Source organism: Phalacrocorax carbo, chromosome 5 (assembly GCF_963921805.1).
Source record: "Phalacrocorax carbo chromosome 5, bPhaCar2.1, whole genome shotgun sequence".
Taxonomy (NCBI): Eukaryota; Metazoa; Chordata; class Aves; order Suliformes; family Phalacrocoracidae; genus Phalacrocorax; species Phalacrocorax carbo.
In genome coordinates this window covers 50,439,783-50,561,959 of record NC_087517.1, presented here as the reverse complement: position 1 = coordinate 50,561,959, position 122,177 = coordinate 50,439,783, and the positions used below count along the sequence as shown (strand labels likewise).

General features: G+C 39.3%; 2 protein-coding genes and 1 non-coding gene across 11 annotated transcripts in view; 2 read left to right on the top strand and 1 right to left on the bottom strand.

Annotated features, from left to right (window-relative positions):
- Positions 1–10,891: 10,891 nt before the first annotated feature.
- TRNAA-AGC (transfer RNA alanine (anticodon AGC)) lies at positions 10,892–10,964 on the bottom strand. The gene has a single exon. It is a non-coding gene; the product is annotated as a tRNA-Ala (tRNA).
- Positions 10,965–11,467: 503 nt separating this feature from the next.
- PPP6R3 (protein phosphatase 6 regulatory subunit 3) lies at positions 11,468–78,534 on the top strand. 8 transcript variants are annotated; one of them, XM_064452366.1, is made up of 25 exons: positions 27,937–28,077; positions 35,313–35,440; positions 37,350–37,426; positions 37,648–37,880; positions 39,350–39,536; positions 40,437–40,574; positions 41,069–41,134; positions 41,408–41,520; positions 42,194–42,307; positions 42,977–43,106; positions 44,910–45,062; positions 47,031–47,180; positions 47,659–47,723; positions 50,301–50,416; positions 50,802–50,887; positions 55,459–55,545; positions 59,170–59,267; positions 61,361–61,415; positions 64,421–64,551; positions 65,739–65,857; positions 67,287–67,437; positions 68,800–68,906; positions 69,860–70,010; positions 73,461–73,583; positions 77,066–78,534. In XM_064452366.1, the coding sequence occupies exons 3-25, from the start codon at positions 37,400–37,402 to the stop codon at positions 77,115–77,117; spliced, it is 2,652 nt and encodes an 883-aa protein (XP_064308436.1). In that variant the 5' UTR covers positions 27,937–28,077; positions 35,313–35,440; positions 37,350–37,399; the 3' UTR covers positions 77,118–78,534. The 8 variants fall into 8 exon arrangements, with proteins under 8 accessions (XP_064308444.1, XP_064308438.1, XP_064308439.1 ...); XM_064452368.1 differs by lacking the exons at positions 27,937–28,077; positions 35,313–35,440 and adding an exon at positions 11,474–11,610; XM_064452369.1 differs by lacking the exons at positions 27,937–28,077; positions 37,350–37,426 and adding an exon at positions 11,477–11,610.
- Positions 78,535–115,816: 37,282 nt separating this feature from the next.
- GAL (galanin and GMAP prepropeptide) overlaps positions 115,817–122,177 on the top strand; it is an 8,790-nt gene continuing 2,429 nt past the window's right edge. Inside the window, exons 1-6 of one of the 2 annotated variants that reach the window (XM_064452364.1) lie at positions 115,817–116,043; positions 116,233–116,313; positions 117,011–117,065; positions 118,023–118,094; positions 118,486–118,572; positions 121,824–121,901. In XM_064452364.1, the coding sequence (XP_064308434.1) occupies positions 116,233–116,313; positions 117,011–117,065; positions 118,023–118,094; positions 118,486–118,572; positions 121,824–121,901 (373 nt within the window). In that variant the 5' untranslated portion in view covers positions 115,817–116,043. The remainder of the gene's footprint in view (positions 116,044–116,232; positions 116,314–117,010; positions 117,066–118,022; positions 118,095–118,485; positions 118,573–121,823; positions 121,902–122,177) is intronic. The other variant, XM_064452365.1, reaches the window with a different exon arrangement.

Genomic DNA, 122,177 nt, shown 5'->3' with positions numbered 1-122,177 from the left:
GGGAAGTGAAAGTCTCTGTCAAACCTGGGCCCAGGAACCCCTGCTCAGGCAGAAACTGCCTCAGGGTCTGGGGGCTTAACTGAACTAGGCAAGGAGAGCCCTTCCCTCATTCCCAGGCTGCAGCCAACCCTGTGGGCCTGTTCCCCCACCACCTCTCCTAATGGGCAGCAGACTTGGTGCAGGGGAGCCCAGGTGGTGAGGGAGGGAGGCAGTAGCGAGAAGCTCCCTGTCACTGTGGAGGGTTCCCCCCCAGTCCTAAAGCAGTCTGCAGGTCAGCCATAGCTCCCTGGAAGGGCTGGGTAACAGCAGATGTTCTGCAGAGAGGGATGGGGGAAAGAAGGGGTTAAAGGACAGAGGAAGGCTACAGTTAGCAGATGTCCGAGGCTGAAAAGTAGGTCACCTATTTCTGCCTGGGGTGGGGGGATTTGAAAATCAACAGTACATCAATGCACAAACAAAGCCAACTAATACAGCAAGGAATAAAACTGAGCCTTGGAAGCTTGACAAATCCTCCAAGTACGCACAGCTCCTCCAATATACCATACACAGCTATTAATTAAGATTGTCTTATTTTAAAAAATGTATTTTTACCTGCATATGCATATATACAGTCACATAAGAGGAGAGGCTAATGAAAACATAGTGAAATTTTAAAAACCTTCAAAACGTACAAACCCAAGAAAAGCAGAAATTCTCTTATTACCCGTGTACAAGGCTTGGACAGATATGAACTTAATTGCACTTTTTCTCAGCAGGCTTAGGCACATTATTTAGTCCTAGATTCTCAAGGCTAAGTGCTAATTCCTGTTGATGGCTTTGTGAGTCCTTGGAAGACAGACACTTGCAAATACTTCTGAGGCTGTGATCCTTGGTGTGCCTGTGTCTCTTTCCTAACTTGAAAAGGGTTAAATAGCATCACCCAAGCAGGTCATGAAGTCTCTGCAAGGCATTCCCTATCTCAGATGTTGGAACTACATGAACAGTTAACAGCAATCACATACACTTTTTAGGAACCTAATCTCTTTGACTGGCCCTCCTTGTGTTTGCATACATGTACCATGCTATGGGGGCAGTAGGTCAGGAAAGACGGGAAAAGAGGGAGATGAGATACAGAAAGTTAGGTGGGTTTCTCTGGACAGGTCAGGGTAGAGCCATTCAGTAAGTATTTAGTCTCTAATTTATTCAGAAAAAACAAATTTGAGGACAAATTTTGATTGACATATAAGGAGCCTCCAGCATATACTAATCACTCCTGACACCATATTATCACCAAAGGATGAGTCGTATTTGATTCACCACACCACAAAAGATATTTCAGGTTAAAAAAAAAAAGGCTCTCATTACTTTTTACAATTTTTTCAGAAAACAAAATATTTCTTAACTTCCACAGATTTTTAAAAGTAATCTAGGCATTTATGAGAAACTTCTGAAATATCTTAAATGCCGCAGAAGACATGGGTGGGTTTTGTTTGGGGGTATCACAGAACAGTTATCAGGCACTCTTTAGAGCAGGATGTTCCAAGCCCAATTTCAAAACTGTTACCCATTGATGTCCTCCTATTTCTTTCACACTAACAGCTAAATTACTCTCACAAAAGAAGCTGTCAGATTAAATCCTGAAGCACAAGGGGATTTAATCAGCTACCTAAAGCCCAGACTGGGGGGGGTAGGGGGAGTGTTTCACATTTGCTACAAGTCACATCCTTAGTGAGATCAATTGAGTTTGGAGATATGTGCTCAGGAAAATCTCAAGCAGGGGCTGGAAAACTACCCGTCACGTTCTGGTACCTGTCTTAATCCATCCCAAGGTTAGATCAAGCCCTGTTCAGCCTAGATGTATCATCCTTTGTGTGCCTGTGCCTCTTTCCTAACTTAAAAAGGGTTAAGAAGCATTGCCCAAGTGGGTCAGGAGGCCTTTGCAAGGCGTTTCCTGTCTCCGAGGCAGGAACTACCTGTATAGTTAATTGCAATCTCTTTCTTACACTTTTTAGGAGCCTAATCCCTTTGACTGGTGCTTCTTGTCTTTGCATACATGTCCCTATGAAGGGATCAGGTAAGGAGATAGAGGAAGAGGGGGCTGAGATAACGAAAGCATCTTCATTTCCCTAGAAGTACCGTGAAGGTAATTTCTGCACCTTGGTTTTCCTCTCCTCATTTAATCATCTTAGCTACCAAAAGATAGCTGATCATAGCCGTCCTTTCTGGCCTTCAAACAGGGAAACATCTTGTCTTTCCTCTGTACCTTCCTACCCAGAGGAACAAGGGGGTAAAAACAGAGTTCGGCTCTGCATGTCAAGGTTGCAGTACTTAAACTCTGCACAAGTTTCCGTCTTAACCAATTTGGGGGATGAAACACCTTTTTCTGTGGTGGAATTGAAGGGGAAGAAAGAGAAGGGAGAGGAAGGCTTAAAGCAAAAAGCCACTGCTGCTTATGACATGCATGTGATTAGACGACAATTCCCTGCATTCACAAGTTTGCCTGGGTGATCCAGCCTGTTTCTATCATCTCTTTCAGTCCTGTGCTACAGTTTCACAGAAATGCAAACTCGGTAGTTACTATGCAGCTGTATCTTGGTTGGTTGGGAAATGACACACGATATATGCACTTTGCAGGCTCGGAAAGTGCCTTAATTTCCTAAGAGAAGTACCATGAAGGTAATTTCTCTAACTTGTTTTTCCTCTGTGCTAGTTTAATCAGCTTAGCTATTAAAAGATAACATGGGTTTAGGACTATCATTAGCCCAGAATGGTCATGTGGTTATGCTGGTAATTAGCACTGCTGCTGAACTCAGTGTTACATTTTTTTTAATAGGTAACTGCATAACAAAAACAGTACCACTGCACACCTAAAGAAGCAAAAGAAAAATGAACACCCTTTCTCCCTGAATCTGTATTCAATTATTTGTTTTGCAGCTTTCTTCCCCTTTTTTATCCTCTGTGATAGTAGTATCTATATCCAAGCATTTAATTGTTTGAAACAGGATTAAGACACTCGTCTAAAATTGCAATCCTACAATCCTCCTGCTCTGTAAGCTTTAAGGTATCAAAAATCCCTGGGAGGGCTCTGAGAGGGCCAAACAGCTCACATCCAAATCACAATGCAGAAACACTGTATTGCTTGGCCTGGGTCCCCAGGAGTTCAGTTTGGTCAGCATCCCAAGTCCTAGGCATGCTTCCAGGATACTGGACTCTTCACAACTCAGAGTCCTTGGCTATGTTTTCTTTTGAAGCACAGCCAGAGGGAAAAGAAATGGAGATGGGTGCTCCTTATATACTACAGTCAAGTGGGGTTAGCCCACTTAATGAGGCCACGGAATCTCAAGCTCCCATTCCCTTTGTTGCCGATGGGAATTTCAACCTGCACCCCTCAAGTGTGTCTATAACCACCAGGTTACAAGCTCTCCTGGGGTGGGAAGGTGCTGACAACCTCCTGCGAGGCCAGTAGGACTAGAGAAAAATGAACGCTGCTGTAGTTCAGTCATTGAAGGCAACTTCTCTGTGTCTGCTCTGTGTGTTGCCAAGGGCATTTTGTCTGATGAGTGTTTAATGGGTATTTAATTAAATTCTGCTCACCTTTATCCCTAGACTTGGGTTTTAGCCTCAATGTTTATTGGAAACTATACTTCATTATTTCTTCTGCTTATGGTACAACCTGTTTTACTATTAGAGAATAATTTAGTTCTCATGTTAATAATTGATGCAACCAGGTGTTCCCTGATCCCCATGATTTCTAATCAATAATGTTATGTTTGGATGGGAGATAAACTGTAAACATCCAACCCTTTTACATGGACAAAAAAACCCGCAAGTCATTTCTCAAGGGACACCACCCTGACATATACGTGGGGTGAGTGGTAGCACCAGGGAACAACGTTCAGGATCATCAGGCTTCCATTTCTGCATCCGTTTTACTACATAATAAGGTACAAGGAGTCTCCAACAAACTATGTCAAGTTGCCTTGTGGTGCACAAAACAGCTTTTGACCATGCTCTGCCCAATACATCACTGTTTCCTCTGCTCTTTTACAAAATGGATAGGAAGAAATCATAAGAGGTACTCAGCTAAATAGACTGTTTTCTAGTTGTCCAATACACGCAAGAAAGACCACACATATATATACACAAGTGCACATAAAAAAAGCATGGAAACGCAAAGATACCTCAGAGAGCTCATGCTATTTAAAAGGACTGTATACTACACATCACAATAACACAGTCAAACTTGACAGAAGATTCCTCACAGCTCCTTACTACAAATTCACTCTTCCTAACACATCGTATAGTCCTTAAACTTGCCAGATAAATTACATCATAGTCTCCACTCCTCTGAGGATTTTCTGCAGGTGGATAAGACATACTGATGCTTGTAGGCCTCTATCAATGGCAATGCAATTGCTGTCCATCTAAGTGCAGTTGGAGAAGTGGGGGAAACACAAGTTTGAGCAGCCTTTTAGCTCCTGGATCAGGGGTTTCTTGCCTCTGTGGAGACAACAGTCCTGTTATACAGCTCAGTAGTTCTTCCTGTACTCCCCAGAGTTAACAAACTTTTTACTTGCTTCCTCTCAAGGCAGACTTTCCTCTCCTACACAGCTAACTGGAAGACTTTGACACTAAAACAAGGATATGCTTCTCCTGATACACTTGTGACTCTCTTTACTCTTTCCTGCCAAAGCAACCACCTTAATCACTACAATGCTTTTTGGGGAAAGAAGTCCAGCACCTTATAGTTCCCCCTGTGCTGCTCATCTATGAGAAATTTCAATTTCCCCCTCCCCCATGTGCAATAAATTCCTCTTGATAACTTCACAGCACTTGGAGCCTTAACCAGAGTCTGCCTCAAACTCATTTATCCTCTCAATAAATCTCAGCTGCTAGCTTTACCAGTCTTTCAGCAATTTCCAACTTTTCCATTTACAAAACATCCCACAGAGAGGGCATACATACCTACTAACCTCATATAAGCAACAACCCTGTCCAGTCACATCCCAGACCCAAGAAAGCTATAATTCCTGTTGGTTACTTCCTTTTTAGCTTCCTTCCACATGCTTTACCAATCTCTTTATAATTAGGCCTCACTGCCTCAGGGATCTCCTCACTCCTGCTCCCTTACTTGCTCTCCAAAACTACCCTTTCCTACCCTCAGACCAACACCTCCTCCAGCAGAAGCAGCACAGAGCTCATGCTAATGAGCCCAGCTGAGCTTATGAGGGATTTGCTCAGTGCTTTGCCCATACCACTGGCACACCTTGCCAGCCTCCAACATCCTCTGAGAAAATGCGAGAGCCATCCTGCCAAAAGGGACAGGGTTGGCCACCTGCCGCCTCTGGCCACCCAGCAGGCTCACACAGCCCATCAGTCCGCATGCTACACCCATATTGTGCGCCTCGCTGGCAGATCATCAAAGCTAACAAGTTCTGTTTGCATTTTGCTCCGAGGTGACATGCCATGATTGCTAGTGCTGGGCAGGTGGGAGAAAATATGTGAGGAGAGAGGAGGATGACCAGTAGTGATAAAAGCCCTCCCATGGTGATGGAAGGGGGGTGGCTAAAGCACTCAAGGCTCAGGTGAAAAACTGAATGGGTTGGTGCCAAAACTTCCCTCCATGACTATGCTCTTTCCAGTAGGGCCACAGGGATAGTATGGAAGGCCCATCCTACTCCCAAGCAGCTTTGCCTAAGAAATGCTAATAGGATCAGTGTTGGGAATGAGATTAGAAAACTGAATTTGAACATTTTGTTTCAACTAAATAGATTAACTTGTGGGTTTGGTACAGCCAAACATCCATGTTCACCCTCAGGAGCATAACCATGAAGTCATTGTTCAGAAATGCTCCTTCCCTCTTAAAGCTACTTAGTTTTCACAATTTTAATAAGGTGTTGGGCTAAACATAAAGTCATTAAAATTCCTTAAACTGCTTTAGTCTCTCCTGTACTATGAGGAGGATAAAGGATTTTGTAAGGGTTATGGCTAAATCAGAGGTGTTTGTGTCTTGGCTGATCTTACTCTGCAAATATTCGTTTAGCGTAAACACAGCTGGGGACTTTTTGGTGCAAGGCACCCAATTGTCCCACTCTTTCTAGGTCTGTTTCCTAAGTGTAACTTGTCAGTGCAGATGAGTTAACTACAATCAGATTGAAACCAGTTTAAACTATGGCTTCAATTTATGCCTGAGGTTATCAAATAGCCAGATGTAACCAGTGGGGAGGTTCAGCACCAGACTGTGTACTGTACACAGATGCTCTCACTGCCTTGCAGGCACTGGTGCGTCCCTGCTCTTGTGGGGAAACCCAAGTCTGCAAAACTGGGCAAACTGGAAACAAGTAATTCTTCACCGGGTCACTCAGCTAGGTTCCCTCCTGCCCTGAAGGGGCAAAGGGAAGACAATGCATTGATAGGGACAGCCATGGTCGTCCTGGCAAAGCTGAAGCAGAAGCACAACCCACTTGCTCATGGTCTCATGTTATGGCTATGCAGCAGCAGCTAGTGGTGAAAGGCTGCTGAAGCCTGAAAAAGGTACAGTCCTGACTGCCCTCCTCTGATGTCACACCTAGCAATTTCAGAGCCACGGTATGAGCTGGCTTGGCAGGCTATGCCACTGCTTGGGAAGACAAGCTTGTTCTCCAAGGTGTGGCAGAGCTCCTGAGTCACAGCAGCCCTAGCAAATGTTCCCCCTGGCACCTGTGCAGTGGGGCTCACCAGCTTCAGGAGGTGGTAGCAGCTATGGCTGAGGGGTTAATGGTGCACAGTGAGGAAACATGCTCAGCATTGGTTGATGGGGTGATGGTGACTGAGCAGGCTGATTTTTTTTTTTTAATTTGCATACCACTTTATGTTGAGGAAGTGCCTGACTCAAATGATTAGAGGAATCCATCAGAAGTGGCTGCCTCTGGTAGTGCCCCAGGTAGCAGCCATCGCAAAGTTAAGATGCTGACATTTGTAATACTAGCAACAACCCATTTAGCAAAACACTATCAAGCTTCAAATTGTAGAGCATGCCTATATGTTCTCGGAGTTTCCCTGCCAGCAGTTAAATACTACAGCCACCCAAAGCAGGCTAGGTTTTGTGTTTGGGTTTCCCCCCTCCCCCCCCTCGATTTGCCTGTAATCATAGATATAGGAATGGTGTGGAGGTCTTCAGATTTGCACACAAGTCCCATGGATAAAGGACCGGGATTTCAGTATTTTGCCTCTGGTTCAGCTTACAGTATGACATTGGGCAAGCCACATAACCTCCTCATTTCCCCAAACTGTTCAGTAGTGCTTTGAGATCCTCCTTGTAGACATGAAGTGTTTTTACCTTGAGGTAGTAGCACCCTAGCATTACCAACTTATATGTTAATGGTAGTATCACCTGGACAGTTGTAGTTTTAAAAAATAATCACATAAAATCAAGATTTAGAAATATATTCATGGGAGCTCTATAAGACAAAAGCAGTGCCTGAGATGTCCCAAACCTTTCCAGAATTGAGATGGTGGTGATAAAGCCCTTGAAGATGAGACGTGTGCCAGTGCAAACATCATCCTGCCCCTTCTGACTTGAGATCCATCCCTTACACCAGGGCACATTTGCTCAGGATATAGGATATGTCAACAGCAGCACAGTTTAGCACTACTTCATTGTGAAGACAAGCTTTATGCTTGTGGAAACTATACTAGGTAGTTAACTATTTTACTGTAGTAGCTGTTCTGTACTCAAACTATTAATCACCTCTCCAGATACTGCCTCTGGTGCTTGCTAAAGGTTATAATTCCATCATACTTTTAACAACCTAGTTGCTTGTCCTGAGAATGCCATTTAACATGATACTCTCATTTATCCATTATTTAAACCCATAGACCATTCTTTGCTATTATGTCCCTGCTCACAGTTTCCAGTGCAATGTCTTTCCTACAGACTGTCATTGACAACTGACAACACAACCAGAACTGCCTCTATACGATTTATATTGTGAAATCTCCATTTGCTGTAGGCAGTGCAAGTACTAACTGCTAGAACGAGCAAGTGGCATGACATAAACAAACGAAACCAAAACAACAGACACAGTGAAAGAAAAGAAAAAGGAGACAGCGAAAATAAATGTGGAACAAATATAGTCTAGAGAGCTTTCTGGACCTAGCACCGGCTGAAATAATGGAAAAAAGAAACAATGGCCCATTTCATGTTGATTGTTTTGAGGATAAACACTTTTTTTGTAAATTTTACTAAATAAATCTGCTTGCATGAAAATGAAAAAAACAGGCTCTACACTCGGAGACCTAACTGTGCAACTCTGTGAATCAGCAAATACATTTCATGCTGCTGCATTTTTACCCTGTGTTTGCAACACATTAAGATCACATGCACCCATAATTGCTGCAGCTCTACTAACTTATTCAAGCAGAATAAGAAGATCATGATCTGAGCTGGCAGCCAACAATCTTCTAATGGAAGCAACCCACTGGGCCCACAGCTTGGGGAGGGCTTCTGTTCACAGAGGTTTTGTGAAATAAGGATGTGCTGTCGTATGCTGAAGGGTAACATGAGCAAGGATTGCTCTTAGTAGGGTAAAGCATTCTGTGACTCAATCTTTGGGAGAACCAGTAATGCCTACAGAAAGCACAGGAGCCAAAGCTTAGTCAACTGGAAGGAAAGACGTAGGAACAAAAAGAAAGCTGATGCCATGTCCAGCCTTTTATGCAATAGGCATTATGAAACCAAGCACCTGAGCAGCTGGCAAGAGTTTCTGCTGTGTGAGTGCCTGGACAAAGCACAAAGGCCAGGACATGTTAGCCTGTTTGCAGCTATTACAAATCTGATCGCTACCTTTTCTTCAGAAGCAATCATCTTAACCTGCCTTTCTGGATTTAAAGCAATAAAAACCAGAGGAACCCCAAGTAGTCTACATCCTACTTTAAAGTTCCTGAACACAACGCCTGTGTGAAGTGGAAGATGTGGATTCCCTCTGATCTGCAGGCAAAATTCAGTCCTTACTCTGAAAAGGAGGGTACACACAGAAAGATAAGCACACAACTTTACCTATTACGTCTTCCCTTTTCCCACAAAACAACTTGAAGATGTTTTATGCAGAGAAAGGCTCCCATTAAGAACCTACTCTTGCAGCCCAAGATTTGAGCCTGTGTCTTGCTTTACTCACTGTTTTTCCCTCCTGAAAGAGATGCTGCTCTCTGCAGCAGCACCTCAATATTTATGTCTCTTTGTAATACCAATAATTTTGTTTTAATGGGAGCAGATTTGATGACTTGCTCACTGATTTGCAGTAAAATGTAAGTACATCTGTACTGAGCTTAAATTTGTATGTCAGATGAGCAGGTGAAAGATGTGAAGGTACATTATTCAAAGTGGAGTTGCTTTATCCTAGATTGCTGATCCACAATGAAGTAAAGGAAATGTATTACTTTCCCCTTCCTTTAGTAAATGAAATAAACACAGCGATCTGTGCTACTCTGCAGTTTTAATGTGCTCACGTGAGGTGCCTGAAAGAACTACCCTATCACTAAACTATCCTTTCAGCTCTGTTGTTTCTTCCCCCATTGTAAATAAATACTTGCCTTCACTATGACATACCTATTTCTCTTCTTAAGCATATTATGACCAGTAACTGTCAGAACAAGTATATGTAAATACCAAAAAAAAAAAAAAAATCACCTCTTGCATGATTCACACTTAGAATCATAGAATCATTAAGGTTGGAAAAGACCTCTAGGATCATCAAGTCCAACCATCAACCCAACACTTACCCATTACAAAACAGAGCTCTCTGCCACCGTTCACAGAAAGTACATGCTACCCTCATAATGAGCAAGGCAAATGCTAGCATGATGGAAAATTAGCTTTGGTGAGCCTGGACTGCACCATACACCCTTCAGCTACTTGCTTGCACACATTGATGAAAAGCTGCTAATGCTACGCTGTCATGGTGCCTCAGTGCCCTGATGGAGCAAGCCTCCGAGAAAGGGTGTTTTACAGGTCCATGATGTCAACTGATAAGGAAAACAACAGGCTTTCCTGGCTCTGTTACTATATTGGGAAGAGATATGGAGAAGACAGGAGGTGTGGGAGCTGGGACTTGCAGACAGGCTGTCTCCCTTTGCTCTAGGAGGTGACTCCCCTCTCTGCATGGTGGCCCCTCCACACACCTTAAATCACAAATAGGCAGACATTTTATATACATAACCATCATCGACAACCCTAAACTTTAACACAAACAAGCACACAAAATGTGAAGGGCAGAACTGCCATGCTGGGTCAGGAGGCATGGTGGCTCAGGCTCAACAGAGCTGCCTTCGGCTGCACAATCCCTCCCCCTGGGAGGGGGACCCAAAACCAAGGTGGGTCTGGGGAGGGGGACCAAAAATAGTTGCAGGTGGCGACCAGGCCAGTATTGCTGCCCCAGGGTGCAACCAGACATTTTTGGCACCCCCCACTTTGCTGGTGGTGCTGCCTTTAACCAGCAGTCCACCCCAGCTCTTCAAGAGCCACACAGAGTGAAAACTAGTCAAAACCACCTTGAAAACAGGCAAAAGCCCACCAAAACCAGCTTTGCTGTCTACAGGTGAAGGGCTATTGACCACAGCTGGGTGGTGTCCTCCAGGGATGGGGATGTCATCCTGCCAGCGATATTTTGAAACTTGGATGGCTGCTCTGAGGGTTAGGGGCCAGCAGCAAGAGGGGTCACCACCATTTTGGGCAGAGGTAATATATGAGGCTTCATAAGGGAAGGCAGCAGGTACCCTGACTGGCTGGAATATGTTCATGCCTCCATAACAAAGAAAGACTGCATCGTGGGTGGTTTTTTTTGCCAGTTGTGAGGCACGCGAAGCCACCTGTTAAACTGTTTATCACGCGAGTTTTCAATCGGAGGAGGCTTAGAAAAGAAAAAAGTCCTGCTTGTGGAGAATGCGGGCATCGATCCCGCTACCTCTCGCATGCTAAGCGAGCGCTCTACCATTTGAGCTAATTCCCCTCCTCACTAGCACATTCCCTCCCCCTCCCCGCGCGCCGCCGGCTTGTTGTCAGGCAGTTTGGCGCCCGCACTGCCCCCCGAGGGGCGTGGCTCCACGGGCTAGCCAATGGCGAGGCACAGGGGTAAGGCTACGAGGAGATTGACACCACAAGCTCCCATCCCCTCCTGCCGCGGCCTCCTGCCGGCTCCGAGCGCCTCAGCTCTGGATTGGGTGCAAAGGGTTTATTTTTAAAAGGAACCTGCTCCTTCTATTGGGCGAGGGAAATGTCTGTCAGGGTGACGTTACCTTGTTGCTAAGTTGGGAAGCGAGATGCACCCGCCCCTTGCGTTGACTGGCCAGCAGGAAGCCGAGAGCCCGTCCCCATCCCCTTTCAACCCTGTTGCAGTCGCGCAGCTGAGTGACTGACACCCGCCGGACTGCCAGTGAGAGGCCGGGTTCCGCACATCGCCCAATAGAAAGGGGCGAGCCGAGGAGGAGGGTGGTGTCGGGGCCATATGATTGGCAAGTGGGGCGGAGCGAGAGGAGGGCTCGCAGGAGCTGATATGTCCGCCATCTTGGAGCGTCGGTGATGGTGGCGAGCGGTGGCTTTCCCGCCTGAGTGGAGGCAGCCGGGGGCCTGTGGCGGGGGAGGACGCGCTTGCCGAGGTACGGGCCACGATAGCGGCGAGCTCTCCCCGCCACCGCTTCGGGAGTGGGCCGGCGCTCCACTGGCGGCTGGGGCCTGGCTCACCTCCGCGCGGGGGGCTCCGGACACTCCTCATGCAGGGCCTGGCGTGGTCAGGCCGGGGGCTGCTGTGCGCGGAGTCCCCCTCTCACACGCCCCCTCTGAGCCCGCGGTCCCCCGGCCAGGCGCGGTGTCCCGCGGGGTGCCGCGGGCCTGGGCGCGGCGGGGAAGGCCCGCGCCACTCCGGAGGCAGCTCTGCCCGTCCGCCGCCTCTTTCTTCCCGCGGTCGTGACGCTCGGTTCTCTGGCAGCTGCTCCGGAGCCGCCTCCTGGCGTCTGTGTCGCTTCGCCCCGGGTGGGGAGCCGGCCGGGGGGGGGTAGGGAGGCCGCTGCCCTTCCACCGCAGCTTTCGGGCGCGGGGTGCTGGCGGCCGGGCGCGGCGCGGGGCGGAGCGGCGGGGGGTGGCGGGCGGCGCGTCGTTCCCCGGTGGACCGGAGGGGCTCTGAACTGGGTGTTTTGTCGAGATAGGGGAAGCGGCCTGCGCTGCTCCGTCTCCCGGCAGGCACTTGTGCTGCTGCTGTAACTTACAGAACTTTATTCTGGTCACTGCTATTTTTCGGCTAATAAAACAGATAAGCTTCGCTGATAGCTAATTTTGCATTCACTTTTCTTCTTTAAAATTAGTGTCTCAGTATTTCTGTGAGGGCACTGCCCTTTTTAAAATCTTTTTGTTTGTTTGTTTCTTTTTGGGGGGGGGGTAGGTTGTGTGTGTTTTGTTTGTATTTTTTAACAAAGCAGCTTCTTTCAATTAGAATATTTTTAAGAGCATAGCAGTGTTTGGGTAAGCTTTAACTGCTGTTAAATACATTTGGCAAAATCTGACTTTGAATCTGCCAGTTCTATTGGTTTTGTTTTGCTTTAGTTGCCAAGAACTTCTTGAAGTGTAAGAAGGAATTAGTGTTGTAGTTTTGTGTCTTGTATGACAAATACAACTGGGGCTAAAGATCATCTTTGTCAGGATAAACGTTATTTAAGTTGGAACAGCAGGATACTTTGAATAGGTGTGTTGCTATTTTAAAAAGTGCTCTGAGTGGAAGAATACAGAAAACTTAGAAGTGGGTGGATAGCTCTAGGAACTGTTCCTTGTGAGGTGTTGACAACTTAAAAATGAAAGGTTGTATTACTGCTAGTGATATTACTTAAGTTTAAAATCTCCTTCAGTGGAAGGAGTCTAAATGTACTCCAACAGTGTACACTGATGAATATTAAGCTGGTTTAAAATTTCCAGGTGGCATATAAAGTACCTTGTGAACTGCATAAATACATGTGTGCTGCTTTATATTTTTTCTGAAATGCTGAAAGATGGGAATTCTCCCTGTTTCAGTTTTCCAAATAGATTACTGCAGTTATTTGAACGGCAGTGTGTATTTTTGGTACAACATACATTCTAGTAAGAGTGTGTAGTTACTTAGCTCTGTGTTATTTATGTTTTCAGTAGTGAGGCATGGGCTAATTGTAACTTGCAAGAGTCTTTATTATACAAATATAAAAGAACACTACAGGCTTATCTTTCAATATATAACTTATTAATGAGACTTAATGCAAATTTGATATCCAGTCCGCATTTATTTCTTGACAGTTTGTAGTTCTAAGTACTTGTTCACCTAAGTAATTTGTTTCCTCCATCTATGATATTGCTTGAACGTAGGTGATGCTTCTCATTTGCTTTCTGTGTGAAAAGCAGAATGCCTATGCAGTATTGAGTCCTGCACTTCCTGAGTTACTAAAGTAATTTATCTTCTAATACTACTAGAAGACTTTATTTTGGCCAGAAGAATTGCTGAAGAGGCCTGTTTACAATGAACTTAAGGGAAACACTGAATGAAAGTGGAAGTTGTAGTTTAGAAACTTGGGAAAAGCAGCCTGTTTAACGGGAATGTCTTTAAGGCAGTGCATTATAGCTTCCTTGCAAGCAAGTTAGATTTATATGTAAAATGCTGTGACTGCCATATCTTTGGATTCTTTTAAGTATAAATCAACTAGCCATTATTATTCCCTTATGGAATTAAAGATATTAAATAGTTTGTATCTCTCTTTGCAATACTGCTTGGAAACTGTTTGCTCTACTTCTGTTGACTAGCTAAAGTGAGAAAATGTGACTGTTTCCTTCAGAACCCTTCTCTGGCGCTTAACAGAGGTGATGCTATGGCCCATATACCAATAAGATGATTTTCTAAGTGTGAAATTAAAGTGAATTAATAGAACGGAATCCGAATTTAGCAGTATTAAAGCAGAAAATTATGTATGTAGTTGGTATTAACAGATGGTTATAGAGGGGACTGTCTTGTTATGTCTCAACAGCTTTGCTTCTCTACTCAGCTTAAGCTTGAAATACATGTACTATGAAATGCAGAAGAGCTGACTGAAAAACAACCAGTATGGGATTGAAACAGTCAGAAGGGAGAAACCCTTTGAAGAAGTGTCTTGTCCAATTTCCTTTCTCTCCATTGATGTCCCCTTTTGACAAAGAGCTTAAAAAGCCTTGAAATATTAAAACTGCAGTTAAGATCACTCTGTATCAGTATATTGAAATAAGACACTTTGAGTCTTCACTTTCAGTGTTCCAGCATACTACACAATATATTCATTAGTAGGAAGCTTGCATATTCACTTCTCACACCTAACTGTGTTAATTTACGGCCTTTGGAAGTTATGATGGAAACAGCTTTTCTGCTTGGACAGAAGAGGCACTAGTATGAGCTTAGCGATCTGTTTCTGTAGTAAGGTAGGATGTCTTAAACATATTGTCTACCATCTAGATTCGGCTCTCATAGTAGCACCTTCATCTCTGACCCTAAAGATTGCTGTGTACTCTGTTGTTTCAGTGCCAGATTTAGGAGTAATGTATTACCTCAAAGTAGACACCACATCCAAATTCTAGAAGACCAGATGTCTGATTGGGTTGTCCTAAGAGCAAGATATGGAGCCATTAGTTTTGGCAAAACTTTCCACAATAATAAAACAAGTAGGGATAAATGAGAAATAATGTCTTGTTTGTCTCATCTTATTTTGTCAAGTTGGAGGAAGAGAGCAAAGAACTCTGTAAACTATTTGGTGATCACATTTGATCCTGGTATATTTTTTTGGGTGGGAGGCAAGCCTGAAAGATCAATCAGAAAATATGTAGAGAATGTGAACATAGTGTTGAAAGCTTTGTCTAGCATGTTTAATTGTGTTTTTGTGGTGTGTCAGGGTGCCAGCATCTGTTTTAGAAACCATATGCTACTAAGCAACTAAAGTAAAATGTTTTTCTACTCTTGGATATTATATGCAGCTCTATAGCTAGCTTGGGACACTTCTCAGGAAACGGGATAGACTGAATTGCTAGGATCAGGAAGACATTTGGTATAAGCTGTTAACAGCTTGCTTGTTTGTGGAATAGTTCTTCACACAATATTGGGAAAAAATCTGTTACTGTAAAATAGAAGACTCTTTATGATCTTTGTTTATTTAATGAAGTGCCAAGAAGCGTGTTTGAGGTGGTATATGTGATTTGGAATGGGTGAAAAAGTTCCCAATGACCCACCCCTCTGACTATTCTTTCTTCTTGCAGTTACTCTGTATACTCATCCCCCTAATCCTGTTAAATGAATGTATCTTTTCCTCTTCCATGAGGCTTAAAATGGGATGCTTAGTGCCAGAATCTATGCAATATGTCACATGCCCGCAGTGGAAAAGAATACCAAAAGGACCTCAACGTACAGCTGTACGGAACTATGAAGCTGTAATACACTCTGCTGGAGTGGTGGTATATAGAATCGGTAAGGTTGGAAAAGATCCTTAAGATTGAGTCCAAACATAAACCTAACACTGCTAAATCTACCACTACACCATGTCCCTAAGTGCCACACCTACATGTCTTTGAAATACCTCCAGGGATGGTGACTTAACCACTTCCCTGGGCAGCCTGTTCCAATGCTTGACAGCCCTTTTGGTGAAGAGATTTTTCCTAATATCCAATCTAAACCTCTCCTGATGGCACTTGAAGCCATTTCTTCTCGTTCTATCGCTAGTAACTTGGGAGAAGAGACCAACACCCACCTTGCTACAACCTCCTTTAAGCTGTAAAGAGTGATAAGGCCTCGCCTCAGCCTCCTCATCTCCAGACCAAATATCCCCAGTTCCTTCAACCTCTCCTCATAAGACTTCTTCTCCAGACCCTTCATCAGCTTCCTTGAGCTGCTGGAGTGTGTCCAGAGAAGGGCAATGTGTTTCTTGTAGTGAGGGGCCCAAAACTGAACACAGTATGTGAGATGTGGCCTCACCAGTGCCAAGTACAGGGGCACAATCACTTCCCTACCCCTGTTGGCCGCCTTGGCCACACTGCTGGCTCATGTTCAGCAACATATTGAATATGTTGTTAGGCATCTTGGCAAAACAGCTAAGATCATCTATGAAATTGGTAGTGAGGATTTGGTTAAAGATATGAAGGGAGGTGGAAATGAGTAAAAAACATGTATGTATGCACAAGCATAACCCACCCCATAGTGAGATTTGAGGGTTAGTTTCCTTGGCGGAATTTTTGAGAGCATTCCCATTTCATTTTTAATGAGATGATAAGTGTTTATATACAGTCTAAGTTGTGCATCTGCAAGGAACATGAAGTATATAGTCTCCATCCTGTGTCCACTGGCTCTTCTGGAAAATAAGCAGTCAAAGACTGTAGGCCAACTCTTGTCAGTTGTGCCAAAAGATAATGTTAAACATAAGCCTTTTTATGATGACCAAGCAGGTCCTGGGTGAGGATTCTGAAAAGGCCATGTGATTTCTAGTTTGGTAACAAAACATGGTTGGGATTGAGGATGGAAAATTCAATTTTTTTTTAAAGTGAAAACTAGTGTATTTTTCCCTCGGTTTATTAAATATGTTCTAGAATATAGCAATTCCAGGACTAAAAGCGTTCTCATTGTTATTATATTTCAAGAGTATCCTAGGCTTCTTGTACCCCTGCTATGCAGTGGCACAGTCCCTTCCTTCAGTGACCATAGGCAGAACTTCTAACTGGATCCAAGTATATAAAGTAAGATTCTATTGTGCAGGTTTAACTTATAGAGGTTTTAGGAATGAATCTCATTATTTCCCAAACTAATAGTAGAGAGGAAGACACTTTCTGTAAATCTATGCATAAGACCCTAGTCCCTGGTTAGGTGATGCATACTTCTCACTCGTAGTAGTGCCCTAACTGATAAATTAATCAAAAACAAGTTAATACAATTCCAAGTAGTACTTTATATGGTGGCTTGTAGGCAATGCTAGTACAGATGTGACTACATCTTTTCTTTATTGTACTGTAACTGGTTTGAGTGGTTGAAATTGAGCAGAAAACAAGAGAGTAATAGATGTTTCTAAAGGCTTGGTTTGCTACAAATTGATATTACTTCAATGCCACTTGCATTGTGAAAGGAGTATCAGCCACTGCTACCACAGGGTGGAATTTTGTGTCTTTGTACCGGAGTGGTTATACAGTTAGTGTTTCTCATATAGAAACTGCAAAAATACAATGCGATTTGCTTTTGTGTAAGTATAGTGGAAATCAAGCCTTGTGGAGCTTTTTTCTTTGAGGGTTTTTTTTCCTGAGAGTTACACTAGGGCAAAAATCATAGGCAAGGTCTTGGTGGAAAACTCTTCTTTTTTTGAAATGCACAGTAACCTTACCTTTAAAGCAGATGTAGGTCTCACTTCATATTTGGTTCGTTCTTACCATGTACTACTTTGACCAGCCTCCAGTCTAAAGAGCTCAGCTGGAAGCTTTAGGACTGGTTTGAACTACAATAATTCACATTACTACTTCTGTTACTGCCTTGACAGACTTGCTAGATATCCAAGTGTCTTTGGAGGCTAACTCTTCTAGAAAATACTAAGTAATGAATTACATTTGTTTGAGAAGTTTAGCTGCTGTCACCAAACATCTTGAAAAAAAGGTGGAAAGTTTAGAGACTGCTAAAACAAAGCTGTAGTGGTGGCAGGAGCAGACCCACTTCTGGGTAGGTGGGTTTCCTGCTGATGTTGTAAGTGGCTTGTATCTACAGGAAACTAACTTCCATTTTGTGTTGATATTGTTCAGCATGCATTCCAGATAGAAGTCCATTTGAAAATTGTGACAGTGTAGGGGTTGTATTCCCATCTTCTGTGTTTACCCTCCTGTGTTCTTTCTGGAGGTTATGAAGGAGGAATTTGTTACTGCTCATGGCAATTCTGAGGGCTAATTTTGTTAAGTGTTGTTTTTTTCCCTGCCTGAGAGTGACACCTCTAGAAATTAGACTGAACTGGCTGTGAAGTAGTCAGCTCTTCCTTTTGACTGTGACAAGCAAGCGTTCATCAAAGGATCCTTCTATGTGTGTACTTGATGCTGATGATGGGCTCTTTGTTATAGCTTCAAGCCACATTAATGGCAAAAAAATATTGTATGCTGAACATTGTATTTAGATGAAATTTGTCGTCTGAAGGAGGTGATAAAGATAACATTAGTGAGTGGTCTGCAGTTCTTAATGGTCAACATAAAAATGTAAATGTGTATTTTCATGGTACTTGCCTTTACTGTAATGATTAGTGTGCTGTCTTCTTAACAAGTTGTGCTTCAAAGAAGGGAAGTGGAGGAAAGTTTAAAGGCAGTGCAGCTAGAAATCCAGTAGTTGGTGAAAGATGGTATAAGACCACTGCACAACTTGTTGACCTCTGCAGGTTGTAAGAAAAGATAATTGTCATGGCTGTGAGTCAGTAGCATTCAGTGCTTAATTTTAATTAACTGTTAGATGCTCGCAAAACTTTAGAATTCCTTTTGACATACTGAGTCCTTCTTGTTGCTTTACTAGTGATGTTATGGGATGTATGTCCCCATTTAAAAGGGATCTGTTCTGCCATCAGATTTTGAAAGCTGTGTCTGTAATTCTGTAGCTTTGTTTTCTGGGCTAAGGTTCTCTTCTAATGTCACTTATAATCCAACAGTTTATAAATTTCACTGTGAGACCAGTAATGTGTGATTGGGGTTGGAACTTACAACTTTACTCTTTCTCAACCCATTAGAGATGTTTACCTGTTTTTATTTCTCAGTAGTTGTGCCAGGTGCAGTTGTCTATTAAAATGATTTCAGTCATAGATGGGCATATAGGTTTTTCTCCTGTGGGTGTCTGGTCCAGTATGCTCTCCTGCTGTATTTAAGTATTATTTATTTTTAAAGAAGCAGCCACACCTAGCTTGGATGCTGTGCTTCAAAAATGCACTTTATAAATAAAAATTAATCACTAACTCTGCAGATACTGAATAGGGAACTTAGTTTCCCGAATTGGAATTGTAGAGATGAGACATTGAAGGCAGGCAAAAAAAAAATTTCTGAACCAAGATGATCAAAGGAGTGGGAAGCCTGATATACAAGGATAGGCTGGGAGAACTGGGCTTGTTCAGCCTGCAGAAAAGGAGGCTTAGAAAGGAATCTCATCACCATGTGCCAGTACTTACGGGGCAGCTACAAAGAAGTTGGAGACTCCCTTTTTACACGGAGTCACATGGAGAGGACAAGGGGGAATGGACACAAGTTGCTCTTGGGGAGATTCCGATTGGGCACCAGAGTGAAATTTGTCACAGTGAGGACAGTCAACTATTGGAATAATCTCCCCAGGGAGGTGGTTGGATACCTTCAAGAGTCATCTGGACAGGGTGCTGGGCCATCTTGTCTATACTGTGCTCTTCTGAGAAAGGTTGGACTAGATGATCCCTGAGGTCCCTTCCAACCTGTGATTCTGTGAATCTCTTCTGTATGTGGGTGTCTAAAAAAAAAAAGATTCAAAGCCTGAAAAGCATATAGGTTGTTTGATATCTTTTTCTAGTATAGGAAACACCTGTGGGTGTCTATCTTTTTCATTATAGGAAACTGGCTTCCTTTTAGGGCATAACAGAAAGCAATGATGTTAATGCTAGTACGATAGCTTTTTCTTTGAAATACACTGGTCTAATCCTCCCCTTCTTTGAACTTGGAAATTCTGAAGTTTAACTCTCACTCCTCAGAAAAATATGCTAGCTGTAAGGCTGGAGACTAGAATGCAGTGGTGTTGTGTTTTTCCCCTCCCACGTTGAAGTTGTAGCCCCATGCAGCCAAGAATGAAATTATTGATAGAGTTACAAATTTTCTATTGTATCTGGTACTGATCTTGTCTTCATGAGAGGGAGGGATTACAGGTTATCTCAAGGTCTATAATTTCTTTAATTTATTGGAGATTGTGAAGATTAAGGTCTTCCCTGGATATGTGAATTGGTAACTATGATGTTATATAGTGGAACTACTAAGCAGCAGAATGCAAGTAAAAATGGTAAATGTGTTTTACTGTTAAGTGGGTTTTTGTAGAGAGAAGTGATCTCAATTTTTTCTTTAATTATAGGAAAAACTGCAAACAACAGCCAGTGAATTCATCCACCCAAAACGAAAAGCAAACTGGCAGTTGAAAATAAAGTTGGAGAGGCAAAGAGATGAAGTTGTCTCTTTATTTTTTAATTGCCGATAAACCACCTGTAAACTTTTGTTTCTAGACTTTCAAGCATTTTAAACTAAGTTAATTTCTGTGCCACTTGCCACACTAGTGACATGACTTTATGGAATGGAGATAAGGCTTATTTGACAAAATCTGTGTGGAACCTAAGACGTTACTTAAAAGGACAGAAGGCTGCTATGGTTTAACCCCAGCTGGCAATTAAGTACCACCTAGCCACTTGCACACTATCCCCTGGTGGGATGGGGGAGAGAATTGGAAGGGTAAAAGTGAGAAAACTTTTGGTTGAGATAAAGACAGTTTAATAGGTAAAGTAAAAGCTGTGCATGCAAGCAAAGCAAGGAATTCTTTCACTGCTTCCCATGGGCAGGCAGGTGCTCAGCCGCCTCCAGGAAAGCAGGGCTCCATCATGCGTAACGGTTACTTGGGAAGACAAACACCATCACTCCAAACATCTCCCCCTTCCCCCTCCTTCCCCCTCCTTCCCCCAGCTCTATATGCTAAGCATGATGTCATATGGTATGGAACATCCCTTTGGCCAGTTGGGGTTAGCTGTCCTGGCTGTGTCCCCTCTAAGCATCTTGTGTAACCCCGAGAGCACTTGCTGGTGGAGTGAGAGGCAGAAGAGGCCTTGACTCTGTGTAAACCCTGCTCAGCAGTAATGAAAACATCCCTGTATTATCAACAGTGTTTCTAGCACAAATCCAAAACGTTGCCCCATATTAGCTACTGTGAAGAAAACTTTATCCCAGGCAAAACCAGTGTAAGACTTAAGTTCAGGTCTTAAGTAATTTGACTTAAGTTTCTGCTCAGCAAGGTATTGCTTTTTAGGGCTAAATCATGTAATGCTGTTATAAATTATATATAAATAAAATTTACCATTTTAATTAAAGTTCTGAGCTAGCATTTAAAATTGCTTGCTTTCTTTGAAATTTTGTTCCTCAAATCCCTTGAGTAGGCATAGGGCACAGAAGTATCAATGTAGTTTTCAGTTACTATAAAGTATCGGTGTGGTTTTTGGCAACTATTTGTCTTGCACTTGAACTAATTATAACATTGTTATTTCAGTAAATCCTAGTTAAAGTAACACTTCTTGGTGAAAGTTGAGATCTCTTCCTGTAGTGGGAGAAAGCTGTTCACAGATATATTGGTAGGTAGAGAAGGGATTTATGGGAATGAATGGATGCTAGAAGTATTTTGGTGAATTACTATGTAGCCCTGTCTTGAAATGGCATGAAGAAAATGAGAGCGGAAACATAGCCAATTGAAATAAGGGTCATTCTGAAACAATGTTGTATCCCTAAACTGTGGTGTGTTGCTTGAATGGCTTTTTTAAACTCTGTTTGCATGCATATATTAGTGCGCTTACAGTATTGCACAGGTGATGACCACTGAAGTGTAAAGACTTGGAATATGAAAGTAATCTCCCTTTGAAAGCAATTTTCTTAAGAAATGCTACTAAATCATTGAGGTAGACTTGCTCTGTAGTTTGCCACTTACAACTACAGTAGAGTTTTGAAAGGCACTGTGTAACAAATGTCCTTTTCTGATGTTCCAGAGAGAAGCACTGAAGTAGAGCTTTAAAAAGATAATTTTGAAGATTACGGAGAAAACAGAGTAGGTTGGTCATTTCTGTATAAAGCTGTGGCTTTCTCTTCGTAAGTAGGGTGCGTCTTGCAGTTGGAAGAAAGTGGCTTATTCTGTTAGGCAATCTTGATTTTTCTAGTGTTGTCCACCAAAATAGGAGAGTTCCATTGGGAAAACGTAATCTGTTCAGCGGAGGCACTAGAGGCATCTGCGCCTGAAAAATATGATGTAATTGCAATGTGCATAGTTTGTAAAATGCAGCACAGCAAAACTCAGGTTACCGAAGTAGTTTGCTCCAAAATATAAATTATCTGGGGGTTGGGGAAGGGGGAAGAAAGATTAATATTAACTTAATAGCCACTTCACTCTTTTATGTGCAAAATGCTTTGCTAGTGATCTTTCGTTATTTTGATGGGTTTCTAATTTCTAGAACTTATTTTTGCATATACCCAAATAAAAATTGTAGTAATTAAATCTAGGTGATATTTGGTGTATTCTTATAATTCAAAGCAGTTTTTCCTTAGTTTTGTATGCTGAGTATTTCGGAAAAGTAAAGCTAGCCATGCTTCAAAACTTTGGCAGGCTCCCAGAGGCTGCTGACTTCCATTTCTGAACTGCAAATGATCTTAAGTACCTTTTTTAACAAGACTAAGATTTTTGCATAAAAAAGAAAGCTCTTAATAGACTTGAATGCACTGTCCATACAGAAAGAACACTCTGGTGTTCTGATTAGATGTTGCTGAAGTAAGCAGCTTTTTTCTACCTCCATAGATGCACCTTGAAATTTGGTATGCATCCAACTTTCAATGTCTCATCAATGTGGCGAGGAGGAGGATGAACTTGTTTATCTGAGCAGTTAAAAGTTGTTTAGAGAAAATAGGTATGTTTGCATGGTACACTACAGTGCCTTGCTAGAAATGTCCAAGTCAGTTATGCATATGCTTTTGTTCAGTGTGCCATGCCAAGTAGTGATTTGGGTTCAGAAGCTGGGTGGCCGGTTAGCATGCTGTTGTACTTGGGTTAATTAAGGGAAGTGAGAGACTGGACTGAGTAGCTTTGGTCCCACAGTGTCTGATGCAGCTGTATTACCTTCTAATAGCACTGCTTTTGGTACTACCTTAGGGAACTCTTAATCATACTATTGCCAAGTGTTGGTAAGCATGTTAAAGCAGTAGTCCTCTCATCTCCAGCCTGCTTTTTTTCAGCAATGTTCCATCTGTTTGGGGCAGAGTGGGTGAAATGCTGAAAGTTAAAGCTGTGGCTCAAGTCATGCACAGCACCAGTGCAGCCATGGTAACTGTATCCCTGTGATCTAATGGTAGTGTCTCAGACTTGTAAAAAAAAAAATATTCAAACCCACACACTTTGAGAGTCCTAACTGGGACAGAATAGAATAAATGCTTAAGAAACCTCTGCTAAAATTCTTATATTTAACCTTAAGGTTGTCTCCTTAAGTTACAATAGCTTTTCCTTAAATGTTCAAACAAAAAAGTGTTCTGCTGACTCAGTTGGTCAGCATTACTGATTTTTTTTACATTTCCACAGCTGTAGTGTGAGTCCTGAATTCCTATACTTGCAGATTATCAGGTGGTTGAGAACAGTAGAACTGATGTTGAATTGTCCAAATTCAGCCTTACATGTCTTGTTCTTATTTATCATCAAATTCATGAGAACTTTTCCTCTGCAACCATGCAGCAGGCCTAAGGTGATAGAATTTGGGGCAAAGATGGAAGAGACAAATCCTGGTTGCCCTGACCCTAATGGTGGTGTTCCCTCTTCCTTGGCCATGCTGGCCCTGGTGATAGCACTTTTGAGCTGTTTCAGCATGTGGACTTGGCAGAAAAACTCCTTCCCTTCTTCCACCAACTGCATTTGTCATTTCATAAAGTACATTTTTCACTTGGAAATGTCTTGGCAGAAGTTTGACTAGTGTTGGGGAGCCGACAGGGAGACTGCACAGCAAGGGCTAGTGCAGGGCTTCTTTGCGTAGCCAGCTTAGACTCTTATAGTGCTCCTGTCAGAGCTTGGGTGGAATTTCAATCCTGGTCCTCATTCTGAGTGTGGATGGTGACATTTCAGCATACAAATGTGCCCTCTAAGCATACTAAGTTCAAAGGGTTGTTTAAATAGAAGTTTTTGGGAAAAGATGTTCTTGTTTAACTTCTGTAGTAAGCCCTAAGGTACGAGTGTTCTAAGGAGGACAGGGTATTATTTTTCCCACCAGACATTTGGAGAGGTGGGGTAAGGAACAATGATGAGTCTTAAATGATGATTTCACAGCACTCTGCCTTGAGCGTTAACATTAAACAGTTTTGTGTTCTGAGATTGTAACTTCACTGGGGAATCTTTCTGGGCCAATAAGCCAGTGGAAAAGGGGGGAAAAAAATGCTATTTTTTTAACTTAAGCCCAGTGTTAATAAAAGCACTTGTACTTGTTATGGGTACAGTATGGCCCAAAAAGGGAATAGAACTAAACCATGCAGTGGCCTGTGCTTCCCACTTTTAATTGTGGTCCAGGCACCTTTATTGTTCCTGAAGAAATCCTGGTGTTCTGCTAGTGATTATGTCAAACTGTCCCCATGATGGGGTTGTGGGGCCTACATAATGAAGCTGGAATTTTTTTACTGTGTTTTTCTACATCGCAAAAACCTAGTCTTATGTGGCAACTTTATTTCAGATATAGTAGGTTGTATAAGTTACTGTTTTGAATGCATGGAACGAGTTAATGTAAGAGCAGCATGATTCAGTAGCTTGCAGTTCTTGCACTTTTTTACCAGGATGCACAAATGTTGTATTGGTTTCTGTAAGCAGAGACACCTGCTTAGTTTCAGTGTTTGCCCAAGAGATGCATGGGAATGGTTTTAGAAGTAGACATGTTCCAGTCCATACAGAATTAATAAAACTTTTTTAGCCCTGTTTATGACAGCTGGTCACATAGCGGGTAAATTCTCTATCTAAAAAGTGTAAATTCGTCAGGTAAGACTGTAGAACCAGCTCTACCATGCTGTTGCACTTCACGTGAAGATGGATGCTACCTTGGATAGTTGTGCCTTGCTTTGTTTTTCAGGTACATCAGATTAACATGAGCATGGGTATGTTCTATTAGTCGTGATGAGTTGTCATAGTTTTATGTTTGAGTATAATATGTATACATTGCAATGCTTCCATCCTGCCTTTGCATCTTATCTTTAGGTTTAAATTTTTGATATTTTTTATCATGGCCCCACTTCTCTCTGACAGAAGTACCATGTTAGTGTGGATGAAATATTGCTGGACTTGAACTTCATCCAGTCAGTTGATTCTTTTCTTATTATTTTAGGGAAAGAACTCTTGTGGTTTTTCTTCTCTTTGTTCTCCTCCACAGCATAGATTAGGCACTGAAAGGGACTGCAGTATGGATAAAGGAAAAAAAAAAATCTGAGCTGATAAACCATCTCTACTACTGAGTGGAAGTCATGTAAACCAAACACTCTGCTCTTGTAAATTCTGAGGTAGGCTGAAAAAGTCTGGTTTGACCAGAGCAGGCTTCTGGTGGAACACTGTTCCCAGGGTATGCTATAATACTTGCACTGCTAGTATCTTGTTAATTTTGATTACACTAGTGTTTTTATTTTCCTATGTAATCCTACTCTATTGAATTGAGAAGCTGACTGTTCTGGTGCTAAACAATGGTATTCAGACACTGAAGTTCTCTTTTCAAACAGAGAAATATCAGACATCCTTGTAAGGGGAGTAATAATAGTGTTTTTTGCTTGGATAGTTTTACTGGCAATTGAAATCTCTGTGGATAATATCTTAACAATTTGTAAACTCTTCTGAAAGTGCATTAAACTAAGTGGACTTCATAGTTTGCTCCCACATGACATAATTGAGGAAGTGACGTTCTTTCCCTGCTTGGAACTCTACTTCTGAACATAGGTGTGTATTTGAAATGCAGAAATGATAACCAAGGAAACTCTAGTAAAGCAAAGTAAGCCCACTGAACTGGTTTACCTTTTCTGCTGTAGTTAGTCACTTGACTCAGAAGGGATTGGCAGATCCGCTTGACATGTAGAGCGCAAGGTCTAAGGATGAAAAAGGCATGTGACCTTTGAAAGTATTATGGTCAATGTATTACACTGACCTTCAGTTAATATGTATATTTGTTACTAAAATAGCCTTAGAGGAAGCTGTTTAGTCTTTGTGTTCAGTAAGGCTTGGAGTCTGTGCCATTGTGAATAAAATGTAAATGTGATGGCTTCTGGTTCCAGAACTGTTGGAGATAATCATCATCATAGTATTTCAAGCCACAAAACTTACTAGCCCTAACAAAGCTAAGAAAAAAAACCCCTTTTATTGGGTGATTTTTAAAACTAGTATGCAAGAGTTCCTTTTAGTTCAAGAGGAATTTATTTGTAGTATATGCCTTTCTGTTGACAGAGATGCTCTATTAAATAATCTGCAAAGGTCAAGAAAGAGCTTTGAAGACACAGCTTCTTATCTTTAACATGGAAAGTGTAAAGTTAAGTCATTCTTGTCTTTGGCAGAATACTTGAAATGCTTTTGAGGTGCATGGTTTGGGCTTTTTTTAAAGCTGAAGATATATTTGTGACAAGCTCTGATAGCAGAGCTTTTCAGCCAAATACTAGATTGTGACTAACATGAAATAATGAAGTACTTCAGCCAAATATTTGCTACCCTTCTTAGTTGGTAGTACTACTACTTTTTTTTCCCCCATTGACAATATTACCCATATTCCCAAAAGAAACAGAAGTCTTGTCTTGCTTGAAACCTGTGCTAAAAAGCAAAATCAAAAAGCCCTCAGTAACTGGTGGAAAGGGAAGGTAAATTTTTATATTAGAAACTCAATCTTACAACTGCAAGAAACAGCTACATCAGAAAGAAGCATCAATTGATAGGATGTTTTCTTGCCTATTTGGTATTGACTAAAGCACAGATAGGTAAGTGTTACTTGGAAGCCAGTTATGGATATCTAATTAAGCTCTTTAATGTTACTTTGCTTAACATTGAAAGAATTAACCTATCAAAAGCAGAGGTTGCCTCAAGGATGAATTTTAGGTGACAAGAGTGCTGTCTTAAAACAGTTGGTTACTTTGTAAGTCTATGTGGACTGTGTTGTTTTTTTTGAAGTTAGACTGATTTCGAATTGAAGCTGGCTGAACTGTTTATACAGACATGCCAAAAATAACTGGCATCCTTAATGCTTGGATGTTTATTTCTGTGCAGGTTTATGGATAAATCAAATGTTAATATAACAAGAGAATAGTTACAATGACAGAAAAAACTCTGGTAATGGGTATTTCAGATCTTCTAGATGAAGATGTTACTGTATATGAAATTGGTAATAGTTTATTAAAAAAAGTCTGGATTCATGTTAGGTTCCACAGTCAAGTGCAGATTATAAAGGCATTTTTATTTTAACGAGGTAATGAAGTTTATCTCCCAGAAATAAAGGGGGATGTTTAATTAAAGTTGGTTTAAAAATAAGTCTTTTGGTGTGCTGCACTGAACTGACACTTTTTCCTAGAAAGTTGTTTCCTCCTTCAGTTCATGTCTTATTCCCTGCAAAGCAATGCTTAGTATTCATGCAGTTATTGAGCTATTAAATAGAACCTGTTAACAGTATTAAATTATAAAATGTTTTTTTTTTGTCGTTGTAGGAAGAAATCTGCTTCATCTAATTCAATCCTAATTCAGTCCTGCTAATCTGCTAATACTGTAGATTGAGATTTTTTGCTGTTGCCAGGATACCCTGTAATGGGCAAGGAGCCTGAGAGAATACAAATCATTCTGTTTTTTAACTTTTAAAAACTTTTTTGTGTTTTAACAGGTAAGAAACTATTAAACTTCACCTACAGCAGTAGATTTAGCTTCTGCATCTATAAAGCCTTATCTTAAAATTTAAGTGGTTCCTGAATGCTTTAACTTTTTCATGTCCCTGATGTCCACTAAAGGCATTTACCTGATTTCTGTAGGTTCACATTTACCACCTTCTAAGCTGCCCTTCCTTCTGCAGTTCAGACTTGGTGGCTATTCCTTCCCTTTCCTTGCAGCTTTTCTCTGACTACTTTCTAGCTGGCTGTTTCTAACTTTGTCTTTTAAATCACTCTGCTGCTGCACTGCTTCTTTCTTTGTCCTGCTTCAGTCTTACAATGAGAATCAGGGGTCACCTAGACACACTGTTGTGGTTATTCTATTTGTTTTACAGGGAACATGTTTTAAAGTGTTTTGGTTTTGTGCCAGGAGGTGTATCTGCTGCCCAGCCTCTCAATTCTTCGGAAGAGTTTCAAAGCAAATGTGTTCATGAACTGATGTATATTAGGTATGAATGATGTTTAGCACTACAGGTTATTATATTGAAGTGTGATAATACTGTCTTCTGCAATTGAATTTTTTGTACTAAACTGCATGTTTTAGTATAAAATTGTCTTCTGGGTAGCTATGTGTTGTTCAGCTTGCTTTTTATAATATTATGGAACCATCTGCTTTTCTCAGTACATAGCTATCTTCATTTCTGTTTTGAAGATAATTGGGAGAATTCAAAACGTGAAGGATCTAACTGAATTCTGTAACCCATGGATATTTTAAATTTGTAAGTGTTTGGCTGTTGAAGTGGAGTTACTAGAAAATGATTTATCTTTTGTACCTGGGCAGGGATGATCAGTGTCTAATTTGTAGTTATTGCAGGTAATTAAGATCTATATTTATTAACACTTATTAACCTGTGGTTTGAGATAGTGTAGGAATTGACAAGGATACACTTGTTGCTTGGTATAAAATTACTCTTGTAACTTCATTGCAAACTGTAGATGTCAGCTGATTTTTGTACTTTTGCTGGAAGGTTATGACATCTTCAATTTTGAGGGATTGGTGTCTTTGAGTAAACATTAACCAGTTTGGACTTATGTACTTCAGCATAAGTATGGGGTATTCAGTCATATGGGGTATTCAGTCATAATAAGGGTGTGTATATATGCAAGCTATAGATATATATTATGCATTATGTAAAAATACATATTTAAATCTGATCTAGATGGAAGTGCAGCTAGTGTACATAAATAAGGGAGGCTAATGTGGTAAGTAAGGGTGAAAGTGATCTCGCTTCTGTCTCAGTTCTTACCTGTTCTGCACCCAAGCAGGCTCCCTCTTCCCTTGTCTGATAGGGGAGTGAAAGTCGCTACTTATTAGATAATTTCCTTCTTTGTGAGGAGGAGGTGGCAGCTGTTAAAGAGGATGTTATGAAAATTACTGTCTTCATACAGTTTTCTGACATACTTCTCCCAATCAAGAAAGGACTACCAGATGGTGTTTTTGCTAGCATTTCACTTGAGTATGTAGTTACCTTCTGAAAGTATACTAGTGAGCTGAGGAGCATTTGTGCTGTAAATGAGTTTTAGGGGTGGAAGGAACTGTACATTAGTCAATGAAGACGCTGAAGTGTTTCTCTGGTATTTGGAAGAAGGTGTAGTGTTTTGTTTCATCTGCAAATAGTTTTTTTGGTATGTAAACAATTCAGTGTCCATAGCTGATGTACAAGGAATACACCCCCACAGTTCCTGAACCTTACAACTTAATGGTCTTGCTATGATGATTATAGAACCATAGAATGGTTTGGGTTGGAAGGGACCTTTAGAGGTCATCTAGTCCAACCCTCCTGCAGTGAGCAGGGACATCTTCAACTAGATCAGGTTGCTCAGAGCCCTGTCCAACCTGACCTTGAACACTTCGAGGGATGGGGCATCTACCACCTCTCTGGGCAACCCCTTCCTCTTCATAAAAAATCTCTTCCTTACATCTAGTCTGAATCTACCCTCAGTTAGTTTAAAACCATTACCCCATGTCTTATCACTACAGGCCCTACTAAAGTTTGTCCTCGTCTTTCTTATAAGCCCTGTTTAAGTACTGAAAGGCCACAGTAAGCTCTCCCTGCAGCCTTCTCTTCTCCAGGCTGAATAACCTCAACTCTCTCAGCCTTTCCTTGTAAGAGAGCTGTTCCAGCCCTCTGATTGTTTTTGTGGCCCTCCTCTGGACCAGCACCAACAGGTCCATGTCTGTCCTGTGCTGAAGGCCCCAGAGCTGGATGCAGCACTCCAGGTGGGATCTCACCAGAGCAGAATAGAGGGGCAGAATCACCTCCCTTAACCTGCGTTGGCGTTCTGGGTTGCAAGTGCACATTGCAGGCTCATGTCCATCTATTCATCCACCAGTACCCTGAAGCCCTCCTCAGGGCTGCTCTCAATCTCTTCATCTCCCAGCCTGTATTGATATTGGGGGTTGCCCCAACCCAGGTGCAGGACCTTCCACTTGGCCTTGTTGAACCTCATGAGATTCACATAGGACCACTTCTTGAGCTTGTCCAGGTCCCTCTGGGTGGCATCCTGTTCTTCTGGCGTGTCAACTGCACTGCTCAGCTTGGAGCCATTGCAAATTTGCTGAGGATGCACAAATTCCAACTGTCTGTCATTGATAAAAATATCAAACAGTACCAGTCCCAATACAGACCCCTGAGGGACACCACTTGTCACTGATCTCCATCCAGACATGGAACCATTGACCACTACTCTGGATGTGACCATCTAACCAATTCCTTATCTACTGAACAGTCCACCCATCAAATCCATATCCCTCCCAATTTAGAGAGAAGGATGCTGTAGGAGACAATGTCAAAGGCCTTAGAGAAGTCCAGACAGATGACATCAGTGGCTCTTCCCTTGTCCGCTGGTGTAGTCACCCCATCATAGAAGGCCACTAAGTTGGTCAGGCAGAACTTGTCCTTGGTGAAGGCATGCTGGCTGTCTTGAATCACCTCCCTGTGCTCCATGTGCCTTAATGCAGCTTCTTGGAGGATCTGTTCTATGATCTTCCTTGGCACAGAAGTGAGGCTGGCACGTAACACTTACTACATCGGGCTGCTCAAAGCCCCAGCCAACCTGACCTTGAACACTTCCAGGGATGGGGCATCCACAGCATCTCTGGGCAGCCTCCTCCAGTGTCTCACTGCTCTTATCCCTAGAGGCTGTTCCCTCAGCCTGCCCCTGTGTGCCACATGCCCTGGCCCCATACCATCTCAGGGGCCCTGGGCTGGGCCCACACCCCACATGTCAGTGTCTTTCCTGGACTAGGGAGACCAGGAAGGGACAGAGGAGTCCAGGTGCAGTTGCTAAAGTACCAAATAAGAGAAGAAGAAAGCATTTTTACCATTACTTTCTTGTTTTATTGTTTTGGGTTTTTAAAAACTGTTTACTGCCCATCCTTGAAAAGAACTAGCTAGAAGGGACCTTAATGCTGCAGGCCAGTACTTCTTCCTGGCAGAGCTGCAGTCTTCTGCTTCTCTAAAGGAACAACTGTCTCTAACTTCTTTGCTTGATCTGTTGCTATTGTTCATGTACCACTGCGGAGTGTCTGGCTTCATCTTCAACCACCCATCGGGCAGCATTCTTGTTCTCAGACTGATGAAACCCACCTCCAGGCTCCAGGGACCTCGGTTGCTCCCTGAGGTACTCCTTCTGTTGCCCAAGTGCAGTAGCCTGGTGGAAGCCAGGTTGTCTCATCCCCTTTTCTTGGGGCTCAGGGCAGAGGAGATGGCATACCTTCAGGAGGGGTGGGGGAAGGGGTAGGCAGATGGGAAAGAAGAGGTCTCACACACCACCCGTGGCAGTCAACAAAATATTTGTTAATGCTGGGAGATGGAACGTGTGAGACAGCCAGGCACGGAGGCTGGGCCTCCCAGCTAATGCCAGGTGTGGAGGCTGGGCTGATGGTAGGGTGCTGGCTGGGTGCTCCTGCAATGCTGTGTTGGTGGTGTCATGGAGGGGAGCCCTGGCATGCTGTAGTGGTGCCAGGAGACCCATCTGGAGGTGGATCATCCACTTCCGTCGGTTCTTCTTGATCTTTCGGTGGATCTACCTCCATGGGTGGCTATTGCTACCATATATCTGATGGTGTCCCCGCCTCTGATGCTGCTTCCTCTTTCTACATGTCTTCTGCAACCATCTATTTGCCTTCCCATGCAAAAGTGGGCAGCTACCCGCCTTGCTGCTGTGGGACCTCTTTGTTCCAATGATCCCTGGAATCCCAGGGCCTCAAAGCTCAGCAAATTGTGGGCCAGCTGCTGGGGTCCCTGTATAAGGCCCAGAAGAAAAGGCAGTGAGGTGGCTCATGATGTCAGGAGGCTGCTGTGATGGGGATGCATGTGGCCAAACATGGCTGTTCTAGGAGTTGGGAGGGCTGTGGCCTGAGAGATGGCCTCATGTGGGAGAGGGAGGAGGGTCGGGGGGGTCCGAGGGCCCCTTTCCTGGGGATTGCTCCCCAGTGCCCTTCTGTTGCCCCTTGGGCACAAGAACTGCCCTTCACCTCCTCTTGTGTGTCTGAGCTCCAGCCCTCTTTCCATCCTGTGCCTGGGCTGCCCTGGATGAGTTAATGGTAACCAGTATTGCAGGAGGGTCAGGGGTCCTCAGTGACACATATCCACCCCTCCAACTTGGCTCCCCACAGGTAGTACAGCCCTGTGCCTGACAGCAGCTGAGAGGGGGTAAAGCATCCAGACATCCCACAGGTGGAAAAGGGAGGTGCAGCTGGCCTGCGCAAAGTCTCCTGGCACTTCATGAAAGAATTATTGATGGGTTTACTTCCTTTTCAGTATCTTTTCTAGTTTGCTGTGCCATTTTGGGAATGGGAGGACAAGGCCTGTGCACAGTATTTGAAATATGGGTGCAGTATGTATTGAGTTGTTGAGGTAAAGGTGTTTGTATTTTGTGTTCTATTTCATTCCTTTTAATTTCAAACAGTCTACTGGCTCCCTCCTCTATAAAGTTTCTTTGAAAATTCTAGCTTATAATCATAGAAATCTAATTGTTAGTGTAAGTAATGAAGTATTTCTCAAATTAATTTCCCTTAGGGCTCACATTCTTGGACTGAACAGGCTGTTCTGACACTTAAGAGACTGCTGCATCTTACTTTACATTCCCGTGAGATTTTTATTCTATGTCAACTTGATCTTACATTTTGGTTTAGGAAATGTAGAAACTCTACCATGAAAACTCTCCTGTATTGCTGGATGTAATGTGAAGTAATGCAGTTAAATCTAGGGACTTGGAACGGTAACTTAACAACTCTCTAGCTAATAACACAATGAACTTCACTGCTTTAATTGAAACTAAATTTAATTTCAAATAGGCTATTGGGTAACTGTGGTCTCTATTGTATTATTTGAAGTATTTAAAAATAAAAGTAAGGAATAGTTAAGAGCAGAGTTTTTACACTACTTAAAAACCGTACTATTTTAATGGGAAAGAATAATCCTTATTTTTCCCCTGAACTTTCAGTGCAGAAGCAGCAATGTAAATGCATTGCTGTATATGAGAGATTTTCTTGCATTCATCAAGTGGAAAAAGTGGGGAATTTGGTTATGGCATAACCATGTCCTGCTGTCAATTACCATTAATTTATGGATAAGAATGGTTTTGGTCCAGATCTTCAAGCTAGAATGCAGGTGTCTTATTTTTCATATTTTGTTCAAATTGCTCTCGATTCTAGACTAAATCCATAAGTGCTTAATTTTCCCATTTAATAGGTCTTGGGATATTTTAACGCTTTGAGGAATTGTGCCCAGCCTGCAAAGGAGAGGCAGTTGTAGACAGCGGGTTTACAATGGGCAATGCTCTGGTTGAGTGAAATACTTTAAAAAGTAGCCACAGAGTGTCATATCTGTCAATTTGGGTGACTGGTAATTCTTTTTAGCTCTAAAATTTTTTCAGATATGCACTCATGCTTAGCTTTGTTTGAACAGATGGTCCATTTCCAGTGTCAAAACAAGCACTTTATAAATGCTAGTATGGTGTCTTATTACTGTCCATCATTTGGAGAAATGAAGGGGGTGGAATGACCAAAACAAAACAAAAACCAAACACAACCCACAAACAAAAAACCCCACCCCCAAACTAGAAACTAATTAAATATACCCAGGGACTAACTGGTTGACCTGGTTGAGGTCATGCGATGCTGTCAGAAGGTCATGCTTAGCATTTTAAAGAAATGTATTCAAAGGTCTTTAAAATGTTGGTAAATTATCTTCATCATTACTTTGTCCTTCCCTAAACATACCTACTATTATTTGCATGGGAAATGCTCTTTATCACTAAGAATTAAGACCTTCTTGAAAGCCTGTGGTGGTACCAAGAACTCCTTCAGTGGTTGCTCTCCTTGCATCCAACAACTAAGTTGTCTTTTGCTAGTTACTATGCAGGAGTTGTAAAAACCTGTAGCCTACTTCATCAAAACATATATTAGTATGTGTTTCAATCATGGAAAATTTTGTTGGTGCAAAAGTAACTTGATTTTTTTATCTGTGCGCTTGAACTCTGTAGTAAGAAAATATGATGGTACATAAAGAAAATTGACAGTGATGTTCTGAGTTCAGATTTTTATAATGCAACCCTTATAACTCTGTATGTAGCATTTCTCAGACTTTCATATATTACAGAATCTTCAGCTTGACACTGATAACTTCTTTTTGAAAAGAAAAAAATTTCTTCTGCTTGAAAAATGAAACTGGGTATTGCTGTAAAATCTGCGAGGCTCCTACCAGAAGCTCTGTGTATATATATGCTTTAAACATGCAGTTGTCAGGTAAAATAGCCTTCAGCTGGCTAGCTGAGGTCCTTTTTGGTTTTCCTTCTGCACTGGTCTAAATCCTTATGTCTGCTTGTACCTACCAATACTCAACTGTTAGGTGGAAGTATGAGGTACCAAGTTGGAAGTAACTCCTGGTACAGTGTTTCTCATGTTTGTTTTAACTAACTATGATCCTTAAAAGTGTAACTTGAATGAGCAGCTTACTTTAATAGTTTTCTTATTTACTGAAGGGACTTCTGGATGCTTTAAAGTACCAACTTTTTTTGATGGAGATGTCAGTTAAGGATTTGGCCTCTAGAAAGAACCACAGACTAGTTACTGTTAAACAAAATACCCACAGTGTGATTTTCTTAAGCTGTAGTGGGCAGAAGACTTCTCCCTCCCCACCCCACCCCGGGTCTGAAAGGATCATTTCTAAGCTTTATGTCTTCCCTTTAGCAAACAATTCAAGTGAGAATTTCAGTTACCTGTATCTCGGAGCAGTTGACAGGCCTTCCCTCATTTCGGATTTAAGTCAGGTGCTTACTACCTGGAAGGTTATTTCAGCATTCATTCAGAGAATAATCTCTTAACAATATTAACTAAGAAAACAAAGCAATATTTTTCTGAATGCAAGGTGTTCCTTAGGATCCTGATTTTCTAGACATAAGGCCTAATTCTGACTTTGTTAATGGGACTGAAATTTGAAAAAGCATGAAGATAAATAAAAATTTCAGGAATGGTAGGTTTTGGGAGGGATGGTAGAACAGTAGGCTGTGGGAAGACTAAAAATAACTTCTGTTTTTGAAAATTCCCTTCAGAACTATGGTAGGTTGATTCTAGATTATTGCCAGTGATAATGCCTAAGAAAATTCTCTTCTCTTCAGGGTTCCTGGACTTCCTCTTTGGCACATTTTATGTTGTTTATTTTTCCTTATTTCAAAGGACCTGGGCTCCTGTTGAAAAGTGATGGAATAATCTCTGGCCGGCACCTGACATGTTGAGGGAGCACCCCCTAAAAGAGATTGCCTGGGAGACAGTTTGTGAAATAACGCAGTAACATGTTTGCAGTAGTATGCTTCTTTTTTTTGTTGCTCTTTTCCATTGTTGAATTTCTCTTGAAATAACTTACTGAGAAATACACTGAAGCTTCTGAAATGAGCTTTAATAACTGCAGAGGGATTTACATCTGGAATTAGCATTGATAGTGTTTACTTGCAAAGATGCTAATTTCACTAATTGGGGCAAGGGGAGGGATTTGATACGCTTTCTAGAGGCTTAAAAAACCAAGCAAAAAATACCCTGTGACTTCAATAATGCACTAGTTTGACTTGCTTACAGTAAGTCTGTGTGTAGCCTGAATACCCACAAGCTAGTGTGTTTACTAACAACTTCGTATAATTTGATTTGATCAGGGGTTTTCAGCCCTGCTTGTAAGTTTACTAATACTTTTAGTAGAAAAGAATGTTTTTTTTGTTTTTTTTAGCCACTTAATACTTGCATGGGGTCTCAGATGATTATAAGTACTGATACTGCAATTGAAATTATCTGTACCTTTTCCTGATTGATTTTGTTGGACTCCTCTGTCTTTAAACGGAAAGCTATACAATCTAGGGGCAGTTATATAAGCTTGTAACTTCTGACAAAAGGCTAAGCAAAGTGAGGTGGTATTAAGTAATCAGTGTGTAATGGTTAAAGCAACAATGAAACACCTACAAGCAATTAAAACTTATCCATAGTGACAATACCAGGCTTTTCAATATTTAGGCCAAATACTGGAAGTCTTGCTGATGAAGAGAGTAATAAGTGTTTTGCTGGATCCTTGGACCTGTATCTGTTTTCTGACTGCTCAAGTATTAAATTTGACACTTCACTGTTCTAGTAGCCACAGTGTGCATGCTGAATCCATTTTAACTTGGAAATAAATGCTTAAAGCTGTCTACCTCTTAGTTTGTGTAAGACTTAGATATGGCTATTTTAGTTTTTGTAGGTTTTTATAAGAGTGTATCACAAAAGCATAGTTTGAGTATTGACTTTAAGCTTGCTCCTGCATACCACCTGCAGCTTACAGAAGGATTCCTGGTAGAATAGTACTATTCACTTACATTCTCTGTGATAACTACATGTCCTCACAGCTGATGGTGTTGCAAGTGCACAGCAATAATGAATGTATCGAATTAATCCTTCACACATAAAAGGCAGTTACTAAAGGAGCAAAAGTGTTTCTTTCCTTATGTAAATCAGTACTACTGCTCAAAACCATGCCACTTCCAATTATAAGGACAGAAAAGTTTCTCTTACTGTTCTCTAGTATCTGTAGTGTCCCTTTCAATGCACTTAAATTCTGCATTCATGTAAGACCAGTTGATACTGTGTGAGAGGTTAAATGTCGTGTAAAAGCCCTGCTTTGGAGAGGGGGAAATGGAGCAAACGCTTGAACTGAGCTTAATGAGAAGTGAAAGCAGTTTGGATCTATCAGATTGAAATATTATTTTCTTATAGCACAGTTGTCTCAGTAGCAACTGCTTGCAAGGTGTCTTAGAGCAACAGAATTAACATGGAGGTTCCAAAGCCTTTTATAAGGAAAGGTTAAGTTGCTCATCTTTATACATTTCTGTTATGGCCTCTTACAATGTTTTAGTGGTTGGTGTTACTGCCCTTTCACATGTTTGCATAAGATATATTTTATTGTCCCTTGTTCTTCCTCCCATATCAAGTTTGTGGAGGGAGGTACAGTGAGAGAGTAGGTCCTGTGTTGAACCCTTTGTGTGCTGTGTGCAATTTAAATCATAATTCCTCCACCTTTATAGGTGTTTTCTTCAACAGTAGAGGTGGTACTCTAGTGCACTTATGCAGTGCCCATTTTATGTTCTCCCAACTGCTGAGCAAGTTCTGACCTGGTGCATAGCTTAAAAACAAACGTTGGGAAGAACAAATTCAACATATTGAAATCGAAAGTTATGATTTTTTTCTTTAATGCAGATTAGCGTCTTCCTGTCGTGTTGCCTGGAGCTGCCTAACTTAGTCTTTGGATGTTAGAATATTGGCTATTGATAAAGGTATAAAAATTACTATGGAGTATTCAGTCCTCTTTAATCCAGCCTGATTCTGTAGCTTTTTGGTTGTCAGCATCTACTGTTGTCTCATATGAGTTCTAGAAAGTTTCTATGCATGCAGGCACCTTTAGGCTAGAAGCTATGAAATACCACTGTGAAGCGTTACTACAGATGCTGCTTAAATAGATTTGTAAACTTAATGCTTTGTGTGTATTCTTATACAGACCAGCATGTTTTGGAAATTTGATCTCCATTCGTCATCCCACATAGACACACTTCTAGAGAGAGAAGATGTAACACTGAAGGAATTGATGGATGAAGAGGATGTTCTGCAAGAGTGCAAGGCTCAGAATCGCAAACTTATAGAGTTTCTGCTGAAGTCAGAATGTTTGGAAGACTTAGTTTCATTTATTATCGAAGAGCCACCTCAAGATATGGATGAAAAGATTCGATATAAGTAGGAAAACTTTTGAGGGTGGGGGACACTTGGGAAGGTGGAAAGAGGGATATCTTACTCCAGTTAATTTGGTAGTGTGTTCTGAATCCCTGCATGCTGGTGTGTAGTACAATACTGGTATATTTAGGATAAGCTTGTTTTCAAGGGGCTTTGTAGAGCTTTTAAATAAATCATTCTAACATTTGCGTCTTTTTCAAATGGAAGTCTCTTATCCACAAATGCTTCCAAAACCAATTGCTGCCCAAAGGAGGCTTACAAAAAAAAAAATAATCAAAACTCACATGAAGAATCTTGTAGATACGCTTGTTAATAGTTGAATAAACAACCCTGTCTGGGTTGTATAGTTAACTGCTTAACTTTGTTTTATTGATGACTGATGAGATGTTTTGAAGATGCTTCTTAGAAGGTCTGTAGCACTCCTTAGAAGAATGTATTTAACATCTAATTGCTGGTGTTTTCCTTTGCAGAGCTAGAACTGTAAGAATTGGGTATGGCCATGACTTCAGTTAATTTGCTGAGAAGGTCCAAACTCAAAAGTCAACCTAACAATTTGTGTAAAAGCACTTCTACCCTTTTTGGCCCATTTTAGACTTCTCTATGTAGAAAGCGGCTTTTTTTCTTAAAACAGTATGTAAAAAAAAAAAAAAAGTAGTAGTTTAGCTTAGTTAACACTAGTTGCAGCACTTCACCATTTCTGGTAAACCAAGCCTCCTGGAAGTGTTTCTAGTAGAGTTTGAAATTGAATTATCTTTCACTTAGAAACCTTAAGCTGCTGATGCTGTCCAAAATTACCTTTAGTGTGAGTAGGTGATAGTAATGTCAAATGCGGGAAATTACTGGTCTTGATGGCCTCTTAGTTTAATTACTCGATGTTCTGAACTGTACTTCTGACTGTCACGAAGCAGTGCTAGCTAATTTTGTAGGCTTTAGCAGACTTTGACTAGTTTACTGAGTTTCTACATAATTTTAGATATATGTAAAAAAAATCCTGAAGCTATTCCTTTTGACCTTTTTAATATAATCCCTGTTAGAAAGAGGCAAACCCACTGCTCCCTCCCCAGTGTTGGTCCAGTACCATGTCTGCTTAACTTCTTGGTAACTTTTCCCTTCAAAAAAAGAAGTGGCCTCTGAAAAGAGAGTTCAGTACTTGAACAGATGGACTTAACAATAGAGCAGATGGATTTAACAATAGATCTTGAAATAAAAGCTTGCCCTTTCCTTACCCCTCTTCCCTAGTGTTGTGCTATTGCTATTGAAGAACAGAGTAGTCCATTTCTTAAACAAAAGAAAAGAGCTTGTAGGCTTGAATGTGCAGTTTGCTACCTTGCAGTCATCTGCTGCTTTAATTAGTGCAGGCCAACCCTGCTTGAAAACTTGGTCAGAAGCCTTACCAGGTTCTGAATTCAGGCCTGGAAGTACGACAACTTGGAAGTATGAGTTATGGATGATTTTTTTTGCCTTTTCCCCAGATATCCAAACATATCGTGTGAGCTGCTTACATCAGATGTATCACAGATCAATGACAGGCTGGGAGAAGAAGAATCCTTACTTATGAAACTGTACAGCTTCCTCTTAAATGAATCTCCTCTAAACCCTTTACTGGCCAGTTTCTTCAGCAAGGTGCTAAGTATTCTTATAAGCAGAAAACCAGAACAGGTGAATATTTTCAAGCTCTCCAATTTAATAAATGCTCTAATAAAGTTGTAGTACTCAGCAATGCTGCTTTAAGACTGCACATTTGAGGGATAGCAGTGGAGTGAAAAAAGTGTTCAACTTCCATATTAGCTGAAGACACTAACTTTTTAATGGTATGCACATGATTAAAAAATATATCTGGATGAGTAATATGTATTTGATTCTTTGATTCAGATTTGCCTGAGCTACTTGTGCAGTCAGTGTGTGAGTGCCTACCTTTTGGCCTAGCTTAGCTCAGTATTTTATATGGTGATATTTGAATTAATTCTTTTAGAGGTGGAGGTGAGTGAATTCAGTCAGCAGGAGTGGGTCTGATTTGGTGTGAATAATTGTTATACAACAAGGGGAGAGACATTTGGAATCCTTGTTCAGAAATGTTGTAGTACTCTGTGTGTCCCAATACTGCAAACAGCTGCAATGAACTGGCTCTCATACCTGAGCAAATGAAGGTAGCGACTCTGTTCTCTATCTTTAATTTAGCAAGCTGTGTATTTATTTGTTGTTACGTTATGGTTTTGCTCTGTTGAGCTTTGATCACTAAGCAGGGGTGAGAGTAATTCATACCAAAAAGGAAAGCTGACTGTGCATTGGATTATAAGTAGTTTATGGTCAGCAAGTTGGCCTTGAGAGGAGGACCAGGACACCGCACATAGTATGGATCTGTCCTGTGCCACTTCTGCTACTCTGTATGTGTGTATTATTTTATTATGCCCTGTACTACAAGCTTTAAGTGGTAAAAGTATTTAAGAAGTTCGAATTTATTTTCTCCATTTGGTAGGAGACAAACTAAAACTGCTTGCTGCAATTTACTATGTAAAATACAGATAAGCATATGTTAGCTTGCTTCTTTTTAATTTCTAGATTGTGGATTTTTTAAAGAGGAAACATGATTTTGTAGACCTCATTATTAAGCACATAGGGACCTCTGCTATCATGGACTTGTTGCTCAGGCTACTGACTTGCATAGAACCTCCACAGCCCCGGCAAGAAGTGTTAAATGTAAGTGAAATGTCTTGAAGGATTTTTGTCTGATGTCTGAGCTGTAAGATGGCTTATCTTCTGCTGGTTTTACTAAGTTTATTTCTTAAATGGGCTCAAAGTAGATCTGCGGGTTTTTTTTTCTTGGAGCTGCCAATACTTTTCTAGTGGAGTCACAGCTTTGGTGGGGACTACCCAGAACCTGAGTGGCTGGACTATTCCCCTGGTCTTTAATATCTAACTTAAAACTGCCAGATGCAGTTATGAACACTCTTTTTTGGCATCAGGAAGTTTATTTAAAAATTATACCTAGGGCTTTCTTTTCTTCACTTGCTCAGAAACACTGATTTTACTTTTGTCCTTTTTACTGAAGTCCTGTTAGTCCTTGTTTAGAAATATTGGCAGTATGACTCGTGGCAGTTGTTGAACAACTTGTTTTAATTTCATTAATTTTAATTCATTTTATTAACTCACTTGGATAATGTTCTTACTAACACCCACAAACACTTTTACAGTGGCTAAATGAGGAGAGAATTATCCAGCGGCTTGTGGAAATTGTACATCCATCTCAAGATGAAGATGTAAGTATTGGTCTGGCACTCTTCTGGGTCTGTCTGTTCAGCAAGTTGCTGTACGACATAGTGTTAGAACTTGTAATTTTACTGTTTTCTGCTTGCTTTTTTTTCAGTAAGCTGATAACAGTGTTTAAGCGTGGTCACTTTGAGAGAAGGCGTGTGGCTCTTCTCCCCACCCTGTTCTTTCCACTTCCTTTTCTCCCCTCCCCCTTTCACATTTTTTAAATTGAGTCTAGCATGTTACTACTTTTCCAGTGAAAAGCTGTTTTTCTGTTCCAGAGGCATTCAAACGCGTCACAGTCACTCTGTGAAATTATTCGTCTAAGCAGAGACCAGATGTTACAAGTACAGAACAGTTCAGAACCAGACCCACTGCTTGCAAGTCTAGAGAAGTAAGTTGGTTTGCTGAACTTCATAATTTTTTCTTCAGTTCATAAATAACATGATTTTTTATGTTTTGACCTTGAAATCCTTCAGAAATGGCAAGCTTTGCTTTTCAGGTGAATTTTCTTGCCTACCTGTTCTCTGTTTGTACGATTTTAAAAAACTCAACAAGTAAGCAGAGCCCACCTGGATGACTTCCATGGGGGGGGGTTGTCTCATTAAAATTCTGTATTGCTGAAGTTAGTGGGATCAGACATGTGGAGGTCAGCTTGATATTGTGCAGGGTACGCATGGGAGACTTTGGGTTTGATCTGTTATTTGTTTTAAGTTAATCTAAGTGTGTTTCTGGTAGAGGAGATTCTCCTGTATTCCCTTCTCCCCTTTGCTGCTTTTGGGTTTAGGCTTGTGTGGCTGTTATGGTAAGCTAAATCAGGTTTTTGGTCTGACTGAAAACTTCCTTTTTGTAGTGTTGGTGGTCAGATCAAAGAACTAGATCTAGGGATATATGGTTGGGGCAGAGAGGATGGGAGTGATTGTCCTAGTGGTACCTGCTAGCTTGAAATAGCTACTAGTTTTCTTTGTGTTATCCCATTATTTCACATGGGCAAATGGTAGCTACTTCTGTTTAACAGCTGTGTCCTGAAGTAGTGTTATATCTGATGCCAGTGCTTTTCTTTTCAGACAAGAAATCATAGAGCAGCTGCTGTCTAATATCTTTCATAAAGAAAAAAATGAATCTGCGATAGTCAGTGCAATCCAAATACTCTTGACCTTGCTTGAGACAAGACGACAGACGTAAGTGTTCTTATTTTGCTTAAATTATACTTGCATAATTTAACTAAACTACTGATCAGCAATAGCAAGTGTCTTCCATGTACTTACGACTGAACCATTTTTGTGGCCTGTTGTAGCTGAAGTAGAAGCAAACCAAGCAATTGTGATTGGCGTTACTACGCTTTCACCAAATGAGTGGCCTTTCTGCAGTTTTTTTCTAGAAGCTAGTTTGAGTCCCACTTGACAGATAAATTATACTTCATCCATTAGTTTCTGGATACAGCGAATAGATTAAATATGTACAGTGCAGTGGGTGGGTATTGACTTTAAAAAAGTTATTGCAACTTCACTTTGAGAAACTGCTGAACAGATCTGTGGTACATTCAACTTATATTGTTCAGGATAGATGAGTGAAGCTCTTTATCTGCCTCAAAAGAGGAAATAGAACAGCTGTAATATTTAATATCAAAACCATATTGGAGGCTTCAAGCACAATAAACCTAAAAATGGTAGGGTTAGTGTTTGGATCTTGTTGAACCATTACTTCACACTTCATTTATATTTGTAACCGTCTGTTACTTGCCTCCTGCTCTTTCACATACCTTGAGAACCGTGACACTCAAAATCATACCTTAAAGATGTTTTACAACTAGTTTTGATACTATCAGATTTTGCTTTTGTGTGTTTTAGATTTGAGGGCCATATAGAGATCTGTCCTCCAGGCATGAGCAATTCAACATATTCTGTCAACAAAAGTGTTTTAGAAGCCATAAAAGCACGCCTTTCATCCTTCCATGAACTCCTACTTGAGCCTCCAAAAGTAAGTGAGACCTCATCTTACCAAACTAATTGAAACAAGACTGTTACTGTGTGACTGTATCTTAGGCAGGTTATGATAACAAACAAAATCTGGTTCGACAACTTTCGGGCAAGTGCCCAGGCTCCTTCCCAGCCTGTTGTGAGCTTTGCTTTTCGTTGTTGTCCCTGAGCCATTATGTTATGCTAATTGATGTGCTTTTCCAGTGTGAGCTTTAATTGGCAGAATAGTCTTGACGCAATTACTTCTTCCTGAAAGCAGTAAAGTGGTTTGCTCTATATTCTCAAGGTGGGTCCTGTTTTCTGCTTGGAAATCGTATCTGGATAAGGAACATGGACTATGGATGCCTCAGTTGTCTGGAACTTTGGCATGGCCCGCATGAGGCCTGCACAAGTCATCTAGACTTGCCCAGGACCCAAGTAGAGTAGCTCCACGTTGTGTACCCTGTGCTCTGGGCATGTTAAATTCTTTGGGATTTTAAACTGATTTAAGCAACTTACCTATGTCATGCTGTTGCAAAAGATAAATACAAGGTGTATAAATAGGGGGTTCACCTAGAATCTGTTTATATTTTTCCGCTCAAATTTTCACTGGCAGAACTTCAGCTGGAGTACTGTACCCTGAAGTGGGTCCATAAGAGAGAAGGACCTGTGGGTTGAAATGAAAACAAAGACCAGAGGCATATAAAATATTAGATGAGGGGGTGTCAAGGTAGTGTTAAAGTTTATTTCAGCCTGGAGAAAATTAGACCTCAAGATTTCAAAATGCAGCAGAGGTAATAAAATGCAAAGAAACTGTTTTATCTTTATTGCAACAACATGGCAAGATACAGGTCTATATTACAGTAAAAGCAGGGTCACATTAAGATACATGATTTATTCAAATGTTAAGTACATCCAACCATCAGAAAATACTCATCTAGTGAAGTTATTGAAGAACCTCCTTAGATTATTGCCTTATGTGAGGAATGGAATAAGTGAATTAGCAGGATGTCAGCCTCTGCAAGGGTGGTGCTGGTCAGGCAAAAATGACATCCAGTGTTACAGAAGGCAGTAGGGGCCTCCTTGTCAAAATATGTTTGTGCCTTAGGATAGGAAGACACTTTCATTATGCAGCGAGCAGGGGAATTAATATTTGCTGCTAGATTTTTTAGCTGTTTGGTAGCTAATACCAGACTTTTCTTATTGGCACGTAGTTATGTGACAATAGTTCTAGTTTGTTAACCAGCTAAAATTTCAATGTAAGAACCACGAAGCTTATGGCTGTAATACAAGGATCCGTAGTGCATGGAAAGAGATCATTGCTGTGTTGGAAGTAACTCTTTCAACTCCTTCAGAGACTACAGATGGAGCTTGTTTAGTGTATAACACTAGAATAAGGCACCAGAGAAGCTTGTTGCTTAATGAAATTGATTTCAGGTATATGAAGTTAGGGTTTTTGAAGCATTATTTCGATACTGTCCACTATAGCTGTACATCGATTAACCGGTGAGAAGCATTTCCTAGGAAGTCTACCCTAATTCCTTGGGTAGAATGCATCTACTTTAAGATCCTGTCTGTAGTTAACAATCAGTTTTTACATTGTTGTTTGTTTCATATAGCTGCTTTTAATGCTTCCTGTCTATGGAGTTAAAATAAGCTATAGTGTTCAGAACTAAAATCCTTTTTGCAGGGTGAAGGTAAGGCTTGCTGAAGGACTGATTGTGTGTTTTTTTTTTTAAGCACTACTGTGTCATTGTGCGTAGTAATGATGAGCTGGTTTTTTTTAAAGAGATTTTAATGGGGTTTATGTATGTACTTTTTTCAGAAAAGTGTCATGAAGACAACCTGGGGTGTATTGGATCCACCTGTGGGAAACACACGCTTAAATGTGATTAGATTAATATCTAGCCTTTTACAGATGAATACAAGCAGCGTGAATCAGGAGCTTATAGAGCTTAACAGCATAGGAGTAATATTGGTAAGAACTTTATGCCGCTTTCTTTATTTTTATGGATTGCTATTAAGATCGTGTCTGTTTTTTCTGTCACTGCAGATAACTTGTAGTGTATTTTCCAGCCTAACTTTTCAGCCTGTTTGTGTTGTGGCTTCTTTTGTACTGTTTAAGAACTCCTAATATTGGATTTTACTGTTAAATTCATCGTTCTGAAGTAAGCATTTTCTTCCTATCACTTGACTGGTTCTTATTCTCTACACCTTCATAAGTACATGAAGTGGTTTTCTTAACAAACTTAGGTTTTTCATCTGTGTTCTCAAATTTTCAGCCATGTTCAAGGCTTCCCTGCTGTTTTTGTACTTTTCCTAAGCTGTTCCCTCAAAACCCCTATTCCTTTCTTAATAATATATGGGACATAAAATGGAATTTCAGCACTGTCCTATAAGAGGACAGTTACTCTTGGTAGCTCATACACCTTCAAAGGAAGATGTTGCACAAAAAACTTTCAGTCAGTTAACTTGCTGTTTTTTCCTAATGTGGAATGTGTACCTTGAGTAGTTCCTACTTCAGCTATAGCAGGACATACTCTTTTGTGTTTAGGTTGACCAAAAAATTCAAATGTTGGTATGAGATTAAAAACAACTATCAAAACATGCTAGAATTTATACTACAGTTTCTGAATACAACATGTAAACTTTTTCTTCTAAGCAGGCAGTTGCAAACTCAAAGTGTAAGTATTTTCGCTGCCCCAAATTGTTTTATATTAAAATACCTTTTTCCTTCAACTAATTTAATACAGCTATGGTTGTAATGTCTTCATCTCAATTTCGCCACACAACTTGGGTTTGTGGACAGGTGCTAACTTCACTGTAACTGAAGATTTCCTAGATGTGTTGTCTAAGGGAATGTACATGATATGAGCATTTGCATGTTCTTATAAGTAGATTATTTTGTAAACTAAATTCAGTGAGGGTTGAACATGCTTTTCTGTAGCAATTTTTACATAAAGAGGAAAAGTAGTTAGAGCCATATAAACTTCTCAGTGCTTCACGCTGTTTGCTGAAACAGCACGTGGTTTACTGTGCAGACTTGACTGTTAGGAAGTGTCTAATTCCAGTAGCATATCTTTATGAGAGGCTGTCATTAGTTTAGGAGGACTGAAGGAAAATTGGAGATCTTTAGCCATATTTTGAATGAGACTTAAATTGTTTAATACTGTTCCAATCACTGCACATATTTCCGTAACTAATTTCATTTTACCAGTGACAGTGATCATTTAAGTTTTGCAGTAAGAAGTCTAGAATAACCAGACATAAAGCTTGGGAAAAAAAATCTTTCCTATGTTTAAGAGCAAAAATGTGGAGAACAAGGAACATGACTAAATAAACACTGCTAATTGTATCTGAACCTCAGTATTTGTCTTGTGTGAGGCATTTAATAATCTTAAATGGCATCTAGATTATCTAGGTAGCCTTCTGTAACAGAAGAATAAAATTAGTAGACGACAGGTTCAAAACACGTAGAAATGATTTTGTAAGGAATCTCACTGAAGTGAGGAGCACATTATAAGTGGTGGTGTAGATCCTAGAAGGTTAAGTGAACTCAAAGAGAAGTCTGTCAAGGGCTACTAAGGTCAAATAACACTTCTGACTCTGGGTGGCAGCTAGCAGAAAGAATGTAAGTGGGGAGTATCATTCCTCCCTGTCTGTCTTTTCTGAAAGTGCATTATTGGTTATCCATGGGATAAATCCAGTTACAACTGACTTTTTGTTCTGACCCCATATGATAGCCCTTGTGTTCAGATACAATAGCAAGCACAAGAATTAACATATTTGTAGGTCACAAATTTTCTCTTGCACAATAATACTTATTGAAGAACTTAAAGAACTGGTTCTTGTGTAGTCATTCAAATTACTTGCTAGGGTGAGATTATTGGTTATGTTTAATGAAAAGACCTTGGTTTGTCTAAACCTTGTTGAATTTGTTTTTCAGGACATGTTCTTTAAATATACATGGAATAACTTTTTGCATACTCAAGTAGAAATTTGTATTGCATTGATTCTTGCAAGTCCTCTTGAAAGCACAGAAGATGGCACAATTACAGATCAGGATTCCACTGCGGACAATCTCTTATTGAAACATGTAAGTTGTGGTTTTTCAGGGAATCTATTGAATTTTCTTGCCTCTGGGCTATCATAGTAAAATTGGGATATATTTTATTTATGTATAGAAAGAATATGAATATTTATCTGTTTTTTCTTAATGTCAGTTTGGGGTGTTAAACCTGGGAGTCCTTAGAGGAGATTTTTGCTACCCCAAAGTGAGTGTGTGTGCAGAGCTGCAAATATCTATTTTCCTTGAAGGAGAAGTTCTGTTATTTTTAAGAATTAAAATTGCTATTTCAATAGCTTTATGCTACTGCAACTCAGCAGATGGAAGGAAGTAGAATTAATGTAGGTTTAGCTTTTAGGTTTCTGATTGCTGGTTCTGAACTTTAAACCTTTTGAGAATGTTCATCCTAAACCTGAAATTAGTTGGCATGTAAGACTGTATTTGTTAAAATCAATTGTAAAATGTGTTCTACTTTACTGTTACTAAGCATATTTTGCTCTTTTGATAGCTCTTCCTTAAGTGCCAGTTAATAGAACGAATACTTGAAGCATGGGAGATGAATGAGAAGAAACAGTGAGTAACTAGTTTTCTCAGTCCCTGCAATTGTCTACATAAGACTTGAATTGTGAAACAAATGTATGACTTATAACTGATCTGGCCAGTTCTAAAAACACCTGTAGGTTAATGTTTGCATTAAAGCTTTCTCTCATACTGCTTTTTGGCAGCATTCTAATGCATTTTCCCATGACTCTTTGAGGAGACACTATTTGTCATTCTTGCTGTGTTTAAGATATTACTATGATCTTCAAAGTCTATCCATATCCAAGCACAGAAACATATGTTAAGTTTTGAGAGGACAGGAAATATAAGCAACTGAAAATTATTTATAAACACATCAAAGTATAATACATAGTGGGGAGCAACAGACTCTGAAGTAGTAAAAGCCAAGTCCTCAGCAATGGGCTACCTTCTAAAAGTATGTGTTTGTGCAAGAACAAGAATGAAAGTTTCAAGCAGCTAATGTTGCTGGAAACTGTGTTCATAGCAGGAGAAAAACCCCTCTATCTTCACCTGAAGTGGTAAAACAGCTCTCTGATGGCTCGTAAGTTTGCCTCAGGAGATAGTGAACAGTAAATGTTAGAGCTAACTTACCAAAATACTGAATTAGCTGACTGGGATAGTGTTGCTGGTTTGCTGGTGTATTATTTGAGACAGTTCTACTTCCCAAAATATGCCTCTTAGTATTTGATGTGAATCAGTAAATATATGGCTAATGTAACTGACCTGAAAATAAGGATGTTCAAGTAGGTGAAGAGGGTGCTACAAAGAGGAATGTGACTTAACTGTAGAAAACACGCTCTCCCAAATGTATTTTGTATCATAGTCTCCTAAGGTTATAGAGAATTGTCAACTTCTTCACAAATTAGACTCTCAAAGGAGAGAAGTACGGAAAGCTATTTCCATAGATCCAACCTAGAACTATCCATTGATTGAATAAGAATGTTCTTGATCCAGGGCTTACCATAGGGATGGATGAATTAAATACTTAGTCTCATGTTTGCAAATACAAATTTGGAAAATATTGTTGGAAACCTCAAACTGTGCTTTCGTCTGGAAAGAATTGATTTTAGTTTGTGAGAAATGAGCAGGCTGTAAGTAATTCACCCTTTTATCCAATTTTGTACAGGTATGACTGCAAATATAAGTTTTTAAGAAGAGGTATTATTAGCTTAGCTGCTTCAGGAAATGGACTTTTCTTTTTATGCTTTTGTATTCTGTCACTTAATGTTATTTTGAGCAGCTCTAGGAGCTTGATAGTGGCTGCTTTTTGCTGGTAAATATCTGACATCTGACATAGTAAAAAGCTGTTTGATTCACTCAGATTGATAAGCATTTGCTAACAGGAGATAAAATCATGCTCTAGCCTTTTTGGCTAGGCAATGGCAACTCAATCCACTTCGTCAAATGCAAGTGCTTTTTATGGCATAGCCTGTATTAGAAATTATAACCTTTGCCACCATCACGTGTTGCTTGTTTTGAATGTACTTGTTACCTAAGCAGTCAAGGAAATAAGACAGGAATCTCAAGCTGTTTCTGTAAACAATGTGATACTGTTTCATTCATGACATCTTGCATTGACGTAACATCATTTCAGTTACCTCCTGTGTTAGATGATGATAGTGGTGGAAAATCAAGTCATGTGATTTGTGTTTGCATAACATAAGCTACTTCCTGAAGTGCTGTCACTTTACAAAGATTTCAGTCAAGTTCATGGGAGGTTGGTCTAGTGTGTCTTTCTGAGTGTGTCTTTCCTGTTTGTTTGTTTTTTTTTTTAAAAAAGCACAGAACTTTAAAAAGCTGACACAGCAAATGTCAGGTTAGTTTGCAGCTAAATGTTAAAAATTCAGTCCAAGTCAGAGCTCTTGCTTCAGCTTTTAGGTCAGCTCGAAATTGGTTCCAGCTGATCATAGCTACTCAAAGCACTACTCTAAATGCTGGTGATTCCTATTCTGACAAAGCAATTCTGTCACAAAAATATTCAAACCACCTTGTAATTGTACTTCTGGTATGTGCTTAAATGTTGTTCCTAAACTCCAGGAAAGCACTTATCCTGACTTAAATTTCAGTTGGTCATACCATTCCATCCCTGTAGGCTAAATGTAATGTTAAGAAGCTCTGCAGTACAAGGACACACATTGGATTTAAGAATTTTTGTTTATGATTATGGACTCAAAGCTCAGAGAATGTTCCCTGTATTGAGGTTTTGGAAAATAGTGTCAGCAACAGGGATTTCCTAAAATCTGTGGATCTGTTGTTAATTGTCTTTATCAAGGTAATGCTGTACATTTTTTCTTTCTACACACAAACGTGAAAGCAGAAATAATCTGTTAGATACTCTGCACATCCTTCTTAAAAGACTTAACAAGCAGGTAAACTACCGAACTGGCTTAGTGTAGTCAAACCAGTTGGTATCAGGAATTCTTCAGTATTTTTCTGAACCTTTGGTTTTAGGATGCAACTCTTCTGCTTAAGAATCAATACGTTATTTGTGTTAAGTAACTTCTTGACTCTGGTAGAGTGTTTTATAACAAAATATAGTAGTACAGTTGGTCTGAGTGTGGGCAGTTGAATTCCTTTTGTCTCTTGCAGGGCTGAAGGAGGAAGGCGGCATGGCTATATGGGTCATCTTACAAGGATAGCAAACTGTATTGTGCATAGTACAGATAAGGGGCCAAACAGTACACTAGTCCAACAGCTCATTAAAGGTAATGTTAATGGTCTTACGTTTGTCTTCGTGGCTTTCAGTATCAAATTTTGAGGAAATGAATCAAACTTAAATTAAGGCAGCAGTTGGATAAAAGAAGAAAATATTACTTCTGATGCATTCAATTTTAAACCAACCATCCTTAAACATATGCTGAAGTCCTTTTTAGTTTTTTTCAAACAGTATCAAAACTCCCTGGAATAAATGCGAAGAGATGCTCACCTGCTTGATTTGGACTTGTTTGCTACATGGAGCAATCCTTATGGATTTAGGAGGATGTATATGTCCTTTGCAGTATTTCTGGTAGAGCAGGAGAGAAAAATTAAAAATTAAGTGATGCTCTGTTGTTGATAATATTAAATTGGGGTTTTTGTTTCCTATGCTAGAGCTTCCAGAGGAGGTCAGAGAGCGATGGGAGACATTCTGCACAAGCTCTTTAGGAGAAACTAACAAGAGGAATACAGTGGACCTGGTAAGTAGTGATACATAAGGTATCAAAATTTACTTGGACCCCAGTTTCTTTTTGTCATTAGCACAGCCAGTCTTCCCAGCTACCATGTACTTGTGTCAACAAGTACACCTTGTTGCTGAGCTATGGAACTGATAATTCTTTAGTTTACTTCTCAACTAAAGCTGTACCATTAATATTTTGTATGGGAATCTTCTAGTAGCTCAGTTTGTATTATTCATCCCAGACAATCGCCAGGAAGGAAGACTTTTTTTTTTACAGCTTCAAGTTAGTGTCCTTAAACTCCTGTCTGCTTGAAGCATACAAATTAAAACTGCAGAAGCAGGTGTTAATTGCTTTATGTACAGTATGTAAATGAGCCTGTAAGTTTAATGCAAAAATGCTACCTGCATCCCGCTGCATGTGTTAGTGACCTTGCTTAAGTGAAGTAATTTTACATACTTCTGTTGTACACCTGTTACATTTCTTCTGCTCATAGCAGTAGTGATTACACTTCTACTTAGGTTTAGCTTTTTTCTAAGTGTATGAAGAGGTTTTGTGTAATCGTGTTAAATATACAATTTTAAGAGTAATCACTTGCAGAGGCAGTTTCCAATGTCAACAGACTGATTACTAACATACCTGACTTCTCTAGGAGTGCAGTGCTTTGCATGTGGCTTCATTACCTTGTGCTGATGCTATATTAATTGGGCTATTCCAGTATAATATAGCAACTGGAACATAATGCTAATGTGATGTGTGTGGCAATAGAAGCAACAGGAAATTAATCTGAAACTGTGCAATTTGTGGAAATGACCAAATGATCTACAGATGATATTTTTTGTGTGAGCCTGTGAATGCAAAGTAGTTAATAGTACTTGTAAAATAACAATGTTTTCCTCTTGCTAGAAACTAATGCTTGGTCAAGGCCAAGAGAAGAGTCATCTAAACAGGCAGAATTTTAAGTTCATTTATAATTAATAACATCATAATTGGCTCTTCAGATACATAATCATTTGCTTGGGTGTACTTGATGTAATAACAGTTAAACATCATTTAAAACATATCTCCAAACTCCACAGTCTTCAGCTGAATAGAAATACGAAGCATTAAAACAAACTCTTGTATCTAAAATGCCATCTGGAAGATACAGTGTTGAATTTCTAAAGTTATCGGCTTTATTTCTGCTTGTGTGATCAATTCTTATGAACATTCGATTAGCATTTAGTTCAAAGATAAACAGTCATGGAAAGCGCATTGTGGTGTAAGAGACAGTAAAAAGATCTCGGAAAACTCAGCTTGTTGTTTTACTCAATCAAGTTTAAGTTGATTATTGCATGGGTCTATCCTGAAAGCCCAGCCCCATGGTATTTCTTCCCAGTCATACTGTCCTCTAATATCCATGCTTTTGATCTGTGACTTGGTCTCCATAAACCTGTTCTCTCCATCTATAAACCTGGATAACTTGATATGTCTGAGTGAGCTCTTCTGTAAGCTTATGAAAGCATCCTCGTTTAAAACAGCAGCTTACTAGAACTACTGTTTATACCTGAAAAATTATATGCCTAATTTGAAGTGCAGATTTTCAGTGTCCCCAGTGCAAGATCTTAAGCACACCTTTCTTAATATTCTGTGGACTTAGTTATATTTATTACTGGGTAGATGAGTAGACTGATTTATTTGATTCAAGGTTTTCCTGTCCTAAGCAAGCTGTTGAGCAAAATGTAGTTATGGGTGATATAATAGTTATGCAAACAGTTCCTGACCTGAATGACCAAACTATGGTTTACTGTTTTACTTGATTTTCTTCAGTCAACTTCCTGGATTTACTAAGCTTAGATTATCTGATCTTTATGTGTATGCATACTCTTACAATGTGAAGTTCATTTTAAAATATGTAAATAAGTTAGCTGTGTGAAGGCTACGGAAGTAACTGATTTTGTGAGTACTTCCAGTGCTTCAGTGATCTGGTGCTCAGCAAAGAAAGGTCTCTTACTGTAATGGCACAAGGTATGTCATCCTGGGGTCCCATGCATAATGAACTGCTTCTGCAGCCATGAGACTGTTCTTGTATCAGGGAAGTTGACTGTAAATCTATCAACACTATCCCTTTCATTCTCTTTCTCCCTCTCTAGTCTTTTCTAGCTTGCAGACAAGTTCTTGTGGCATTTTCTAAAACAACAGTAACTGCAGACTTAAGTCTGCTACGTGCTTGCTTCTCAGAGTTTCCCCAAGACACTTTACAGGAAGCTTCTTTTTGTTTTTTCCACTGCTAATTGTCCTGTTAGAAGGTAGGCAGTGCTTTGCTAAGCTTACCTACTTACACTTACCTAGCTGAAGATAAAATACATGTGGAGTAATTGTTCATTTTCCCTTTAGACAAGGTGCATTAATGAAGCTGGTACAGTGAAGAATGCTATACAATTTATGATGCTAGGTTTGTACAAGAGACTCTGTATAACTTCAGGTGTGTCTTCATGGCATCCTTCCAATATTAGTCATGATATTGAATGTTTGTGAGGCATACTTAAAGACTAGTTGAGGAGAGTATACTTCCCCTAAGACTAAAAATAACAGTCTACAGGACAAATTGTTTGTTGTTGCCTTAAAAGTCACCGTATGGTTCCTTTCCCTTAAGGAAAATCCTTTTCAATATTACTGGGAAATGAAGTAGAAAAATGCCACACATTAGAATTAATTATTTGCAAAAAGTGCTTGTGCTGTGTGTTAGTGTTAGAAAGAGACTGGTCTGAACAGTGAGGAGCTTAAGTAAAGAATTAACTACTCGAATTTGCAGTGGTCATTGCCACTCCCTTACCTGGCATTATTCTGCCATTTATTTATTAGGGTGGAATAATGCTAGTATCTTCTTTCAGGTTTGTGCTTCAGCTACAGCAGCTGGCAGAAAACAAGAGAAGCAACTAATGTATCTTAGGCTTTATGTCCTGTTGGTTCCCAGAGGGAGAGTTTGAGGGAGGAGAAACTGTCTCGCTAAGAGTTCTGAGCTTGTTTCTGCTATAGCAGTAAGGGCAGGATTTCTAGTGGGGATTAACTTGTTCATTAGTAGTAACTAAAACTGTATAAACAACAACTTGGTTTTTGGTGTCATTTTGCCCAACAAGTTGCAGTTGTAGAAGGAGTAGTTATATTAACTTTTGTCCTCTCAAAATGTTGCCACTTGAGGGGCACTATCTAGGGCAGCTCAGCTTGTGGTATGGAATGCCATATAGTTAACTTGAAGTGTGTAGACTTTGCAAGAATATTTTAATAAATATACACTGAGCACTAACCTTCAATGGACTTGGTCTGTCATTTGATAACAGTTCTTCTCCAGACACACCAAGCCCAGAGATTATTTGGTACATTACTATTCTTCCCACCTATTGACAGTTTTAGTGTTAATAGGTCAGGTTTCCTTCAGAAATTCACTAACTTGAAGTTGGGGTACTTCTAGAATGAAATTGCAGCATAAGCCTGAATGGTAGATGTGCAAGAATAAAACCTCCCAATTTTTTTTTTAAGTAAATGTTATACTAACAGAGTTAAAAGCATAAAAGCACAATATACTTCAGGTAAAAACTTTCTTCATTTCTCTATCTCCTGCATGTGTGTCCTGACTGTAGCATTGTGGGAGCATAGAGAGGCATCTGTCTTTTATGAAGCCTTGTATGTGTTTCAGTACTCCTTTTGTATAGACTTGTACTTTCTTCAGAAAATAAGAAGAATCTATGAACCACCTGACTTCACTTGAGAATCTGTAACATGGAGCTCTGTGGGTGTGTAGAGTAATGCAATATGTTATAGTGCCGTATAAATTTTGTCATCTGTAGATGTGCTTTATACTAGTGATCCTTCACAGAGTATGTGTTAAGGGTCAGCTGTTGCTACTGTTAGTTCAGCTAGTTGCTGTCCCAGCTGAAATTGCTCTTGGAGTGCTGTTCTGTTTGAACATGAGTACTTCTAAGAACATGTTGCTTAGATAGCAGTGTCACTAAACAAACTACTCCCACTAGTTCTATGTCAGATCATCAGAAAAATATCTTCTTTCAAGTGTGATGTTCAAAATAGCAGTTGCTGTGGCAACAACTCCATGTTTGTTTCTGCAAGTACACATTGGTTGTGAACTTCTGAAGATTAACTCTTGTCTTTTTGTAAATGCTGTAGATACCTAAGACAGTTTCCTTTTCATTTTTATATATAGGAAAGAAGGAGGATCTCTATGTAATCTAGTATTTTCGTGGCTACTAATTCACTTGCGCTGTTCAATATATTTCATGCAGTACAAAGATACGATGCAAGTTTTGTCTCATTTTGCTTTAGATAACTGTCAGCTGTAGGACTGGCTTTTTTAATGTTAAATAGTCATTCTGAAGTAGTCAAAAGGTTTGGCATTTTGGGGGTATCTAATACTTGTGTGTGTTAATGTGTTAATGCTATTGAAATATTTCAGTGACTATTTTATGTGGTATAGCGGTTGGGAAAACGAAAAAATTCAGTTTCTTGTTTCGATATGAAACTGAAAATTCATCTAGATAGTCTGAGTATGCTTGAGTGTCTGTCCTATACTATGCAAATGACTGAATTCCTTTGTATAGGTTACTACCTGCCACATTCATTCTTCCAGTGATGATGAAATTGACTTTAAAGAAACAGGTTTCTCACAGGATTCTTCCTTGCAGCAGGTGAGTTGAATTCTTCTAACAGTGTAAGTTGTTCTTTCTGTAAAAATAAAGAAATTTTTAAAAAGCAGTGGAACTTGTAGTTCTATCACAAGTAAATACAAATCTAGAAAGTTTAAAATAAAACTTAGACTTTTGGGTGCACACAACTGTTTTATCAAACCCAGGGCTATGGTTTTTAACACAAGTCACAATATCTTGGTGTGTCTTCATTTTTAGTCTTTGATCATGCAGTGTATGCAGATCTCTACTTATTATGCCTAAGAACACATTTTATGCACCAGCTGTCTAGCTACGATGAACACAGTTTCTATGTTAACTTTAGTTCTTAGTAGACATAGATGTTTGAAATGATGGCTTCTAATTGTGTTTTCTAGCAAGTGTGAATTCCTATGAAAGCAAATATGGGTTTGTTTGGTGTTGGTAATAGATTTTTTTTCTTTTTTTTAAAAAAAAGGACCCTTATTTTGATGAGGAAACAATGAGTATTGGCTATTTGTTGTTACATGCTTTTAGTGTTCGGCAAGATGTCAAGCTCTGCAGCTGTCACATCAATATAAGTGAAGAGCTAAGTAGGCTCCTGTGCCAGGTTGTATCTAGCAGCTTGAATGTTTTTAACTTTATAAGCCCTTGGTACATGGCAAGCATACATAGCCAAATCTCCCTGAACTAAATTTCCAATGAACTTAATCACTTATTTTTAAATTCAGTGTGTGCTTTTGACAACTCATTTGTGAGTGTTTCAAAGATGAGTATTTATAATTTAGTTTAATGAAGAAAAAAAAATTGAGACTGCCTAGGGAATCCACAGATCAACCAGACTGAAAGCTTAAGTCAAAGCTGTGTCCACATTGAAGTTTTGATGCTATCATAGCTGACTAATTGATAAAGATACTATTTAAAATGGCTATTAAGAGTGTTTTGTGATAAGCGATTATGGAGAACACTGCCATTTTGAAGAAGAATGACAGCATTTCTGTAATGGTACTGTCCAATCTGTAATATGCATATCTCTCATTTCTTTCACTGGTGGTGAAAGAGCAGGAGCCACGCGGAACAAGATTGTAGATAGGTCCCTTGTAGGGAATACATTAGTTATCTGGGTTATTAACCAAAATCTTTCAGCTCACACTAACAGCTATGTCGTAACTACTTAGTCTAAGACTGGCTTCAGTGCATCTTCTATAGATTTTATTAAAAGCAATTGCTTACCTAAGTTTGAATTGTGGGTGGTGGCTTAAGTTTTACGAATCAGATGCATTTATCTGACTTGGTGATTTTGTACATGTGAGGTGCACCTGAATACAAATTTTAGAGCTGCTACAGATAGCATGCAACTTATAATGAGGAAGTAAGATCTTCAAATATCTCTGCTTTTCATGCATCCACTTGATCTGCCATGCTGAGGCAATCCCAGCAGTTCCAGGTAGTTAATCTGGAGAAATGCAGACAGTCCAATGCTCTGTTTCTTTCAAGTTTGTCACTGTTTTCTTAATCTTTTTTTCCTAAGCCAAGCTAGTGAAATATGCAGTCTAAAGTAGTCTTGTGAAGAAAGCAGGATATTAGACAAGATAAATCACTGATGGGAAATGCACTGAAATTACTTAAAGCATTCTCCAGCTGCAAAAATTAATTCATAAAGGTTTCTCTGGCTTCAGCTAGTATACCCTATTCTAGACCTATAGTTAGAGGAAACATAAGGTAAACTTGAAAAATTCAAGTAGACCCATTAGGAATTGGATAAGGGAGGAAAATACTAAGGAACCTATTCATCTTCAGTTTATTTTTGTCAAATTTAACTTCTGCTTTTATGGAATTACATTTGCTATGACTTCTTTCTTTTGACATCAAAATCTAGTTCAATACTGTTTTCTTCTAATGGAGACCCTTTGTTCCAGAAAGGAAGGGTTCTAAAGATATGCTTTTTATGTAAGTTTCTGATCATCAAAACTGATGTCTTTGAAAATGTGTTTCATCACCTGGTTCTGGATTGTAAGGTTTCTTGTGCCAGCAGTATTTAATGTGCTGTCTTACTGTGGCTCTGGAAACTTTTACTCCAGGAAAGCATTCTTATCCTGTTCTCCACCAGCTTAGTAGCACTTTCTGTCTCTTTTAAGCATACTGAAAATATATTGGAGAATGGGATAGAACTGTCTAGTGTCTGAGATATGCAAGCAATTCATAATGGTGTTTTATATACTTGTAGGCAATTTTGATGTAGTGCTAAGATTTCACGCTAGTTATGAAGCTAGCTGATGTCATAAACAGAAAACTAAGGCATGAGGTTTATCCTGGGAGGGGGTGGTCTGAATGGTCATACCTTCTGTAAAACAGAACAAGTCTAACTTCTTTTGGGTTTTTTCTTCCCATAGAAGTAATTCATTGATGTCTTTCAGTCACACGTGCTTTTTAATATCCATAACAGTGAAAATATTTTACAGCAGAAGAGCTCAGTAACCAGTGTAGAGCAAAGTAATTATCTTATAGGGAGGACAGTCAGTAATTGACTGTCTACCTGTGTCATGTTGATATACTAACTGTGTTAGTATCAAATCCTAAAACTAGCAGACAGTAATGTAAAAATTACATCAAAAACGTAAGAAAGTTCTTGCACTAGCGCGGTTTAGCATAGTGACCCTACCAGTCATGAGGGTTTTTCAAACCCATTCCCAGCCCTGGTATTGTCTTGCTGTATACCTCATCCTTCTATATCTTCTCACTTTTACCTCCGCTTTTCATAATGCCTTAATCCAAACTTGCTTTTTTTGACCATTCTCTTGTTCTCTTCCCATATTCACTTTGTTCAGCTTTACCGCCTTCTTCAAAGGTTTTGTCTCTAAACTGTGCCCGTTTAGTTACCTGGGCAAGAAGCCAAGAGAGTTGATGTGACAGCTGTATTTCCTAGTGTATCTTAGCATTGGCTGACTTTACACATGGATAAACACTATTAAAAGTCCCTAGAGAATGTGTGATAATTCAATTATAGTCCTGGGAAATAAGGACTGCCTTATGGATAGGAGAAAATGCCTATGTGTACCTTAATGTGTGTATACCCATCTGCTGCCAGTTGACACTAGTGTCTTTATTAAAAAAAAAAAAAGCAAAGCACAATTGAGTCAGTGACGCTGCACTGAGATAAAATGTTCAATAGTTTCGTTCTAGCTGTTGAATAGCCATTGCTGGTGTGTGTGCCTGGGACTGATATTTCTAGTGATAACTACATGGTAAATATCTAACTGTTCATTAGTATCTATATATAATGTACTTTTCTGGTTCTTACCATTTACAACTTCATGTTATTTTGAACAAAGACAGCTTTTTCTTTTATCTAGTATACTGTGTTTTTCACTTCTTTGGGGTGCATTTGGAAAGGTGCCTGTTAACATGATTAAACTAGAGATTTAACTTTCTTACTGAGAGCTGCTATTAGACTGGCTTTCAAGTCAGTAAATGTAAGTAGGTGTGTAGTTAGTGTTACCATTTAAAATCCAAATGTTAGGACAAATAGTTTTCCTGTCCTTTATGTTTAGACTAGAGACTTGTATTTCTTTGGAGCAAAATGGGCAAATAGGATTTAGAGTATTATTAGAATCATTATATCACTGTCGTTGGTCCTGGGGTTGCCAGGCCTTTTCTGATTATCAGATGCAACAAATGACGTCCAATTTTATTGACCAGTTTGGCTTCAACGATGAGAAGTTCGCTGACCAAGATGACATCGGCAAGTGAGTATAATGCTATACTGGCTTTGACTACAGTCTTGGGAGTTTCTTTTCTTACCGTGTATTTGGCTGTGCTTTTGCTGAGGATAAATACAAGCGTTTACTAATGTGAGGCACTTGCCAATCAGTCCTCTGTTTTTGTACCATGTATGTGGATTGATAGAAGCCTCCCTGAACAGTTTACAGAAGAAAGCAACAGGTTATCTTCCATTTCTAATGTCCTGGTTGTGCCAACATGAGAGCACAATGCTTGTGAATAAATAACTAAACTAAACTCTGCTTTTGAAAGCTATGTCTGTCCAATGACATGGTATTGTTGGGGGCAATTCAACTTTCTCAGTGCCTCAAGGTGATTTGCCCCCCCTCGCTCCACTGAATCTGTGTACCTGACCAGACGAATAGCTCTACTTTTAGGTTTTCCTGGAAAAAATGACAGGGACAACATGTCTGAGTGTACTTTTCTGTAGGGGACAGTAAGGAAGGGCATTGTAAATCTACCTTTGTTTTCAAGGATTAAGTCAGTTAAGAGTTGTTTCTACAAATAGGGTAAGTGATGAGGAAATGAGAACAATCACGGTGAGGTTAAAAGAAAATGAAAACAAACCCACCACAACAAAAATGCCCCACCCACCCAAAAAAACCAAACCAAAACAAAAAAAAACCCCAACAACCCAAACCTGAGCTCTTTCTTCAGTTCCAAGTAAACTGATGCCATAATGGGACAGGGAAAGAATGGGGCTTCTTGCTGAAAATAGAGCTAATCTTGATTTTGTAAGAATTCATGGATTGGGTTGCAAGAACGTGCAGATAAGAGTAAAAAGTGTTACTTGAAGATGGCTTCTAGAAGGGTAAAAGACAATAAAATGTCTCAGCGCTCTTCTGTAAGATACGTTTAGTAAGTGACGGTTGACTGAAGCTTGCACATGCCATTTAAGAAGCATTACTGCCTTTTTACACTGCATGATCTGCTGAGATTACAGATTAAGATGATGGGAGAGGAAGTAACTTTGTTAGAAGCAAGTGGATTTTGGCAGAGGTAGGAGTTGAAATTCCTTTAAGATTGTGCCTTTGGTAGTGTGTGGTCTTGGTGGAAAGAAGGCTATTTGTGTAAGCAGATATCTTGATTTATGGTAGGCATACTGACAATGTACTCATGAAATGAATTAAACTGTAGGAAAAAGTTATGCCTTTTGTGCAAGAATCAAGTACAGCTTAAATTATCTGCTTACTGTTGCACAGTAATTCAGTCACACTTAAAACTTGTGTTCTTTTAGACTACTTACCTTGTTCCCTACTTAGTATTGCAGTGAGGGTTAGAGGAAGAGTAGTACGGGCTCTGCTGAATGCGCTGCTATATTTGGCTAGAGCAAGAATGTATTAACTCTTCTGAAAGTCTGGTAGTATTTTCTGTCTCTTCCTCCTCTTGTTTCTTTTTGCTTCCCCTAAAGATTTCATTTTCCTAATGGTATTTTTAGTCTAAGACATGTTTGTAATTACTTCAGTGGAACTGCTCAATGGCTTAATATGTGAAGATGTGTAAAGCCTAATATTTTTCAGTTTGGAAAAAAACTTCAGTGATTGGTTTAAAGAAAATATAGAGATTCTTTTTTCTCTTCAGGAAACAGAGGTTGATATTACGTTTTTCACTTTCTTCCTGTTGAGAAGGTCCTTCTGTAGAGTGGTGAAATTAGAAGGTATAAGAACTGCTAACAAAGGATTTTAAGCTGTCTTATGGTAGGCCATAGTCAGATTAGACATTCTTTAGGCCTACATTTTTGTCCAGCATGTAACAGTACAGTATTTAAGATTTGCATATATAATTTTAATTATGCTTGCTAAGGCTTGTTGCATCTTCACAGCTAACTATAGGCTAGAGATGACATTGTTTTGTATTTTTGCTTAAAATATTTCACAGTTAGAAAAACTGTGAATGCCAGGCCTCCTCAATGTGGAATTTGACTGTTTTATGTTGGAAACTACTTTGTCTTTAATCTTACATTTTTTAGATTGTTGGAAAATGAGAAAACTAAGAAATGGTATGTCTTCCTGTCATAATACAGCATCTTGTTTTATTGGCTACATCTGCTTTTTTGTAGTGTTTCTTTTGATCGGGTCTCAGACATCAACTTTACCCTCAATACAAATGAAAGTGTAAGTATGTGTTCCTATACTGTCAGAAAAAAATTACTGCTTTTTAAACTTTGGTGTGATCTCAGAGTTTTGCTGGTGGTTATATTTACTCCTTTGATGTGTAATCTTTGGAAATAACTACCCTACCTTGATCCTGTATCATGACATTTTTCTAATTGGAATACTGATCACAAAGAACAGTAGCGTCTTAGAATTGCTTCTAATTTCTATGGCCAGGTTCAAGAACAGGCTTGGATCTGATCTGCGCATATTGCACACTTGGGTTTTATGGGTAGAACCTATTTCAGTCTTCCAGTGAAATTGTGGTGACGGGAAGTAAAGACAGAGACTTCAACCCTAGATATTATTTGCCAGTTGAGCTGAAATGAACCCCACAACAGAAAATAAAGCTGGAGTACTTGGTGGTCTGGTTATATGAAAAGCTATTCAATGTAATTCCTGTGTGCTGCTGTTGTGGTGTAGCCCCAGTCAACAACTAAGTACCACACAGCTGCTCGCTCACTTCCCCCCACCCCAGTGGGATGGGGGAGAGAACTGGAAGAGCAAAAGTAAGAGAACTTGTGGGTTGAGATAAGAATAATTCAGTAATTAAGATAGTAATAATAACAAAATAAAGAAAATAACGAGAGGCAAAACCCAAGGTGGGAAAAAACCCCCAAGTGATGCAATAGCTGACCACCCACTGACTGACGCCACCAGTCCCTGAGCCACAATCGCTGCTTCCCCCAGCCAACTCTCCCCTGCTAGTACACCCAGCGTGATGTCATATGACACGGAATATCCCCATTGCCAGTTTGGATCAGCTGTCCTGGCTCAGCCCCCTCCCCTCCCAGCTTCTTGTGCCCCAGCAGAGCATGGGAAGCTGGAAAAGTCCTTGACTAATGTAAGCACTACTTAGCAACAACTAAAACATGCGTGTGTTATCAGCATTATTCTCATACTAAGTCCAAAACACAGCACTAAACCAGCTACTAGGAAGAGAATTAACTCTATCCCAGCCAAAACCATAGGAGTATCTACCCCTTTTATTCCATACCATTTATGTCATGCTCAGGTCCCACACTATCCAATACAACCTCATTAACCACCACTCCCCTTCCCATCCTTTGATATAATACACAGATATCGTTCCATTAGTCTATGTCCCACCCCTGTAAAATGTCCACAAAATGTCTGTGGAGTTCATTTAGTCCACAACTTTGGGCTCCGTCTGTCACAACAGTCTCTTTCAGGGCAGGAGAGGTGGTGTGTGTGTGGTGTTGGATTGTTGCATGCTGATGTCAGTCTGTTCCGTCACTGCTGCACTTTGCTCGGTTAAATCAAAATTCATTCTCCATTAATTTGGAAGATTCCTACTGTGATACCATTGGTATGGCATATAGCAACCACAGAAGTGATGGCATACGATACTATACAGCAACTAACGTTATACCATTCACCTCTCTGGCTATTCTCACCCAAAATCAAATCCCCTTGAGGTACACATCGGACTTCTCCATCCTCCCGCATCACCCACCAAGTGCATCCAGGTCCTAGAGCAAAAGCAATCCCACAAATGGGTTTGCCTTTGCCCAAGACAGGAATAATCCAGACTGTTTGCCCCAGCATATTTTTTACATGTGCTACAGGGACTCTATCCCCTTCCACAGTACCTAAGTGTGTTGATTGGGCAGGGCTGTCTCGACTGGCAGATCCCCTAGTGTTGACGAACCAGGTGGCTTTTGCTAAATGTGTGTGTACCCCAGTGTTTAAATGTCCCACCCACCCCCCATACTGCTCTCAGTGGAGTCTTTAACAGTCCATTGTATCGCTTGATTTTCCCAGAGGCTGGTGCGTGGTAGGGGATGTGATACACCCACTCAATGCCACGCTCTTTGGCCCAGGTGTCTATGAGGTTGTTTCAGAAATGAGTTCCGCTATCTGACTCAGTTCTCTCTGGGCCGCTGTGTCACCATAAGACTTGTTTTTCCAGGCCCAGGATAGTGTTCTGGGTGGTGGCATGGGGCATGAGATATGTTTCCAGCCATGCAGTGGTTGCTTGCACCATTGTAAGCACATGGCACTTGCCTTGGGAGGTTTGGGGGAGTGTGATATAATCAATCTGATAGGCCTCCCCATATTTATATTTCAGCCATCGTCCCCCATACCACAGAGGCTTTAACTAGTTCGCTTGCTTGATTGCAGCGCACGTTTCACATTCATGGATAACCTGTGCAATAGTGTCTGTCCATGGTCAAGTCCACCCCTCGATCACGAGCCCACCTGTATGTTGCATGTCTTCCTTGATGGCCTGAGGTGCCATGGGCCCACCGAGCTATAGATAATTCACCTGTATGTTGCCAGTCCAGATCCACCTGAGCCACTTCAATCTCAGCAGCTTGATCTACCTGCTGGTTGTTTTGATGTTCTTCAGTGGCCCGACTCTTGGGGACGTGAGCATCCACATGCCATACCTTTACAACCAGGTTCTCTACCCGGGCAGCAATATCTTGCCACAATGTGGTGGCCCAGATGGGTTTGCCTCTGCGCTGCCAGTTGCTTTGCTTCCACTGCTGTAACCAGCTCCACAGGGCATTTTGCACCATTTGTGGGTTGGTATTAAGACAGAGCACTGGCCACTTTTTATGATCAGCAATATCTAAAGCCAGCTCGATGCCCTTTACTTCTGCAAACTGACTATAACTAGCTACAGTGAAGAAAAGTAACTCTATCCCAGCCAAAACCGTGGCAGCTGTTCTTGAACATGATGGAAACTCCTAGCTATTCTTTAATGGTCTGCTCAATTTGTTAGTAGCTGAGTAAAACAAGCATCACAGAGTGTTTTCCTGGCAAGCTTTAAGTTGTTAAGAGATTCTGGTTTTCTGCTGCTTTTAGAGAAATGTTTTTCCCCCACTGGTTTTTAGATTCTCTTTAGAACAGTCGTATACTTCCAGAACGTTTACTAATGTAAGTAGAATGATTAATCATAAATAAAGATTTTTATTTATACTTTTTGTTGTATTTAGGGCAATATAGCCTTGTTTGAGGCATGCTGTAAGGAGCGGATACAGCAGTTTGATGATGGTGGCTCTGATGAAGAAGACATTTGGGAAGAAAAACATATTGCATTTACACCAGAGTCCCAGAGGCGTTCCAGGTAAGAAGTGTGTTTTTCATCCAGATAGCAGTATAGTGAGCCCTCACTACTGAGCATGTCTTTTGGTTCAGGCTGACTGTTAGCACAGGCTGTCCAGCATAACTAGCCATTTCTAGTCTGTAGAGAAGTGAGTAGAGGGTTGGCTCTAGTGTCTATCTTTCAGCCATAATTTGCAGAAGATTGCAACATCTGCCTTGCCAACTCAGCCCTTATTGCACTTCAGCTTTTGAAGCTTGTTTTTTCCTGCTGCTTATTCTTTCCTGCTGCTTTAAAACCTACTCAGCCATACTTGCTTTGGAGAAAGCAGTTCGGGTCCACACCTCTGTAGACCTTGCTGTTGTCTCTACAGTACCAGTGTGGTTGTCCAAACTGCATAGGAGGCTGCGTTGTGAGGAAGGAGCATCTGGCCCCCAAAACTCTGGGCTATGCAGTCTCCCTTGATATGTACTGAATTTTGTCCCAGAGTAGTCTTGGCTCTTATGACCTTCTCCATGGCTCAAGTCACAAATCTGATCTCTTCTTCCCTTGCAGCCCTTGAAATGCATGTTGCTAATACCTTCTGTTCAAAATAATTTTTTTTGTTTGATGTTGTGGTTTCTTAATGTGACATGTTTCAGGGTCATCCTTACCTTCTCACATTACCTTGCTTTTTGTGTTAGTTGCACTCGGCAGGAAGGGAGAGATACCCATAGGGTTTAAAGTATGTATGCCGTCTATTTTAACTGGACTGGAATACAGTTGGGGAGATTGTAAAATAGATTTGTTAGATTTGTGGTTAGATTTTAAAATAAATCCAGTTGTATCTTGTTAGATTAGAGTTGAGGAGAGTGTTTTATTTCAGTGCTTCTATTTAGTGTGAAGAGACCAACAATCTCTGTATGCAGATCTCATTCCTTGTTTTCCTTTTCTGCTTCCTTTTGCATGGCAGGAGTAAAACCAATTTTTGTCTTCTACTTGCAAATGGGGAGAAAAAGATAACCTCTTTACATGATCAAGTGGAAAACCTTAAACCTTGGTTTTTGAGGGAAGCGTGAGGGGAATACTAACAGCTAACAAATTATACCTCAGTTACTCTGTTGGAAATGATAGCTGGTGTAATCCTCTTTAGCCTCAAACTCTTCAGTATTTTGTTATGTCCAGGGGCTGATATTAAATACAGAATGTAAATTATCTCTTTGTATTTTTAGTTCGGGCAGTACAGACAGTGAAGAAAGTACAGATTCTGAAGAGGAGGATGGAACAAAACAAGCCTTGTTTGAATCACACACCAATACAGAGGACAAAATGGAAGTAGACTTAAGTGAACGTACGTAGCTTTTCTCCCAGCTGCTTTGAGTTACAGGAAAATGTTAGATCTAGCAGTCTTATTTGGTAGGACTTCTCATTTACCATTTTTGTTCCAACTGTCTTAATAAAGTAGTCTTTCCCACTGTAAAGACTGCTTGCAACAGAGCATGGAAATGCTGGGAAACTTGAATTCCTTATGTGTCTTGAGTCAAGTTACTTAGTCTCTCTAAAATTCATGTTTCTGCTCTTCAAGAGGAAGAAGAGGAGGTATCAGAAAGGGAAGGGTGAAATGTAATCTTATCTATATATCTTGAATGCCTGCAAAACTAACAGCTGGTTAATCTTCAAACCTAGAATATGGTTATCTTTACTGTAAGTCCTTCAGACCAACTTTTCACCTAATAGTGCTCTTTTGAAAGACTTCCTACAGAAGCCAAGTGGATTTGCATTGGTCTGGTTTCATGTGTGAAAGAAAGATGCGTGTCAGTAGACTCTTATGTAGAAACTTAACTAAGTAATTGGTTTAAAAGACTGCACATTCAAGTCACAGTTAACTAAACTGGCTTTAGTTAAACTGGCAATATCTGTAGGTAAAAGCCCTGTGTTTATCTAGACTGTAAGGAATTATATTAAAATAGAAGGAAAAGTTAAGGGTTTTCTTTTCTTTTGTCAGATTGGTGTCGTTGGCATCTGTGTGTCAAACAAGTTTTGATCCATGTGGGTCTCCTCCCATATCTGCCTGGGTTGGAATTTCTAATTGCTAGTCAGAGCTTCCTTTTCAGCCTGTTTTTTTGTATGTAAGTGTTAATGAAAAACATGTTTCCCTTGGGTAGGTGAAATATTTTTAATTGACCTATCCTAAATTAGATGCTGTTAAGTCACAGTTTCTGCAAAATTTAAAATCCAATAAGTATTTTAAGTTGTAAAAAGCCTTAAACTTTTCTGAAACTTAGCAGTGGTGTTAGTGCATGAGAATTTATTTAGAGACTGCCCATGCCTAAGTTGACGTGCTCATTTTCTGTGTTCAGGAAAATGTGCATTGGAAACTGAAAAAGGGATGAAAACTCTCAAGACTTTTTAAATATAGAAATTAGTTTTGAAAATTATAATAAATGTTGATGTTAGTTTAAAGAATAAAGTGGGATTATGCTTGCGATCTAGTATGGTTTATTGTTGTCGTTCTTCAGATAAGATGTATTGATTTTTAGCAGAATATTCTGAGTTACTGTTTCTAAAATTCTGCCTTACTAGCAGAATTTCCCTCTTAGGCAATGCATTCATTTCTTTTAACAGTATGTAAAGGATTCTTCTGCATGTGCTTTAAAGTCTAGTTATGAATTTTGCTGCTTTTTTTGGAATGTACATATAGAGAATCAGTGTGTTAAGCATATGTGCACTCATGTTCTTTATTTAATTTGTTCCTAATGAACTTGTTGATGTTTTTTCAGCACCAAACTGGTCAGCTAACTTTGATGTACCCATGGAGACTGCACATGGTGCCAATCTGGATTCTGTTGGGTCTGATGTGTGGAGTACGGAAGAACCTATGCCAGCAAAAGAAACTGGCTGGGCTTCATTTTCAGAGTTCACATCTTTGAGGTAAGAATGTTAGTGATTCAGGGCAAGCTCTTCACTAAACATGTAATGGCGGTTGCTGTTTGGTTTCCTTGGGGTATCCATATCTACCCAAGCCTGTGTTGGTGGTGTTCTGGTGGAATACAAGGTGTGTAGTGTCTGAAGGGCCCCATGTGCTATAACAGTATGTCTTTGCGTGATCTATCTCATTTTGTAGGATGGGTGCATCCTAGTGTGTCACTGTTCTAGGTGGGTTTTAAAGAATATTTGGGTCCTTTTATATTTTATATTGGTCTGTGACCAGAGGTTGGACTGTGAATTTTTTATTTTTACTTTGTAGTGTAGACTGAACCCAGTGAAGGGTTAATGTGAACTGTGGAATGTAAAGGTCATAAAACATCTATGATGATTCTGTTTTATGGATGTTATAAAACAGGTTTGGTATTTTGTTTTGCTGTATGGTCTGGTTTTTTTAAACCCATATGGTTATGCAGCTGTGATGTCTATGTTAGGCAGTTCTGCACTATTTTCAGAATGCCTGAGATGTACTTTACTCTCCTGGCTTGAACTCTATATAAAAGAACTGAAGTCCTCTGTGTAAGTACCTAATGAAATAGATGTAAATTTTGAGTTGCAAAATACTAGCAGTCAAGAACTGATTCCTTCTCCAATCAGAAGACTCTTCCATATTATATATGTGTGTGTCTCAGTTGTCTGTCTGGGCACTAAACAGCTCGGATATAGAAGTACAGTTTTTCCAACATAAAACAGTGTATTGTTTCATGCTTGAGGCAGGTAAGTCGATAACAGAATTATGGGTTTAGAAAGCAAAGATTTGGAGTTGGCACATTAGTGGATAGAAAAGACATTTTTCTAAATGGTGAGAAGTGTTTCAAGTGGCCAAATCTTGTCTCTTGAGTTTCTTCAGAATGAAGAACTTCTAGCTGTACTGTATATACGATTAAGTAGTAAAATCACTTCTGTTGTGGATGACGACTGTGTTTCAGTCTTAGTAGAGAACCATTTTCAAGAGCCTGTTTAGAAAGTCAGTTAAAAATGTTGGAAACACTACATGGAACCAGGGATACTTGACACCTTATTTACCAGGGATGTCTCTGCTCCTACTTGTTCCTTGTTTATTTGGTTTGATTACAATAAAACTGCCACAAAACATGTACTCGATCTGCTTAATTCTGGTGGATTTCGGATTGCTAAACTTCCATTTAGCATGTCTTCCCAAGACTCCTACAAAAAAACACTTGCTGTCATTAGTTTCAGTAGCGTTCTAGGCCTCAGCTTTGATACAGAACTAAAAATACTGTTTTAAGAACATTACATTGTGCTATTCAGAAATGTTTCTAAAGCTTTTTTACTTTGTATTTGAAGCTCAAAAGATTCCTTGAGAAGTAATTCTCCTGTGGAAATGGAAACAAACACAGACCCTATTGATCCCTTGAGTGCAAATGTAACTGCTCTTGCAACACAGCTAGAGAGTAAGTACACTGCATTCAGAAATGCAAACAGATTGGTTTTTAAGAGCTGTACCTGAGAAAGATCTCCCTGAACTTTAAAATTTAGGTTTCCAGAGATGTGTCATCTGGCTCTGCTGCTGTTCTGCCAGGTGACAAAAATGACTTGTCAAAGAATTTCTGAACTCTTAGAATAGTTTCCTATTTAAAACAAACCAGTGTTACTGTTACCTCTAAAAAGCCTGCACATCATGAACAGAAAAACATTAAAGAAGCGAAGTGTGTTGTATTAAAGAACCCTAACCTGTGTCAGCACTTAGTTATCTGAGCTGATGCCTGAGAAGGGTGGTAGCCTCAAGTCTCTTCCTATGTGGCCGTAGGCCAGTAGCCTCAATGTGTTCAGATTTCCCCTTCCTGCTCATCCCTTACCAAGTTACCTTCACTAGGCATGCACTAATTCTTTCTTCTACATGTATGATCTTGTTGAAGGCCAAACACGCTGATTAGCTTTCTGTATATATTACTAGCAGACAGAACAAGAAGTGCAGATGAGATGTCCAGGGAGACTGGACTTCCCAAAGGCTTGTCTGCACACGGAAGCTTGCTGTCAAGTATGTACTCTGTGGGCTTGTGTAATGAATTTGCCTGTACGGAAGAACAATAATACATCACTATAATCCTGCTGAAGTCCTGTTCAGGCAAACCTGTTGCAGTAACTATTGTCAATCTAAATCATTTAAGTGGCTTGTAAAATGAAAAAAGCTACAGAATGTGACTTTTCTTACAGGTGGCTTAAGGAAATACTTATGGTCTATATATGTGTATAGTGAGGGTTGCAGGAAGGTGACTTTCTCTGTAAGGAAGAATTCAAGAAGTGTACAAAACTGCAAAAACATCATTCTGGTTATATTGGCCTGTGTGTGCTCATGAACTAAAAACGTAACCAGTCATGTACTAAATTACTTCTGTATATCTAGCCCCAGGAAGTGTTGCTATGGAGGCCAGCTCAGATGGAGAGGATGATGTAGAAAATGCAGACAAGGTAACTGAAACAGTAATGAATGGCAGCATGAAGGAGACACTGAGCCTTACTGTAGATGCTAAAACTGAAACAGCTGTTTTCAAAAGGTGAGAATACCTGTTTATTGTCTTCCCACCCTTGTAAAAGAAGCACTGTTGATGGAATGCTATGTGTTATCAAAGAGTTCTTTGCAAGTGATAATTCCTGAGGTTTTAAGTAGAAACCTTCTTCCAAAGGAATTGTTTTGAAATTTTACTTCCAGTTAGTTACTATAACGTACAACTTTCCTTATCAAGTTTTAATTTCAGTGGAAGACTGACTCAGTAACTTTTGACCCTGATGCACATTATTGTGCACTTTTTTTGTACTATTACTCTTTTAACATACAGCTAATTGCACATCAAAGCTAAGCTTTTTAAAATTTTGCACAGAGTAGTTAGATTTGGATTGGAATTCCACCCCTCTCATCCAGGAGGATGGAGGACAGAAGTTGAAAGCCAGCCAGGTACTCCTCTTAAGAGTAACTCATCAGACAGTTGGGGCGATTACTGGTGGTGGTATGGATGGTGGTGTTAAATCTGTCTGGACTTACAGGTGGCTCATAGAATTCTAGAATAACTGGAAGAATAAACTCCTTAACTTTGTTATCTTCTGATACAAAGTGTTTAATTCAGGAATAACTGTCTTACAATATGGTTATATTTCCATATTACATATATAAACATTGTGATCCTTTTTTGGGAGTAAAGCACACTTCTGTTTTGTTTACTTGAGATCTCATCCACTAAGATCTTGTGATCTTAGATTTAATAATCAGGTGGTTTTTATTTAGTATCAAATCTTTATGTAGATAAACAGAGGCTACACACTGATCTGCAAGAAGCTGGTATGTCATGTGCCTCCCCCCACTGCCCCTGGTCTTGACAAATCAGAACATACTACTAGCATTTTGACACGCAACCCTCTTCTCATTCTTTTAGAATAATTTCTTAGTATATGTCCCTATTCTAACTCTAAATATTGAAAATAAATTATCCATATGTCTTGGAAGTGGCTTAAAAAAAAAATCCCAGTCCATTTCAGTAGAAAAAAATTTCCCAGTGTTAGTCCTTAAAATGCCCTTTTAAATTCGTCTTACTTTGTCCCATTAGTGGATAGTAGATAAGTGCTATTCATTTTGAATGGTTCGGGAATTGAAACATAACAGCTTTCAGTCATTCTTGCTTCCATCTTTTTGATTATTGACGCAATAACAACTCTAGTTTCTTTTGGCACCTGACTTGACTTCTGATGTTTTTTCAATACGGAGGAGGGAGCATTTATGGCTGCACGGCACTTATGGCTCAAATGGCATTGTTGGAGGAATTGAATCAAAGCAGTTTAGAGGAGAATTTGACTCGGTGCAGACTGACATGGCATGGAACCACGGTGCCTTGCTGACTTAGTAAACGATGCATCTGCTGTCCAGCTTATTCTGTATTTTTGAGCAATGCTTTTATATGGTCTGCGCTGCTATTGTGTTAGATGTTTAAAGTTGCATTTAGTTATCCATGGTGTTTTTACACTTCTCCTTAAACTGCTTTAGTTCACACGTCCTTTAAGTTCTGTGACTTCTGATACTGGTGCAAAAACTAACATGAGGAGGCAGCATGTGGTGGCAGTTCCTGCCTGCTTTCCTGGAATTTACCTGCTTGAGCTGTGGAGTAAGCACTTCAATTTATATAGTTAAAAGGACACAGAGGTACAAAGGGAGGCAATACCACAGAATTGCCCAGGCCAGAAGAGACCTCAAAAGATCATCTGATCCAACCTTTTGTAGGAAAGGGAGCCCAGATGACTGTCTAGCACTCTGTCTGATTGCATCTTGAAAACGTCTAGCAATGGGGACTCTGGGACATTCATTTTGAAAGGGGAGTTTAAGGATATGTAGAAGGAGGCTGAAAGGTGAGGTCTTAAATATGGAGACTGTTTTACTCTGATAGAGCTATGTGGCCTCATACTGAGTCAAGGCTTACGTGGCTTTCTTTAAACCCACTTTTAAATGTGCCAGAACAACAAATGGGAGAGAAAAGTAGTATGTCCTTTGGAACAAATATTTTTAAGAATGTTGGGGGGGGGGGGGGGGGGGGGGAAGGCTAGATTAAGGAACAATTAGAGTAACAAGAGGAGGTCCTACTCTGTCTGGCCTGTGTACCTGGCTAAGTGGACACTTCCTGACCTAAGGTTTCTAAGACTAAGTTTCTGCTGATAGAAAATTGATGGTGTTGAAGTCCATGTTGAGTGGAGGAGGAGCATCATAACCACAGTAGTTCATTTGTGGAAAGCTGCAAAGGGCAAAAATATGGCTTCTAAATTTAGTTAAAAATGGAGAAAGAGAAGGGAAGAATGATAGCAGAGACCCTTTTTAAAAAAAAAAAATATCAAAAAAAAAGAGGTCAGTTCTGATGCTGATGGTGGCAAGTATTTTATTTTGAGACTATTCAGAGGGTATCAAGGCAAATGAGATGGGGAGACCAGATGGGGAAGACTGGATCTTGATCAGAGATTGCAATGCAAAAGACAATATTTTTACAGGCTCTGCAGATATAAGGAGGCATGGGAGGAAAAGAGGAGGACTCATTGAAATTTAAAGGATCCATTGAAAGGAGAACTGTAAAATAGGAAGAAGAATCAGCAGAGGAGAGTGGCTTTAAAATGTTCCTGACATTTTTCATAAATAGATTTATTGCCACAGAGATATAAGATTGATGTTTGCGTCTACTTCAGAGCTACCTTATAACTATCTCTTGCAGGTATATGGTCAAATTTGTATTTTAGTGCACTGATAATGGTGTGGATGAGGTGGGAAAGGGTGGAATAGAAAGACAGAAAAGCTTTGATTTAGAGGCAAAACACAAGTATTTGTTTGCTAATGACTTTTGAGGCTGCTTAGTTACATGGTAATGTGTTACAGTGTGAGTGTACTGCTTTTTCACTGAACTATGTTTCATTTTGTCTCTGAGAGGAAGTTTGTGAAATAGATTGGGCTGCAGTCTTAGTACTGCGTAACCCATACATTGTATTTCACTGTAGAGTTATTAGGGAGTCTAATAAAGATGGTGATGAGTTAATGATTCTGCTGATGTGTTTCATGGACAGACTTTATTAATGCCAGTTTCTGAGGGAATCTTGAATTCCTTTTATACTTTCTTCCTTCCATTTTTGCATACTTCTGGCTTCAGAGTGTTGAAATCTTACCGGTACGTATAGTAAAGGATCCATGACTGTGATTGTTACCACTTCAGGCATCACATGCATTCCCTCTTTCCTTTCTGATGTTATTTGTAATTACTGTATTTCCCGCCCTTTTATCCAGTCAAGGTTTAATGGACATGAACACCAGTGCATTATTAGGTGTTTGCAACGTCTAGAGCCATGTGCTTGATCATCATGTTGCAATCATTACATAAAATCCATTTGCATGTGAAATATGGACCAGTCTCCCAGTTTTCTCCTGTTGCCTGAGATTTCCCTATAAGTAAACTTAAAATAACTTCTACTTCTTTCCTTTTTTTAAGTGAGGAAGGAAAATTGTCTACCTCACAGGATGCTTCTTGTAAATATGTAGTAGAAGAGAACACAGAAGTTGCAGAAGAGGCTCCTTCAGCTCTGCAGCCTACTAATAGCAGTCCAGAACAGAGGTAATTGCATTCAAGGATGCTTTCAATCCTCTAAACAGCAGATTGCATGTTTTTCTAGTAGGATTGATCTGAAGAGATTAATGAATTCCTGTTAGTTATCACTTCTGAATTTAGTTCAATGTAAACATGTGCTTGCATCTATTTTATAAAATCCTCACAATTTAAATTTTCTGTTGATTCCAAGACTCTTGAGTTGTGAAAAATGTACTTGCCTTGTATTCTTTGTCTTGCAGGATGTTGTAAATATCCCCATTCTGTTTTGTGATATGTTACCAAGTTAGACTAGTGTATTGATACCCCTATGTAAGTGATACCTTAAAAAAATTAGGGGAATAAGTTTGACTTTGTCCTGAAAATTTATGTAAGTTAGGTCTAACATTTTTTTCATTCTGTATTCTACACTGTGAAACAGCTTGGTGGGAGTCCAGTAGTGCAGCTGTATGGAAAGGAAATGGTGCATTAAGTCATGCTTGTTTGATTGTGAGTCTGTTGTTATTTGCACCTGTGTCTTCAGGTACTAATTTGAAAATTTGTAGATTTGAGAAGACTTTTTCGAAGTACATAAATAACTTGTTTCAAATAAAATTTGCTTGAAATAGGGAGCAGCCTGAATTGCTCAGCATACTTACTGGAGGAAAGAAGAGACATTTTCCTCTGGCAGCTCAGCAGCTAGTGCAGTCTCAGAGAATAGGAATTCAAGATGCAGTTCTGAGGGGAACACCACCAGAGAAAGCTACTCTTGCATAAATTTGTTTCTCTTAAATTGTCAGGTAGTACTGCTTTCTCAGAAAAGGCATTTGACAGTATTTCTCCTGTTTCATTTCCTGTTGAAGTACTTGTTTGGGTTCTTTTCCTCCCAAGTTACAATGGTATGGAAACATACATGATCAACTCATTTTAGTATGGCTTCACCAAAATCAAATGCTCGTAGGGTGACATTAATCACCAAATGTTAGAAATGCTTAATGCAGATGTTTCATATCTGAGCTAGTTTCTAGACTTAGAGCAGGATTCATCTTTATCTTGAAACCCTAAAACAATGAAGAGCTTAAAGCAGGTGAGATGATTTTCACCATTGAAGGCAGTGTTCCATTATGACCTTGCTCTGGAACTTAGGTATTCATAAGTACTTTTTTTACTGGTTTACTGGCTTCCTAGCAGAACTAATGGCGCGTTGAACATCAGGTACAATCCCACAGGCTTGATTCTTGGTGTTAAGGCAAAGTCTGGTATGCTGCCATTTCCTGTTTTAGATGTAATTCAAGGGTGCCCAGAGGAACTGTGCTGTCTCAAAGAAAATCCTTGTAAAAGCAAAACCTAAATGTGCATTTACTAAACCCTGAGTAGTCCATAGGGTCTGCTCCTCTCCTTGCCAGGCAGGGCTTGGGGGTCAGAGCTGTGCATGCTGCCTTCTTGTTGGGGAGCTGAGGATGTTCTGAAGGGAGACAGGATTTTGCTTAATTAAAAGCAATTCCAGGGGTCACTTTTGCTTTGCAATATAAAAAGGGTATGATTCTGAAAATCAGAATTCAGAATACATATATATACACACACATATATTTTCTGGATCTGCATTTAACTAGTTTTAATAGTTTCACAAATCCTGTGAAAGCAGTAACCATTTTTAAGACCTGATGGGTGCTATGTTATGTATCTAGCTTTCTAGTGAAGACAAAATTGAAATGCTTTTATAAGCAAAGATTTAGAGTATAGCTCTACATACAACACAGAACTCTAGTCCATGTTCTGATGCAGACTGAGAAAGATACCAGCATGTTTGACAAATTTAGATTGTTTTCTAGACTTGTTTATGAGCCAGTATGTCATACCTCTGTGGTGTTACACTAAAACATTGCTACCTTTTCCTGTGAGCCAAAACTTTCTACTCTGCATAAATTCCATAAACTTAATCAAGAAGCAGATTCTAATCAGAAAAAAAACCTACTCTGTACTCTTAGCTAAATGGGAAACCCAGAAACTGTCTTTCGCAGCTTCTGTTTCTAGAGGTACTGTTTTTATCAAGACAGTATTTTTAATGAGGATAAGCATTAAATGGTAGGGGAAAAGTCTTTGGGTACTGTGATTGCCTTTTGAGTAAAGATGCTTGTCTAAACCAACAGAGGGCTCTCGGAGCTAGCAGTTTGCTGGATTGCTTTTGAGTTGCAGGAAAACTCAAGGAACCCCTTTCATTGAATCCTGCTGGCTTCACCAAAGTTCAGTACTTTCTCTAAAGGTGGCTGTCACAGCAGATCCTCATAGAAGCGCAGCATAAAGATAAACATAATGGTGCTTTTGGGGCTCCATGCATGTATGACTAGTGGGAGGAGTCCCCTAGGTAGGTCTTTGGCTGGTGGCCAGCAGTAGCAATCTCTGCTAGGAGCCCTGTTCTGTCACAGACTTTTTTCCCAGTTAATAAGTGACTTCCTGCTGTGCAGATGGTCAGGCTTCCTGTCCATGCAGCACTTGTTTCTTACCTTCCAGGTTTCTCTAAAAAGTGTTTACTTTTGTCTAGTGGTGTCTGTCTTTTGTCTAATGTGTACATATGTTTTTTTAAAAAGTGTTTTTAGAGCTTAGCAGCCAAAGACTTAGCTAGGGGACTCCTGCTGGTCATGTGCATGTAGAGCACGGACCCAAGAGTGGCTTCTCTGTGATGTACACCATCAGAGAACAGGAGTTACAGGTAACTTTTCTCATGTGTAGTTCCAAATGGTGTTTATATTCTTTAAGGGAATCTTCAGATGTATTCAGTAGACTTGCACTGAATGGAAGTTGAGATTTTTTGCCTTTGCTTGCAATTCTTAATGTTCTCATGCGCTACTGCTTTGACCTCTTTATTTGTGTTAGTCCACAGCAACTGAGCCCATGTTTACACTAAACTTCTTATCTAGAAATGTACATACTGTAATTGTTTTCACTTTTGCAGGTTTGCTTCTTATTTTCCTCCATACTTCCTGAACTTTTCATGCTAATGGACTGACATTCAAAGTATTTGTGAAATGGCAGTTTGTAGATTAGAGTGGTAACTAGAGCAGTGTTTTTTAAGATGCTGTTTTTCCTATTTTGTCTTAGCTGCCTGCTTTCAGATGCAACCTTAAATACTCCTGGTATAACATTTCTCCTCACAGAATAAGATTTGGAGAAGTAGCAGAAATGTGCTTTTTATTAGTGAATCTTTTGTGGAGATATTGCATCTCTAGAGATCACTTAGTAGCTCAGTTAATAAAGATCAAACACCCTTCAATGGTGTGCTTGCTTAATTAAAGTGCTAAGCTTAATTAGGCAATAAGGACTCCAGAAAATAAATGGGATGAGCATGTTGTTAGCTTGTGTTTCCTCTGTATAACTCAGGGCTCATGCTACATGTGATCTGGGGTGTTGGTTTTTGGGGGTTTGTTTTTTTGGTTTTTTTGCACCTACCTGAATTTGTTTTGGATCCTTCTTGTTTCTTGTGTACTTATATCTTTTTTTTTTTGGCCTCTTAGGACTGATCAACCCACCTATTTAGGAGAGGCATCTGTTAATGGCCCTGTATGATATGTGATGTCTACTACCTTGGCTGAAGAAAATGAACTCATATCCAGGTGTTTGAGTGTTTCTTGAGGATTTCATCTAGACCCTGTTGAAGCCAGTCACTGCTGCACTAATTTCGCAAGGGATCAGGACCAGCAACATTTATATTCTAGATTTTAAGACATTGTACAGAAATTCATAAGTGTAAAAATATTGCACATTGAGAAATACCAATAATTTTTGCGTATGTTTATATTGTATTGTTCTAAATAATGGGTGGCCTGTGAAATAAGATCCTGCTACCCATGTAATGACAGTAGTGTTACTATAGTTAAAATGGCTGTAAGAATAGTTTTATAAAAAAGTGAATACACAAATCTAATGTATTTGAGACATAACTATTTGACGATTAGTGTGACCAAAGTATTTAGCAGTTTTCATACATTTTTCACCTTGTAAAAAGAAAAGAAAAGAATTCATGTTTCTTCTGAAACTGAAATGCCCTATAAATGTTATTTTGGTTGTTTAGCTTACAAAAGTGATTTAAATAAGAATTTTTTGGTGTTCAACATTTTACAACAGGTTTTTTAATTGGTAATTGTTTTCTGTATTGTTTAAAACAGATCAAAAATGTAAGTCTATTGGTAGAGATTTTAAGTATTTATTGCTACAACTTAGTTGACAAATTGATGTTACTGTAAAGCCATATGTTCTGTTAAGTCTTGTTTGCTTGAAACAATACCTTACAGGTGAAACACTAGAATATTTGAAGTGCACATGGCTTGTTGTGTTTAAGTGATTCACCTGCCTTTTAACCCATTCACCAAGATTTAGTTTAATACTGAGCATTATACAATGGAACATTTCAGAACAATCTGCGTATTTAAAACGCTATAATCCTTTTGGACAAGTCAAGTAAATGAAATGCTTGTGCTGCTAATATAATTACAGTACATGCATTTTAAAAGTATATAGTGTTTTTAATACAAATTTTGGCAGCAGAGCATGTTAATTGTTCCTTTCACTGTACTGATCTGTGTGAGGCTTTCATTTGTATGTTCTAAACCAGTTTTTTCCCAGCTGGTTTGTGTATATATATATAGTGATTATGGAAACTAATTCTGTGTAATTTATAATTTTCTATGTCAGTGTAAAATTCCAACAGCCTTCTCAAACAGAAGCAATATACTGTATATTGCCACATTGTCTGGTGAAAGGGTTAAAGTACTTCACCTCCTGCACTTTTAGATGCAAATCCATTTTTGTTTCTGTAATAGTTACATTCATTTATTTTTTACATCATTTGTTTTCCTGACCAGTATTTAAAGCCAAAAGGATACTCTAAACAATGGCCAATGATTTATATTAGAAGGCGTCCCAAGCAACGTGCCTAAACATTACATTGCATACAGAAATAAAAAAAAACCCCACACATGTATAACGGCATTGCCCTTCTCACTTCTTCTATTGCATTTGCTGCAGCAAATTTCAGTGGCGCTCGTCATTGCAAATTGTTACAGACTGATCAGTTGTGTGAAAGTGGAGGGGGGGGAAAAACACAGCATCACAGGTGGAATTGGTAACTATGGTTGCTCTTTTGTTTGTACTTTATAAATGATGGAATCAAGTTGGTTTCTAAGTTGTTTCTTCTTTGGTTCAGAATTGCTTCCAGATCAGCTTGACCAAAAATATTTTGTATGTTAGCTTTAAGGTTGGCAGCTGTCCTTTTATCACTGTCTGATCTGTTATTGAACAAGCAGTTTTGGAAACAAAACCACTCATTTCGACACATCAACTGCAATCCAAATAGAAATTCCAAATACAGGAGAGCAGTATGTTGGCTTACATAAGCTTATAAGGAATAAAGCTTTTTTGTCCTTTCCAGTGGGAGCTATTTGTCCCTTGCCAACAAGTTGAATTAACTTGCTATGTAGCCATGAAAAGTGAAGAACATACTGGCAGCAAATCCATTGAAACTATTTCAGCCCTGTTGCCTGCAGTTCAGCAAAGCCTTCTAGTATGTTGTCCTTCCTTCTGTTAATGAACTGTCATATCCATCCGCTATCCAGTTCATACTGAGCGCAAAATTGAAAAGTTGGAGTATTTTGTCCCCCTTCCCTCTGTTCCTGATAGGTAATACCAGTTGAGTGGAGGTGTGAGAAGTGGTGGTGACTGGAATTCACCCTTCAGTGTAGTTTACCTTCTAATTAAAGGGTGCAATAGAGGTAAATTAGGTTGGCTTACTGATTGGCTAATGCTGATTCCAGTGGTCTTGAAGGTTCTTCCTTACTGTTGTGTTTATTGTTAGTTTTAAGAGCTTGTGTGGGAGGTGAGTTAAGCCTGGGATTTAACCTAGGTTTGATGTAGTGTGAGCTTGTTCTGAGGAGGTGGAGGGGTGTGTTTTACCCACTAACTGTATTACTTGTACAAGGAATCCTGAACTTGAAGGGAAAGCTGGGGGGGGGGGGGGGTGGGTGCATGGGGGGGTGTTTACACACCCACACCTTTTGCCATCTTTTACCAACAGTTTATGCTGCTCACACAGGCCTACAAAAGTTTGAATGTACTTGGAGAGTTCTGAATGGCTGTGTTACCCAGCCTGCTTAATCAAATTTGACTTGCATGCAGTGGAGTTTGAGTCGTGTTTATTTAAAAGGTATTCTAATACATTTGTGAGATGGATTAAAGTCTAATACCTTTGTACAGGTTTGACTCCCTACAGTGTATTTAGGAGCAGTTAGGATGAAATAAGCTTGATCTGAATGGCTGGTACTGAATATATGCATTGCCACATTTCACAGTGCTCTTTGAAATGGCTAGAGGCTTTGTCACTTGAAACTGAGGAATAGTGATGTCAGTTGATATCAAAGGGCAGTGGATTTAACCCTCAGGCTTTCGAGTAAAGAATTTTTATTCAAGCCAAGAGCGTGTTGCAAAAGTGGATAAACCAGCAATACATGCAGTAGCTTATTGCTTCTTCAGACCTCAGTCTCTGTACTTGGCAGAGTGGGTGAATCATGCCTTCTTGACCAGTTAAACCATTATCTTAAAGTGTAAGCCTTGACTAGCTTTTATAGCAAGATTATTCCATTTAAGTAAAAGTGTAAGCCATCATCTCGACTAACATTATTATTAATTAAGCCAGCATTCCCCCAGTTCAGTGAGTTAACACTGAACCTGAATTAACAGGTATTCACTGCAAAGACAATAGGATAGTTGAAACAATATCATTATATCACTGTAACTGCAACCCAGCATGACCATGCTCTTGAGTGAAACCTACCTTCTTGCTCCTGTTATGTCTTGTATCTACCTCTTAAACGGTGAGTCCTATGTTGTCATCTGCATGCTCCTTTGGAAACTTACTGTGACATTCATTCCAAGTGTGAAATCCACTGAGGAGTTATGAACGACTTATGAGGAAGTCGAATCAGGTTGTTACTATTGTTTATAATGAACTTCTCTTCCTCTTTAAATGAGCTTTAATTTCCTTGGGGATTGTTTTGTTTTCTGACATAGTCTTACACAGTTATATCAGGAAGTAGTTATTGTATATAACTGATGGCTCTATTAATATACTTAATCACTTCTGACTGTCTCAGTATAAGTAGCGCTTTCTCCAGCGTAGCGCAAGTGCTTCAGGTTTCATTATAAAAGTGTCTGTGTTGTTTCCCAGACAGGGATGGAAAACAGAAGTTAATGCAGCAGCAACAAGCCTTTTTTGCCAAGTTTTTAACTTTCCTCTTTTAGTTTCTGTGTCTTGTGAACAGGTAAGGATTTGGCATCCTTCTGTTTCGTTATTGTTTGAGTATGTAAGGTTTACAGCATGGAGGAAGACTACGACAGTAAAATTAAAAAAAAAAAATACTCTTAGCATAGAGGCGCCTTCCTGCCTACTTTAGCTAGGACAGTTGGTGAAATCTCTTGGACTTGCACAGAGCTGGCATGGCTTTCTGGTTCAAATTATTCCAAGCCTGTGATTTTGTCCTGTGCTTGGTTCTGGTTAATGACTTGTGTGTAACTACGCTTACCTTAATGACATCGCAGGGAAGTCAGTGTGTGCTTCTTACTCTTCTGCCCCAAGCTGAAGCAGGAACAAGAACTGGACTTTACACTGTGTTGCTAGTAGTATTTTTCAGAATTTCTCTCATAGATGACTCTGGGCTTAGTGTTTGATGCATCATTTCCATTGGAGAGCAGAACTTCTGCATTTTTGATCTTTCCTTAATTGGTAAGTACCTTGCAAAATGAGGTGGGATTCCCTTTAGTTCATCTTTCTGACCATAGCTTAAGTACTGCAATTCTGATTCTAGGACCTTCTTCAGAAGGAGTTCTTCCTTCTCGGTCTGGATCTCTTTTGAGTGGTATGGGTGCTTTCTTGTGACCTGTGTTCTTTGCATCTCAAAACATGGATTCTGAAGACTAACTTGGATCATGATTGTCTGGAGGCATACAGTCATCCAGACTAAAAGAACCAAATCTTGCCTGGCTGTTGTTGAGTAGATTTTGTTTCTCATGTCACAAGCATCGACTTATCCATTTGCTCAGATAAACTATCTGGTTGTCTCACTACTTTAGTCCGTGGATGATAATTAGGTAGACTGGTGGTTGGTTCTCAAGGGTGTAATAGAGATACTTCATTTTTTTTTCAGATGGAATCTGAACCTGTTACTTTACAGATCTGGTGGGGCTGCTTTTGAACTCCACTATGTGCTACTCTTCCTGTCTTTCTTTACTGGGGCTGGGGTGTCTTCCCTTCTCTTATCTACATCAATTTTCTGTCAAGGGTCGTCACCATTTTATCTTGGGTAATAGATTATCCTGGTTCTTTGCTGGGCACCAAAGCCTGACTGCACGCATCATAAATAAAACCTGCTTTTCCTTACACCAGACAGAATGAAGTGTTTGGAAAACCCCTCTTTGCTATTTTTTCAAATGAAAGATAACAGACAGTGGCACACGATTGCTAAGATAAGCCTACTACTGACTGTGCTAAAACTCAAGTGACCTTGTTTCTCTTGTTCTCCAGAGCACCTTTCCTGCTATATCCTTATAGAAACAGTTATTTGTTATTAACGCTATATTTATTAAAAAGGGTTCTTCCGTAGTCACTGCTAAGCCGTTGTTCTGAAGTGCGCTTTCAAATGCGAAGGGTTCTGCTTTGCAGTGAGCCATGCTGGACTGCACACACTGATCATCCAGCGTTCAACTCGGAAGAGGCAGTAACTAGCAATTGCTATGTTCATGGGACTGTGGGGTTCTCTTCTTTCTCTGTGGTCCTTTCAGAATTAAGCAGCTTCAAAAGCTGATATAAAGGGTTGAGGAAGTGTGCAGGTATCTTTTTTTTTTTTTAATGCTGGTGCTCTGCATGTCTAGTTTGAAGTACTCTAAAGACAAGTCTCTGAACCTGTGAAGTGGTGGATGATTTCCTGATAACATGCGTGAAATGATTTAGTTATCTACATGATTCATACATCATTCATAGTGATTGCTATGTCCAAGCACTTAAGACCATTTTTAACTAAGCTGTATAAATAAATATATAGGTACACACTTGCATGTGCACATGTCAATGGGTAGGATATATTCTCTTCACATGGCCAGCTGCAGTGTGCATGGCGCACTTCTGAAATGCACTGAACTGTAGAACGCTAGGAAGAAGGAAGAGGCACTTGTGCATACGGTACAGCCCATCCGGAAGCACTTCAGTAAATGTAAAATGTTTTTAAGCTCCTGCCCCTGTACGTGTAGGCTCTATCGGTGGTCTCTGGCCAGGCTGAGTGTAATTTGATGATAGGAGGAACCTGTGCCTCTGGTTTCTGTGGCCAACTTCAACTTTGTTAAAGAAGATTTCTCTGCTTCTCTCATAGTCCAGCTGCTTGATATATTTGAACCTTTTTGCTGATAGGTTTATAGCTTCCCAGAAACCAAGGCAAAAATTTGAATTTTTGATTATTCAGTCAATATTTTAGCGAAAAACTGGTTCATCGGTAAACTTGTACTGATGCTGATAATCTATTAGGTGCAATACTTCTGTATGCTGCATTAAATTATTCTCAACACAATGGTGAGATCCAGCTGTTCAGCAATTGTCACTGGTGCTATCCTGAAGAACACACTGACAGGTTGATGCAGCCTTGAATTTGGTGTTGCACAGATGGAAACAGTCATAATACCCTGTGTGAGAAAGGTAGGGTGTCTCTGATGTGGTGGAACAAGCCTCCAGCTGCTTCAAGGGGTGGGCTAATGCATCCTGATCACAGTCCAAAGGAAATATTTACCTGCGTGGTTACCTGCTGCCTGTTATGAGCTGCCTGGTGTCTGCTGGGGGAACAAACTGCCCTTGACTTTGCATGCGGGACCTCCTGCCTCCGGGCATCCCAGAGTCTGAGCTGAGGAGGCTGCACAAAAAGGTCTTTGCAGATGACGGGGCTCTGCAGGAAGCTCTCCCCATATAGCAAGGGCATACCTAGTGGGAGTCTCGCAATTATGAGGTGGAACGGAGCATCTCAGAAAAAGGCTTTAATTGTAAAACTAGATGCAGGTTAATGGTTATATTAAGCTTGGATTTGCGTATGAGGCTGTTTAGTGCTCTTCTGAGCTATTCTCTAACATCCTTTTCTGTCATATGAAAATAATACGGACTGCGTTCTGAATGACTGAGTAGCCAGTTCCTTCAGTGAGAGGGGTAGCTGCTACTTCCAAACGCTTTCTTGTGCCAAGCGGCTGGAGAGGAATAAGGAAGGTGATGTTGGGGTAGTGTGACAGATTCATGCAGAAACTCAATCACCCTGTTACACTGAAACACTTACTAGGAGCAAGAAGTTCTTCCATGTTCACAAATGTGCAAAGTCTGTCACCAAAAGCTTGTAGGTAGGCAACAGAGTCGAATGGGAGGATCATCGCTATTGTGCATGTCAAGATACTGGCTTGAAAGAAATAAAGCAGATAAATAATGAAGTTAAGCTTTGATGGTAGGGGAAGGGGATTCAGAGATCTTAATCTCAAGCAAGGTCTTGTTCCTCTTTGGTCATCGCAACACTTGAGTGAGCTAGAAAAAGAAGGTTAGATCCTTCTAGCTGGCAAACTGCCTGCAGAACAATGAACAGCTGTAACCCAGAATGTCTGAATGGCCTTGTGCTCCAGGGAGAATTTTTTCAAATAGTTTATGGCCATGATGCCCATGTCAAGTCAATCATGAGCGAAAAAGATGAAGTTGTGAGTTGCACTAGAAGAAACAAGCAGGATGCACAGTAACTGAAACCTCTGAATAAGTTGTTAATATGAAGTTGGAATATGTACTGAAGTAGGACCCTTTGGAAGATTCAGAAATTCAAAAGATTGCTGCTGCTAGACAAAAATTACGAGGTGGTTTGTTTTCTGTTGACATCAGTTGCCTTAAGAGACTTATTCTTCTATCTAGACTTGCTATGAGGACCGCAGATTTAGTCTTTGCTTACATGTAACAAAAGATACGGACTCTGATAATAGGGAATGTTTGAAAGCATAATTAGTTAATTTTTAAGATTATCTTTGAGACTGTCATAACACCCAACCACATATATTGTCAAGGTATTCCACAGGCTCTTATCTGACTATAGGTCTTACATGGCTTCTGGACTTTAGATTTGCTCCAGCTTTGATCCAACCTAGTATGTCTCTGAATACCTTTGACAATCTTCACTGTGTGTTCTCATGACAAAAAAAAAAAGCTTTTTTGACCCCAGAGTGGAAAGGGTAATGGGGCAAGAATGGTTTTTTTATAAACCACGTATGGCCTTGATGTGTACTACCAACATCTAAGAATGTTTTCATAACACAAAAATAAGCATAAGCTTTTTCTACTAGCTCCAGCTTTTCAACTGAAGAGAAATAATGATGTTTACTACTAAGCTGACATGCATTCATTAGGTCCTCAGTGTACTGAATATGTGTGTAAGGGTTGCTCACTGCTTTTCTGCTCCCTAGCAGCTTCTAGAGTGGCTGTGGACAGAATTGATGAAACACTGCAGTGACTATACTGCATGTATAGTGCTAGAACTTTGAAACAAACTGCTTCTACTCTAAGAAGGGGAGAGGCGAATCGATGTCAATACTGCCCAATAGTCTTCATTGCAAGAGACTTGTCTCCCTTTTGCTTAAGAGCTTTATCTTCAGGGAACTGTGGTAGAGATGAGGGTTTTTTCTACACTCACGACAATTACAAATAGGGTGACAAATTGTTCCAGCTTTGAATTATTTTTACAGTACAAGTAGCTCTTGCTTTCTATGCATTAAGAATACTGGCAGTATTGCACTTAGTATTCTCTTTTGCCTGATATCTCCTGACAGATTTGACAGAACTAAGATTTGGGACTGTGCAAGGGAAGAATGACTGTTGTTAGAACTGCAAAAATCACATACTCAAGACACAAGTATTTATGACATAAATGTTCCTTTTTCCTAGATGTTAGAGGCTAAATAGAGGTGAAGGCTGATAAGTAAAAGCAAGTATATCTAAAGCTGAAAGAGGCAAATCAAAACATCTCTTCTGCAAATCTGTGTAACAAAGACTGGAATTCCACTTCATTCCTACTGATATTGCTTAGAGTCCAGTAATTTGCCTCTGACTGGTTAATGTTAGTTATATTGATCGACAGGTTATGATCTGGATAAAATAACTTACTAGTAGCAATCAAAGTATCCCATTTTAGTAGTCTAGCTTGTAATTGATAAAAGGTCTAAAATTCAGAAGTGGCATATATTATATAAATCAAGGCAGTAGATCTAACAAATAAAAAAGCTGTTACCCCATATGAGGCGTGAAATGATGCAGAGAATGGGTTTTATGTCTGTCTTGAGCTTCCTAGCTACCCATACAACTGCAGGGCCTTGCATCTGAAATTGGGTTTTTGCAAAAGCAAAAGTTAAGTACATCGCCACATCTACAGGGTGATGCATCACACTCACCTTTTTTTGGATATCACTTAGTATACTGCAATTTTAATTGTCTTGTTTGCCTCAATGAGGAACTAGGTCACAACTGCTTAGTTTAGTTCTAAGAGTAATGTGAAATATAACTAACTGCTAAGCAGTGATTGGGAGTCCTCTAGCAACCCAAAACTCATCTACTGCTGAGCCTTTAGACTCAAACTTCTTGTAGCCTTGTTTCCCTAGGTGGTTTTGCTCTTTTCACCCCCTCTAACCCGCGTAGGTGTGCTAGATCAGTTCAAACTCTGGGTCTGTCACGTGCTACATGAATAGCTTGGTTTAACTTTGAGTGTTATGCTGTGTAATTCCAGATCATCTTTGCTTGAATTCTTGTTCTACTTCTCTCTCCCCTTGCCCACGTCTTGAGAACTGGCAAAATGGTAGAAATCCAAATAGGATATTGTTTTCCTTTCTGGGACACTGAAGCCTGACTCTTTAAGGAGAAGAAAAGAGCCTCTTCTGCTGCAAGAGGAGTAAGAACTGACAGCTGGGCAGTGAGAAGGGGTTTGCTTGAGATCTGATGCCCAGGATGATGCAGAACACTTAAGGTGTGGCAGAGTCCCAGATTTCCAGCCCATGTGGCTGTCAGTGCTCAGCACAAGTCTTAATTTGCAGTATCTCCCTTTGTTAGTAGCCAAGGCTTCAAAACCTTCAGAGCTGTGCAGCCAAGTTGCAGCCAGAAGTGAAAACATGGCTGCTTGGCACATCCCATGTCATTTGGTTTTTTCCACTATGCATTTCTACCCACTTTCTAAGCTTTTAAAAGATTCTAAAGCATTTCCTAGAATATATTTTACTATTGTCACTATCTTTAAAGGAAGGCATTTGTTCCATTTAAAGAGACAAATTTGTATAGATTAATAGATTAACTTAAATAAAAACATGAATGCTTAAATGGGTTTGAGATTAAAGCCTTTGCGATTTTCATCAAGTTTTACAGTTGTATGACTTCAGATAATAGTGGAGGCATGTTCTCAAACAGCTGTTAATGTGATAATAAAAGAGACAGCTGCCCTTTCAAAAGTGGTACAAGGGAAAAGAAAGGCCCCCCCTTTTTCATAGATTTGAGGACAGCTAATAAACAGCATAGTAAAACTCCTCATCCATATATCATCTATCACATTGTACTCACCAAGACAAATCTATGTCTGTTGTGGCCACGAAAGAACAATTTTATCTTACAAGAAAAGTTTTTCAATTGTTAACGATAAAGTACACCAGAATCATCTTACTAGTGTGGACAAACCCATGTTAAAAAAATAATAGAAAAAAAAATCCAATAAAAACAAAAATCAGTGCTCTTGGCTGTAGTGCTGGAAATCTGTCAAGGAATTTGTAATGCTCTTCATGCACTTAAAATCTCTTAACAAGTCATGAAATGGAGATTTAGACAGAATTGGGCACTTTTTTGTATTGGTGAAACATTTGCTGTAGAAAGTGCATTTGAATAATGACCAGGATAATACTTTTTGTAAATCATTTATCCATTAGACCAGTAAATGATAACTTTGTAGGGAGTGAAATCCAAAGTGAGGGCAAGAACCATAAAGCTTTTAAATGACAAAAAGACAAAACTTCAAACTGAGGGTAACCTGAAGAAGCAGCGACTAGAAAAATCATAGAATCATAGAATTGTTAAGGTTGGAAAAGACCCTTAAGATCGAGTCCAACCACTAACCTAGCACTGCTGAGTCCACCACTAAACCATATCCCCAAGCACCACATCTACCCTTCTTTTAAATACATCCAGGGATGGAGACTCCACCACCTCCCTGGGCAGCTTATTCCAATGTTTGACAACCCTTTCAGTGAAGACATTTTTCCTAATATCTAACCTAAACTTCCCCTGGTGCAGCTTGAGGCTATTTCCTCTCGTCCTATCGCTTGTTACTTGGGAGAAGAGACCGACCCCTACCTTGCTACACCCTCCTTTCAGGTAGTTGCAGAGAGCGATAAGGTCTCCTCTCAGCCTCCTCTTCTCCAGGCTAAACAACCCCAGCTCCCTCAGCCGCTCCTCATAAGACTTGTTCTCCAGACCCTTCAGCAGCTTTGTTGCCCTTCTCTGGACACGCTCCAGCACCTCAATGTCCTTCTCGTAGTGAGGGGCCCAAAACTGAACACAGTACCCAAGGTGTGGCCTCACCAGGGCCGAGTACAGGGGCACAATCACTTCCCTACCCCTGCTGGCCACACTATTCCTGATACAAGCCAGGATGCCATTGGCCTTCTTGGCCACCTGAGCACACTGCTGGCAAAGGAATTAACTATTCTATTACTTCAGGTAGCATTGTACAAATGAAGTGCCTCAGGTGCACATGAATTCCAATCAATAATTTAAAAAAAACCTGAATTTAAATGTATGTTCTACTTCTTTTATTAGGATTAGCTTTCCAGAGCACAACCCCATTTCTAACACTATATATCACAGACTTGTGAGGCACAACTTCCCTTTAACCTTCCATGTTTTCCAAAACGATCACACTTACCTACTTCTTTTCTATTTTTTTTTTCCTTATTACAAACTACACTTGCTTGTTATTAGCTTGGTCTCCTTAAAAACACCTAAAAATAGGCCTTATGCTTTTGCAATCCTCTAGTACAAAGTAGTGTTTATCATCTTATACAAAGAACAGTTACCCTCTGATGTCAGAGGATTTCTCCCTTGTGTGAACCTCTTGGAGGCAAATACAACAATGTAAACATCGCTATACCAACCCCTGCAGACTCTCCACCCAAAATCCCTGAGGGTGTACTTGAGTAACTTATAGTTTTTCCTTTCATTGCTGTTCCTCCTTTGATTACAAGCTAAATGGTTTCTCCTCATAATCAGTCCATGATGTCTCAATATCATTTTTTGTGGTTGCATCATATTTCATCATGGCCACTCTCTTCATCTCTTTTCAGAAGTATTTTCTGTGAGCCTTATGGCAGGATATGATCCACCTGTTGGCTGCACTGACCATGTAGCGATAGTATACTTCTGTAACTGAGATGAAAGAGCATCGAAACTTGGGTCCTGAAGTCTTGGGTTGTAAAACATTCTTGCAAAGCTTCTATGCCTAGTCATCCACAAGACTAGGAGTCTTAACTGTGCTCCCTGTGCAGGGTTTGTAAGTATCTGAGTTCACTCAGATATTGGGTAGAAAGGATGAACTGGCTTTTTAGTGGTGGTGATGAGCTCTAAAAAGAAATACGTAATACTCTTGGGTATCCACAGGTAAAAGCTTGGGGTTTTTTTTAGAGATTTATTGAGGTGGGTTATTGATTTTATATGCCCAGGCAAACAGGATGACTATTTCTTATAACCACAGATACTGCTGCCATTACAAAGGAGTTGAGTATTTGTAAAGTTATCCAAGCTGCCAAAAATTAAAAATCTCCAGACTCTATTTGGAGCACTTTGGCTTCTCAGAAATGGGAAGATTTTGCCAACTAAGCCTTCTAAAACTTAAAAGAATATTTTCTGAAATCTAGAAACATAGATAGTATCTTCTGAGCTCACAAAGAAGTTGCTCAGATCTTTTGAACAAGGTACCATGAAGTTTGTGTTGTCAGCTGGTAAAATGAAAGTTCATATCTGCAGTTCTAGATGGGATTTCAGATTTGTATTCTGTTTTCTACTGGTCTCTCTAAAAAGCCCCCAACAAAACAAAACCCTTTGTGGTCTGTATAGATTAAGATTTTGATGCTTTGATATGGGTAAGGATCAGGCTTTTTATATCTTTACAATTAAGTTATTTTGTGAAACTTAAGACTCTTCTATGAAGGGGTGAGGGTACTGCCATTAATGTCACGTTAACCACAGAGGCAGATCATAGTGATGCATGTAATTCATATGAATGATATCATGGCAAATTCCAAAATTATGAGGAGTTTTATGATTACATCTGGAACTTAGAAAATGAAGAATGATGAACAAAAGTCATGAGTTGATGATACTCTGAAATGTGAAAAAATAAATCGCACGCAACTGAGTAACTTCTTTGACTAATGGACATTTATGTGAAATCCGAAGTGAAAAAAAGCCAGCTAAACTGCTGTAAAACAAAAAGGGATCACCAGGGCTCTTCAAAGAGCAGATGTTCTCTTTACTTGTATCTGTGCATCTCTCTGTGTAAGTTGAGATCAGTTGGTTTGCCTTTACTGATCCTGAGATGATATGATTACATTTTTATGTAGTCAATGAAGCTGTGAGGTATAAGGCCAAACAGCAGCTGAACATAAATCAGTCATTCCAAGCAGCTGCAAAAAGCAAACTGAAGTGTAGCAAACAAAGTAACACATGAAAACTCTACTCCATCCACCATAGGCAAAAAACCTCAGCTAGAGAACTTGAGAACACCTTCATGTTTTTAGAAAAATGTACCCATTTGGACAGAGAACACAGGAAGCTGCGTGAATTATAGAGCTGTAGTAAATCTAACTTATGAAAAACCCTTGTAGAAATTATTGGTTAGCCTTTGGAAAACTGAAGGGAGAAGGAAATCTTCAAGTAGGAAAAAAGACTGCTGAAAAAAAAAGTGGTAAATTTTGGTCCCTAAAGCTGCCTTTTCAGCCACCTGATTCTAGATAATTTAATGTCCAGCCTTTTGGATTGGCACAGCAAATAATTATTGTTCTTCTTACAGCTAAGGGGTTGTCTATAATAAATAGTGCGAAAGCCTACAAAGTTTGCCTTCCTGATAATTTCTTTCAAACCTCCAAAACAAATACAAAATGGATCTTTTGACTCATTTGTTTTACTGTGAAATGCAGCTTGTGGTCTACATATCAATTTAGATATTAAATTTATCAATTTAGATGAATGTTCTGTTGCAAATAATCAACATCCAGTAGAAGATCCAGTAGGTATCAGACTATATGCAAAGAAGGAAAATGCAGATTTATTAATTTAGCTGAAATAACACAGTTCTTTCAGAATAACTGACTTGGAAATGTTTTGTGTCTTGTTCTCTACCGTGCAGTTCTTTGAAAAAGAAAATCAACTTTGGCATCTATTGTAGTGAAAGAATCTTTGCTACAATAATATAGGAAAAAACACTAATGCAGGCAACAGACGAGTGATTTGAAACAGATGTGAAATTCCCTCTATGTGGAAAATTATAGGCACTGGTGATGACATTAGATGCATATGACTAATCACAGTTAATGCTTGCTGTTGCCAATTAGCTTTATTAGCACAAGCAATTTGAGAACAGGATGACATTACTTTAATTACTGTAAGCAGCTTGTTCATTTATTGAGTAGCGTGCATTTAGAAAAGGGTTATTCTATCTGCAAATTAATCATAACCCTCTTTATCATTAGACATTCAGGAACACTGAGGGAAAAAGACTTTACCATGCAAACAGAAAAAAATGGGTGATGAAAGTCTGGCAGTAATTTTAGTATTTTACTACTATTTATTTTTTGATAAAAAGACAAGCTATTGTATGATTTCTGTCTGAAAGCAGTACATGAGTGAGACAAAATTTCAGCCATTAGAGTTAAGGCAAGACATTATGACCATTAGGTGGTAGCAATGCAAAAACAATCTTGTGAAGCTGTACAGCAAAAATGAGGCTAAAGGTATCTACAGAAAAAAACCAACCCACACTCTAAGCTACACAAGAAACACAACTTATTTTCCTCCTTTTTTATCATATGGAGTTATGTTTATTGATCTGTGGCACAGGTATTAATTTTTCATACAAATTTGCATGCGGGAATACAGTCCCATTGGGTTGAATATGCATAATTTCATGAGCAAAGTGCAAAAAGAGCCATTGTGTACGTTTGTTTAGAGCCATTGTATAAGTATGTTAACTCAGAAATGCTATAGCAAATGAAACAGAGCTGTAGCGATGAGATGATTTCATTCGCACCACCACATTGGCTCACAAAACTATTACACTGGGATGAAGGTTTAACTCTCCTGATATACCTGTGTGAACAGAAGAAAAATTTTGCTGGTAGAGCGTACTGATGCTGTGTCCTGCTACCCTCTGTTACAAGCCATTACACTAAGCAGGCTCGTTGATCCTTGGCCTAAATGACAGAACGTGAATTGTCTGAAAAGGCTGAAGTGCTTTTTAAACTTAGCTTCATTGAAAAATAACTGATCATCTTTCTTCTATAACCTGAATATCACTTTCCATGTGTGACTTGATTCAAGTAGAAGTTTCCAGCATGCAAGAACTCCTATAAAGTATCTCCCTGAAAAGCAACAAGCTGTTAATTGTCTTCTAGCTTTATATTAACTTATCTGAATGCATTCACCATTCAAAAGCTTTGTAAATACGGAGTTATAGTTGTCTGGACAACATGCTCTGCACTTGCAGAATGCCAAGGGTATCAATAGTTGAAAATGCTGAAAACACAGAGTCAGTACGTTTGACGTGTACAGCCTTCATAGCAAGCAACTTAACGTAGCCCCAGGAACTGAATCAACAGAAGAAGAGACACTGCAAACATAATTCAGATGTGCTGCCCAAAAGTAATGTAAATTATTAAACAATTACATCAGTGTTCAACTTTGCGATGTGTTTGATCTCACGCTACATTTGGTCAGTCATCTGCCCATGCTCTAATTTCTTCTTGGCACATAATAAACTCCCCCCTCCCCCCCCCCTTTCTGAAGCAACTCTTGCTCTGGCAGACTCTCACAACTTATTCCCAGGGTGAGTACGTTTCTCTTCAGCATGGATGCTCCCTTCTTAGTTCTGTGCTGAAGACAGTGCTGTGGAGCTGTCTAGCAATACATACAAATGTGTTAAAGGACAGAGGGGTGTATATATATACAGACACCCAGCAACGATCTAAGGGAAACCTTAGGAATTCAAAAAATTATAGCATTTGGCAACTTGTGTCTGGCTTGCCAGGTGCTTCCTGCTTTTTTTTTTTTTTTTTTTTGTTAGGTTTGTTTTGGGGGTGGATCTAGCAAAAAATGATAGAGTAGGAGAAAACTGGCATGGAAGACTGTCCTGGTTTCAGCTGGGCTTGAGTTAAATTTCTTCGTAGTAGCAAGTATGGGGCTGTGTTTTGGATTTGTGCTGACAACACTGGTGATAATGCAGAGATGTTTTAGTTGTTGCTAAGTAGTGCTTACACTGGCCAAGGACTTTTTCAGCTCCCCGTGCTCTGCCAGGGGCACAAGGAGCCGGGAGGGGACACAGCCAGGACAGCTGACCCCAACTAACGAACGGGATATCCCACACCATATGACGTCATGCCCAGCATGTAGAGCTGGGAGAAGAAGAAGGAAGGGGGACGTTTGGAGTGATGGCGTTTGTCTTCCCAAGGAACCATTACGCATGATGGAGCCCTGCGTTCCTGGAGACGGCTGAGCACCTGCCTGCCCATGGGAAGTAGGGAATGAATTCCTTGTTTTGCTTTGCTTCCGCGCGCAGCTTTTGCTTTACCTGTTAAACTGTCTTTATCTCAACCCATGAGTTTCCTCACTTTTACTCTTCCGATTCTCTCTCCTGTCCCACCAGGGGGGAGTGAGCGAGCGGCTGCGCGGTGCTTGGTTGCTGATTGGGGCTAAACCACGACAAAGACAAGAGCTAGAGGCTCGCTGTCAATTTTGTAGGAGAAAAGAAGATAAAGATAAATTGTGTAGGGTAAAGGCAGTTTTAAGGGAAAGCCTGCAATATAGCTGAATGACTGAAGGGAGCTCAGGGCCGTATAGCCTGCATGATGGCTGTAGTCAGGGTCCATGGAGAGCCATGGCGTCATATCTTAAGGTAAAAAAATCTACAGCTTGACTGCCTGCTAGAGGGTAGATAAGCACACAGCAGACACTTAAAAGAGAAGTTGTTCATGTGGCCGTATTACTGAACGAGCTCGACTGTGTGCCTGCACTCATCAGCATCTCAAAATGCTCATCTTATGAATACACCACGGATTTCTGTGTCACATTCAAAGGCCAGCCTGTGTAATTATAGTTCATCCCAATTTTCCTGTGCAGTTTCTACTCACATACAGTTGTCAATAGCCTAACAAAGATACATTATGAAATGATGTGCTTTCATGCATGTGCTGCATCAAAGTGAATGTCATGGTTGAAAAAGCAACACCAGTAAATGCAATTTATACCAAACCAACTGTATGGCGATCTAAATCCCCACCTGATTTCCTGCCTTAAAAATTTCTGCAAGAGGGGAAAGTGAGGAAGAATGGGAGAGTCTTATGTTGGCTTTCCTTCTGAAGTCATAATTAGGGAAGGAACAGCCATCATATGTTTTTGCTTAGATCTGACTGTAACAGTTCTAAATTACATTTATTATAAATGCTTCATCAGTGTTACAAGGTAAAACTACATGGAGAGGTTTCCTAAATAAGGTTGGATATATGTTGAAAGTTTGGATTTTTTTTGTCTGATCCCAACTAAATATAGAACCACAAACAATAAGCATCACAAATTTATGAAGACTTAATACTACAGGCAAATGGATGCAGAAGAGGATAATCAGGATTTACAGGTAATCAAATAATATATTATGGTATCCAAACAGACAGTTAGAACCCTAAATTTAGGGGTGTATTTTTTTAAATTTAAAAAATATTTAAACACTGCTTAATAAGGAATCTTGGTGGTTAACACCTCCACATACTGCATTCGGTATAAGGGTAATGCTTATTTAAAAAGAACTGAATGTATGACTGGGACAATAGATCTACAACCGCCCACCCCTAACCAGTGTTAATACAGTCTTAAGCCAAGTCCTGCACAGTTCTCTCAAGCTTTATGGACAGTTTCATTGGCAGGGTGGGGTTGGGGACTGGTGAGGGAACAGTTCAGAACAGGTAAAATAGAAAGAAAAGGCAAAGAGTGAGAACTATTTCAGCAAAATTCAGTATGGAGAATATCCAAGGAACTGGACTGAGCAATAAAACAGTGTCTAGAGAACAGAATGATAAGGATCCATAGAAATGCACACAAATGAATGTAATTCACATTGCTTACAGTAGAATTATTCTGCCAGTGAGACAACTATTTTACTCTTTAATGTTTTCCAAATAGACCATGAATTAGTATTTTGTTTTAAAAATGCTGTCTTGAGAAAAGATGAGTCTGCTTCTTAATAGCCCAGAATGACTCACAAGGCTTCATGGTTGATACCAATTGCATTTTAAAGGTCTTCGTTTACAGAAGCCTAATAAAAAAAGTATTTTAGACACCTCTAAAAATTGAAATGCCTTTCAAAGCATTAAAATTTCCCTAAATATCACATACATTCTTCAAATAGGAGTTAATGCAGGAATAAAATGCAAATAAAATAAGCAAGATAGCCATAAATATACACAAAATGACTAAATTTCATTTATATAAACTATGAATGTCATTTTCTAACTGTAGGCCATACAGTGATAACTGACAGAAAAAATGTGATGCTCTTTAAAGATATGGTAACAATTTCTGAAACCAAGAGCAAGATCTCTGTGGTGACGGAAATCATGGAAAAGAAAATGATCCAGCTATTTCTAATATCTGAGGTTCAGATCAGAAAAAAGCAGAACTGTCACTTGAAAGGGTAAGTTTTTTCTTAGGCCTCAAAAACTGCAGTAAATACTAGTAGTATACACCCAGTAGCTATACTGTACATTTGCACTAAAAGAAACTAGTTATAATACATGGCAAGTTGTGCTGGTTTATGTAGTCAGTGAATCTTCTAGCATTTTAGGTGAAACTGAAGTCCAGTTTCACCTTAGTCTGGAATTCACCAGTGGGAATAATTGCCTACTTACAAAACATATAGCGTGTAGTTCCCATAGCAGTTGGCTGCTGGACTTATTCTACTTACAAGGGTAAGTATATTACCAATAGAGTAATATACAGTACTAGAATATTGATTACCAGCAGAAATTTTTGAAAGGAGGCTGCATTTACAAGAACTAAACAAACTTTTGAACAAAGGCATCCAGGAAGCTGGTGCAGACAGTCTGCCGCACCAGTCAGATCTTAAGCATATTGAAATACATTGAACATATATTGAAGCTGGGGACAGCTGTCCGGTCTGTGTCCCCTCCTGACATCTTGTACGCCCCCATGAGGCAACACAAGAAATAAAGCCTTGATGTTGTGCAAGCACTGTTCAGCAATAGCTGAAACATTGGTGAGTTATCAACCAAATGAGCTGCTATGAAGAAAACTAAACCTATCCCAGCCAGAACTAGTACACCTGTGAAGATGAAAACAAGTCAGAGTAGACAGCTTAAAGCACAAAAGTCCTCCCCTTATAAACAAACATTGTAGTCTCATTTTTCCATAAAGTAACTAGATTTGGAGTGTTGCAAGATATAATTTTGACTACTTGGTAAGTAACTACGTGTCCGTGTCCACAGTGTAGGTGTTTACATAAGAACTAGCTGTTCAAGTTGCCATTATAGTTGAAAGACAGCTAGTCAATGGAGTCCAGAAAGTGACCTGTCTTGTCTTAAAGTACACAGTTATCCACAGTTAGATGTATTTGTACACTAAGTTCCAATGGTCATATTAAAAGAGGTGTCTTAACTCTGATGTAGCTAAGATAACTGACTAGCTATTATGCAGCTGCCTAAAGGTAGATAGAGGAAATAAATCATACCCCCATTTTTCCCACATATTTTGACAAAAGAAAATTTTGAATGTATTTTTCTTTAGCCTAGAGACATGTCTACGAGTCCAAAGACAACATTTTTCCTTATTTTCCCCCAAATCCACTTTTGCTCAGATACCTGTTGTTCCTAATTCAAAATACCAGATACAATCTTTAAAATCCTCAGTAATTTAAAAGCTCCTATTAGGAAACAACTCTCCGTCCCACAGAATATCATCTTGTAACTGAGACATCTGTGAAAATATGTAGTTTTTCAGTATTGTATTAATGCTTTGATTATGAAACACTTCCTTTTGACCTTCACCAGAGTCTGTATTTACTAACTTCCAAGGACTAGAGTAAGCCATTTTGATTAGCAAATTGCAGATGGGAAAGCAAGGGTCTATTTTTATGCATGTGTGCATATCTTTATCCAACAGTGGAGGCAGTCCTTTTGGCCACCCATGCTATTTCATTTATTTGTTAAATTGTAACATGTGGCTCATGCCAGATTCTGCAGCTACTGATACCAAGTCTTTTCACAAAGATGTATTAAGGATACCCAGGACATCTAGAGAAAAAATAAATTAGAAACAGAATAAGCATAATTATTCCTATTTTTGTCATTCTAGCAAAATCTACCTTGATACAAGTGTTTATTGCAGCAATGTTTATGAAATGGCTTGTTTTCTTCTTGAAGTGCTAATGCACACCATTTACCTTTTCAAGACAGTAGATATCTAATGAAAAACAGGCATAAGTATTTTAACAGTCTATAATGTTTGTTATTTCAGTATATACAAAGCTTATTTGATAAATATTATTCGATTATACAAGAAAACTAGTAAGCTAGCTGTCTGCCAGGCATATTTCTGCCTTTTTTTTGTTTGTTTATTTAATTTGCTTTATTCAATTATTTAGGGAAAATGGAGCCTGTAAATTTCCAGTAACAATTGAACTGCTGTGAAGAAAGAAAGAAAGAAAGAAAGAAAGAAAGAAAGAAAGAAAGAAAGAAAGAAAGAAAGAAAGAAAGAAAGAAAGAAAGAAAGAAAGAAAGAAAGAAAGAAAGAAAGAAAGAAAGAAAGAAAGAAAGAAAGAAAGAAAGAAAGAAAGAAAGAAAGAAAGAAAGAAAGAAGGAAAGAAGGAAAGAAGGAAAGAAGGAAAGAAAGAAAGAAAGAAGGAAAGAAGGAAAGAAGGAAAGAAAGAAGGAAAGAAGGAAAGAAAGAAGGAAAGAAGGAAAGAAAGAAGGAAAGAAGGAAAGAAAGAAGGAAAGAAGGAAAGAAAGAAGGAAAGAAAGAAGGAAAGAAGGAAAGAAAGAAGGAAAGAAAGAAGGAAAGAAGGAAAGAAAGAAAGAAAGACACAGAGAAGTATCTAACCATTGAACTAATGTGAAGAAAAACTGCCCATTTGTTTTACCTCAACATCTTACATTTAAAGAATTAAAATTTCAGATGAAGAATAAACGCTTTATAGTCTATGTAAGAAGAAAAAGTACAATCCTACAGTGAAGACTGGCTTATGAAGTCAGACAATTTTGGCTGAAGTTCTGAATAACAAACCTATACTTTTGTAAAAGTTGGAAATAGTTTTTTAAAGGCTTCTAGGTAATGTAGGCAGGTGGTGGGGTTTTTTGTTTTGTTTTGTTTTGTTTTTTTTAATAAAAAGGCATCACACCATCTAACTTTAACATCTAAGACTCTTAAGTTCTTAGCTGCTCATATTTTCAGCAGATAGGAATTACTAACAGATATTCAGAATCACTTTCTTGAGACCTCGCTGATGCCTAATTTACATACTTCTACACCTGAAGTTAGATGATGTGAAACTTGCTTCCTGAAAAATGCAATATTATAGTTCTGAATACAGCCATCAAGACATATGCAATGATATATTCTTGAACCTATAAATAGCTTGAAATAATAGTTCCAAAAGAAGTATGAATCATTCTTATTTTAGTTTTATTGCTAAATGAATATAATATCATCGACTAAGATGGTAATCATTTTACTCTGAATTGCAACATACAAAAAAAGTGATCCAGTAGGGGTGACTTGGAAAGTACTAAATTCAATATTTCTTTCCTGTTACATGTCTGAGCAAGATAAATGAAAAAAGTAAACTGTTGGTTCAAACTCTGCAAAAACATGAATCCCCAAACCTTCTGATAACATTCTTACGCTGATAATAAGCATGTGAAAGTTGATTACAATAGGCCTGTAGACCAGTACTTCTAAACTTTACCATCCAGTTGAAGTGTTCAACCAAGTAATGATTTTTCTCTATTTGACAAATAGAATAAATATTTCTCTCTCCATGTAAAAACCAAAAAATCCCCCTATAACTCCTAGGAAACACAGAATGAAGATAGTAAACAGAAATATGGTAACATATTCCCCTGGTACAGCTGGATTTGAAAATGTTGTACGTTTATTTTTGTTTGCCCAAAGAACAGACAAAATTAAATTAATATGGATGGGGAAAAAAGGAAGGAATAAAATGCAGGCCAGGTAGAAGATAGGGGGTCTATGACAAACTTTACATCAAGATTCACGTATCTAAGCAATTTCTTGAATCTGACCTCTAAGGAATAGCCTTGGTGATAGCCCAGCTCATCTTACTGAATCTTAAATGCAACAGGTGAGTCTCACTTCTTCCAAACAATTGTTAGTAACAATTCCTTTATAGGCCATTTCTCCCTTTCTCACCTGTAGAATTAATTGTGATTTTGCAGTAAGGAGAGAGTTGAGAAACTGGGCTCAAAATGCCAATGGAAACAAAGGCCTCAATACCATTCTACCTCTTTGCTGTTTTTCTAGTCACAGAAATGTGTTCATGTTTTTCATTTCTCCTCCCCAGTCATCAAGGGTGCCATGCTGGTGCCCACACCATTTGTATTTAATGAATGATAGAATATATTTACCATGTCTGACAAGAGATATAGCAAAAATATTTCAAAATATTATTGTTGAAATTATCCACTATTTTATTTTAAGGCAAAACCTATACCCTTTTTTACTATTTTTATATACATGATATGTGAGTTTGGAAGACATATTTTAGTAGATCTGTATTAGAATTAGCTCTTACAAACTTTATTTGCATCATTTATTATGGATGAATTGAGGTTACTAGATGCTTACCTTTCACATTCATATCTATATTATTTACCCATATTTGATAGATTTAAATTTTTAAAATTTCAGTGAATTATGACCTTATTTCCCTTCAATAACAGCAAAGGTTTCTGCTGCATTTATGAATTTTTGGACAGTCTCTGGCAAGTGCTGCTTTGCCTCTGACAGCTGGCCTAGCTAAAAATGCTCCATTCCACCCAACTACTCTGAACACGGAATTCCGGCTAAAGGTCAGGGTATGCTATCAGCTACACTAGCTACATATTTTCATCAAAAGCAAGCACAGTAGCAGATGGACAGTAAAAGCAATCAGTCTCATTGGCCTTGGGGGTGAGATGGAACTATCCCTGATTAACTTTTTTGTCTTTAGTGGAAAGAGACATGGACTAACAAGGGGCAGAAGTGCAGCCGCAAGGAATCATATCAAACAGATAAATAAATCAGTTCATGAATCAGAAGTAGAACCCATGTGAAACATCACCTTCATTCTTCATGAACAGAAAATGATGTGAAGGCACATCTGTAGAAAACTCTCCAGAAGACATCCTTCATTATGGTTACAGTCCAAATTATATCAGCCCAAATTTTAGCAACTATAGGTGCATGCCATCTGAGAACAGGAGCCAAGAAAAAGGAATATCACACCTAGCATGATCAGTCTTTCCAGATCTGCAAATTCATATGTCATCCAGGTATGGGCGCTTTTTTTCAGTTTTGCTCTGTGTGAGGTGTTCCTTGAAATCATTATTCGTTAAGTTCCTGCAAGTGTTTCTCAGGTGAACCAGAAGAAAATTAAATTGCATACCAGAACATGATTGCAATCTCTACAGAGTGAAGAACCATTGAGACAGAGAGCTAGCTTTTGCAGTTTATGTGTAGAGAGATTAAGCTGACTGAGGAACCAGTAACAGTTTAGTTGTAATACAATTAAGCCAGTAAGAAATAATTTACTCTGCCAAGAAATTATTCTTGTTCTGAAAGTTCACAAGTTCTGGCAAAGCATTTCAACCATACATTATGAGGATAAGCATGATACACTAATCTCATAATTTTTTGCATATTGAAGTGTAAAGTAAGTTTTCAAAAATTACCTTTTACCTGACAAAATAAAACATGAAATACATACACAAAAAAATCCATTTAAAAAGCAGGAAAAGATTGAAAGAGGTGTGACGATATGAATAAAGAAGTCAAGCTCACTTGTGGTGAGGGAATTAAATTGTGGCAGTTCTATTAAAATTGGACAAGAGTGCATTGTACTCCTACAACATATTTTACAGAAATCCCTTTATACTTCGGAACTGAAATAACCATAAAAGCAGATGACATTCCCTTGTATATACACAATAATATATCCAACAACCTGGACTAATAGGCTTTCTTCTGATATCTGAACTTGCAAGTTGGTGCGATAAATTCCAGAAATTTTTTACCTTCCTCCACAAATTAGTGTTTCTTCTGTTCTTATTATTTAAACAATTCCAGCAAGCATTCTCTAAAGACTGGATCATAATGAGGTCTCCACATATCTGGGGAGAAAACAAGATTTAAAGAATGATAGTGAAATGTACTACCTATTAAAGGTATCTACTGAGGCTTAAAGGTCAAATAAGTCATGCTGTCTAATAAATAATATACAAGATTTGCTAGAATAATGGTCCTTCATAACTCTTTGATTGAAGACCTTTTTTTTTTTTTCCAAAGGCCTTTTGGCATTGCCTAGTACGAGGAGAGGCAGCAGAGAAAATCTAGCAGGTTTATGTACAGAATGTCTATGGAACTTAATCCATTTACTTACCTTTATAAACTTTTGAGGCTATTAACAAAAAGTTAGATTTTACTGTTTTCTTGTATATATATATAAAAAGAAATCAGCTTTTTAATCATAGTCAATGCTTTTCTAAACTTCCTTTGGAGAATTTAAAAGAAAGCAACACCCCCCACCCCCCAAAAAAAACCCCTAAACCTGACAAGGATAATTTTCTGAGCAATATATCAAGAAAGTCTTAGTGTGAGAAGACATTTTGCTCTTCTTTTTTCTCCTTCATGAAACTTAGGTATTTACACAAATCACCTCTATAACCTACCTGAGCAAAACTATCAGAAGAAAAGTTAGCAAAATGGAGTGAAAAAGAAGGGTCTAGAGAAATAGGGGCTGTGTGGCAAGAGGTGTACAACACGTCAACCTACAAACTCTGTGATCTCAAACAGAATAAGCCATTAAATTGAGAAGATAAAGGATATTGTGGAGTTTTTCATAATACGTGTAATATCAGCACTTTTCTATAACCAGGTGTAGGAAATGGGGTTGCTTTCATTAAAACAGCCCTTAAAACAACTTGAGTCTGTTTCTTTGGGTTTTTCTCTGTAGAATCGTCTAATACTGAAACAAGGATTGATTGGTAAGAAAACAATATTTCTGAGAAGAAAAAAATACTACGTAGGAAATCTTTTTGTCTTAAACAGTTAGGTGGATTAGTGTTGTAAGTACAAGAAATTGTAATTATTATGTGCTAAAGAGAAGGATAAATGGACTCCAGTGAGGAAAAGTTTCAAAAAGAGATTAAGGAAGAGCTAGAAACATAATTTCTTCCCATTAAATACATCATTACCAGAGGTTTAAACTATACGTTCTGCAATTTTATTAGTAACGATAAGCAAACTAAAAAAATATATAGAATCTAGATGCTAATGCAGATAACTGAGCTGCACATGAGGCAGTGAGACTTCCAGTAAACCATGATCAGCTTCTGTAATCAGATAGCTCTTAACAGTGCCTTGCTTTTGGTGATCTTTTTGATTTTTACCTTATATTATATTGGGAAAAAAACTCTTCAAAAGTATTTTCAGCTAGATATGTAGATCTTATTCTGCAGCTCATAGGCCGTATTTTTCAATTTGTGATTATAAGGTATAAGGCAAAATGATGGACATGATGACAGATCATTCTGTGAAATTATGAAAGATAGTTTGGAATTAATTTTGATTAAAGTGTCGCTAGCCCAAAATGAAAACTACAGTTGCTGTTTTCACTAAAGGACTGCTCATTTAGAGTCATATATAGTACAGTCGTTGTTAGAAAGGCAAGGGATAATTGCTAACATTCAAATGGCATAAACCAAAATGCTAAAGAGTTAAATCAAAGGACTTCTCTTATCATCCAGATTCAGTTTCCAGTTAAGACAAAACCACCCACTTGTTACTGTTTTTGCAACATCTTGATTATACAAAAATGGTGACTTTTTAAATATATATTTATCTGAGGAAAAGAGACATTTAATGGAGGCTACGTGCTCTGTTTCATACAAACTCTGGGTCACAAAAAGTACTACCAGAAATTGAACTTTCCCTTGTGCTACAGCTGCACAATTTGGGATATGCACAATGAGAGGATGAAAGTCAACAGACACAAGTTGCAACACAGGAAATTCCAACTAAATAAAAGGAAGGAAAAAGGATGACCTGGAGATAGTCAAACACTGGAGCGCGGGCCTACAGAAGTGGGGGAATATCTCCACTTTTGGAGATATTCAGACCTCACCTGGTTAAGGCCCTGAGGAACCAGGTCTAGCTGGACATTTTACCAGCAGGAGGCTGAACTAGATAGCTCCTAGAGGATTTTTCCAATTTAATTACTGTATGAAACCATGAAAACTAAAAAAAAGATAAATCAGTAACTCAGCCATCATTAATGAAACCTGGTTTGCTAGATTATGCCTTATGCTTGATGGCATGCTTCATTTTAAGCCTTTTTTTACAAAATCATGTGTGGGAAAAGGACAAAAGAGAATACGGTAGAGTAATACTATGAGCTCTATTTCTTTAGGAAAAACAGACTAAAAAGAACAGAAATGAAATGAGACAGGGATAAAGAGACTACGAAAAGGAGTCATGATCATACAGCAAAGCAGAAGAATGACAGAGGAAGTAATAAAGGACGTAACAAAAGGTAAGATGACAACACGTGAGGGAAGCTAGGTAGTAAAGATGATGAATATGTTGGGGGAGTACATGAGGTTAAAATGCACAGTCACAACAGTAAAAATCCAGATTATGTCATAGCCTAAATAGGTTTGAAATAATTCTAAGAAACGCACTGTCCCTGGGTTTTGTTGACGCAGGCAGAGACATATAGGTAGAATGGCGAGATCATGTAGTTGAAGTACTACTCTTCTGGAGTATTATGTGTACCTGCATTATTCCTGACACAGTCACTGAATTTGTTCTCTACAGAAGCCTCCACATAAAGCCTCTACCATGATATTTCTTATAACATTCTTTTTCTAACCATATAGTTAGAAAGTCTTTCCTAATACCAACCTCAATATTTTTTCTTGCCGAATAATCCAGCTCTACCTTCTTCTAGCCACCATTAGGCCTGGATAACAACTGATCACTGTTTTCTAACATTTTTTTTTTTTTTGAAAGATTGTCATCATGGCTGGAATAATGTGCCATTAATTTAAGACCCTGCAGGTAAACTACATGTCAAAGCTTCCATAATGGTCAATGGATAGTTAGCCAAAAGAGTCACTGGAAGCTAGTGCGCTAAGATACTTAAAAGTGGAGTAATTTTTGACCATATTGATTCTCTTCCCACTATTATGGGAACTTGATATCATACTCATGTGTAAGTTCCTGTTGTTAAGAAGCTGAATCCCATCCTGTGTGTCCCTATTCTTCACTCTCAAGCTTTTTCTTGGGGGGGGCAGGAGGAGTGCTTACCTCTGTTCCTGTTTATTTTCTGTAATAAGGAAACTTGGGGGCAGAGGAGTGTTGCTAAGGAACTGAAATTAGTTTGGTGGGAAGCAATCCCCCTACCAGACATGCGCACCAGCCACAGAAGATTTTGTTTTCTACCTGCCCCGATTTACTTCTGTTTTGCTGGGACTGTTTAGTGATTGTTAGGGAATTTTTTCATTTGCTTGTTTTGAAAGCTAGTATTTCAGCAGACTGTGTGAGCCCTCTCTACACCTTAATAGTCTTTTATTTGTGGTTTTGTTTGCTAAGAATCCTTCAGCCTTCTCTTATTGCCCCAAAATGCAAATAATCTGGCAACTCACATTGTCTAAACCCTGGTCTAAATTAAGAGCATGGGCTCCCTCTGTAGCCAGTGGAAAGAACAGGCACTTTACAGGGCAACAATACACACGCAAACAACATGTAAACTGTTTTTTTGATATTGAATTCATAAACATTCGTTTTTCAGCAATACAACACCATTGCACTGGCAAGGGTGTTTTATTTAACCTATCTTATGCATAATATCATTGGCATTTTTATTCTGCAAAGCCATGGAAAAGGTCACATACAGCACAGACATACTGACTTTTCTCCCCCTTATTCCACTGAAAATAATAAAATGTATTAACAAAAGATTTTCAAACAAAAAAAAAAAGCCAATACCTCTACCTTTATATGTCAAAAATATTGATGGAAGCTAGGATCTTGAAAGATGTTAAGCCCTTCTTTTCCTACTGAGACTCAGAAATGTTGTGTGTTAAGCACACATCAGGCTTTCAGTATATATCCTACCAAATATAAGACACGTTTTGCCTCCATATGAACCACAGGTGTGAGCAAAAATGACTTTAACATAATTTTACCTTTGCACAATCTCTTTGAACTGTATGTCTCAACATCTCATAAAATTACTGTGTTCTCTCAGAGCTGAAATTCCACATTTGAAAGCAGGGCCACTGAGACCTGTTTTTAGCCTAAGATCAAATTATTTTGGTTTTGGAGGTTTTTTTTGCTTGTTTTGTTTTTTGGAAGGTTTTTGTTGGGGAGAACAACTTCTACCTCATAGTTGCTACTAGTGTATTCTTATCACCAGGGCGTCACAGAGGAGCCTTCCAGAGGAGAACAGAAGGAAGTTTTTTGTCTATTTATTTTTCCATTGGGAAGATGTGGGAGAACAGTCTGTTCAGCTATCACTTTCAGCCTTCCTTGCAAGAGATCAAATGTGCTCAAGCCTTTCCACTTCTGGAATACAAGGCAAAACATCAAATTTTCCCTAACCTGTTTTCAAATTACACAGTGGGTTGTAAGATGGAATGGGTTATTTCTTATCAAAGCAGAACAAGACTAATTGGGTGCATTTACAGTAGGATAATGAAGGCTGTGTAATATCATTCTGCTAATTCCATTTTGTGCTTTAGTAAAATAAAAACTAACAACAACAAAGATACAAGATAGTATTTGGTAACTGAACATCTAACTTTCAACATTCTGCCTGATTTTCTTATACTTAAATGAACTTAATATAAAAATATTTTTGGAAAATACTAGATGTAAATATTCTGTAGATTCTTTTTGCATTATTGTGAATGTACTTTGTGTCTGAAATGCCTGCTTGTGAGGCTTTTTGTATTATAATATTGCAACATAGTTGTTAATGAAGCAATTGGCATTGTGACCTGTTAAAAAATAAAAGCCATGAAAGCACTGACTAGTTTTCTTATGGATCCTTACTTTAGGGCACATAATTTGGTAACTTACTTATTGTAATTTAGAAATAATATTTTAAGTGGATAATAGAACTTAGAACAGCCCAGGTTATAAGGGACCTTGAAAGATCACCTAGTTCAACCTATTATATAGCACCCTGTCCGCTAGACTACAGTGGACCTTAAAACCTCAGTGATGGGGACTCCACTAAGTCCCTGGGAGACTGATTGTTCTCACTGTAAAAAATGTCTGTCTTATATCAAGATGAAACCTCTCCCAGTGCAGCTTGCCTCTTGTCCTCTCCATGTGGCTCCTTGTGAAAAGAGAACCTCCATCCTCTTTGTAGCTGCCTTTTAGGTACTGGCAAACTGTGATGAGATTCCTCCCCAGCCTTCTCTTCTCCAGGGTGAAAAGACCTAACTCCTTCAGTCTTTCTGCATGGAACAGGTTCTCCAGCCCTTTGATCATCTTCATGGCCTTCCTTTGGGCCATCTCCAGTTTGTCTGTGTCTTTTTTGAATTGTGTGGATCAGGACTGGAGACAGTAAGCCACCTGTGGCCTAACAAGCGCTGACTAGACCAGAATGATCACAACTCTATCTCTGCTAGTAATACCCCTGTGAATGCAGCCTAGGATCCGATTTGCCTGCCTTGCTGCAGCGGCACACTGTTGACTCCTGTTTAGCTTGTTGCCCACCAGGACCTCCAGGGCCCTTTCAGCAAGGCTGCTCCCCAACCACACAGGTCCTAGCCTGTACTGGACTCTTTGGTTATGTCATCCCAGGTGCAGCACCTTGCACTTGTCTTCGTTAAACTTCATACAGTTCTTGCTAGCCCACTCTTCCAGCCTGCCCAGGTGTCTCTGTAAGAGGGCTTACCTTTCTATCATGTTCACCTCATCACCAAACTTGGTGAAGGTACTTTCAATCCCATTGTCTAGACCACTGACAAAGATATTGAACAGTGTGGGGGCAAATAACAATCCCTGGGGGGCTCCACATGTGACAGGCTGCCAGCCTGAGCAAAAAACATTGATCACCAGCCCATCTCACAGACCACCCACCCGATCCGTATTGTGCCACTTTGTCAATGAGGAGGCGATGGGGAACACTGTTGAACTCTTTACTGAAGTCCAGGTCTCCCCACATCAACAGAAGATGTTATTTTGTTGCAGAAGGTGATCAGGCTAGTCAGGCATGATTTGTCTTTGGTAAATCTGTATTGGCTTTTCCCAATCACCTGCTTCATCTGGCTTGTAATAATTTCCAAGAAGACTCATTATTTTCCCAGGGACTGAAGTAAACTATGGGCCTGTAGTTTCCTAGTTCCTCTTTTGGGTCCTTCTTGTAGATCACCTTTGCTCTCTTCCAGTCATCAGGTTCATCCCCTGATCTCCACGGCTTTTCAAAGATTATAGACAGTTACTTTGCAACAATGTCAGCCACTTCTCTCAACACCCCAGGGTGGATCCTGCCCAGGCCCATAGATTTTATGTGGGTTGAGACCTTGGAAGAAGCCTCAGAACAGCCCTTCCGCCAACATATGTGTTGTTGTAGCTATTTGATCCTATGATCTGGGGTCCAGCTATGCCGGTAAAGACAGAGGCAAAGAAGGTATTGAGAACCTCTGGACTGCCAGCATTATTAGTGACTAGCTTCCTTGCCATGGTTAGTAATGGGCCTATGTCTTCCCTGTGCTTATACCTACTGCTCACATCTTTCTTGTTCTCGATATCTTTGGACAATTTCAGTTCCAACTGATCCTTAACCTTCCTGACTGCATCTAGCAAAAGGTTCTTGTCATCCTCAGTGGGTATTTGGCCACCTTTCCATAGCTAGTATGCTTCTTTTTTGCTTTTTAAGCACACACAGAAGCTCATTGTTAAACCACGGTCATCTCTTGTTCTGCCTTTTTCCTTTCCCTTTGTAGGGGATGGACTATTCTTGTCCCTCCAGGAGATTGTTCTTAAATAACCCCAGCACTCACTGGGAGTTATTTAAGCTCCCTTCCCCTCCATGGATGCTTACCATGAAATCCCTTATAAGCTATATAGCTATAGCTAGGCTCTGAGCATATAGAAGCTGGCTCTCCTAAAATCCAGAGTCTTTGTCCTGCTACTGATCTTTAGTGTGTTCAACAGGATCTTAAACTCCACAATGTTATGATTGCTGTATCCGAGGCTACCATTAGTAATGATGTAGTCAAGTAAGACTTCTCGGTTTGTGACCAGTAAATGTAGCAATGCGCTGTTCTGAGCCGGCGTGTCCAGCATCTGTAGCAGGAAGCAGTACTCAACGCATTCCAGGAGCCTGATGGATGACTTGTGCACCACTGTACTGTTTTCCCAACAAACGTCCAGGTAGTTGAAGCCACCCATGAGGATCAGGTTTTGTTGGCCCAAGACTTCCTTGAGCAGACAAAGTAAGGTTTTGTTGGCCTCGTCATCTTGACTGGGAGGTTCCCTAATGCGAGAACCCCCTTGGTGACAATCCCTCTAATCTTGACTCAATGACATTCATAGAACTTTCATGGTCTCCCTAGCTCACCACCATACACTCAAATTTCTCTTTTACATAAAGAACAATTACACCGCCTCGTCTTCCCTTCCTATTTTTCTGAAAGAGCTTGCAGCCACCCATTGTGGTCTTCATCATGTGAGTTTTCCCATCAGATTTCTGTGATTTCTATGGCATCATAACTCTCTGACTGAGCATGGACCTCCAGCTACTCCTGTACGTTACCCAGGCTATGTGCAGTGGTATACATGCACTTGGGATGGCTGGTCTTGGGTCTTTTGCATTTGGAGGGGGTTGAGGAGCATTTCTCACTACCCTGGTGGGTGCACACATCCAACCTCTTGCTTATGAATATGCAGGTGTAACATCTTTGGACACAATCCCCCAAGTTCATTAGTTTAAAGCATGATTCACTTAATCAGCCAATCTGCTAGCAAAGATTTGTCTGCCTTTTCTATCTGGTAGATCCCATCTCTCCCCAGTAGGCTGTATTCATCAAAGAATATCTTGTGGTCATGTGGAGAAGTAGTACAGGAGAGTAGTCTGTTCTTTTAACCAATTGTGGCAATCTCCCTGTGACATTCCATATCTTGGCTCCTGGCAAGCAGCAAACTTCCCTTCAGTGTATAGCAGGTTGGCAGATGGGTGCCTCTGTGCCTCTCGGCAGTCACCCACTACTAGCACTTGCCACTTCTTTTTGCAGCTTTTAGTGTGTGCTGCTGGTGCCATTTCTCCCTGTGAACCTTGTTCATTGGCTTTGTCCACTGCCCAGGCTTCATACCTGTTGCTGGTTGGTACATACAAGGAAGGAGAGTGAAGTGATAACCTGTTCCCATGGATCACCAAAGACCATAGTGCCTCACTCTCCAAGGTACTGTCTGTTCGCTGCTGAAACTCTTTGCCTGGTAGGCCTTAGAGGTCAGTGCCATGGGGCACTAATATTTCTTCTTGCAAAGTCTCAAATAATAGTCAGTCTATTTCTTGTTCATCCTTAATACTTAATACTGCATATTAACTTCCTCCTGCAGCTCCTCCACCCACTGCCTGAGTGACTCTACCAGAGCACATCTTACTCTTCTACCCTCCTCCACCCAGGAGGGGAGGTGCAGTCTTTGCAGCAGCTTCCCTGATAGGAAGCTCTCTCGGGGTAGCTGTCTCCACTTGTCCCAGGCTAGCCTGCCTAGGTAGTTGATTCCTGCCTGCTGCAGAGGTCACTCCTTGCCTGGTCTCAACCGCCATGATTCTGACAGATTCAAAGCACTGCCTAATAAACCCTTCTAAGTCCCTGATGATCTGAAGCTACTGAGCAGGCTTGCACAGCCAGCAGCTAGCTGGGGTGACCATGGGGGCTGCAGCCTAAGTCTGCAGGTGAGCAGAGCAGGCAGCAACCCGATAACCGGCAGTGTGTGTAGCCCTTTCTGCATGCCTTTCCACAGGAACCGCTGCACTCTAATCCTACGTTTAGATTAATCCATCTTAACCTCCATTCTAAACTACAGTTTAAGATGATGTGTGGTAATTATTTATATTTTGCAAACTTTGTTCATCCAGTGATGCTGAAATAAAGTCCCATTCAAAAATTACAATATTTGCAGATTGTTGGTTTCATTCTGATTTAAATGCAAAACTATAATTTAATAATAGGAACCTTCCTCATCATGCCTCATAAGCATATTTTAAGAGCTTTCAAAGGCACTAGAGGAACTCTAATTGAGTTATGATGATGTTGTTTTCAAATAAGGAACTAATATTATTTTGACCATAGGCAAGATTTTTTAAAAGCAGTGAATCTTCAGATTGTTTAACATTAAAATGCACAAAATATATGAAGATTATTTCATGTGATGTAAAAAAAAAAAGATATCATATGGCATGATGCATCTATATAGAGTTATTCACATATGTTCCCTCAGTAATTAAATTGAGAAACAATATAATAAGTGTATGATTCCACACTGAGCAGGAGGTTGAGAAAAAAATACTTCACATCTCTGTTGCCTCTCAACAAGAAAAGCTTCTCAACTTTTGGTTGGGACTGTCTTACCAGGAGACAGTTAGCTGTCATCACGTCATTTCTCATCAGTGGGTAGGCAGTAATTCCTCCTGAGATCTTGCAGGAGCAGAAACAGCTCCCTTATGCTTGATAGGTGTGAGCTTCCACTGAGTTTACTATTCAAAGGAGGAGGAATTCATTGGCGAGATAGGAATTAAATGGAAACTTAAGCCAAGAACCAATTTCCTTCAGGCAAGCATCAGAATTCAGAACTTTGGTAAGGAGCCTCTGCATCTAGAAAGTCGTGAACCTGCCCTCTGAGTCATAGGTTCCAGGCTGTTACAGGACTCAGCCACAGCTGCTGCTTCCCAAAAAGTTGAGCTCTAACCTTAGCAGTAGCTGAGCACCAAGCTCTGTTGCCTCTTACATGTAGAGCTGAGACTCTGTATTTGTTTCTGAGAAAGGCAGTGACTCTGAAGCCATCTTCCTCCTTGGCCTATGAAGAAAACTGCTGGCGCAGAGGGTCTCCCGGAATTTCAAAGAGGCTTCTGCATATAGTTGCTTTGCCCAAATAGCAGTGGTCTGGGGATGTGCAAGACTAGAAATGGCAGTAGGGTGTGCAATCTGCATTGATCCACTACTGTCAGAATTTGAAACCCTTGCAAATGGTATTTCTTAGAATATATCAAATTTTCAGTGTTTTTCTCAGATAAACCCTCATCAGGAGAGCCTCTGGTTTGGTCTGACTTCTTTAGCATATGAAGCATATGTAATTGTGCTGGCTGGCAAGCTGTCCTTGATAGATTTGAGCCTACTGGCTAATTTTAACTAAATGCGACAGATACATTATTCTCCTGTAGGTTTTATGAAGCCAAAATCAAGACTAAGGGTTTTTTATAATTTCTCACAAAATTATTGATGTGTATAGTAATTAACTTTCAGAATTTTTCTCTGAAGTTTTCATTCAGTTGTTTCGTTTTTTATACACAATTAATCTAAAAACAATGGGCTTCTTGAACCAAAAGTAATTTTTAAAAGATATAAGATGATCTAACACGTGGTAGTCACAGTTTTGTTGCAATGATATATGTTGTGTGAATAATAGCTCTGGTAGCACACTGATATAATAACAGGAAATTATTAGTTGATATCAGTGTAATTCAGAACAGAAAATAGCCCTTCATTCAGAAGGTATCTATAATATTTAGTTCTATCTGACACTGAGCTGCAGGTGGTAAAAAGGGCAAAGGATTCACTCACTGAAAATTGCCTATATTTTACAGAAATTACAAAATGGGAAAATGGGAAGAAAACAATAGCAAAGGCTTTAGAAGGATGAAGAAAATGACCCTTCTCTTATTACTATTTTTTAAAATATGTTCTCTGTTCTACATCCATTAAAGAAGAAACAAGTCATATATGTGTGAGGGAAAAAATAATTAAGAGGTTTCTCAAAGACTGAAGGGGGAAAAATAATCAAAAGGTTTCTCAAAGACTTAAAGAGCAAACTACTTTCAAAATGATAGTTGCATATTGAAGTTCTATGTCATATAAATGCAAACAGTATCATCTTTAACTTATCTGTGCTTAGGTTAACAAGGAGCAAATATTGAAGGGTGGGGTAGTGCTGCTGAATAGAAAGAAAAACTCTTAACTTTTCAGCCCTGTGACAGTGTCCTCATTTACCACCAAAATAACATTGTATCTTTGAATCAGTGAAGCAATTCACAGCCTTGTTGGCAACTGGAATGCCTTACTGCTTCTCGATACTCAGATCTGTCAGTGCCCATACTCTGTTGGAAATAAATCTATGCCTTTCCGACTCAGAATTAGATTTAGCTACAGAAAGCCTTGCATTTGTGGTCTCCATGCTCAGTGATGGTAAAACCCTGTATTCAGGGTTAAAGCACTGATCTCACGAATCTAAAATTGTTTCCAATGCAGAAGAAACTGTAACACAAGTTACTGGTGTCACTGCATGTTAGAGATGCCCTGGTAAATATAGAATTAGATTTGAAGATGGACATCTTCAAACTTCTGCAAAGAATAATTTCTATTTAGCTGGATGATGACAGTCCTTTAATAAAACATTTACTTTCTGTAATGTCAGTGTTTCACTGGAATTACTCCAGTGTATGGAGACAAATTTTTCTGGTAACTTAACTCCCGAGCCTAGAATTCATTGCCATTGCTCATATAATATTAGAGATTTTGTGTACATAGTTGAGGATGGTCTTAAACAATATGTTCAGACTTAGACTTGATGTTACCTGAGAAGCAGGAGAAAAACCTCACTCATTTTTCATGCACTCTGTGAATGTAGTGGGTTTTAATATTTGGTTTTAATATTCATCGGTGAGTTGCTAAAACCAAATCTGGCTATACAACTTCAACACAGAAATAGCAGACAAAATTTTCCCTGCTTCATTCATCATCCTTCAGTAAGCTTGACAGTGAAGGGGGCCACTGCAACTCCCTTCCAAAATATGCTGCAAAATCCACCTTTATTCAGTGTTTTTCCTGAATATTATACGAAGTAACCATTCTTGATGGTTTATGGTTTTTGTTACCTAAAAATAAAATAGGTCATCCTACCTCATAAATTGTATGTAAGACCATTTTTTACCATTAAACACATAGTAGAATCCTTAGGATTTACCCCTTGTTCTCAACATTAAATGTCCAGTGACAAAAATGCAATTAATTTTTGTCCCAAGCCCGAAGTTTCAATGCTCTTGTTTGTTTAATCCTTACTGTCATTTCCTTAAAAATTCAAAGCTTTTTACTCTGGCTGAGAACAGTATTCTCCCCTGTGTTTTCATATAATTATTATGAAATGCTGTTACAATTATAGAATAGAGCATGTGTTGTTGTGTGAGATAGCCAATGGTAATCCTGTCTCTCATGCATCAATTTAGAGACATTAAAGACAGTTTTCTTATCAGTGCTTATTGTTCTATTGACTTGAGTAGATTTTAGATGAGTCATTGTGAGTTTGTCTGATGGTGAACCCCTGGTGAGGACTAGGCATTACCTAACAGCTACTGTAAGCCTTTACAATTAACCAAACAACAAATAAATCAGTGGAAGAATTAGTATGTTGAAGGGTCACCTCAGTAAGAAAATAAACCATGAAGTCACAGAGATGGCCATTTTTCAAGCTAAGCTAGGAAAGGCAGGCTTTGGACTACTTCGAATTCTTCTGCCTGAGCAGTGAGATTTAAAATTCCTATGGAGTAAAAAAAGACTAATAACATTCTTGACAAAGAAAATTGAGGGAATGAGAACATCAATTGTAGGAATGACTGATAAAATTATTTAATTGACACTAACCTAAAGATAGATTTAGGAAAAAAGTATGATGGGCAAGTGATGGATTAAGCCTTTGAGTATATAAAGAGAGGCTTTCTTTTGCATCTAATTCTAGTGGAGATGAAGAGATCATTTTACTCTGTAATTTGACAAGAAGATGCAAGTATTGTGATGAAAAATTGGAATAAAAATTACAGGTTCAAATACATTGTTTCAAATAGTTTTTACAGGAACCTGAAGAACAAACTGCAGTCAAAGATAACAGAATTAACACATTTTTGGTAATATTGCTTGAATGTAAATTTTACCATCTCTTGACATAACTTCTGTAGTTTTATTCGAATATCACAAAGAAAACGTTTGTGTCACCAAGAAGTTCAAGTTTCTGAAATGACTTTGGGGAGTTAACAGTTGAAAGCTATGAAATTCATCCAGCAGTGCATTTTTGATAAGGTAAAGGAAAACAACACTTTACAAAAATTATATTGCTATTTTCCAGATCTATCTAGCCTGAATTGGGAAGATCATGCAATGGCTGACAGAACATCCTCAGCAAATGATAAAAAGCATCAAACGAAATCTACAAAGTTAGGCTTCCCATTTATGTACATTAGCATTTAAGAATTGTATAAAATAAACTTTATTCAAGCAGTTTTAGATCAGAGATCCGGTAATATGGCTAGACTAGTGTAACCCTACTGCTCCTGAAAAAAAGGTTAGGAAGCAGAGCTACAAGACACAGCTTCTGCTTCTAGCCTGGTTTATGAACATTCTGCTACACTGAAATGAAAAAATCGTTTGCTTTTAAACTGGTCAAAGATAGGTGTATTGCATTGTTTGATAGCTGTCTCGGCTCCACATTCAAGCTCACATACACACTGTGTTAAAGTTTGTAAAGAATCTTAAACAGCTTCTAAAAAAGGAGCTGGAAGCATAACTTATTCTGTGCAACATCTGTGATACTTTTCTTAATGAAAGGTGAATTTGAGGGACTTGTAGTGAATAAACTCATCTATTGCAGAGACAATACCATTTGGCGGGGGAAAAAGGGAACTAACATTGGAATCTCTGCCTTGTAATTAGTTTTGCACACCCCAATGCCAGCTGTAACCAAACTAAGATAAGCAAACTGGTGAAACTTCACTGCTTGTAAATTAGCAGACCAGGGCTGTTCTAATGGCTGGGGAGAGCTACATCCTTAGCATTTCACAGATAAACTTAAAAAAAAAAATAAATAAAAGTGATATTGGATACACAGCAGCAAGGAAGTACAATAACAGAGTTTTGACTCAGCTCCTTCTGCTCTGATGCTAGAGCAAAGGGCATGAGTTAAAAGAATTTTAAGGAACAGCGAGTGGCCTGGCCCACGGGGAGCTCCAGGGATTGCAAGCCAAGCAGGAGGGGTGTGAAGTCCACAGTATTCCCAAACGCCATGAATCTTGTTAGCCAGCATCTCACACAGACGTTTGTATTTAGCTCTGCTTTTGTACCCGAGTCTCTGCAAAGTGATCTGTATTCACTTTACGCCTTCTTATTCCCCACCACCAAGGAAGCCCTCGGGACGCTGCGGAGGGTGCCAGGCGTGGGCTCTGCACAGAGCAGAGCTCCTCTCCCCGCTCACCAGCCTGCCCAAGGCCAGTAATCGGAGGTAATTGCCCAGGCTGTTATCTCCCTGCAGCCTGCCTCGTGCTTCCAAATACCTCTAACTGAATTGCTGTAATTTTTGCCCTTCCTAATGCAGTGGGTTGGCGAGGGGGGGAAATGACCCGGGGGAGGGGGAGGGGGTGGGCGGCTCTCGGCTCCCCCCCCGCTCGGGGGGGCACCCCTCACCTCCGGCGCGGCGGTGCTGCAGCCCATAAAGAGCGGCGGAGCGGAGGGTGGGTGCGCAGCTCTGTACCCGTGCGCCGGGGCCATGCAGTGAGCGCTCGCCGGCAGGACTGCAGGCAGCCCCGGGACAGACCGCCCCGCCGCCAGCGCCAGCGCCAGTTCCAGCGAGGGAGACCCACCCCAGCTCAAGGTACTCCCCACCTCTCTCCCAGTGGGAATTTGGGTGCCAAGCCGGTAGCCACAGTGGCTCTGCCCCACGGGAAGAAGGTTCACCCCCGTGTCCCACCCGCGGCGGGGATGCTCGTGTGCTCTGGCGGGTCTGGAACTGGCAGGCAAAGCGGTAACTCAGAGCATTTACCCTAGCACGGTTTCTTTCCAGATGCAGAGGTGCACTGGTCTCCTGTTTCTGTCTTTAATCCTTTGTGCCACCCTGTCAGAAACATTTGGACTGGTTTTCTCAGTAAGTACTGGTTTTGCTGTTGGAGGCCCTGCCTGCCTGCTGAGCAGCATCTGTGTCTTGGCTAGCAAGTAACGCTATACCTTGCAGTGATGTACACTGCATTTAGATATAGGTGTTGGACAAGATGCAGCACTCAAAACATTCTGGGCAGTACACAGGTTTTTAGTTAAGAATTTGGGGCTTTTTGATACTAACAACCTTGTAACAAATAATATGACTAAAGGGAAAAAGAGCATCTCGTTTATAGACCAAAATTGAGTTGATGTCCCATCTGACACAAATGGTGGTGTACGTATGGACTTTTTTTTTAATAAAGAGACTCATGTAAATCCAAACAATAAAACATTGCTGTTTTTTTTTTTAAGGTGACTATTATCAGGTGGTCACATAAACATGGAGTATAAAGTAAAAATTTCTGCCTCCAAAGTGTGATTTGCAGTTTCACATATGGTGTGAATTCATTATACCACATGGACATCAATAGCAAAACTATTGACTTAGATGGGGAGGGGGCAAGAGTTCACCATTAACATTTTCTTCCATATTAATGGCTTTTATTTTTTAGAATATTTCTTGAGTTCAAGCCTTCAGAAGATAGTTTCTGCCAAGAGAATGTCCATTTGCGTGTTGTTTGCTTTGTCTTCAGGAAGCACTGTGTAGATCATGCAATAACGTACTTGCATTTATTTTTTTTAAGGCAAAAGAAAAAAGGGGCTGGACTTTGAATAGTGCTGGTTACCTGCTTGGGCCACGTAAGTCAAGCACTCTTTTTTGCATTATTTCAAAATACAGCAGGTTTGTTTTTTCTTGTAAACCAGTTTGCTGTAGTGTGCTACTCACTTTTCTGGTGAATACAGTAATTTTGTCTAAACCTGCAAGACTGAAAAAACTAATTTGGGATAATACTTCTTTAAATATTTGTTACATGCTTATCATAGAATTGAGTTGTCTTAGACAATAACTGTTCTTTTCTAAATCAGAATTGTGTTGTGATGTTTCATATCCAGAAGCGTATCTGGTCACTCTTTGTGCTTCTGAACTGCAATTTTAATATGAAAATTACTCCCCCCGCAAGTGTTACAAAATCTTATAACATCTTAGATGTCAAAGGAAGAATGACAAAATGTCATTTTAGCACTTCTCAATGTATTTCAGCTTTCACCTTTAAATCTATTTGAAAATGGCTTCACTAACTGTCTTCATTATATTATTTTTTCAATTAAAGCAAAACAAATTAAAACAATAACATGCAAACTCGTGACTGTAAATAGTAACAGTTCACTATATGAAAAAATATTTAATGTATAAACAAGATACATGTTCCTATATCTTAAACAGGAACACATCCATTTACAAAGATGGAGAATTACAAATGCAGAGCTAAGCTGACTCAAATATCTGTCGTTTTACCATTATATCTTGTTCATGTAAAAACACTCATTATCAACGTTTCTATATTTTCAGCCTCAGTAATACATGACAAATACTACAGATACTTACTGTGACTTTCTTCATTCTTTTTAACTAACTTTAAGAACACGTAAAAAAAAGACTAATGCGTCTTAAACATATTAGCTGGTTCTGTAAATGTCTGGAAGTATATTTTCCCCAAAGCAGATCTAACCAAATTGGCAGATACTGTGGGGAAATGTACTTGTCAAAGTGCCATTTATCTAAGACTGGATAATAGGAATCATCCTTTGTTGCAGGTCGTATTGATCAGCTTTTACTGATAAAGGAAATGTCCATTGCAAGGGGGAGAGAAGAGGCACCAGGGGCATGTAAGATAGTTTACATGAATAACCTTCCAAAACTACCTGCAGTTTTCTTTTAAGCAAACTCATCAGCAACATTTTCTAAAAACAGAGGAACAAGTAGCAAAACCAACTTCCCAAATGACACATGAGCATACAAACTTACATCACCTTTACAACTTCCTCTGAATTCAGTAACACTTTCATAAAGTACAGGACTGGGTCTGTAAATGATATCATAAGCACAAATTCAGAAGAAAGGTTATTTTATTTAGTGACACATTAATTGCTGCTTTGTCATTTTGTACGTCAAAAGTGCCCATTGTGATATTTTCTTTGAAATCCATGAAAAGTAACCAATATAGCAAAGGTTATCATTAAGTCAATTAACTCCTCTGATTTTTAATTTATTTATCAGATGCAGTAGATAACCACAGGTCTTTCAATGACAAACATGGTTTCACTGGTAAACGTGAAATACAGCCTGATGAGGATATTGAAGCAGGTAATGAAATTCTGAAAGAAAGTATTGTTGATTTGGTTTTTATGTTCAGTAACTTATTTACTGTTATTGAGTTAACTAATGACCTAGATACAAGGCTGTTCTGTACTTTAACAAAAATCCTAATAAACATATGAAAGGAAGAAAAATGAAATTTGGCTGTTCAGTGCGCTCTTTGTACACAGTCACAGTCTAAAACAACTTGGAGGCTAGGGAAAAGTACCATACTTATGCTGCTTTTAAAGTATAATAGATCATATTGCTTTGAAACAGCCTAGTTTTTTTTTCTTTTCATATGTTCAAATAAGCTTTTCAAATGTCACCCTAGACACTTAAGAGTTTACTTTTTTCAGCAAAGAAGTGAGCCCATAAAGGAACCTTTCAGTATGGAAAGATATAGTAACTGGCAATTTTTTTTTATTTTACCACTCCAGAGCTGAAGCCAGGCCTCAGAACAGTATGGCACGGTCTATGTTGTAAGAATCGTAACTATCCAAAAAAAAAAAAAAAATTCATGTTGAGTCTCACAATATTCCCTGTATTTAAGCCAGATGGATTATCTTCATTAACAGGTAGAGAACCTGGTCAAAACTGAAATCAAGTCAACTTATGGTTTTGAGGTTGCACACACCAGAACATTGTAAATGGCAATGAAAAGGATGCAGCCTTGCTCTGGATTCATCATCCAAAGCTGGGTGTCGACAATATATGTCTAGAGTTCCTTTATGAAATGAAGCTGGCACTTTCAGGATTTATTCTGAACACCTACTTCAGGATAACATGTAGAAACTTCTAGAAAAACCTGTTCCTTTCTCCTGAGGAGAAACTAAATCTCCTGCAGACATCTCAAATAAGCTGGAATGAATCTCATCTTTGGACTGTCAAAGTGATCTGTTCTTCACTGCAACCAAAGAAAACAGTACTTACTTGAGGAATATTGTGTTCGTCGCTGCACTGATGGGGGAAGGCAACCTCCCAGCCCCAGAGTTCTCGCAGGCTATTGTAAATCCACCCAGCACAATGCAAACATAGCTAACACTAAGTAAGTTAATAAATAAGGCAATGTGCTTATTTACAATTTCATGGACATAACTACTTTGTCAATAGAAGAGTAATATTAATACATTTCTTAGTTGTGACGTTCTCAGAATGGCTGCCAGTTTAGTTCTGGCACATAGTTACATGGTGGGTTTCTTTTTTCCCTGGTTGCTTGATTTGATGGTTTGTTTGTTCTTAAGAAAAAAAAAGGGGGGGAGGAGGAACCTACTTCCTCAAACACTGGTGTAAAAACAATGTGAAAGATTACAAAAGCCTTCCTAACAATGCAGCTCACACTGCAACATGTCACCATTTGTGGATATACCACCAGCTCCTTGACAGGAATATGTTCTTTAAGACTTATGGAACTCTCTTGCCAGGTACTGCTGCACCTCCACAATTACAAGTAAACTCAACCAAACTTGTCTGGATAGGATCTGAAAATTATGTAACTGCCTCTGTCACGAATCTCATTTTAGATGCTCTTCTCTCATCAGAAGTTTTCTTTGAAGCTGAAGTTTATTACAAAGTTCCTATCCAAAGGAGATTTGAACACAGAAAATTGATAAGATTGCCAGAATTCTTATTTTAATTGAAAATGAAGAAATTTTTTTTATAGTTAAATTTTGGTGACTATTTACAAAAGTATCTTAAAATAGCATTACATTATTACTGTAAAAGAATTCATGCAAAGGACTGCTCTCTCTCCTTGAAGGGGTGCTGCAAAGTTCACAAGGTCTCTAGATACCCTAGAAAAACTTGTAAGCTAGTTACATAACAGCAGGTCCAGGAAAAAAAAAAAATCTGAGCATAATTAGGAAAAATCTTTAAATTATAAGAGCATTACTGTTTCCTTACTAGAGTCTGCAAGAATTGGCTATACAGAATTAAGGTCAATAGCAAAGTGTATAGAAATACACACGTGCAATATCCTCAAGTCACCAAAGAAAAAATAATTATCCAATAAATACCACATTGGTAATAAAATCTGGGTCAATAATCTACTAATATAATAATGATTAATTATAACAAAAATAACAGGTTAGATGGGAATAAAAATTAAGACTTCAAATAATACAGGTATTAATGTAAGTTATAACAGTATCTTTCTGTCAGTTCAAAGACTGGAAGACAAGACTTTCAGAGAGTCAGCATTTAAGAAATTTGCATTAATATACCAGAAACCTCTGTGTCACTTACAAGTACCCAGCAATATTTTTTTATTTGTGCTATAGAGCTCAGTCTGCCTTCTGGCCTGTATGTCACTAGAGGCCTAAATCTTCTCTTCCATCATGGATGAACTCCCCCAAATTCACCTGCTGCGAAGTTAGTCTTTCAGAGTCTTTTCTGAGATTAAGCACAGCCCCTATAATAACATCAAATGGCAGTATTTTCAGTAATGTAATAATGGGCTGTCAGTCAGGTACTGGTACCCATCTGTTCTGTATGCAGAGAACTAAAAATCTTTGTGAAATTACCTACCATTTGTTTTCTAATATAGAACAATTCTCCATCCTGTAGATAAAAAGCAAGATGGCTCTATTCTTTTGTGAATAGAAACAGAAAGCTTACTTCTCAACCTCTGAAAGTGCAAGATCTCAGGGAGCTTGATAAATTGGGCCGTTTAAAAAGCATCAAAAAGCCTGTTTCCACAAGATCAAAGAGGAGTATGTTGCATTAGATGCATATGCAAAAACATACCTTTCTGAGCTTTCAGTAAAGCCCCAGGTCCAGCTTTTAAGCTACAAATAACTTCTATATCACTTGAGTGGCTTATTAGGAACAAAGTCAGACTACATGAAGAACTTCTAACTGTTTTGCAAAGCTGATGAATTTGTTTGCTAAATATACTTTTCCCTCCTATCTCAGGCTACTGGACACAAAGGAGAGAGTTGAGAACAGAAGCTAACTCTCTTCAGCAACAGAACTCATCAGGCCTTAAAAACCATGACCATTAAGGTGTCAGAGCAGCTCCTATGCTGCAATAACATACAAAGCTGGGCAATTTTGATTCTGAGAATTGCAGTTACCTACCTTGAAGTGGCTCTGCTCTTCTATGAAATGAGATTTTCCATTAAGGACTACAAGGAAAAAAAAATTTCAGATAGCTCCCCCCACCCCCGCCGCAGCAGGCGTATTCATAAACCTAGCCACAATGTCACATACAATAGATCTATACCATGTCAGCACTAAGTAACAACCAACTTGTTTTATAGGGAATCTTGGAAGACCACTGGCTGATGAAAACATTCTGCGCACAGTAATTGAATTTTTGACTTATTTGCATCTTAAAGGTAAGTGAATACCTTTTTAATCTTTCACACTTTCTTCTGTGAAATTTACTAAGAAGCCAGGGCTTGCCTTGAATGTACAAATCTACTACAGATTTGAGTGTGCAAGACTTTGAACAGCATCTCTGGTTGTGGGGAGGAACTGTCAATTCCGTGTTAGTGCACTTAGGAATAGCCCTGATTCAGAGAGTAACAGTAGTCCTGCCAAACTGCAGGTCAATGTATATCTAACATAGCAGGGTTCTAATAACATTTGATTACTCTGGTTACTGTGAAAAT

Bases quoted from the DNA above. Each gene is read 5' to 3' on its own strand.
- PPP6R3 (XM_064452368.1), top strand. From the start codon at position 37,400: ATGTTAGAATATTGGCTATTGATAAAG. The intron at 41,521-42,193 runs GTAAGTTGGTTT...TTTTCTTTTCAG, and splicing joins CTGCTTGCAAGTCTAGAGAA to ACAAGAAATCATAGAGCAGC. The intron at 68,907-69,859 runs GTAAGTACACTG...CTGTATATCTAG, and splicing joins TCTTGCAACACAGCTAGAGA to CCCCAGGAAGTGTTGCTATG.